Genomic DNA, 144,179 nt, shown 5'->3' on the forward strand with positions numbered 1-144,179 from the left:
AGCTACATTTTACAAATCTTTGCCAACTGGAAATGCAGCTCTAGAGGTAATTCAAATTCCACCCATTTCTCTTCATCAGTTCCACAACTTCCCCAACTTATCCCAAAAGGTTTATAATTATTCCGGCCTTTTGAAACCAAAGTCCTTTTCGGAGGAATTACTTTCTTTCCCTATGCCTTTGACACGTAAAAGTTTTCAAGGTCTCCTCCCTGAACTCTTATCTAAATCATCTTTGATTCTTAAGAGTGAAGAAAACACAAGAAGAAGCCTCTTTAAAATACAAACTGTTGTAAAGGCTCCTTTGCCACAACTTAACAGGAAAGCTTAAACACCATCCTACAAGCATAGATTTTCCTGTTATAAATATATCATATTTTGGTAAATCTAATACATATTCTTTTGGTGACAAAGAGGTTTATGGATTCTCAAACCATAAATAGGGCCTCAAATCCACTCCAGAAGAGAGAAATAAATATCTCAAACAATAAACTTTGCTGTGTCCCATTGACCAGATTAGAGGTTTCTATTTATTCCAGAGTAATATTACATAATTGCTGTAGAGTTAAAGGAGAGAGTGGGCTCATAACTGTAGAAAATTGATTTTCATCCCACTTCAAACAAAGAGAAAAGTGAGCACATTTCTCTTGAAGGAGAACTTGGCGTGTCAGTGAGCATTAGTACTCAGAATGAATTACTCTTTAAACAAGTTATTTTTAACATGAGGTACAAAGTCAAATATATATGTTTCTGGGAATAAAGTAATTGAAGACCTTGTAATGTGATTAAGTAAGCATAAAAGTGTTAAATAAATTTGAAATTTAAGTTGTTAAACCTAGGGGAAAGTTATACAAATGGAACATTTGAGATGATTGATCTGTTATATTTTAAATTCTTTAAAGGCAGGTTATACACATAATTTACCTTTTAACATTCATGGGGAGATGATATATACTTGTCCAATAAATGTAGGGTGACCAGCTTTCCCAATTTTCTTGGGCCTATCCTAGTTTTAGGCACTGAAAGCCCCATAGTCCCAGGCAAATTGGGATGGTATTTGAGTATATGAGAGAACTTGGAAAGGGACTTGAGTTCCAGGACTAATTCAAGTGTCAAGTTTTGCAGTCAATAAAGTTATCAAGATGCACATCTTTTAAAAAGACATCAAGTATGCAGTAGTAATTAAGCAAACATTATTTTCTACTTGTAAAAATAATGATATACTTCTATACTTTTAATTCTATGGCCAATTCTGTTTTATTTTTACCATTACAAAATTATAAAGTGTAAGAGTAGGAGATTCAAAGAAGGAAAATTTAGTTAATAGTCAAGTGATATAAGTCATGTGGGATGGAAGGAATATGGTTGAAATTTATGTATTATGTTATTGGCAAGGTGATTAGGTACATAATCTTTCAGGAATTACTTAGCCTGTCCATGCTTGATTTCTACAAACGTAAAATTGAAATATAATAGTTCCACTCATAAGATTCTTGTGAGACTTAAGTGACTTAATAGATATATAGTGCTTTCAATAGTATCTAGCACAAACATAAGAATTCAATACCTGAAGTTAGCTAGAATGCCCTATGCTACGGAGCCCCAGTTATTCAACAACATTTACTGTGTTTCTGTTGTATGGAAGATGGCTACACTAGGCAGGCACTAGGGATGCACAGAGAAATCAGAATTGGTTTTTATCTTGATGACTTTATGGCTTAGTGGAACAGAAAAACTCATAAACTCAAATATGTGGTACAGCATGATAAGTGTTAATAATAGAGATATGTGCAAAGCGCTAAGTAAACATAGTGGCAAAAATCTTAAGAAGCTGGAGAAATTTCATATATGAGCAAAATCTTGATAGATAAGTGTGAAAAATAATCTTAATTCTTGAAAATTAAGAAGGAAACTTAGAAAGGCAACTTTAAGCCAATCAAAGGGAGCATTTCTTTATGTAGCTGGTAGAAAATGTCAATACACATTAAGAAATGACGCATGGTAAAAATTCAGTAGAGTAAACATTGAAAAACTAATAAATAGATTTAAAGTCAACACTTAAGACAAATCAGAATATTGTGTTCTACATGTTAGTTATTTCTAGCTGCATAAAAAATTACCCCCAAATTCAGCAGCTTCAATCAACAAATATCTATTCTTTCACACTGCTGTGGGTTAGGAATTTGGACACAGCTTATCTGGGAGGCTCTAGCTCAAGGTATCTCATGAGGCTGCACTCAAGCTGTCAACTAGGGCTGTGGTTCTCATCTGAAGGCTTAACCGGGGAAGATCACATGGTTGTTGGCAGGATTCAATTTCTTGTGAGCTATTGAGCTGAGCTACTTCTCTCTGGCTGATAACTGGAGATGTTCCTCAGTTCCTCTCTGTGTGGGTACTGAATAGCTCAGGTCATGACACAGTAGCTGGCTTCCCTGGAGCAAGAGAGCAAAAAACCAAGATGGACTACTTAAGATATAACCACAATGTTTTTTGTATCTAATCTTGGAAGTAGTATTCCAAAGAGGAGATTCTGGAAGGATGGAAGCACAAGGAGTCTGTCTCCCCACATAGACAACAATTTCACTGGCAGACTCTGATGTAACTGTTTTGGAATTCTGAGGTTTATTGAAGGATTGCAACTTCCAGGGGATGATTTGATGGTAAGGTGGGTTAATTTTAGCTTTATGCACAGTAGTAGCTACCCGTATCCCATCCCTGTAGCAGGCAGCTGTGCATATGTTCCTGGAGCAGCTTACACAAAACTTGTGGGAGCTGGGGGTGGGTGGAGAACCCTGTCCTCCAAATATTCAGGATTTGTGCTCTGATTGCAGATTGCTACTTCTGACCACAGAGGTGCAGACACAGAAGTGGATGGCAATGTTGTTGCACCTTCTCCCATTGTTGCCCCTCTTACTCCAGCTACAGAGAAGTCAGAGTTTTAAAGCGTTGATGTCCTTCCCCCTTCTTCACTTTTCTCTTTTCCCCTTTTGGGAACCAGACATTAAAGAGTAGAACATTCAAAAACAACTTCCTGTATGAGGAAAAGTAGAAAGTGACCATGGATGCCCAGGGAAAGGCACAAAAAAGGCCTGAGAAGACCTTAAGTTTAGACCTCAGGCTGATCTGCTGGAGAAACAGCCCATAACAACCAAAAAACAAACACAATAAACAAAAACAATAATAAAAAACAGCAAACCCCAGGGAAAAGAGAGAATCTAAGCTCCAGAGTTATCCCGTTATTAGATTCAAATGTCCTCTTTTCAACCAAAAATCACAAGACACACACACACACACACACACACACACACAAAGGAGGAAAGTATAGCCCATTTAAAAGAAAAAAATAAATCAATAGAAACTGTTCCTTGAAAAGACCCGATGGCAGATCTACTAGACAAAGAATTTAAAACAACTGTCTTAAAGATGCTCAAAGAAGTGAAGGAAGACATGGAGAAAGTCAAGAAGATGATGTATGACCAAAATGGAAATATCAATGAAGATACATAAAATCCAAAAATAAACCAAAAGGAAATTCTAGGGCTAAAATGTACAATAACTGAAATGAAAAATTTACTAGAGGGATTCAAAGGCAAATTCCAGCAGCAGAAGAAGAATCAGTGAGCTTGAAGATAGGACAATGAAAATTATCAACTTTGAGGAACAAAAAGAAAAAATATTAAAGCAAAGTGAATAAAACCTAAGAGGTTTGTGGAACATCATCAAGCAGACCATCATACACATAGTGTGGGAGTCCCAGAAGGAAAGGAGAGAGAGAAATGGGCAAAGAGAATATTTGAAGAAATAATGGCTGAAAACTTCCCCCATTTGATGAAAGATATAAATATAAACATCCAAAAAGCTTAACAAAGGCCCACACCTAGACACATTATAATCAAGCTTCTGAAAGGCAGAGACAGAGAAAGAACCTTGAAAGCAGCAAGAGAGAAGCAACTCATCACGTACAAGGGATTCTCAACAAGATTAGCAGCAGATTTTTCATCAGAGACTTTGGACACCGGAAGACAGTGGGCTGGTATATTCAAAGTGCTAAATGAAAAAACTGTCAACCAAGAATCCTATATCTGGCAAAACTGTCCTTCAACTGTGAGGAAGAAATTAAGACTTTCCCAAATAAACAAAAGCTGAGGGACTTCGTTATCATTAGCCCCACCCTGTGAAAAATGCTCAAGGGAGTCCTGCAGTGAGATGCAAGGACACGAGACAGTCACTTTAAGCCATATGGAGAAATGAACGTCTCTGTGAAGGTAAATACACATGCAACTATAAAAACTGGTATTAACGAAACAGCAGTTTGTTATTCCATGTTCTGTTTTCCACACAATCTAAGGGACTAATATATTTTAAAGTACAATTATAAGCTAGTAATGTTGTAACTTTGGTTTGTACCTCTACATTTGTTTTTCTATATAATTTAAGAGACTAATGCACTTAAAAGAATTATTGTATTTTGTTTTGGCACACAATGTGTAAAGATGTAATTTTGTGACATCGTCGACTGAAAGAAGTGGGGATGGAGCTGTAAAGGAGAAGAGTTTTGTGTGTTATTGAAGTTAAATTGCTATAAGTTCAAATTGATGTTATAACTTTAGAATGTTAAATGTAATGCCCATGGTAGCCACAAAGAAAATAGCTATAGAATATACACAAGAGGAAAAGAAAGGAATTTAAACATTTCCCTACAGGAAAAAATGAAACACAGAAGACAGAAAGCAGGACATGAGGGACAAAAAAAGCTATAACCTGTGAAGTAAGTCCCTCCTTGTCAGTAATTGCTTTAAATGTAACTATATTAAACTCTCTAATCAAAGGACAGAGATTCGAAGAATGGATAAAATTGCATGATTCAGCTCTATGCTGTCTGCAAGAGATTTACTTAAGATCCAAAGACACAAATAGATTGAAAGTGAAAGGATGGAAAAAGATATTACCATACAAATAATAACAAAAGGAGAGCAGGACTATACTAATATCAGACAGAATAGACTTTAAATCTAAAAGATTTACAAGGAACAAAAAAAGACATTATATATTAATAAAAGGTTCAATAACAATTATAAACATTTATGCACCTAATGACAGATTATCAAAATATATGAAGCAAACACTGACAGAATTGAAGGGAAAAATAGACGGTTCTACAATAATAGTTGTGGACTTCAATACCCTACTCTCAGCCACTGTGGAAAACAGTATGGCAGTGTCTCAAAAAATTAAAAATAGAATTCCCGTACAACCAGCAATCCCACTGCTTGGTATATATGCAAAAGAATTGAAAGCCGAGTCTTGAAGAGGTATTTGTACATCCATGTTCATAGCAGTATTATTCATAACATGTAAAACACGGAAGCAACCTAAGTGGCCATCAACAGATGAATAGATGAGCAAAATGTGGTATATACATACAATGCAATATTGTTCAGCCTTAAAAAGGAAGGAAATCCTGACACATACTACAACATGGATGAACCTTGAGGACATTGTTAAGTGAAATAAGCCAGTCACAAAAAGAAAAGTATTGTATGAGTCTACTTATATGATATACAAGTAGTCAAAATCAAAGAGAATGAAAGTAGAATGGTGGCTGCCAGGGGGTGGGGTAAGGGGGATGGGGAGTTATTGTTTAATGGGTACAGAGTTTCAGTTTTACAAGATGAAAAGAGTTATGAAGATGGGTGGTGGTGATGATTGCACATTATGAATGTATTTAATACCACTGATCTGTACATTTAAAAGTAGCTAGGATTGTAAATTTTATATGTATTTTACCACAATACAAAAATTTTAAAAAGTTAACCAAATAATTATAATAATTATTAATTGTATATATAATTAATATATAAAAATTGATATATACATATTATTAATTATAATAATTAAAAGAAGTGGTACCCTATAACATTTCTTGTGTTCTCTTCATCTGCAGTAAGTCACTACATCCACCCTTCATCCAAGGAGAGGGGAGTACAAAGGGTCTGATACCAGGAGATGGGCATAATGGGGCAATTTTAGGTACAGCCTAATGCACCTCATCTTGGGTTGCATGAAGGATGACCACACTGTCTTTCTTGAATGTGCATTTTAGTTCCTCTCTCAACAATGTGATATTAAAATAAGTGGACCGTGTGTTGAAAGAATCGCAACAAACGTGAGATTGTGCAGAATAGGCTGTTGGACCAAAGAATTGAGTCCTTGATCTTCCCTATGTTCCTTCTCAGTTGATAAACTGTATCTGTCCAGCACCAAAATATACCTTTTTATATTGAAATCTTTAGCAATAGGTACATAAATAAATGTAAGTCAAATGAAAGTTTAAAAACTGAAAACCACTTTCAAATCTTATGTTTCATATTGAAAGTACCCAAATATCAATCATGTTGAAGCCTCAATTATGTGTGGGTCTATTTAAATAATAAATTCAGCCAGCTTTGTAAAACTGATTTTTATGTATAGAATGAGTTGAAACAATTTAAAATTATTTTAAGAAAAAACTTTTTTGTATAAATATACATACATTTGAAAGTCACATTTTCTATCATTCTCTACTTGAATTTAAATAATTTTGGGTCATCTTAATTCATTAAGAAGGATTCTTTTAATTTATGCTAGTCACTTGTATAGTGTAAGCAAATATGTTCCCTAAAGGTTAGTACATTTAACAATTGTGATATATTAAGACTGCGCTGGGAAATATTACTGCAAATATCCCTTTCACATTTTCTTGTATTATACAGTTTACCACATGTATTTTACCAATTAAATCTTAGTAGTTTTTAATTAATTAAGACAGTGCAGACAACAGTGCTTGTGGAAAAAATACATATATTAGTGAGCTCTGAAGAAGTACATGTCTTGGTTTCATTTCTAAAATATTGAAGGTTATATTTTCATTAAAAAAATATTGCTTCCAAGGGTCCATAAATGTGGTGATATAAACCAATTCAAAGAGTTAAGAAACACTAATATTAACTCAATCCAAAGAGTTAAGTAATACTAAACAGTTTTGTACTAATCATGTTTCTGTAAGGCAGCATACATGTGAAATTATTGCAACTATTGTTTTTGTAAGATAGTCTTTTTTTTGTGTGTGTGAGGAAGATCAGCCCTGAGCTAACATCCATGCTAATCCTTCTCTTTTTGCTGAGGAAGACCGGCTCTGTGCTAACATCTATTGCCAGTCCCCCTCTTTTTTTTTTCCCCCAAAGCCCCAGTAGATAGTTGTATGTCGTAGTTGCACATCCTGCTAGTTGCTATGTGGGACGCGGCCTCAGCATAGCCGGAGAAGCAATGCGTCAGTGTGTGCCCGGGATCCGAACTCGGGCCACCAGTAGTGGAGCGCGCACACTTAACCCCTAAGCCACGAGGCCAGCCCATAAGATAGTCTTATGACTGCACACATTCAAAAAAGAACAAAATTGTCCAAAATTAAGTTTGATTAATAATTCTTAGTGCTAATTATTACAGATAAGTGTGAAAATAATACTTTCCTTTTGTATTAAATAAATAGCAGGTTTTGATCTCCACATATTCAGAGATTTCAGCATAATTTTTTAAAAAATCAGAAATAACAATAACATCACCCTCCCAGCCATTTATCTGATCTAGAACTCCAGAAGTCCATCAGAGTGAACTGTACACTGAACCAGATTGTACTGGGTCTCACCTTGAAGCCTGCATTTACCAAATCCGGAACTATTGACATGTGAGGCGAAGTTAGATAAAATATTACATTTAATTTTGGAGGAGAAAATGATTTATAAGAGGACAGTTGAGTAGCACATGTAGGAAAACTAGGCATTATTTTAACCGCTTATGGACTCACGCACGAACAAACATTTACTGTGCAGCCATTCTGTGCTAGGAGCTCCAGACGTAAAGATGATAGGATATAGCCTCACAAAGCTAAATGGAAATATAATTGCTCAATATTTACCATTTATGAAACAAAAAAGATGTGGATTTTATTTACATAAAAGAATACTAATTAAATGCTATATCAAGATATTCTTTGCTGAAGTTAAAAAAAAATTTGATTAATGGTGTCCTAGATTTTCTGGGTAAATGCAGTTCATATATCCACGTGGCTAACCCTCACTCTTCTTAAGTCTTGCTCAAATGGCCCTTCTTAATGAGGTCCATCTTGATGACTCCATTTGAGAGTGTAACCAGCCCCACACATCCTTCCACACCCTTTATTCTCCTTAGTTTGCCATGGTTTTCCTTTTTTTCCATGACATTTGTCATCACATAAAATGCCACTCTATTTACTTATCATTTATTTATATTCTGTCTGCTCTGTGAGAGTGTTAGCTTAATGAGAGTAGAAGCTTTTTAAAATTTTATTCTATTGTTTCTGTTTTGTGCACCGATATATCCAGACCACTTAGAGTAGCAATAAATGAAACTTATTATGCAGATTTTTTGAGTTAACAATAAAAATGGCAGCAGCAATAGTAAAAGTTATAATAGTTTGGAGCCCATTACATGGAGTCCATGGCAGTGCGATCACTCAGATATGGTCTGTGGCCCTGGTTGGGCAGCAGATTTGACTTTGAAGCTTTATGAAGGGCACATATTCCCAGTGTGTACAAAGTTGCAGAGATAGACAACAGACAATACTTTTTTAAAATACCCGTGGGTAAGTGCTACTTGCCTGTAGGATGGGTGGAGAGGAATTATTGGAGAAAATATGTAGAAAGAAGCAAAGCCCACATCTTAGAGGTTCTTGTATGTCCAAGCTAAAAAAGAGAAAAAATTGTCTTGGGACATAGGTTTTGTGTAACATTTTTCTTAGTTTATTTTTTATGAGCATATTTATAGTCTTCACTTAGAAATTACTTTTCCATTTATCATTTAATAATTTGCTTTCTTAATGTAACTGTATAATGTGAAAAATGTATGACCAAACATGACAGATATTTGGTGCTTGCTGTTATAATTTAAGACATTTATAAGACTGATTTATAAATCAGGCTCTCACTTGTAATGTGTGTTCTGAAAGTGTTGGCTGCCATTATCCAACTGAACAACATCAGATGTTACACTGAACCCTCAAATAACCAGGTTAGCCACTGAAGGAGTTGGGAGAGTGGCAATGCAAATGCTGTACTACACATTTTTCATATCTTTGTCCAAGACAACTCAGTACCAACATGCGTGGAAAAGCAGATCACATCCATACTGGAAGGACAGCATTTACCTGTTATCTAGAATTGCTCTTTCCAGCAACGTGGCCAACAGTCATGCTTGGTGCCCTTTATGGGCTTCTCTTTTGCTTTGTTTTCTTTGTCTCATAAATATTAGTGCCCTTTTGTTCTATCTTGTCCCCCTAAATTTTGACCCGCTCACTTGCTTATACTAAGTTTATCTCTTTTCATCTCTTTGTATTTCATGACAACAACGTACAATCCTGGCCCCAAACTTGCTCCTGAATCCCAGATGAGTGTCTTCAGTTCTCTACGGGTGAATGTCTCACATGCAAGTTAAACTGAGCATGTTCCAGCATACAGCTGTGTGTTCCTAACAAACCTCACCTTGAATTTTCTGTCTTGGTGAATGGTATGCCCAGATTTATCTAGTTCACTAGATGCAGTGGGGGGTCCTTGGGCTTCACATCAAATCAGTCACCAGTTCCTGTGCTTAAACTTTCTAAGTTCACCTCAGAACCATGCATATCTGAAAAGTTCCAGTAGCCTCAACGCCATTCTCCTTGAAAGAAACTTACTTATTGCCAATATATCCATCAACTTGTGGGCAGAGCTTTTTTACTGTTAGAAACAGTATGTTTTTCTTTTGAAATTCAACTGACCATTGAGGCCAACTCACTGCCACTGGGTTTTCATAACTTTCATACTGATTTTACGTTATTACAAGATGAAGAACATTATTTTGAGTGGATTTCTAGGTGCAAATCTGGGGAGCACGGGACACCGTGGAGGGAGAAAGAACTAGAGTTGTCTGTGCGTCTTCTGAAGTGACAGCCAGGCTGCTCCAGTTCCTTCCCCAGCAGCAGCCCTGGGGACCTCAAGACTGCAGCAAGACTGCACCAGCCTGCTGCCCAAAAACGTTCACTCCTCCGCTTGTACTGAGTCTGGAACACAGACTTCTTGCTGTGGTGGGAGAGATCCCAGCCTGCCTTTCTCCTTCTTGGATGCTTTCTCACCCCATTTCACCATCGTCGTATCACAGCCAAAGCGATCTGCCTGGGAACACCCAAGCTCACACCTCTTCTCCTCTTCTCTTGGAGCTCACGCAGAGCCGCCACAGAACCTTTTTATTTCCACCATAGCACCTACAATATTAAGTTGTAATTTGTTTTTTCATTTGTATCTTCCAGAAATATAAATCTAAACAATAGTGGATGCTCCACTGTTATTTGCTTAATAAATATCTTGGAAACAGACATACTGATGGCCACTTGATCTGACCCTGGAAATTCACATAATAATGTGAAGAAGGCATTGTGATATATTTGTAAGGACTATGAAGGATGCAGGACTTATTCCTATTTCAATGCAGTTAGCAGTCATCAATAGAAAGAAGAAAGTAAATGGGCACACTGAAGATGGGGAAAGGCGCTTTATGCATTTTCAGTGACATTTTGGTAGTATTTTGAGGTATACATGAGTAGAATTATGTGTATTATGGATGGGATGCTGTAGCAGAAACCTTGAACTCATTGGGTTCAGGGGATCTGACATTCGGAAGTAGGGAAAATTTGGATGTTTAAATTTAGTAAAAGTTTTATGAATAGCTTTTCATTATCTAAATTTAACAACTCTTTGTTTGGAGTTATTTGATGTAAAATGAAAAATATATAGGATTGCAAATGTCTTCTTTGGGGATTAAAATTTTTTGCTTCCAATGGAAAAAAGTGTTCTTAATGTGACTTTGCTTCTGCATAAATATTTATTTTGTGTTTATAGAGTAGGTGCTAAGCATTCAATCGTGAAAGAGACTAGATCCCTGCCCCGGGATAAATTGCTAAATTGCTGTCTAATGGATAAGATGAAACTTGTAAACAAATCAGTTATAACGTGTTGTACAAAGTGCAACAGTGAAGGTGAGATGAGAGTGCAGCCGAGGAGCGAAAACTAATGAGATCAACAAAGCGTGCTCGAGTCCTCACAGTTCCAATCGTGCGCGGACTCGCCACCTGAACTCTCCCTACCACGACCATACACCTGCTCTGGCGTTTATCACTCTGCTAAAACACGCGTGTTTTCAGGTTTTCTTCCCCTAGAGTGATGTCCCCTCTGTTTTGCTCCTAGTGACTATAGAGTTCAGACAATAGCTAAGAAATGTCTTTGGAATCAGGGTCCCTGAACTTAAATCTGCCACTTATTAGCTCAGTTTCTTTATGTCGCTGCTTCCCCTTTCCTTGAAATGGAGATAATGGTGGTACTTAGTGCGCTGCCTTGGTATGAAGATTAAATGAGTTATTGTAGGGTAAGTTACCAGGAACTTATGAGGCGCTCAGTGACTGCCGATAATCTACCACTATTATTAGAATGAGTTCCTTAAAGGTAGAAACAATATCATATTCTGGGGGCTTCCTTGTGCATGCATCTGTGCCTACCCCCAGTAGAATGAAAAGAGAGTGTGTGTGTGTGTAAACATCTTACCCTAAATTACCCTGGCACTCCCTAGATTCAATGATGAAATTGGGCATCCACCAGCAGGCTATTCACAGTCCAGATTATTTCTATTTCTTAGCGTGCAGTAGACAATGAGACACTAAAAACCCATCCCACTACACACACATCCTTGACCGGAAGGCACAGTACTCTCACCGTGTGGCATTCTTCCTCAAGGTGGACGTGGCTGTGACATATACAATGTAGTGACACCTTCTGGTTTGTAGCTGGGCTGCTACTGGGTTCTAAGCACCACTTGTGTATTCAAGGTGAGAGCCTGAGGTTCTTCTCTCCAAACTGAGTCCTACCTGGATGGATCACAGGAGCTGGGTCACAGAAGCCTGGGTTGAGCCATTTCTTATAGTGACTGCTCTCATTATTCTCCTCATGTGAGTCTGGGACAATGTAGGGTCAGGGGCATTTGTCAGGACGCCATTTCCCTCAAGGTTGTGAAAGGAAGCACACCTTTGCTGTTTAGCAGCCCCAACCCCACTCCCTATAATTCTGGCAGTAACTTCAATTTTCCAGTGGTGAAAGTGTCCTGAGCGCTTCCATGAGACTTGTTCTATCCCCAGTTCTAACTGTGGAACCTGTGACCTGGACAGAGTTGTCTGTGTCGCCTCCTGATGACCAGGGACAGTGTGGTGGACAGAGGGCATGGCTAAGGTCAGCCAACCAGGCCAACAAAACTCAACTCCAGAGCTAGTCCTTCACTACAGGGGGAGGAAGACTTTCTCTCACCAGATGATGTGGACAAGAGACGTGTCGAAGGAATTGTGACAATTATTCTGCAAACACGTAGGCCTGAGAATAGAGCCAGCTTTAGGGATGCAGTTTAGAAGGATTAGAGGGCATACACATTCATATTCAAATAGTTTGAGACCCATATCAAGCCATAATTAAGGTTAGTATACATTGTACTCGTGACTTTTAAATTAACAAACACTTTTTTCCTTAAGTAAATTTCACCTGGGCATTTTGCCATTTGTAACAAAAAATATACTGATACTTTTTTTGTTGTTCTTTTTTTTTCTTTTTTTTTTTTTTATTGATGTTTTAATGGTTTCTAACATTGTGAAATTTTGGGTTGTACATTTTTGTTTGTCCATCACCCCATATATGACTCCCTTCACCCCTTGTGCCCACCCCCCACCCCCACTGCCCGGGTAACCACAGTCCAGTTTTCTCTGTCCGTGTGTTGGTTTATATTCTACATATGAGTGAGATCATACAGTGTTTGTCTTTCTCTTTCTGGCTTATTTCACTTAACATAATACGCTCCAGGCCCATCCATGTTGTTGCAAATGGGACGATTTTGTCTTTTTTTATGGCTGAGTAGTATTCCATTGTATATATATACCACATTTTCTTAATCCAATCGTCAGTCGAGGGACACTTAGGTTGCTTCCACTTCTTGGCTATGGTGAATAATGCTGCAATGAACATAGGGGTGCATAAGCCTCTTTGGATTGTTGATTTCAGGTGCGTTGGATAGATTCCCAGTAGTGGGATGGCTGGATCATAGGGCATCTCTATTTTTAATTCTTTGAGGAATCTCCATACCGTTTTCCATAGAGGCTGCACCAATTTGCATTCCCACCAGCTGTGTATGAGGGTTCCTGTTTCTCCACATCCTCTCCAACATTTGTTGTTTTTTGTCTTGGTGATTATAGCCATTCTAACGGGCGTGAGGTGGTATCTTAGTGTTGTTTTGATTTGCATTTCCCTGATGATTAGTGATGTTGAGCATCTTTTCATGTGCCTATTGGCCATCTGTATATCTTCTTTGGAGAAGTGTCTGTTCATTTCCTCTGCCCATTTTTTGATCGGGTTGTTTGTTTTTTTGTTGTTCAATTGTGTGAGTTCTTTATATATTATGGAGATCAACCCCTTGTCAGATGTATGTTTTGCAAATATTCTCTCCCAGCTGGTTGTTTGTTTGTTCATCTTGATTCTGGTTTCATTTGTCTTATAAAAGCTCTTTAATCTGATAAGTCCCACTTGTTTATTTTTTCTTTAGTTTCCCTAGTCTGGGTAGGCATGTCATCTGAAAAGATTCCTTTAAAACCAATGTCAAATAGTGTGTTGCCTACATTTTCTTCTGTGAGTTTTATAGTTTCAGGTCTCACCTTCAGGTCTTTGATCCATTTTGAGTTAATTTTTGTGAATGGCGGTAGCACATGGTCCACTTTCATTCTTTTTCATGTGGCTGTCCAGTTTTCCCAACACCATTTATTGAAGAGACTTTCCTTTCTCCATTGCATGTTCTTAGCACCTTTGTCGAAAATTAGCTGTCCGTATATGTGTGGTTTTATTTCTGGGCTTTCAATTCTGTTCCATTGATCTGTGTGTCTGTTTTTGTACTAGTACCATGCTGTTTTGATTACTATTGCTTTGTAGTATGTTTTGAAGTCAGGAATTGTGATGCCTCCTGCTTTGTTCTTTTTCTTTAGGATTTCTTTAGCTATTCGGGGTCTTTTGTTGCCCCATATAAATTTTAGTATTCTTTTTTCTATTTCTGTGAAGAATGTCATTGGGATTCTGATTGGGATTGCATTGAATCTGTAGATTGCTTTAGGTAATATAGACATTTTTAACTATGTTTATTCTTCCAATCCACGTGCATGGAATATCTTTCCATTTCTTTATGTCATCGTGGATTTCCCTCAATAATGTCTTGTAGTTCTCATTGTATAGGTCCTTCACCTCCTTGGTAAGATTTATTCCTAGGTATTTTATTCTTTTTGATGCAATTGTAAATGGTATTATCTTTTTGAGCTCTCTTTCTGTTAGTTCATTATTAGCATATAGAAATGCAACTGATTTCTGTAGATTGATTTTGTACCCTGCAACTTTGCTGTAGTTGTTGATTGTTTCTAACAGTTTTCCAACAGATTCTTTAGGGTTTTCTATATATACAATCATGTCATCTGCAAATAGTGAGAGTTTCACTTCTTCGTTACCTATTTGGGTTCCTTTTATTCCTTTTTCTTGCCTAATTGCTCTGGCCAAAACCTCCAGTACTACGTTGAACAGGAGTGGTGAGAGTGGGCAGCCCTGCCTTGTTCCTGTTCTCAGAGGAATGGCTTTCAGTCTTTCCCCGTTGAGTATGATGTTAGCTGTGGGTTTGTCATATATGGCCTTTATTATGTTGAGGTACTTTCCTTCTATTCCCATTTTATTGAGAGTTTTTATCATAAATGGATGTTGTATCTTGTCAAATGCCTTCTCTGCGTCTATTGAGACGATCATGTGGTTTTTATTCTTTGTTTTGTTGATGTGATGTATCACGTTGATTGATTTGCGGATGTTGAACCATCCCTGCGTCTCTGGTATAAATCCCACTTGATCATGGTGTATCATCTTTTTAATATATTGTTGTATTCGGTTTGCCAATATTTTGTTGAGGATTTTTGCATCAATGTTCATCAGCGATATTGGCCTGTAATTTTCTTTCTTTGTATTGTCTTTGTCTGGTTTTGGTATCAGGGTGATGTTGGCCTCATAGAATGATTCAGGAAGTGTTCCATCTTCCTCTATTTTTTGGAATAGTTTGAGGAGGATGGGTATTAAATCTTCTTTGAATGTTTGGTAAAATTCACTGGAGAAGCCATCTGGTCCTGGACTTTTATTTTTTGGGAGGTTTTTGATTACTATTTCAATCTCTTTACTTGTGATTGGTCTATTCAGATTCTCCATTTCCTCTTGGTTCAATTTTGGGAGGTTGTATAAGTCTAAGAATTTATCCATTTCTTCTAGATTGTCCAATTTGTTGGCATATAATTTCTCATAGTATTCTCTTATAATCCTCTGTATTTCCATGGTATCCGTTGTAATTTCTCCTCTTTCATTTCTAATTTTATTTACTTGAGCCTTTTCTCTTTTTTTCTTAGTAAGCCTGGCTAAGGGTTTGTCTATTTTGTTTATCTTCTCGAAGAACCAACTCTTTGTTTCATTAATCCTTTCTACTGTTTTTTTGGTCTCAATATCATTTATTTCTGCTCTGATTTTTATTATTTCTCTCCTTCTGCTGTCTTTGGGCTTTGTTTGTTCTTCTTTTTCTAGTTCTGTTAGGTGTAATTTAAGGTTGCCTATTAGGACTTTTTCTTGTTTGTTAAGGTGGGCTTGTATCGCTATGAGTTTCCCTCTCAGGACTGCTTTTGCTGCATCCCATATGGTTTGATATGGCATGTTATCATTTTCATTTGTTTCCAAATAGTTTTTGATTTCTCCTTTAATTTCATCAATGATCCATTGGTTGTTCAGTAGCATGTTGTTTAATCTCCACATTTTTGTCACTTTCCCAGTTTTTTTTTCCTGGTTCATTTCCAGTTTCATAGCCTTATGGTCTGAAAAGATGCTTGTTATGATTTCAATCTTCTTAAATTTATTGAGGCTTGCTTTGTTTCCCAACATATGGTCTATCCTAGAGAATGTTCCATGCATGCTTGAGAAGAATGTGTAGTCAGCTGTTTTTGGGTAGAGAGCTCTGTATATGTCTACTAGGTCCATCTCGTCCAGTTTTTCATTTAAGTCTAATATTTCTTTATTAACTTTTTGTCTGGATGATCTATCCATTGCTGTAAGTGGGGTGTTAAGATCCCCTACTATTATTGTGTTGTTGTTGATTTCTCCTTTTAGGTTTGTTAATAGTTGTTTTATGTACATTGGTGCTCCTATGTTGGGTGCATATATATTTATAAGTGATATGTCTTCTTGATGGAGTGTCCCTTTTATCATTATATATTTCCCTTCTTTGTCTTTCTTAACCTGTTTTAACTTGAAGTCTACTTTGTCTGATATGAGTATGGCAACACTTGCTTTCTTTTGTTTGCCATTAGCTTGGAGTATTGTCTTCCATCCTTTCACTCTGAGCCTGTGCTTGTCTTTAGTGCTAAGATGTGTTTCCTGAAGGCAGCATATTGTTGGGTCTTGCTTTTTAATCCATCCTGCCACTCTGTATCTTTTGATTGGAGAGTTCAATCCATTTACATTTAGGGTAATTATTGAAATATGAGGGCTGAATGTTGCTGTTTTGTCACTTATTTTCTGGTTCTTTTGCATTTCCTTTGTTTCTTGTCCCATTTGTTTTGGACTGCCAATTCAGTTTGGTTGTTCTGTCTTATGATTCTTCTAGTTTTCTCTTTGTTTATCATATGTGGTTTTAATTTGATTATTTGTTTAGTGGTTACCTTGAGGTTTGGGCAAAAAATCTTGTGTATGAGATAGTCCATTATCTGATAGCCTCCTATTTCCTTATACTAAGTCAATTCAGTCACTTTCTTCTTCCCCTTCTAAGTTGCTCTTGTTATACCTTATTCTATCTTGTGTTGTGGCTGTGTGTTTACAGTGATGAGGTTAAATTTATTTTTGGTGAATTTCTTCCTTTGATCTTTGAGTTTAGTATTTAAGTGGTTGCTAACCTATTCCGGTAAAGATCTACTATTTCTCTGATTTTGTCTACCTACTTTTCTCCTTACTCCAAGCTTTGTGTTCCCTTTCTCTTCTTTTTTTCAGGCCTGAGGGCCTTCTTGAGTATTTCTTGTAGTGGGGGTCTCGTGGCCATGAACTCCCTTAGCTTTTGTTTATCTGGGAGAGTTACTATTTCTCCATCATATTTGAAGGATATTTTTGCTGGATAGAGTATTCTTGGCTGAAAGTTTTTGTCTTTTAGTATTTTGAATATATCATTCCAGTCTCTTCTAGCCTGAAAAGTTTCTGTTGAGAAATCCGCTGAGAGCCTGATGGGAGTTCCTTTGTACGTTATTTTTTTGTTTTTGTCTAGCTGCCCTTAATATTGTTTCTTTGTTGTTGACCCTGGCTAGCCTTACCACTAGGTGTCGTGGTGAAGGACTTTGTCTGTTAATATATATAGGCGTCCTGTTGGCTTCGCTTACTGGTATTTCCTGCTCCTTCCCCAGATTTGGGAAATTTTCAGCTATTATTTCCTTGAATAGGCTCTCTGTTCCTCTTTCCCTCTCCTCTCCCTCAGGAATACCTATAATTTTTATGTTACATTTTCTAATAGAGTCAGATATTTCTCGGAGTCTTTCTTCATTTCTTTTTAGTCTTAGTTCTCTCTCTTCTTCCATCTGGAGTATATCTGTATTCCTATCCTCTAAAGTACTAATTCTTTCCTCCATATTGTCAGCTCTGTTCTTTAAAGATTCCAGATTCTCCTTTATCTCCTCCATTGTGTTCTTCATCTCCATCAGCACTGATTGGTTTTTCTTTATGATTTCAATCTCTTTTGTGAAGAAGCTCTTAATCTCATTTAATTGTTTGTCTGTGTTGTCTCGTATTTCATTGAGTGTTTTTATGATAGCTATTTTGAAATCTCTGTCATTTAGTTTATGGATTTCTGTGTCTTCGGGGTTGATTTCTGGGTGCTTGTCATTTTGTTTCTGGTCTGGTGATTTCATATATTTTTGCATTCTGGTTCCTGTGTTGGTTTTGATTTTCCTCATCCTGGAAGTCTCTGGTTGCAATTTCCACCTGCCGCCACTGTCTGGTGGTAAAGGGCTGTGTAGTCTAAGCCCCCTGTGCTTTGCCCCAGTTTTTCTGCTGCGATCTGCAGTTTTGTTTTGTTTTGTTTTGTTTTTCCCCACTGCGATCCACGGGTCCAGTCCAGTTTGTTCAGGTCTGCCTCGGATCGCTAGGTCTGGTCGAGCTGCAGACTCCGGGTTGCGGGGAGGGGGGAGCTCTCTCTTTTGCCCTCTGGGTCCCTGACGTGGGAGGCTTCTCGTTTGCCCCTCTTTATCCGCTCTCTGGGTTGCTCAGATGTTGATGGTAGCCCTGTGGCTCCTCTGAGCCCTCTGTGCGGGAGTTTCCCACTGGCTGAGAGAGCCCGAAGAGCTACAGTTTCCCGCCGAGGGCCGCCCCTCCCCCCTCTCTGGGAGCCGCGGGGACCGGGATCACTGATCTGATTGGGAGGGAGCGGAGTTCTCCTTACCTCTCCCCACTTCCTCCGGGGGCCCAGCACGTTCTGCTTTCAGCTGTGCGGCGGTGTGGATCCCTCCGCTCTAGGTTTTCACTGTCTGGGATTCCGTTGTTGGTCTGTGGCTGTTGCTTTTGTTGTATCTTGTGGGGGAAGAATTCACGGGAAAGCTCACTCCGCCATGATGCTGACGTCACCTGTTGTTCTTCTTCTTAATGTCTTAACTCCTTAATCTTGTTTTAATGAAACAAAGTTGAGTAATACTAGGAATTAACTAGTCTTGCTGCTAGGTTATTACCTGCTTTTGCCTGTGCCCTGTAAATATGCTAACATTGGCTCTCCATTCCAATCTGCTAGTGTGAAATAACAACAACAACAACAAAAAACATAACGGAAAAATGTCCCATACAACGGCTCCAATGTTCATGTTTTATGTCAATTCAGTCTGAGTCACGTAAAGAATGGCACGTTCTTCTTCCTCTGAAACATGAAGATAATTTTTCTTCCCTAAAGAAAAAGTTACATCTTTCATAGTCTCTTCTATTGTCTTCTACTTTTATTTCTCTTTAAGTTTTATAAACCTATGGGAAAAACTATTCACAATTTATCAGTTAATAACTAACTAGGCTTTTGAGACTTTATTGACAAATAAAAGCAGTGGCAGCATTTGAGATTAGTAACTGAAATAATCAATTTTTTTCTTTGCTTTTTGGTATCTGTTCTTTCCACTTAGTCTCTCTCTCTCTCTCTGTGGAAGTATACATATATATATGCATGGCTTACAAAAAAAGGAATGCTATTTTGGGACTAATGATCACGTCATTAAGTAGACTTGTCCGTATACAATACCCAATCACAGTGCACCCAAAAAAAAATAAAAAGGAAGGAAGATTTATTTTGAAGCTTTAAAAATTATAAACCACAGTGAATTGACTGCTATCTACATTGAATTTATGGAGAAGAATGAGAGAGAGAAGTTTTTATTCAGGTTCTTTAAGCATGCAGCAGATTAACTTTTGAGTGAAGTTAAGGTATATTCTTAGTCTCAGTGGAAGGAACAAAGTTCAATTGAATCAAGAAGAACTTAGGTCTTTTTTGTGTAAAGCATTTACGACAGAATGAAAGATTTTAAAGGAAGGTCGTTAGACATATTTAATAATTCGTAGCGCTGGAAAATTGTTGACAAAGTTTTTGAAAAAAAGTCTATATGGGCTCTAAGATTTCTGTCTTTTCTTTTATATTTGTTTTTTTTGCTTGCTGAGGAAGATTCACCCTGAGCTAACATCTGTTGTCAATCCTCCTCTGTTTGGTTTTTCTTTGAGGAAGACCAGCCCTGAGATAACATCTGTGCCAGTCTTCCTCTATTCTGCATGTGGGAAACCTCCACAACACGGCTAATGAGTGGAGTAGGTCCATGCCCGGGATCCAAGCCCACGAACCTGGGCCACAGTAGTGGGGTGCGCAGAACTTTAACACTTGGTCATGGGATGGCCCCTCTTTTATATTTCTTGATCTTTTTCTGTTTAGCCCTGAATATAATGTGATTTCTTCAGAGAAACCGTGCTATTTCTCCTTTCTAATTAGACCTTCATCATTCTCTATCGCTTCATTTTATTTCTTTCCTCCCTAGCAGTTTCCACAATTTATATTTCTCTGTCTATTTCTCTGCCTGCCTCTACTGTTATGTTTTCATGTTCATGAGCTCAGAGGTCATGTCTATTTTAATTCCATGCATAGTTTAGTGCCCAGAACATCATGGGTAGTAAATAAATCATTTTTTTTGTTGAATTAATACCTTTATCAACATATTTTCTGAAAGATATTAGATTAATTGAAACCACTAGAAATTTGCCCCTGTTTCTGATGGAAACTTGGAGGAGAAGACCCAAAGAGGAGGGCACTGCTTGGATGGTGTCCTGACACATAATTTGACCCAAGTGATTTCTTTCAAACAAGATCATTGGCAAAGGCCCAAAATTACAAACTATTTGCCAAGTGGCATCAATAACACTGTGTATATCATAAGTCCAGTTTATATTTAGATTGCAGAACTTTTAGACCAATGTCCCATTGTTGGAACGAGGGTTGAGAGAATGGTTACTGCGTGGATGAAATAGTGGAGTTGGGGGGGTGCTATCATTTCCTCTCAGTTACTCGGTGCGCTGTGCCCAATAGCTTCATGTGATGGTTAATTTTACATGTCAGCCTGACTGGGCCACAGAGCACCCACATATTTGCAAAGATTATTCTGGGTGTTCCGGTGAAAGTGCTTTCGGGTGAGAGTAACAGCCAAGTTGACAGATTGAGTAAAGCAGATTACCCTTCCTAACGTGGGTGGGCCTCATCCAATCCGTTGGGGGCCTGAACAGAACAGAAAGTCTTATCCCCCACAGGTGGGTGAGAACTCCTCTTGCCCGACGGCTTTGGAGCTGGAACGCCGCCTTTCCCGCCTCAGTCTCAGACTGAAGCATCGGCTCTTCTGGGCTCAAGGCTGTGAGGCTTTGGACAGAACCACGCTACCCACATTTCCTCAGACAAGCGATGCTGCCCAAACGGCAACGCTTTGAAAGACTATTTTCAACTTCAGTTCTTAACAAAAAATAAACTGAGGTTAAACACTGAACCTACACTGAACATAAACATACACATAAACACACAAACACTGAACATATGTGTCAAGTTTCATCTTCATGATCTAGGAATCTGTTTTTTTTGGTGAGAAAGCTTGTCCCTGAGCTAGCACCTGTGTCCTTCTCCCTCCATTGTATGTGGGATGCCGCCACAGTATGGCTGTGTAGGTCTCTGCCCAGGATCTGAACCTGTGACCCCAGGCCACCCAAGTGGAGCGCACTGGACTTAACCCCTACACCACCAGGCTGGCCCCAGAATCTGTTTTTTAACATACTTGATTTTCTCTTCAACATTTGTAATACATAAAGTATTGCATTTCTCATCAAAGTCATAATGTAAACACAAATTTCTACTATAGCAGCATATTTATATCTCTTAAAATTACTTTGTTTAGCAAAATTGCAACCAAAAACAATAATTTTATGATAAAAATAGGGTTAGGTACAGACTGCTTTAATCCTAAGCAACTTTATAACCAGAATTAATAATAATAATCCTAATAAAAAGGCCAGCTTGGTTAAGACCTTTCAAACTCCCAATAAGTAAACACTGAGAAGATTTTTGCCTTTTTAAAAAGACAATGGAAGGTTGTGTGAGAAAGGCTGGACCCAAGGGCAGATGAATGAGGGATGGAGAGAACCAAGCAGTTAGTACTTCCAACACAGATCCCGCAGCCAAGCGGAGGGGGAGGGAGGGTGCCCTGCTGCGTTCCTCCAGGCCTTCTTGGTGCTCAGCTGTAATCAGTTGCCGTACAAACTCTAACATGAAGGAAACCAGTGAAGGAACTTCCATGTGACACTGACACCATTTTCCTGTGTGTCAAGCACCTATGAGCTCCTTCATGTTCTAGAACATCCTTTACCATAATGGACTCTGCTCAAGCAAACCATTATGACATTGCCAAGACAGCCAACACAATTTAATTTTCTGAATTCTCTTTCTCTTCCCCTTGTCTCACGCAAGAATTCCAGGACTTACACATTTGCCAAAAACAGAAGGCATTCATAGTCAGTTCAAATGGTTCGGCTGTTGTGCATTTTCTCGGTTGGCGGCGTTCTTTTTGTGTGGCTCAGCTGGTAGCTCCACTCACCCCGTGCCGTGGCCACAGGAAACCACGGGCCAGACTGCTAGGACCATGGTGGTTGGTGTGCATCATTATCAGGCACCCAGATCAAATCCACCACTGAGATCCTCCCACCGCAGAGCCACTGAGGAACCTAGGCTCAGCCCTAGGAGCCGTCCAAATCCACTTCACGTGGATAGGAGTTTTCGTGGGCTCAGTCCTCCATACATTGAATTTCACTACTCCTCGTTCTTCCTTCTCCAGCTGAAAGGATCCCAAAACATCTGGGGTCAAAACATCCTTCTTCAAACCTTTTCTGTAGCTCAGTTACTCTATCATATCTCCTTCTTTGAACTCTTAGACTTTCTAAAAAAGTCCAGCTTAGTATTTGTATTCAGGACTATCCACTCTTTACCTGTCAATATCTCTTTTGCGCCCTAGAATGCAAAAAATAAAGTGGACATGAGGGAGAGGGTGGTTTTAGATAAACAGAAAACAGAATGATGCAGGCATGATAGTAAACTGCTGGGTGTAGGATGGTGGGAATTTGCCACAAGGACAAGATTGAGATGTTAAGGACCAGCAGTTCATGACACAAAGGAAGGACAAATTGATATGGATGATTGGATACACTGTAATGTAAAATTTAACTCTTAACTCGTAATTCATTTTAAGTTTTTGGCCTAATTCTTAGATTCAGAAAGCTATGGTTTTGAGCATAGTTATTTAAATTCCAAGGCTCAAGTGTTGTTGTTGTTTTTAATCAAGTCTAATTTTTTAGAACAGTTTTAGATTCAAAGCGAAATTGAAAGGAAGGTACAGAGATTTCCCAGATGCCCCCTGCCCCTCCGCATGCATAACTTCCCCCATTATTGGCATCCCCCACCAGAGGGGAACACGTATTACAACTGAAGAACCTCCTATGACACATCATCATCACCCAGAGTCCATAGTCTACATTAGAGTTCACCCATGGTTTGTACATTCTATGGGTTTGGACACATGTGTAATGACTAGTATCCATCATTATGGTATCATACAGAGTATTTTCACTGACCTAAAAATTTCTGTGCTCCACCTTGTCATCCTTCCCCCTCCAAACCCCAGCAAACATTGATTTTTACTGTCTCCATAGTCTTGCTTTTTCCAGAATGTCATAGACTTGGAATTATACAGTATGTAGCATTTTCAGATTGGCTTCTTTCACTTGGTAATATGTATTTAAAGTTCCTCCATGTCTTTTCCTGGCTCAATAACTCATTTCTTTTTAGTGTTGAACAATATTCCATTGTCGAGATGGACCACAGTTTATTTTTCCATTCACCTACTGAAGGACAGCTGGGCTGCTTCCAAGTTTGGGCAATTATGAGTAAAGCTGCTATAAACATCCATGTGCATATTTTTGTGTGGACATTAGTTTTCAACTCCTTTGGGTAAATACCAAGGAGTGTGCCTGCTGACTTGTATGGTAGGGGCGTGTTTGGTTTTGTAAGAACGCACCAAGTAACTGTACTGTTTTGATTCCCACAAGCAGTGAGAAAGAGTTCTGTCACTCCACATCCTCTCCAGCATTTGGTGTCTCTTGTTCTGAATTTTGGCCATTCTTATGTGTGTAGTGGTATCTCATTATTGTTTGAATTTGCATCTCCCTGATGACATATGATGTTGAGTGGGCTCAAGTTTACAAGAATAATTCCTAAAGTATTTCTTGAAATAATAAGGAAAAATTGAGTATCATTGATATGTTCCTTTAACCAAATTTTGATGGAATTCGATGTCTCACTTTTCACTGTCAAGGGAGGCTAGTTTTAGCAAAATATAAGAAATCATGGATTTGAATTTAAAATGTTATATCAGAGTTAATTGATCTAAGAATATTTAAATTGAGGAGAAAAAATTATCGAAAGATGTTAAAAAAATGCCACTTTTTAGTTTAAATAGCATAGACATTGCTGGAAAAGATTTCTATTCTTGCTAATAGTATTCTCTGATGTAGTTGAAATTTTTTGAATGATTTAGCATGAAAATGCAAGTTTAAATATGTTTTCACAATATGTCCCATATAGGGGTCATGAACAAACATCATGTTGAAAAATGAGCTTGTTTCTTGATATGCAACGGTTTTGCTCACGTTTTTAATCTGGTAAATGTAATAATTAGAAGAAATAATTCACATGAACCATTATAATGGGGTCAACACATAGTAGTTTCACTAAATATTATCTGTCGATACTTTGGTTAGATATGAACTCATTGTACTTTTAAAGAAAGAAACTAAACTTTGGTTGAAATCAGCTTTCCTACCAGTATCCTGAATTGATCAGATTTGAAAGTTGTTACCAAGGAAAATTAATAAATAGTTAAACAAAATGCAGAGGTTGAGAGAGAAGGCGGTCAAGTAATCTTCAGTGTCCAGTGTCTTCCATGGCAGATTCTATCAGATATTCAAGAAAGAAACTATGCGAACTCTTTCAGAGAAAAAGAAGGAACATTTTTCCCATCATTTTATGAGGCCAGCATTAATTCAGATACCAAAACCAGACAAATCGTTACCTGAAAGAAAAAAAGGAATGATATGTCACTACTCCTCGTGAACATAGACATGAAAATCCATAACAAAAGGTGAGCAACTTGAATCCAAGGATAAAATGATAACGATCAAATCCATAATGCATTTTGATGGTGATGTTTATCCCAGGAATGCAAGGTGGGGTCAGCTTTTGAAAACCAGTCAATAGAATCCACCATATCAAAAACCAAAAACAGAGAAAGATAAAAGTGTATGATTATTTTAACAGAAAAAAAGCATTTGACAAAGTTCAATATACATTTATGAAAAATCTCTCACGAAAGTAGGAACAGAACAGATCTTCCTTGTCTGATGAAGGACAACGAAATTCTGCAGCCGACACCACACTTGAGACGGAGATTTCTCCTCCAACTTCAGAGGAGATTTTACTTCCCAGGGGAAGTAGTTGAGTGTGGAGCTTAAGAACCGGCTGTGGAGTCAGATTACCTGGGTCTGAAATCAAGTTCTATACTTACTACTTTTTATTAATCTTTGGAAAATTATTTAAACTCTCTAAATTTCAGATTCTTTCTATGTGAAATGGAAAAATAATACGAAATACTGCACTTACTTGTTATATTTTTAAATAAAACATATAAAATAGCTTGATATCTGGCACTTCATTAGTGGTCAACATGCTACTTAGAAAGAAAGATACTTTTCACTGAATCTTATGCAGATTTGGGAAAAGCCTGAGAGAAAGGGAGGTAAAGAAATCAACGTATAATAATCAAACAAATATCGAATTTTTTGTTTTTGTCTCACAAGGAGTTATATTAGCAATTTTGATGTTGTGTTGCTAAACTGAGGAAGGCCATGTTGGGATTTCTGAATGTAGCAGGGCAGCCTCCATGCCAGTGAGTCGGACATATCTTGGCAATCAAGCGACTTACCAGCCCGGGTCAGCCACACGGCGAAGGTCAGACAGCTCGGGGATGGAAATAAGAGAGATCAGGAATAGACCATGGAGCGCTGACACCCCAACAGGAGGGGGCTCACCTCCTCAGTTGGGCTGCAGCCTGTGGAATAAAGTGTGTCCACCAGTAACACCCTCCTATGTGGCCTATCCAAGTGACAGCTCAAATGAAGCAGTCCACTATTCATTTCCTGCGTGTGCCTAAAGATAACTGTAGATGAGGATATTTTAAATTAAAAATAATTTACCTGAATGTTTTAATCTCATAGGACATGCTATGGGCTAAATAGTGTCCCCTGAAAATTGATATTTTGTAGTCCTAACCTCCAGTACCTAAGGATGTGACTCTATTTGGAGATAGGGTCTCTAAGGAGGTAATTAAGTTTAAAATGAGGTCATTAGGTGAGTCCTAATCCAATATGACTAGTGTCCTTATAAGAAGAGGAAATTTGGACACAAACTCAGAGCAAAGACCATGTGAGGACCAGGGAGGAGACGGTCATCTACAAGCATCAGAGAGAGGCCTCAGGAGAAGCCAGGCCTGCCAACACCTTGATCTGGAACTTATATCCTCCAGAACTCGTGAGAAAATACATTTCTGTTGTTTAAACCATCCAGTCTGTAGAACTTTTAATGCCCGCCCAAGCAAATGAATGCAGGAAACACTTTCTTGAACTGGTTTATTGGATAATATATTACCTGTCACGGCATTTCAAATTCCTTGATGAAATTCCAGTGAGAGAAGCTAATCATTATTTATGCCTCAAAGACTCATCTTGTGGTATTGGAAATGTGGTTTATTTACCTACTTTAGTGAGAGTGAACATTGGTATTCTTTGGTACTAAGTGTTTAATCAGATTTTACCAGTACTGGAAACTCACTTGCTTCAGGGTCTGAGGAATCAATATCGTGTCTGAGCGGGACTTTCTCTGCATTCTAGTCCAATTCATTATCTCACCATAAAAATGGTTGAGGAAGATTAGCGTCAAATGTGTTTATGTAAGGCAGGTACTGGGATAACAAAGTGAATGACAGTGAAAACACTTTAAAGATCACGGCAATTCTTAGTGTTTCTAGCTAGCTTCTTTTTTCTTTCCTTTTCACTAAAAGAAGCAAACTAGTAGAGACAATAAGAAGTAGGCTCGTATTTCTAATCATTGACCTCTGGGGTGAATAAACTGAAAGGCACACGTCCTCTAACATGAGATGGGATTCTTAGGAGAGCTGGGCAAGCAAAGAAAGGCATCAACTTCTGAGGAGAAGACAGGAAGAGGAGGCTGGGGAAGAGAAACATGGAAGTCAAAGTTCAGGGTCAGAGCATCTGTCCAGAGAGCGTGGATGTGTAGACGAGGTTTGAAACCAAACTTACCCTTCGGTTCCCTGGTTGAACAAGCAATGAAAGATGAGGACCAGAAGCAGGGCCCACATTCCAGGAGGAGCTCCAACATCACGTTGACGGCCATGCCAGGCCCTCAGTGGTCAACGCCCCGTGACAGTGAGCACACCCTGCTGTCTTGGGCCCAAAAATAAGAAAATGAGTAAAGTTTATGTTTATTAATTCCTTCTTTGCCCATTGAGTCTTCATATTAAAAAATGTTTAATATATGTGGTCAGTGAGTGAGGATGGGCTAGGAAACACTGGCGTGACTTTGCTCTCTCTATTTCCAGTTAATTCAGGGGCCATGTGGAGCAGTATCCATTATAAATGACACGATTTTATAAACAGGCATTTCAAATGCCATAGACATTTGAATTAACATTTCTTCCATTCCATAATTCCTTAATTATTATCAATTAAGAGCGTGGCATGAGCATATGGCAGCTTCGCATCTGCTCGTCTCTTCCTCTCAGTTTGTTATCGTCATTAATTTAGTTGATGGTGACAGTGTTTCATCAAATCAAGCTAATTAATAACAGTTCACCAGGTCGAGGCCTTTCTTTTTGCCTCTCATGCTCATTCATCAATAGTAGACTTCTATAATATGACCAAATTTGAATAGAATATAACATTTGGGGGCTTACAAACATTTTGACAAAACCTATTTGAAAATTCCTAAATTTATGTCATTCCTAAATCCTGAAAGTCATATTGCTTTATTTTGAATATGCTGAACATTCCAAGTATTTTTCCCTTGAGACTTCTCAGATTTTATTCTATGCAAATAAAAATTGTAAATTCCTCTCTGTGATATACATATTTTTCATCTTAAAAGTGACATAAGTGTTCCTTATAGTGTGATACGCAGTTGGGCGGTAACGGCAGCCTTGAGTACTAGCTCTCCCCAGGGGAAAGTACCGCTGATGCTCATCCGAGGACTTGCTGCTCTGCAGAAGGAAAGCTAGTGGACGACTCGTGTTGTCAGTTATACACAGTGTCAGGGTCGAAGTAGATGGGTGTATCTGCTGGAAAAATATACACAATTTTTTTTATATTTTACATATTTTATTAAAGGTTTAATAAAAGTAATCATGAAAAGTAAAGTACTGACATTATCTCTATCTATACACTAATTCTTATTTAAGAAAAACCTTGAAATCAGAAAACGAACCTCTAACTGGGCTAGTGGATTAGTGGACTCAGCAGCCCCAGCACGTCTCCCAGTTTACCGTTTCTCAACGTTCCTTGTTCCAAATGTTACTGCCAAACTCCCCCCACAAACAGACCTTCACCACTCCAGCTTCGCCGTGGACAACACGGGTCCCCTGAGTCTCGTTTACACAGCTAAATCTTTTAACTAGCTTTGTAGAGGGGAAAAAATAGCAAAATAAATGCAAAACACAAGAGAGAAGCAGCCTGGTTTGTTAAAGACAGAACCTGACCAGGATTCAGGGACCTCGCCTCAGAGGCTGGAACTGTGCATCCACTAGCCCAGCGGTCCTCAAACTGTTTGGTCTCCAGAATCCTTCACCTTCTCAAAAATTATTGAGAGCATCATAAACTTTACTTACGTGGACTAAACTATCAATGATTCTCTATTTTAAATTAAACAGATATTTGAAAATATGGGAGTGGCAATGTTCCAATGTGTGTTCCATCACCTGTTGTAATAAAAAACACATTTTTATGAAAAGAAATTATATTTTTTAAAACAAAAATAAATGCAGTGAGAAAAGTGGCGTTGTTTTACACTTTTGCAAATGCTTTAACATCTGGTTCAATGAAGTAGAACTAGATTTTTATAACACCACTTCTGCATTCCAATCTCTTGCAATATATTGTATTGGTTTGAAATATATGAAAGAAACCCGATCTCACACAGTTATGTAGATGAAAAGCATAGGAGATTTAGTATTTTGATATCTTTCTCAGATAATTACAAATATTCTTTTTTGATTCTATACAAAAATTTGACAACTGGTAATGTCTTAAAGATTAGTTACAATGTGCAATCTGAAACAACATAAATTAACTTTTTGTATGTACTCTGTTACATTAAAACCCATTGCTCTAGTTTATGCATTCAGTGGAACTTTCACTTTCAATCATGAATGATAATATAATGTAATGCATGGATTCCCTGGAAAGTATTTGGTTCACAGAGTTTATGTCAAGCTTATGGTGGCAGACGCAAATTTTCTATATTATAAATGCACCCTGTTTCCTTTCCTTGGAGAATGCTACTAGAAACCGAGATGTGACACTGTGTGTCCTTGTTGCTGCTGGGATGTTGTTTCTAGGCCTTCTCAGTTGACAGAGGAAGGGACCACATGTGGGTGTACAAATCTGTGTGTTTATGTAACTTTTTGTATCAAGGTGAACATGAGCTCATACTGAGGTCCCTAATTCTAATCCATCATCACGTAGATTTTTCTAGCCTCTTCATCTTGCTTAGCTGTGTGCTCCCTCTCCACCAGTGAGAAACCTGCTTCCAACAATTGGACATTCATTGACTTAATTCCTCAATTCTTCCAACCATTTGACATTCATTTACTCAATTGCTCAATTCCAGTCAGTATTCATACTGTGTTAATGTGGATTCCCATGGGAAACAGCTTTATCACCTAAAGCACAGCACTTCGTAGTTTCCTTTGCTTTCAGTCTTACCAATCTATTCATTTCCAAAGTTGCTTGTCAGTAACTTTTTACCCCACTCCCTTCAGTAAAGTTAATTCATTCATCAATACAATTAGATTCTCTCGTCAAGATAGTATGCATTCCATCCTGAAATTTCCTGAGCTCCTAAATGATTCTTTTAAAATTTGCATGCATTAAGATTCACTCTCTGTGCTGTAAATTTCTCTGAATTTTGACAAAAGGATAATATCACATATCCACAATTATAAAATACAGAATAGTTTCATCACCCTAAAAAAACCCTATGCTTCACCTATTCAATTCACTTCCCTTCCTCCCAAGCTCCTGGCAAACACTGATCTTTTCACCATCACTATACTTTTACCTTTTCTAGAGTGTCACATAATTGGAATCATACATATGCAGACTTTTCAGACTGAATTCTTTCATTTAGCAATATGAATTTAAGATCCATTCATATCTTTTCATGATTTGATAGCTAGTTTCTTTTTATCACTGACTAATATTCTCTTTTATGGATGTACCACAGTTTGTTTATCCATTCACTTCTTGAAGGACATCTCCATTGCTTCCAATGTTTGGCGATTTTGAATAAGGCTGCTATAAACACCTCCATCCCTTCAATAAGTGAATTCTTGGCCATTATGAATAAGGCTGCTGCAAACTTCATGTGCAGTTTTTTGTTTGGACATCCATTTTCAACTTATTTGAGTGCCGTGGTCTGAATATTTCTGTTCCTCCCAAATTCACATGCTGGAATCCCAAAGGCCAATGTGGTGGTGTTAAGAGATGGGCCTTTGGGAGAGGATTATGTCGTGAGGTTGGAGCCCTCGTGAATGGATTAGTGCCCTCATGAAAGAGATCTCACAGAGCTCATAACCCCTTTCACATAAGGACGCTGTGAGAAGTTGGCCGTCTCTAACCCAGAAAGGACCTTCACCTGAACCTGACTACACTGGCACCCTGCTCCTCCGGCCTCCAGACCTGTAAGAAATAAATGTTTGTTGTTGATAAGCTACCCAGTCTATGGTATTTTGTTATAGCAGCTCAAACGTATGAAGACACTTGAGTAAACACCTGAGGGTGTGATTGGTGGATTGTGTGGTAAACTTACATTTAGCCACGTGAGAAACTGCAGGTCTGTCTGCCAAATTGGCTTTATCATTTTGCATTCCCGCCAACAACGAATGAGAGTTCCATTACTCTGCCTCCTCACCAGCAATTGGCATTGTTAAGTTATTTGGATTTTAGCTATTCTAATAGGGGTATAGTGGTACCTCACTGTTTTAATTTGAAATTCCCTAATGACGAATGATCTTGAGCATTTTTTCCACACACTTATTTGTATATCTTCCTCGGTGAGGTGTTTGTTCATATCGTCTGTCAATTTTAATAGAGGGATTTGTTTTCTTACGGTTGAGAGTAACCATAGGGTCAAACCATATGGTGGACTTCTTGTGTATTTTGGGTGTGTGTCCTTCACCAGATATGTATTTTGCAAGTATTTTCTTGCTATGTCTTGTCTTTTCATTCTTTTAACAGTGTCTTTTGCAGAGCAGAAAGTTTTAATTTTCATAAAGTCCAACTTATTTTTTCTCTCATGAGTCATGCTTCTGTGTTGAATGAGCATGAAATTCAAAGAGAAGGGCATTGACCCAGTGGACTGTTATTAATTAGTTTGGTTTGTTAGACAGTCCCCCAAAGCTTCGGGGGCAGGACCGCACCCCAGTCTGTCTGGAAGGCAAGACCTCCACCCCAGCCACCTGGAGGGCAGAGCAACCAGCCAAAGAGGATTATTCTTGACCTGTAAGTTCTCATGGAAATTTCCTCACTGGGTTTTGGGCTTGCTCAGGGTCTGTCACTCCTTCCTTTTTCCTATTTCTCCCATTTGGAATGGGAAGGTCTATCCTATGTTATCCCTCAACTGTATTTTTGGAGGACATAACATGTTTGAGTTCACAGGTTCACAGCTGGAGAGGATTTTGTCTTAGAGTGAACTGTATCTAGAGTCTCCCCACACCTGATCTAGGTATTTAGACGAGACTTTGGACTTTAGACTTTAGGGTTGATTCTGGAGTGAGTTAAGACTTTCGGGCTGTTAGGATATAATGAATGTATTTTCCAAGTGAGAAGGACATGAATTTGGGGGAGGGGCATGGAGTGGAATGCTATATATATAGACTAAATGTTGTGTTCCCCCAAAATTTATATGTTGAATCCTAATCCACAATGTGATGGTATTTGGAGGTGGGCCTTTGGAAGGTGGTTAGGACATGAAGGCAGTGCCCTCGTTAATGGGATTTGTGCCCTGATAAAAGACGCCTCAGAGAGCTTCCTTGCCCCTTCCTCCACATGAGGTGGGGAGCAGACAGCCATCTGTGAACCAGGAATGGGATCCTCCCTCAGCAGACACAGAATCTACCCGTGCCTTGATCTTGGACTTCCCAGTCCCAGAACTTCCAGAAACAAGTGTCTGTTGTTTGTAGGCCACCCAGTCTATGGTGTTTTTCTTATAGCTGCCCAAATGGACCAAGACAATAGGGTACTAGAAATTTAGGTAAACAGGCCTTTAGTACGAGGATTTACCATAATCTGGGTAGGCCGCGGGCTGTATTTAATGTTTGCTGTACTTGTATGTCCAGAGGCTCGGGTTCCTCTGTGTCCCTACCTTTGCCCTCTTGGCAGCTGGGCCCCCTTGAGCACTGCTCCTGGGAGAGTGTGCCCTGCAGGCCTTTCGCTATAATGCACCGTGATTGCACTGGGGCCTGGTGGTGTGGGGAGGGTGGGCGAGGGCCTCCCTGGAATCCTCCGAAGGTTGCCCTCTGCACACATGAGTCTTCACAGATGTTTTTATCTTCCTCCAGAAGTAGGGCTTCCCCCTCAGCCCCTTACTTCCTTCTCTAGCTACAGATTTCCCAATCGATTTCCTGGAATCTTTGCTCCTGGTTGAGACAGGAAGGCTGGAGGAGGCTGAATTTGGGAGGAATTCTATTCCCAGCCTGGATGAGATTTCAAAGTTGCACTTTCTTGATGGCCTGTCCCCTGGAGAGTACTCTTTTGTTAAAAAATTTATAAACTTTTCTATGGTGAATGCCCTGGCTGTATTTCCCAATGATTACTATTCCCTTCTCCCTCTAGGGCCAAGAAGTGATCCTTCCAGAGCTCCCACTGTGAGACTTGGCAGGTTTCCTAGAAGGAAAGCCAAGGAAAGTGTGAGCCACTCCTAAGAGCGCAGCCCCCAGAAGTTACTCTCATGCTAGCCCATGCTCAGCCTCCCACAGCCCAAATCACAATTCAAAGGATCACCCCCCTTTAGGCTCCAAGGGCTCTGCTCCAGAAAACAGATCTCAGTTGCTGTATCTTCAAATCTGGAAGTTGGTGGTTTGCCCTGAACCTCAGTTCTCTGATGGGTCTGAGAAAAATTGTCGATTTTCAGTTTTACAACTTTTTCTTCTTCTAAGAATGAAAGCAATGACTTCCAAACTCTTTGCATGTCAAAGCTGAAACCAGAAGACTGAATCCCTTTTTAAATTCTTTAACTCCATTACACATTGGTTTCTAGAAAAAAGTAATTTTTCCAGGATATCAGATCTAAAGAATGTGTAGATTTCTAAACTTTATGAATGTTGGCTGTGCTGTAATAATCTTGGACGTATTATTAGCGCTGATCTTTTTAAAAAGTGAGGCCCATCAGCGACTGAACGTTGAGCTCGTTCATTCAGGAACTGTGAATGAATTACACTTGTTCCACAGAGAAGAGGGAGCATTGAAGGAACCCTGCCCCTGTACTGTCACAGAGAAGAGTCTGCTCCGTTCTCAATCTCAGCTGAGCCTGAGAAGAACAAGAAAATATGCTGTGTGGATGTGGGATTCTAATACCTTTGCACTTTAATTCATAAGGGCAAGAGAGTTTGACTTTAAGTTTTTTGCACTTTAACTTAAAATAGGCTTTAATTCTGGAACTTGAATTTCTTCTCCAAAATTTTGTATTGCAAGAGATTTTGCGTTCAAATACGGGCAATCTTGTTATTGGTATTTTGTTTGTAGAATATCTTTACCATGTCATTTGATTTAATTATAGAACTTCCGAGGCTGCCAGAAAATATCAAAGGAAATAATTTGTGGTTGTATATAGGATAGGGAGTGCAAGTTTCTCTTTTGAGCCTAGAGCAGGCTTGGAGTTTACTTGAATAACGACAGTCTGGCTGTCAGAGCCTCTGCAAGCTCAGTGTCTAGTGTCTATTCCTCTGCGTGTGGAAGAGTCTACAAACAGTGATTTGTACTTAGGGAGCAGTGTAAATGTGAGAACAGGACTGCCTAGTATGTTGTGGACTTTCTCCCTTGTCAGTTACAGCCACATTCTGGTTATGTACAGGCTTAATGGTTTAGCACATGGGTTAGGATAACAAGGGACTAGAGAAGGCTGAGGAGCTGACTGGTTTTTTTTTTGTGTGTTTTTTTTTTTTGAGAAAGATCAGCCCTGAGCTAACATCTTTTGCCAATTCTCCCCTGTTTTCCTGAGGAAGACTGGCCCTGGGCTAACATTTGTGCCCATCTTCCTCTACTTCATATGGATTGCTGCCACAGCATGGTTTGACAAGGGGTGTATAGGTCCATGCCCGGGATCCAAAACTGTGAACCCTGGGCCGACAAAGAGGAGCGTGTGAACTTAACTGCTACACCACCAGGCCGGCCCCGGAGGCGCTGACTTTTATCCCTCGGTTTCCATGTGGACAAACATCCTCTATCACAGACCTCCTCTGCTCCCTCATCCTATAAGCAGAATTTGCTGACTAAGACAACCTACCATACATAATTCAGGGCTGCCTTTGACAGAATAGATAAGTCTGTGTGATTCTGAAGTTCGATATTGGAATGTCCGATTTTCTACAGCTCTTAGCCACACTCTCCAATAACTTTTTTTTTGTAATAAAGGGGATATTTTGATTTTTATCTGCTGACTCTCTCTATTACTCAACTGGTTCAGACTCTGGGTATCTTCCCAAAAGAAAAAAGACGAGTGTTCACACAAAAACTTATATTCAAGTATTCATAAAAGCCAATATTATTCATATTAGCCAGCAGAGGGTAACCTATATGACCATTAATTTGTGAGTGGGTAAACAAAATGTGGTTTATCCCTGCAGTGGAATACTATTCACAATAAAAATGAACTAACATCTGAGGCACGTAACAACATGGATGAATCTCAAAAACATTCATGCTAAGTAAAGGGAATCAACCACAAGAGACCACCTCCTGTATGATTCTATGCATGTGAAATCCTAGAATAGACAAAATTACAGTGATCAAAAAGTAGCTTAGTCATTACCCGGGGGCAGGGCCAGTTGGAGGAAGACTGCAAAGGGGCACAGAGAACCTGTTGAGATGATGGACGTGTTCCCCAGCTGGGTTTTAGTCATAATTACCTGCTTACATACTCGGATCAAAAATCTTTTAAATATGAATTTAAAATAGATGGATTTTGTTGTATATAAATTATACATCAACAAGCTATACCTCAATAAAGCTCTAAAATAACATAAATTAATAATGCTTTATGAAACATTGTCATGTTGACCATGGGTAATACGGAAGACATGGCTTCCTTTCTCAAGAAGCTAATGAGAAAAAGCAAAAAAGACATAATAGAAATGTAGATATCAGAACAGCCATGCTACACAGATGAACTTTGAGATACTGTTGTAAAACTAATGAAAAGAAGCACAATTAGTTATTGTTATTTTATTTCCAACATTCTACTAAATTGGTCAACAATACTATCTTAGGAAAAAAAGAGAAAATGTTTGAAACATGGCTTGCATGTTATAATTATGTGATTTTAATACGTAGACTATGGAATGAGGACCACAGCCCAGGTTTGGGCATGTCTCTGGAATGTGGAGATAAGGTGTCAAAATATCACTTTTAATGTTGAAATATACTAAAATAAATGAATATAAAATGATATGATCATGTGAGTTTAAAATGTATTATAGGGCTGGCCCCGTGGCTTAGCGGTTGAGTGCGCTCACTCTGCTGCTGACGGCCCGGGTTTGGATCCGGGGTGCGCACCGATGCACTGCTTCTCCGGCCGTGCTGAGGCCGTGTCCCACGTACAGCAACTAGAAGGATGTGCATCTATGACATACAACTATCTGCTGGGGCTTTGGGGGAAAAAATAAATAAATAAAATTAAAAAATATGTATTATAGTGCTAAGTAGAGCAATGTGTTTCCAAACTTGCCATGTTTCCTAAAATATTATCAGAAAAGTATAAATAGTGTAATCTATGGAAGCCTGTGTTTAGATATTTGCCCCTGGACATAGTTAACAGATTAATATATTGACAGAAGCTCATGACAGTTTATGAGGCTTATTGAAGGAGATGAGTGAACAGCAGAGTTATCCTGGTAAACATGATCTTGTAACAGCAGAGAAGCATTTCAGTACCAATAATAACATGGACTGAAGCTAGAATAAATTATTTAGGTTCCATCATAGTCCAAGTGTCAAGTCCAAAGGGAAAATCCTACTCATTCTTTCTGACTTTGACTCAAAAACCATCTTAAGAAGATGGTGTCTTGAGTAACAGATATAACAATTCTAGTCATTAGTAAGTTTTATTCTGCATTTTCTCACTTTAAATATTGGCTTGTAGTTTCTGACCTTTTTTCTAACTAGTCTTGTGTTGTCCTAGCTTTTCACTTCAGTTTTGCTGTAGACTTTACACTTGGATTTCATTATTCCAGTTTTCTGGCTTCTCATCCATTCATCTAAATTACTTTATTTTACATATATTTGACCTAGACTTTATCCAAAGGAAATCTTCTTTAATTTTGAAAAATCTACATTTTCAACAAGAAAATATTGATATTACTTTGATTAACACAGCTTAGTAAAAAGTAATTGAAATTCGATCCCAGATTTCTGAAAAAACTGTTGCCTTTGTTTTAGGGGTTGGAGCGGGGACACTTGATCACTTGGAGGAAGGAAATTTAACAATAAAGAGACACACACTCCTTGACTTGCAAATGTTTATTTTCTTCCTGTTTAAAAGATGCCAAAATTAATAAATATTAATGTGGCTCCATCTTATTAAAACAGAATATAATTTTTAAATTAAATCTAACAATAAATTTGATTGATTATATAATATTATTTAGTTCCAAATTTCAGATCCAAATGTTTCCACCAACATTTAATTTATATAAATAAATAACAATAATGCCTCGTAGCATGGTTCATTGTGGTACATGTTGCATTTGAGAATATTTGGCAAAATGCAGAGTACTTCTCAAAAACTAATTTATTTTCTTCTCCTTATCATTAGTAATGTTGACAATAATCCACTCACAGACTGATTACGTGAGGGCACAGTGCTGCTCTTCACGCTGAGCTCTCTGCAGCCCAGCTGCCCTGATCTGACCAACCACGCTGAAATGTCACCCAGGGAGCTGGGGCTGGCTGCACTTTCCCGCTGATGGCAATTTGCTTATTGTCTTTCAAACCTAATCAGAAATTTGGATTGTATAAAGGTGAGAACTAGCTTGGAAGCCATTCAAAAACCCTAGAACACCCCACATGTAGTAAAGAGAAATAATTGAATTTGAAAATTGCCATGCAGAAACTGTTGCTGTTTCCATGCACTCTTGTCTCTTACAGAAAATTATATCTGTGGAATACATTATTTAGCTTTTAGAGAAATATTTTAAGTGTAGTAATAAGTATGAAAAAAATATTTTACATGGGTGCTATCCTGAATATATAGCAAAATGTTGGCTTCCAGTGAATTTTAATTCAAATGGTGCTAATTCTCTTTTTCAATATTGAGCATCTTGCCACTATATTTCCCATTGTGGTAGTAGTAGTATAGCTAATTAAATAACTTTTCATTAATTTTATCTGTATGAACAATAATCTTTCACTAGTTTTTCCATCTGCTTTATATTAATTACATCATTATATAAACATTCTGATTATTATATTTTTATAATTCCATAAACAAAAGACATTGATTATAGCTATTGGCATTAAACAGCCATAAAATCATTGTCCACAAATAGACATCACCCAAGTCTTTTAAAAAATAGTTTCAAGCAGGTATAATAAACTTTAAATTGACTTTAATTTCTTCTATAGTTTTATGTGAAATTGAGCTTTTCGAAAAGTTATATACCTAACATTCAGTCTTCAAAGATTCAAAAATTAAATCAAAGACAATTGGGAACGCACGTTTTGGCAAGGATGATACATGAACCAGTGGTTTCATCTGAAAGAGACTCGTGATCCTTTTCACGTTAAACTGTAAAGTAAAATGCAGACATTTGTATAGTGAACATGTAACATAATTAAGCATTTCTAATGATTCACTCCACCGAATAGCAAATACTGACTTGGTTTTTGAGTAAACCATAATTTATTCATTTTCTTTTTTTTTCAAGGTGAAAGTTCATAATAATCTAATGTAAAAAGATCAGATTGTTACACATTCTTCTTTCCCTGTGCATTAGTACTTTGATGTTTGAGTCAGTGAGCCTGACACAATGGTCCACTCTTGATGATATATTGAATTATCATGAAGTGGGTTGACTCATCTGTATGAATCATATGTTATGATAGTCATGCTGACCAGATAAAGATCTATAAATTCTTCAGTTCTTTTCTTCCCTACCCATCCTAACATTGCTCTTTATAATCAGAGAAAACCATTATAGTGTGATTATAATTTGATGGAGGTTTCTGTCCACCACAGCATTGTTTCTGGCAGTAGGAATTCAGGTTCGAATGCTGTGCCCATCATCCAGGTAGTGGATAAATATTATTCAGTGGAGAGTAGTTATGAGCTAAATGAACTAAATATATGCACAGTAAGAAGAACAGATCTTAAGAAAATTGACTTTGATTTAACTTATATGTGGAATCCAAAAAACAAAATAAATAGAACAAAACAAAACAAAATTCATAAATACAGAGAAGAGATTGGTAGTTGCCAAAGGGAGGGGGGGATGGGGGAGGATGAAGGAGGTCCAGAGGTATACACTCCCGGTTATAAAATAAATAAGTCCTGGGAATGTAATGTACAGCATGGTGAATATAGTTAACAATACCATATTGCATATTTGAAAGTTGCTAAAAGAGTAAATCTTGAAAGTTCTCATCACAAGAAAAAAGTTTTCTAACTTTGTACAGTGACAGATGATAACTAAACTTATTGTGGTGATCACTTCTCAGTGTATACAGTATGGAATCATTATGTTGTTGTACCCCTGAAACTAATATAATGTTAAATATCAATTAATTGAGTAAAAACAGAAACAGATTACTACAAATGTACATATAACTTGTATAGTTAGTACCACATACACTCATGATTGGCCCAAAATAACACTATATATTATTTGTCAAGGATAAATATGTACCTGAAGAAATTTATTAAACTCATTGCAGTGGGTGTTTATATAGGAAAAGGAATGGCTGTTTGAATGAAGAATAAAGAGGAAGCAATACTACAATAGAATTAATCAATAGTGTTGTCTAGGAAGTAACACAATAATTGTCTGCTATGAGTTAAGGAACAAGTGTAACACAACGCTGAAGTCTGAGTTAAAAAACAACATAGAAAAACTAAAATATTGTGAAGCTGACAATCTGAAGACTGACTTGAGACCCTACCTTCCTTATTATAACCTCTTAGGAAGACTCAACTACCCAAATAGCCTGGAGGATCTCAGGTGAATCTGAAGCCAGGACATACAGAGAGAAGAGAGCAGAGAGTAGTTGTGGGGTGTTACTGATTGTAAAAGGTGGAGAAAGAGAGAGAAACTAAAGGTTTGGGGACAGAGGAATGCTTATGGGTTATTGGTTTCTATGGCAAAACTGCACATGCCTTGCTTGTCCTGTGGGAGTCAGTCAGATCAACCAAGTTGAACACTTTGGCAAAATAGGAATGGATCCCTTGTTCATATGGTGCCCAGCAGTGGTCCCCATCTCTGGAGAAGAGACTGAGGCAGGGAACTGATGCCATTCAACACGTCTAGGGAAGGACTCCATCTCTCTGCTCACCCAGAGAGGAAAAGAGAAGTTCTCTCATCACCCAGTAGCAGAACATCATTTTCATCTCTTCTGCCCCAGACCAGCTAGAACAGACCTCTTACCTTGTAGTCTACCCCCTACAATTTAACCTACACAAGAGAATCACATCCATTGACATGAAAAATTAAAGAAAAAAATATAATCCATTTTAGAGGACAATAATTTCATAGATGTAAACCAACTCAAAAAACAAGAATAGGCAATACTGTTGAAGAATGTCAATTAGAAAATGCAGAAAAGAAATATAATTGTAAAAGTAATGAAAAACCTTAAGGAGAAAAAGTACAATACCAAAATACTGTTTGGAATTCAAAAGCATGATTTTCAAATTAAAACACACAACTAAAATTTTTAAAAGATATGCTGCTGCTAAAAACCAAGCTAATGTTCTAATGTATGTATGTACTTGGAAAAATACAACACATATACATAACAAATATGAAAAATCAGACAAAATATAATATCTATGCAAAATATGAGCAATAGTAAAAGAGAGAGATTGGGAAAGAGAGAGAGAAGACCTACCTGAGTCAAGAACAATGTAATTGAAAGATCTCACAAATCTGTTACAGGAAAGTTACTAGTGAAATTTCTGGACCTCAATAACAAACAGAATGACTAGGTTATGTACTATGACAAGAGGATCAAACTGGTACAGTAGTCTCCCTTATCCTCAGGGAATGTGTGCCAAGACCCCCACGGATAGTACTGAACCCCAAATACACTATGTTTTTTTCTGTACGTACATACCTATGATAAAGTTTAATTTATTAATTAGACACAATAAGAGATTAACAACAGTAACAGATAATAAAATAGAATAATTATAACAATGTACTTATAATAAAAGTTACTGTACATCTTAGCAACCTCAGCACACAATTTCTTTTCTTTTCTTATGAAGTTGAGATCTTTTGTCTTTTCACTTAAAGGAAGCACCTCACGGCTTCTCTTTGGCATTTCCGAGTTACCAGCATCACTATGCTTGCACTTTGGGGCCATTATCAAGTAGAATAAGGGTTATTTGAACACGAGCACTGTGATACACCGCAGTTGATCTGATAACTGAGATGCTACTAAGTGACTAAGGGCAGGTAGTGCCTACAGCGTGGATCTGCTGGACAAAGGGAAGATTCATGTCTCGGGAGGGACCAAGCACGATGGCACCAGATTTCGTCACTCTACTCAGAATGGCTTGCAATTTAAAACTTATGAACTGTTTATTTCTGGAATTTTCCATATAATCTTTTCAGACCTCAGTTGACTGGGGGTGACTGAAACTGCAGAAAGAGAAGCTGTGGGTAAGGGTCGACTACTGTATTGAACTTGACACCTGGAAATTTGAAGATGGAAAATAATGAAAAAAATTTACAGAGTTTTAAAATAAAAGGACTTCAAGTCAAGAATCTAATACAGGCACCCCTCGGAGATATTGTGGGTTTGGTTTCAGACCACTGCAAGAAAACAAATATCACAACAAACGGAGTCACACAAATTTTTTGGTTTCCCAGTGCATTAAAAGTTATGTTTACACTGTACTATAGTCTATTAAGTGTGCAATAGCAATATGCCGGGTGGAAGAAGGACCCCCCTCCTCTGAGTGACCGGACCCTCCACGGTGAGCGATGGAGAACAGTGAATGGTCTGTTTTTAGTCGGGAGACAGACAGCCACCCCTCTTCCCTTCTGAAAGGTGAAAAAGCTAACTTTTGCTCCTTTGAGACAGGATGGAGAGGATCCTGCCTTCTCACTATTATTTTGCGATGGAGATGAATCTTCCGAAGGGCCTGATCACTAACTTTCTTCCAACATGACTCCAAGGTCTCAGTTTTCCTACCTTCTGAAACGTCAGTACCCAGGGAGACAGACTTCAGCTCCCCCCTCCTGGGGCTTAACCGAGGGACCCCGTCGAGCTGTGACCACCGGGCCCTCAGCGCAGAGCGATCGCCTGGAGGAAGGGCCGGCGCGGGGCTCCTCGTGCGCGGAGGGCAGAAGGCTCCCAGGGACCGCGACAGCGCAGACCCTCTCTATGTCGTCTGCGGTTCCCGCGTCTCCCCAGGCTGCGGCTTCTTGAAGGAGCGATGGGAAACCCAGGGACGTTATCTGCAAACTGCTGAAAATTAAACATCAGGAGAAAATTCTGAAAGGTAAAGAGAAATCGCCACGGCAGCCAGAGGAAAAAAGACACATTACATAGGAACAAAGATAAGAATTATAGAAGCATAAGAAAATATGAAATTTTAAAGTACCGAAAGAAATGTCACGCTAGAATTCTGTACTTTAAAAAGTAAAAGCAAAACACACATCGGGACAAACCCGCACTGAGAGCATCCATGCCGGTGTGTCTGAATCACAAGGAACGCGAAGGGAGACCCTTCAGTGCGATCCGGTCAGAAACTCGGGAAAACGGTTTTGCAGTTTGTACGAAGTCAGACAGTCTCAGTGTTCGAAGCCTAACGCCGTCCAGAGGAGCCCCGGACCGCGGCTCGGACGGCGGCGCAGTGGTCGCGGCCTCGGCTCTGCGGGGCAGCTTGGTCCAGAGCGAGCGTGGCGGGAGGAGGCTGCCCCGCGGCCGGCCGGCCCCGCTCGTCCCAGAGCCCCAGGCCGGCCCGCTTTGTCCCCGCGGCGGTTTAGGGTCGGGCTGCGACGTACATGAGCTCGCGCACAGAATGAGGGTCCCTCCCCTCCAGGGTCCTGCTCACACTCCAGCTCGCCCGAGACCCTCGGGCGTAGATGGTCCGTGCGACCCCGCCCTTCCAGCCACTCTGCCCTTCCAGAGCTCCCTCTCTTCCAACGCCCCCCTTCTTCCAACGCCCCCCTTCTTCCAGCGCCCCTCCTCTTCCAGCGCCCCCTTCTCTTCCAGCCGCCGACCCCGCTGCTCCGGAGCCAAAAGGCGTCGGTCAGGAGACCTGAGCACCAAAGGAGCCCGGAACGCCCGCCTGGAGGGCTTCCCCTCAGCGCTGACCCGTCCACAGGTCACCCGCCCCAACCCTCACGCCCTTCAGAGGGCAGGATGGTTCATTTTCATGTGTGCATTTCAGTTGTGGGAGGGGGTAGAGGGTTTATACCACCGCGGTGAGACCGGAACCCATTTAGTCTTAAATTTGGGCTATTTTATGTTTCTGGGGAAGAGTTTTTATTTTCAGAAATACTAATTGGTTCTTTTTTAAACCTTCAACATCACTTTACGTAAATTTACCTTTCTGTCAGAAATTTTCAAAAATGTTTCTGTTATTTTATATGTAGTTACCACAGTTTTATATGTTCAATAATCTGTGTCCATTTATCCCCGTGTCTGGTTTCCACCCGTCTGTTTCTCCCGACTGTCGTTTCTGTTGCTTCTCAGGCTTTGCTCCTCCTTCTCCTGTGCACCTGGCGTCTTGTGTCATCATTTCAGAATCTGCTTGTGGGGCCGGCCCAGCAGCATGGTGGTGAAGTCTCGATCGGCTTGGGCGGGGTTCGGGGAGGTTTGCGGTTGGGATCCAGGTTGGATCTACACATCGCTCATCTAGCCATCCTGTGGCGGGTCCCACATACAAAACAGAGGAAGGTGGGCAACAGGTGTTAGCTCAGGGCCAATCTCCCTCACCAAAAACAAAAAAAAATCTCCTTGTGCAGGGTTTGCCTGAGCACACCCACCTGCCCCTAAGGGGCTAGCGATGCAGAACTGCTTCAGAACTGGACGGGGTGCACCTCTGAGCTCCAGGCTCCAGAACGCACAGCACGTCTGTGGACTTGCGTGATGCTGGTCTAACTCAGGTCCCCGCTTCCACTGAGGTGTGTCACCTTGGGTTACTCCCTCATTTTGTGAGGAGTTGAGACCCCGCAGGATCTGAGGGCTCCTGTTCCCTCATTTTCTGCTCACACTTAGGATTTTAGTCTTTCCAAGTCATTGTCATTTTAATTTGTGTTTCCCTGTGGACTAATGGTGTTGAAAACCTTTTCATCTACTTATTTGCCATTCATGTAAGACTTTAAGTGTATGTTCAGGTACTTTTCCTTTTTAAAAAAATTGAATCTTTTTAGGTTTAGACCATTTACATTAATGTAATTATTAACATGGTTAAGAAAGTAATTTTGCTATTTTTCTAGTTGTCCCAGTTTTCTTTGTTTCATTTTTCCTCTTTTTTCTCACTTTTTTCTGGTTAACAGAGTATATTTTATTTTTCCAGTTTTTGTCCATTGTTGGGTTATAACAATAATTGTTTTGTCATTTAATAGTTGCTTTGGGTTTTATAATGTGCATCTTTAGTTTTTCACAGTCTGCCTTCAAGTGATGTTATGCCGTGTCTTGCGTATTATAAGAATCTGGAAATATTGTGCTTCCATTTCTTCTCCTCAGCCTTTGTGCTATGGTTTTCATATATTTTACTTTTGCATAGTCTATATACCTCAGACCACATTGTTTTTATTTCTGCTTAAAATACAACATTTTAAAAAGAGATTTAAATAATTAGAAAAGAAAAGTACTTGTTTACTCATGTAGTTGCCATTTCTGGTGGTCTACATTCTTTGGTGAAGATTCATATTTCCATCTAGAATCATTTTCTTTATTACTAAAGAACTCCTTTGCTATTTCTGGTAGAAAATAAATCTTCCTTATTCCTTTATTTATTTTTTTTAATTTATTTGTTTTTGTGTGTGAGGAAGATCAGCCCTGAGCTAACATCCATGCTAATCCTCCTCTTTTTGCTGAGGAAGACCGGCTCTGAGCTAACATCTATTGCCAATCCTCCTCCTCTTTTTTTTCCCCCAAAGCCCCAGTAGATAGTTGTACGTCATAGTTGCACATCCTTCTAGTTGCTGTATGTGGGACGCCGCCGCAGCATGGCCGGAGAAGCGGTGCGTCGGTGGGCGCCCGGGATCAGAACCCCGGGCCGCCAGTATCTGAGCGTGCGCCCTTAACCGCTAAGCCACTGGGCCGGCCCTCTCCTTTATTTTTAAGAGATATTTCACTGATATAGAGTTGTAGTTTTGCTGTTGTTTGTCTTTTAGTAATTTAAAGATGTTCTGCCTCTGTCTTCTTGCTGCATCGTTTCCAACAAGAAATCTCCTTTTTTCTTATGTGATATGTCTTTCTTCTCTTGCTGGTTTAAAATTTTTCTCTTTTTCAGTGCTTTTGAGAAATTTGCTTATCTTGTGTTTGGTGTAATTATATTCACGTTTCTTGTGTTTAAGGTTTGTTAAGCATCTCAGATATGTGGGTTTAGTGTTTTCATCAACTTTGGAGAAATTTTAACCACATCTAATTATTTTCTCAACAATTTGCAATTGGTACTCATAGACTGGTTGGCCATGTTCACATATCTCCCAGAAGAGATGACAGAAGAATTAAATATGATAATTGTAATTGCAATTCCCCAGGCCTTTGAGGGTTTGGATACTGTCATAACAGCCAATCAAATTTTGATCTTTTTAATTACCTTTTGCCTGCTCTCCTCTATAAACCTATTTGCAAGTGCTTCTGAGATCTCAGCGGCTATTCTTGTGTGTTTATGAACAAGTCTGATCCTGCTGGGAGTGTCATTACACCATTTCTAGAGTAATTGTCCCCCATTTCCACTGGGACTCACGATTCCTGCCAGTGACCTGCTCCACCTGAGCCAGGCACCATAAGTGAAGATCCAGACTTCACAATGGCGCCAGAGCTCGGTAGGTGGAAAGAATGCAAATCTCCACACTGTGTGTTGTGCTTTGTCACTAAGGACCCTTCAAGGAATACTTGAACCCTTACTTGACACAACCCTGAGCTTCTGACTTCAGTCTCTCTCCACTGGGGTCCTCTGACAGGGCCAGCTAGAGACCATCGTCTTGTTTCCATGGATTCCATCTCTATTCTCTCCCCATCCAAACATCCAGGCCTTGGACTGCCTCTTTTTTTATCTCAAAGCAGAGGACAGATGAAAATACACACCTCACTGAAGCACTTATAATGTTGCCAAGTACATTTGAATTGGTTTGGGCAAAGAGAAAGATGCTCACAATGCCAGGTATGAAAGCAATTATCTCAGTGTATAAAAAATTAATGCTAATTCCCTCTGTTTAGTGTCGTAGAGCTGCTGTAACAAATGATGACAAATTTGGTGGCTTAAAACAACAGAAATTTATTTTCTCATGCTTCCAGAGACTAGAAGTGTGAAATCAAGGTGTCAGCAGGTCTATGCTCCCTGAAGGCTCTGGGGGAAAATCTGTCCATGCGCTTCCCCCTCTTGTGGCTTCAGGGGTTCCTTGGTTTGTGGCTACAATACTCCAATCTGTCTCCGTGTTCACGTGTTTTCTCTTCTCCTTATGAGTATTTCTTCCATCCCTCTCTCGTAAGGACACTTGTCACTGGACTTAGGGCCAACCCTGAAAATCCAGGATGATCTCAGTTTGAGATCTTTAATTCAGTTATAACTGCAAAGAGCCTTTTTCCACATAAGGTGGAATTCACAGGTTCTGAGTGTCAAGACTTGGGCGTGTCTCTTTGGGGACCAGTGTTCAACCTGCTACACCCTTCAATCTCCGTCTGTCTCTCTCCATATCTCTGTCTTTTCTGTATCTCTCTCCTTCTTTTTTATCTGATCCCTGTAATCTAAAATCGCAGCTCACAGACCACAGGGACAGATTACCCTCTCACAGACATTTTTAATGCCTCCTGGCCTTCCCCTTGGCTGCTATTCCCTGCAATTGGTCATTTCTAATTAGTACCTTCAATTCTTCCCTGTGAAATCACAGTTTTATAACACAATAAAAGTTGTTTATATTTTAAAATATAAATTCATTTTTAAATGTATATTTTAAACCTTTTTTCTAGAAATCGCCATCATCTGCCAAAACGTTGAGCGTTGACCTCTGGTTGCTGGGACCTTGGTGATTTCCTTCCCGCTTCCAGACAAGGCTCCCTCCACTTCTGAGACAAACACGACTGTGTTTATAGTCAATAGAATAAATATAAAGTACCGTAACAATTCTGTTAAAGGAATAAAATGTACTTTAAAAACTGAAATCTGAACTATATTAGTTAATTAACCTAAGATATCTTCACCAATTTTGTTTTTTTGTGATAGAAAATACAAGAGCAAATAGTTTAGGGTTTGTGGTTCCATCTAAATGATCAATAAGCAAAGTAAAAAGTATCTGGTTCCATTTCAGCTTTAGATGACCAAATATTAATGTTTTACTCATCCAAAAGACTATGTTTCCATTTTACATGATTAATTTAATATTACGATTACTACTTTTTAAAAAGAAAATGTCTAAAGTGAATAATCATAATGTGTGTTCCTGGTTTATCTATGCTGCTGGGTAAGGGTGGAGTTTCGGTAGAGAATTTGTCTCTTCTCACCTGGAGACATGCGTACACCAGCACGGCAGGGCTCCCTGCACCCGGCCCCATGTGAGTTTTTATGATAGTACATGATCTTAAGTATAAATAATCTTAATATAACTACAGGGGATTTAATAACCTTAAATTTTTTTTTTTTTTTTTTTTTGCTAAGGAAGATTAGCCCTGAGCTAATATCTTTGCCAGTCCTCCTCTATTTTGTATGTGGGACACCACCACAGCATGGCTGACGAGCGGTGTAGGTCTGCGCCAGGGATCCAAATGCATGAACCTGGGCCACTGAACAGGAGTGCACAGAACTTTAACCACTTGGCCACAGAACCAGACCCCAAAAATGTATTTTTTTAAACTTAGACATGCACAACCCATAGTTTACAAATACAGAAAAAGCTTAAGTTTGGCCCGAAAATAAGTTTTATTCAATGGAGCTGTTGAGTGTGACTGGGCTTTCATAGCATCTGACCAGACGTCTCTTCTTCTCTGTCTTCCCCACTTCACCTTGAGGTGCAGCAGCTGAGTATTCACCAAATCTCTCTCCTCCCAGCTGTTCTTGATAGGAGAAGGAGGGGACAGTCAATTCAGCCACCTCGTCGCCGCCTTTCCCAAGTGTTTACGTCCGTGACTCAAAGATGCTGGGCAGTATCTACTGCTCACTTATAGTGACGTCATGACAACTGGAAGCTGTGTGGTCACCATTTTCTGCCACATGCAGAAGTTAACAGAGAAAACAGCTTCCTCCACTCTCACTGAATATGAATATTTAATTCGGTTTCTGCCCCCCAGTCTTTCATGCAGCCTGGCTCCCCGTGCCTCTGCCCTCCTCAGCTTTATGGAGTATAATTGACAGTGAAAATCCATATATGGTTAGGGTACCCAGTGTCGTGGTTTGATATGTGCGTACGTTGTGAAGTCCTCACCACAGCCAAGGCCTGTGGTCTTTGTGCTGTGTCTAAAGTATGGATTACTTTACCATGTACATGCATTAGCTACTCAAAATAAATACATAACACTGTTAAATAAAAAAGATTTGTTTATCAAAGATATTTTTATTATCATGTGTTTCCCTCCCTAGGGTTTAGTTTTGATTATTAATTTGCTATATTTCAAAACCTTTTGAACAGAGCTTTCATTATGTTTTTCTTTTTATTTACCATATAACAACAGAAGACAAAAAAATCTACTAAGTTTTGGATTCATCCCTTTAGTTTTCTCATTCAGCAGATATTTATTGAGAACCAAGTACTATTCTAGGCCTGAGGGATTCCCCGGTGGACAAAAACAACAACCAAGACCTTGAACATGAGAGGTTTATGTTCTAGGGAGAAACAAGGACTTAATTAACAAATACATAAGATTAATATAATCTTGAGTGCTATGAAGAAAATAGAGCAAATCAGGGGTGGCCTTTCAAAGTAACAGTTGAGCAAAGACTAGAATTGAGTGAGACAGTGAGCCCCATGTGTATTATTGGGCTTCATAGGCCATGGTCAAACCGTAGGTTTTACTCCGAGTGAGAAGGTGGATGGGAGAGGGTAAGCAGTGCAGTCTGGCCTTGTCATAAAACATGGCACTCTACACATGGGGGGACCACAGACTGTGGGAGGAAACGCTGCAGGAGAGGGGATCTGGGAGCTGGTGAGAAAAGATGGCGACCTGGACCATGAGGCTGGTGATGGAATGGTGAGAACTGCTCACTTTCAGTGTTTATTCTGAAAGAAAATGTCATAATTTGTTTATTAGATATCCAGTGTGCAAGACATAGAGGAGTTGGGGTTGACTTGGAGGCAGAAGGTTTGTGATATGAGAAAAGGGATGGACATATAAATACGATACTTTTGAGGTGCTCGCTCCATATCTGTGATTTACAAGTCCCTTAAGCAGGTCTTATTTTACACCACACGACCAGATCCTTACAGTATTTATCGTGTGTCGATATAGCATTTTAAATAGATGCACCATAGGCCACCGTTCCATTCAGGAGCTGGACGCCCAGAGCTCCATGTGTGGCGTCTGATGATCCTTCTAGTCCCAGCTTTCTCATTTGTTCACTGCCTCATACTGTTTTTGTATGTTTTCCATGTCGACCATACCCATCTCTCTATCACTTAAATATTAAAGTTCAGAGCATATTGTAGGTCTCAGTTTATATTTGGTAAAAAATAGATCCGGATATTTTCCATATGAAGTTCCTGACTTTTGCTACTTCTATTTCTATTTCTCAGTACAATGTGAGAACTTGGAATACATCTTTGCCTTTTTATATTTACTGGATGCAGTCGTGTTTAGTAATTGATACACGTGCCCTTGAAAGTGAAGTATGTTCTATTGGACCTATTATTTGATTTTCTTTGTGTTCTTTATGTGTTTATATTTCTATTTATTCTATTATTTATTTATTTAATCTATTATTCATTCTCTACAGTTATTCTATTATTCATCCGTGTAATTTCTTTATAAATTCGTTGCCTAGTTATTACTATATTATTATGGTTAGTTTTGAAGTCTTCAACATTAATTATATTTCCATTTCCACAGCTCTGTCAACTTTTCTTTTCTACCATGCTTTTGAGAAATATATATTTTAAATGGTGAAATGTATCATTTCCTGATATTCCATTTAGCCATATAATGCCAAAATCATAATACTGATGTAATTATATTAATTTCAATGTTTTCTGTCTTATTATCATTCTTCTACTTTGGTTTCTGACATTTTGTATCATGGATGGTGCCTCTAATTTAAAGGATAGTTCAAACAAACGATGTCAAATATTTGCTCTTGCGTCTGAATTGCCACTATGATTCCTTCGTTTTCTGTTATTCCCCCCGTCTAGTTAATTCACACATTCATCAATGCACATGTTTATCTTTTTTTGTTTTTGGTGAGAACACTTACATTCTACTGTCTTAGCAAATTTCAATTATATAATATGGTGTTATCAACAGTCACCAAGTTACACATTAGATCCTCAGACCTTATTCATCTTATAACAGAAAGTCTGTATCCTTTTACCAACCTCTCCCTATTTACCCCAGCCCCTGGCAACCACTTTTCTACTGTCTGTTTCTATGAGTTTAACTCTTCAGGTTTTTGAAACACATAATTTTTTGTCTGTGAATAAAAAAGATTTCACTTTTTCTTTTCCATTCTGAATGTTTGTCTTGATTTCTTTTCTTGTCTTAATGCACTGGTTCAAACCTTTACTACAAGATTGAATAAGTGGTGAGAGCTGACACGCTTGTCTTGTCCCTGGTCTCAGGAGGGCATATTTGGTTTTTCACCATTAATTATTATTGTTAGTTTTTTAATGTTTTATTTTTGTAAATGCAGTGTATCCGATTGAGGAAGATATCTCCAATTCCTACTTTGCAGACTGTTTTGTCAATAATGGATATTGGATTTTGCCAAATGTTTTTTCTGCATCTATTGAGATGATTGTTATTTTTTTTCTTTCTGCATTTGTTAATATGATGAATTGTATTGATGCATTTTTTAAATAGATTTTTTATTTTAGAATAGTTTTAGCATTACAGAAAAATTGCAAAGATAGTACAGAGATCCCATATGCCCTACACCCAGTTTCCCCATTATTAACATCTTACACTAGTGGTGTACACTTAGTACAATTAATCAACCAGCATTTTTTTGCAGGGGGTTTTTGCAAGAGGACCACAGAGGTAAAGTGCTGCTTTCACACATCACCTTGAGGGTACATGCTGTCAACATGACTTATTGCTGATGCTGTTGACCTGGATCATCTGGCTGAGATAGTCTCGTCAGTTTTCTCCACTATGAACTATTCTGTACACCCCCTGCCCATCCTGTACTCTTTGGAAGGAAGTCTTCATGTACATTCAGCACATCTCCTTGAGAACAGAGTATCTACATAAACTGTTGGGAATTATTTTGCATGGGATTTGTTTATCCTTCATCATTTGTTTATTCAAATATTTATATTATATAGAATTATATTTATATATGAATATTTATTTTACCTTTGCATTATAATCCAATACTAATTTATTTTCTTGCTCAAACTGTTCTAGCTCTGGGCATTAGAACCTCTTTCAGTTGGTTCCTATGTCCCTTTGACACACCCCCTTCATGGTGAGTCATTATTTTTTTTGTACTTCCTTAATTTCTGGCACTATAAGATGCCCCAGGCTCATCTTGTATGTTTCCTGCCCTGGTCCTGGAATCAGCTTTATCCACGGAGCCCTGGTTCTTCTTATCAGAGGAGGTGTTAGAATCCACAGTCTGGGCTTCAGATGTGCCCAATGCTTCTGAGGAGTCGTTGATTCCAGATCAATGTTAAATTAATCTCAAATTTCTAGGACAAACCTTAGGAGGACATGGTGTCTTATTCCATCTATACATCATTAGGCTGTATTTTACAGTGTTTTGTTTATGTTCTTGGGGGATATTGATCTGCAGCTTACTTTTCTTATAATGGCTTTGATTTTGTTTGGGGTCATGCTCGTGGAAGGAGTTGCGACGTATTCACTTCTCTTACATTTTCTGGAAGACTTTGTATAGAATTGATGTTATTTCCTCAGTAAACATCTTGTAGAATTCACCAGTAGAACTCTGGGCCAGGGAACGGTTTGTCTTCAGTTTCAATTTCTGTGATAGACGCAGAGCTATTCAGGTTGCAAATTTCTTCCTGCTTGGACTTTGGTCGTTCTTGTTGTGCGTATAAGCAATTTGCCCATTTCATATAAGTTGTCAAATTTACAGGCAAAAGTTGTTAGTAATTCCTTGCTTTCCTTTCGATAACTGCAGAATCAAAGAATCTGTAGTGGTATCACCTCTCCCACCCTGATTTGGTAATTGTATTTTCTCTCTGTTTTCCTTATTCATTGGACTAGAGGTTTTTCAACTTTATTGATTTTTTTCAAAGAATCGGTTTTTGGTTTCAATTTTCTTTATCATTTGTTGGGTTTCTATTTCACTGATATGCACTTTGATTTTTATTGTTTAATTTCTTCTGCTTACCATAGGTTAATTTGCTCTTCTGTTTCTAATTTCTTCAGGTGAAAGCTGAGTAATTGATTTGAGACTCTGGATCTATTGTAAGCTTTTTGTGCTATAAATTCCCCCTAGTATCATTTCAGTGACATTGCACGTATTCTTATAGGTTACATTTTCGTATTCACTCATTTAAATGCTTTTAAAATTAGTGATACTTATTTTATTGTCCAAAATACAGTCAGTCTCTGTTTATGTGCATGTGGATAGAAATGCATTCTGCTCTTTGGGTGGATTTGCTGCAAATGCCAGTTAGGACAAGCTGGCTGATTGCATTTTCTTATCTCACTCTTAGGAAAAATTTATCTCAAAACCCTCTACAGCCTTCTATGATTTTCTCTCTTATTTTTCACCTCAACTTCTATTACTCGTCTTATTGCCCATTTAGCTCAAAATACAAGCCTCCTTTACCATTATCCGTTCACAGGACCCTCCTCACTGTTCCTGAAGACACTGAGGAAGCCCCACCCCGGGCCTGTGCACACCTGGGCTGTTTCCTTGTCCAAAGTATCTTTTCCTCAGGGGGCCAAATCCATCCTCTGCCTCAGGACTCTTCCCAAATATGATGGGAAAAGAAAAGTCTCCCCCAGCAAATCTGTATAAGATAGTGAGCCACGTCGGCGTCACCTTCCCAGCTTAGTCTGCTCTACACTTCATAGGCTATGTTTTTGTTTGTTTATCTTTTATTGTTTGCCTCCAGCCACTAGAACATAACTTCCGTTGGGACAGGAAGTTAGTTTTGTTCCATTTTTTATTCCTGGTGCCCAAAGTACACGGTATGGAATCCCACACATCTTAAAATACAGGTCATCAGTTATGAGTTTAAAATAATATTCCTTCCCTAAACAATTTGATTATTTTTTCTAAGTGTGGAGTCACACTGTTTCTCCACATTTTAAAACTGAATTTCCTTAACTCTGTGTGAACAGGCTCGAGGCTGGAGGAAAAGGTGGACGACTGCAATATTGGGAGAAAGCTTGCTAAGCGTTTCTAAAGCCAAGTTCCACTACCTCCTCTGCCCCCTCCCTCTTTTTTCCTTTCTTCTGACAATCTGCCCTGTTTCTGTCTGCACACACTGAACCTGGGGGGCTCTGTCTGAAAGTGCCTCTCCCTTCTGCTGTTTTTCTCGTCTGTACTCCCAGACGCCTCTTGCTCTGTTTTCTTCATTCACAGGTCTGATCTCATTTCTGTTTTACAGAAATAGATATGATTCCTCCATCAATGGCACACTCCAATTCGTCTCATGATCACATGCTGTTTGTTTTAACCGTTACATCCTTTAACTTGGGGATCAAAATAAAGGACAGAGTTTACTTCAGAAGCACATTACTAAAATAGGAATGATGCAGACAAGATTAGCGTGTCTTCTGTGCAAGAATGACATGTAATTTGTGACACATTTCTTCATTTTCAAATAACCATATGAAAAGATGTTCAACATCATATGTTGTTAGGGAACTGCAAATTACAACAACGAGACGCGACTACACACACATTAGAATTACTAAAATCCAAAATACGGTCGACATCCAATGCTGGAGAGGACGTGGAGCAACAGAGAAAATCCAACAGTCATCGCTGGTGGGAACACAACACGCTACAACCACCTTGGAAGACCATTTGTTGATCTCTTACAAAACTAAACATACTCTTACTATATGATCCAGCAGTCATGCTCCTTGATGTTTACTCAAATGAGAGGAAAACTTATGTCCACACAAAAACCTGCACATGCATGTTCACAACAACTTTATTCATAATCACCAAAACTTGGAAGCAACCAAGATGTCCTTCAGTAGGTGAATGAATAAATAAACTGTGGTCCATCCAGACAATGGAATATTATTTGGTGCTAAAAAGAAATGAGGTATCAAGCCGTGAAAAGACATGGAGGAACCTTAAATGCATATTCCTAAGTGAAAGAAGCCAATCTGAGAAGGTGACATACTGTATGATTCCAACTGTATAACATTCTGGAAGAGACAAAACTATGGAAACAGTAAAATGATCAGTGGTTGTCAATATTTAGGGGAAGGGAGGGAAGAATTGATGTGGCACAGAGGGACAGGGAAACTATTTTTAGGACAGGGAAACTATTCTCTATGATCCCGTATGGTAGATGCATGTTATTATACAGTTATCAAAACCCATAAAACATATAACACCAGGAGTGAACCCTAATGTAAACTATGAGATTTGAGTGAATACAGATGTGTGTTAAAGGACTGATGGATTGTAGCCAATGTAGTGCTCTGGTGTGACGTTGGTGGTGGGGTGGGATGTGTGCATGGAAAGGGTGGGGAGAATACAGGAATGCTGTACTTTCCACTCCAATTTGTTGCTAAGATAAAATTGCTCTAAAAAATAAAGTCTTTTTTTTAAAGAAATTACAAAAGTTTTTTTCTTAATTGGACATCTTGAACCAGTCACAATTCAATAATGGTATCTTTAAATAATTGCTTTGTATAAAGGAACACCAAATTTTTCTAACTTAAAAAAAAGTCTGTGAACAAAATAGATGAGCTGTGTTGTCAAAGGAATAACGTGTGTTTTACATAATCAGACAGAACACATGGACTAAATAGATGTGCAGTTGTCAAGTCAACCTGTACATACTATGAAGTATTTTTTTAAATATTGTCACATATAAGCTTTGGTAAAAACTTTTAGGATGCCACAACCTATGCACTTAGAATGAGAAAAAGTCATTATAAGTGAGTGATACTAAAAGTTTACAAATGATATCTAAGTACAAAAGTCATTGGGAAATGAGCAATAATCTACAGTCAAAAAGTGGTGATTCATGGACAGAATTCAGCCTGTTTAGTTATTTATTTTTATTTATTTGTGTTTTACTCCAAGTGTAATTTTCTCAGTGAATTTGAAATTCTTTCCCTGAGATATGCTCTCTTCCCACTCCCTGTCTTCCTCCTTCCCGCCCACCTCACACGTTAGCAAATCACCTGGCTTTTGAAAACACTTGATTTGCAACCATCCTCTCACTGGATCTATTTTGTAATAGTCATGTTCAGAAGTATTGAAAAGTCAGTATGTTCTAAATCTGTGGAAACCCAAGTCAATTAAAAATAAAAGCAATTAAAATTTTTGTGTGTGACAACAAAAAAATGTTGGAGTGGGAACTCCAAAATCCTGTCCTTCCATAAAAGGAGCCTGGAAACTGGCAAAAACTAAGAATCTACTTTATCAGTCATAAAAAATGACATACTGATACGAGCTACAACATGGATGGTCCTTCAAAAACACAATCACAGTTCTTTGAGAATATGGTCTGTTTGCTCCCTGTGGCATTAGAAACCTGCACTGGGACGGGGGCTGTCATCTTCAAGATCCTGCAGAGCCAGTGTGCAGGAGGCCGGGTCAGGTCACTACATCGCAGAGCTCTCTTACTGGGATTCAGGTCTTTTTTCTTGATTAGCATTTACCTGGTTAGTGTAAACTTGTATTATTTTGCACAAAAGACTACATATGGTATAATTCCATTTATATCAAGTGTCCAAAATTGGCAATTCCACAGAGACAGAAAGCAGAGTGGTTGCCAGGTGATGGTGGAAGGAGGGTGGGGAATGACTGCTCCCTGGGCGCAGGGTTTCTTTTTGGAGTGATGAAAATGTTCTGCAATTATATACTGGTGAATGTTGCATAATATTGCCAATATACTAAAAGCCACTGAATTGTACACTCTAAAGTGGTTAAAATGGTATCTTTTAATGTTATGTGGGTTTCATCTCAATAAAAGAATGCGCTTTTTCTAATCTTGCAAAATAAACTTGTTACACTCTTATGTCCAGCAATTGCGTACCGTTTATTCCCCCAGACTTATTGTAAACTACATTTTAAGGTAGACTGTCCCTTATTCATTTATTTTATTAGCTAAACAAATGTTTCCAGAATACCTGTTATTTGGCAGGTACTAGTCTATGCACTGGGCCTGCAGCAGTATGAAGCAGACTGAGTCCTGTGTTCCTGGAGTTTGCATCCTGATGGGAGAAGAGAGTCATTAAAAATGTAATGAAAGATTAAATGAAGTGTCTAAGTTATGCTTTATTTTCCCTTTTGAAACAAATGAATTTTTCTTATTCTCTCTCTCCTTTGCACACACACAAATGCATACACACATGAACACACACACACAAGCATGATGTACTCACAGACCTTCAGAGAGGCATCACATATTCTGGTTGATGGGCCTCAGAAAAATAATGAGGTCGGGGAATATAACCTCTGCTACTTTATGCTGTGGATAATCCCCTTCTAAGTGACTTATTTTTCCTTGAGTTTCTTTGGAATGTGTTATATCTTGAAAAAACATATTTTGTAATGGATGAGAGGAAGGACAGGGCACATGAATTGGGAAGGGACTGGGTGAACTGTTTTCTGTGACTTATTCCAACTTTGAAAGTATAAATCACAATTTGTGAAGTCATAGACTAGAATATTATTTCTATAAATTTTAACATTACAACATCGTCAAATTACTCCTTGTTCTTGAAGGGATAAGCTTTAAGCTCTTTGTCATTTGTGGAAATATGAATCTGAACTCTTATAATAATAAAATCAATAAATATTTAATTCCTTAGCAGTGCAAACTGTTACAATGCTACGTTCAATAATTTATGTTGTTCTTTCCTTTCGGGGATTTTGAAATGAATTAACTTTTTGGAGGCCAGTGATAAATTATATAATGAGACATGTCAGAAATCTTGAAAAACAATCACAAGAACGTCACAGTTAGAGCAGACCTACAGAGAAGTTTGTCCGATCTGTGCTGATACTCATGATTGTCTCAGCCTGACCAGAAGGCTGTGCGCAGCCATTAGGAAAGGTGATAATTGGGGAGGAGATTCCTGCTTCCTTCTCTCCCTTCCTCTCCACCCAGGCATGGCGCCCAGCTGAGGACCGTCTGCTGTCCACTCTGGGGCAGTCTGCCGGGTGGAGCAGAATCACCATGTGTCCCTCTGCTCTTCTACCTGGGGACCAGTCTCAGTGCCAGCCTCACTTTTCTCAAGGTTCAGGCCCAGGATTTTCAATGAACTACCTCATTCTTCACAAAGATAAGTCGACTTATAAACAAACAAGAACAAATACATAAATAACGAGAGAGTCCTCTTGGCTTGCTTTATTTCCACCTTTCCAAGTCTCCCGTCATCTCCCTTCCTGTGCTCATCCTATTTATAAAGTAATTTGTAGAATAGAATAGTATTATCCATAAAATCCTATCATTCCTGGTTAAACAAATGTTACAATATGTTGGCTGCTTTCTTTTTACCCCCAGAAAAAAATGAGAAAATGGCATTATATGAATATATCTAGGAATAATGTCAGAATAGTTTCTAACATACCAGAATTAGTAATTTCATAAATAACTTAGGTGGAAGCATTACTAGAAAATAAGATGGTGCCAGACTGACGCTGGTCTTCATCCAGCTCTTGGCTGATGGTCTCTTTTTCCGCCGCCACGGTCTCCCTAATCAATAGCAGTGACTGCTCGCTGCGGTTCAGAGTTGAGGAAATCAGTTGTTCTTTCTAACAAGAAGGGCACTGAATAATTAAAAAATACAGTCAACTAGTTTAACATCTTCTCTTCTACTTAGATGGAAAGTAGCTGGAGAACCACTTGGCTGTTCCTCACAACACCAAATAAGTCAACGTGTTCTACGGGGAACAGAGTGAATATCCTGATTCAAACCAAACACCCAGCATGTTCTCACCCAGGACAAGGAGCTGGGACTGATTCCTGGGTTAGTTTCCTAGGGCTGTCTTAACAAATTACCACAACCCTGGTGGTGCAAAAAAACAGAAATGTATTCTCCCACGGTTCTGGAGGCTAGAAGTTTGTAGTCCAGGTACCGTCAGGGCCGTGCCCCTCTGAAGGCTCCAGGTGATCCTCCCTTACCTCTTCCAGCTTCCGGGGTTTTCTGGAAGTCGTTGGAGTTTCTGGGCTTATAATCTCTGCCTCTTCTCCGCAGGGCCTCCTTCCTATGCAACTCTGTCTGTCCTCTTCTCTTATGAGGATACCAGTCACTGGATTTAGGGCCCACACTAATCCAGTATACCTTAACTTAAATAATTACATCTTCAAAAACCTGTTTTCAAATGAGGTCACATTCTGAGGTTCTAGGTGGACATGAATTCTGGAGGGGACACTATTCAACCCATTATAATTTTCAAGGTAAGCTCAAAAAAGGTAAGTCTGGTTGCCAAGGAACTAAGGATAATAAGCAAATTTCTTGTCCTCCATGTGGGAAACAGTGCCCAGCAGTTTGAAATAAATTGGGGGTCATTTCAGCTTCAAAGGGAAAATAAGCTTCACCATAAAAGCCATGGAAAATGCTCATTTGTGCCTGAAAACATAACAGGCTGACTTTATCCTGTTAGCATTTTACAGAGGTTTGTCATTAAAGTGTATGGAATGGAATTACTAATGCAATAAATAGTGTTTTAGTATCCACACACACCTTCTCCCCTCTGAAAAGTGTAGTACTGGATACCCATTATCTGCACACAGATTTCCTTTTAATCCTTCTGTCTGTTGGACTAAGTATTTTAGACGCTAAGCTGTTGCTAATAATGTTATGGTCATTCCGATCCCTACAGAGGATTCAAAGGAAAGCACAGTGACTAGAAGCCTTCACTCTTCCCAGAATGTGAAAATATTCAGCGTAGTGTCATCAAAAGTGAGAAAGCTAGTCCTGGCTCCAAAAATCCTGGCCATATTGTCAAAGTGACATGGGCTATGTGCTCCAGATAATACAAAGAAAATGTGATTTCTGAAATTATGTGAATCCATCTGCCTTTCTGAAGTGCGTCAGTGAGAGAAGGTCTTGTGACACCTGCTGGCAGAGACGAGGTTTGCTCCCTGTTTCTGGAGAAGAACAACAACAAACCACTAACTTGTTTATTTTTCTAAAATCAGTTGAAATCAGGTTCTTAGTTCCTAACATTTGGTCTATGTGGAAAATCCAACTTCCCTCTCCTTACTTCCCTTTCTGTCCCAGATGTGTGCAGTGGACCCGGGTCCTCACGGGGTCCGGAAGGTGCGGGGTCCTCTCGCTTGTTGGCAGCAGCAGTGCTCGCTGATGTGCTGGCGCTCCTGGAAGCTTTGGTGGGTCTCCTCTGTTCCCGACATCAGCTCAGGAACCATCTCAGAAGCTCAGTCCCCGTGCCGTATGCTGAGATTTCCTGGGCATCAGGACACCGTTGCTGTCTGTGGTCCTGTCTCCTTCATTGAGGGAGGAGTGGCCGAGTCTGGAAGCTTCTGTTATCTTGACAGCACATACTCTTCCTAATTTACAACAACCCCCTTTGCTGTTCCCCAGGAACCATCCTTTCCACAGCTTTCCCTTCAAGTCTTGCCTTCTTCATCTTTTCCTTCTCTGAGATGCCACCTGTTATTTACTACATAATATGAATCTCTCTTGTCCCAGGGAGAGAGTTCTGGTCAGAAATATCCAGAACAATTAGTTATTTTTTTATTTTTAATTAACCTTTTTATTTTCAGATAATTGTAGATCTGCATGCAGTTGTAAAAAATAAAATGGAGAGATCTCACGTACCCTTTACCCAGTTTCTCCCAGTGGTACCAACTTGCAGAGCTACAGTTACAGTATCACAACCACGATGTTAACACTGATGAAGCCGAGATTCAGAACATTCCCATCACAAGCTCCTTTATGTTGCCCTTTTATATGACACCCACTTCCCTCTCATCTAGCCCCCCCACCCCCCGTCAACCCCGGACAAGCAGTAATCAGTGCCCATTTCTAGAACCTGTTATTTCAAGAATGTTATATAAATGGAATAATGCCGTATGTAATCTTTTGCGACTGGCTCTTCTCACCAAGCGTAACTTCTTGGAGATTCAGCTAGGTTGTTGCATGTATCAATATTATGTTACTTTTTGTTGCTACGTAGTATTCCAGACCCACTTACCTACTGAAGGACACCTGGGTTGTTTCCACTGTTTGGCTATTAATTATAAAGCTTCTGTAGACATCTGTGTATAGGTTTTTATAGGTATATGTGTTCAATCCTCTGTCATAAATGCCTAGGACTTTAATTACTGGGTCATATGGTAGTTGCAGTTTAGTTTTTAGGAAAGTGCTAACTGACTTCCAGGGTGGCTGCACCATTTCACATTTCCGCCAGCAACATCTCTGTGATCCACTTTCTCCACATCCTTGCCAATATCTGGTGTTGTAACTATTTTTTATTTTAGCTGTTTTAACAGTATATAGCAATTTCACGTTGTGGTTTTGATTTGGATTTCTATAATGACTAATGATGTTGAACATCTTTTCTTGTGCGTATTTTTCATTTGTACATCTTCTTTGAAGAAATGTCTATGAATGTATTTTGCCCATTTTTGAATTGGATTGTTTATTTACTGTTGATGGATTATTCTCAAGCCTTAGAATCTAATGGGGTCTGTTCTGCTTGGTTTCAGACTTGCTTGGACTTGTGGCTCCTTTCTTCCCTCTAGTTTCCCCCTTTTGGAGTGAGGATGTCCATCCTATGCCCATCCCACTATCGTATGTTGGAAGTAGGTAACTTCTCTGGTTTCCCAGGTTCACAGCTGGAGAAGAATTTTACCTCAAGATGAATCACATCTCGAGTTAACCCACAGCAGATTCAGATGTTCTTTAGATGAGATTTTGGACTTAGAGTTGATGCTGGAATGGGCTAAGACATTAGGATGTTGGGCTAGGATGAACGTATTTTGCATGTGAGAAGAATATGAATTTGGGGGAGCAGAGGATTGATTGTTATGGGTTGAATTTTGTCCCCCCTAAAAGTCATATATTGAAGTTCTAATCGCCAGTACCTCAGAACGGAACTTTATTGGGAGAGAGGATATTTACAGAGGCATCAAATTAAAGTGATGTCGTTAGAGTGAGTCCTAATCTAATATGACTGGTGTCCTTACAAGAGGGGTCAGTTGAACACAGAGATACTGCAGGGGGAAGAGGACATGACGTCACGGGAAGAAGACAGCCACCCACAGCCAAGGAGTGACCTGGAGCAGCTCCTTCCCACATGGCCCCAGAGGAAGCTGATGCCAGCACCGCGATCTCAGACCTCCAGCCTACAAGCTGCGGGAGAACACGTTTCTGCTGCAGGCAGCCCAGTTTGCGTGCTTGCAACAGCAGCCCTGGCAAACTCATACGCGAAGTCGTCTGTTACTGGAGGGTCTTTGGGGAAACATTTTTAACTAAAAATTCAATTTTGTAAAACTAGACACAGAAGTATTCAAATTTTCTACTTCTTGAGTGGTAGTTTGTATCTTTTGAGGATTTTTTTTCATTTTCATCTGAGTTGTCAGATTTATTGGCATCGTGCCTTTTTATAATATTACTTTGTTTTCATTTTAATATTTCTAGAATCGGTAGGATGCTTGACATTGGTAATTTGTTTCTTCCATCCTCTTTTCCAGATGAGTCTTGCCAGGGGTTTACCAATGTTGTTGTTTTTCTCAAAGAACCTGCTTCTGGTTTCATTTCCTGTAAGTTTTCTTTTCATTGATTTTCCAGCTGAGCCTTATTATTTCCTTTCTTGTGCTTATGTGGATGGTTTGTTCATTTTTCTCCCCTAGTTTCTTAAGGTAGATGATGAGTTAATTTATTTTATGCATTTCCTTATTTCTAATACCAGTGTTTGGTGCTATAAATGTTCCTCTAAATAATCCTCTAAGTAATCACAATTTTTGGTATGTGGTGTTTTCATTTTCATTCATCTCCAAGTGTGTTCTAGTTTTCTTTTTGTTTCTTTCTCACACTATGGGTTATTTAGATGTTTTTTTTTTTTTTAATTTCAAAAGAGAATTTTCCAGACATCTTTTATTACTGATTTGTAATTTAATTCCATTGTAGTCAGGTAACCTACTTTGTATGACATAAATCTTTTTCTTTTGATGAGACTTGTTTTGGGGGCCAAAATACTGTCTATCTTGTTGCATGTTCCGCGTGCACTTGAAAAGAGTATACAGTGGGCCCTCTGTATCTCTGCATTGTGGACTCACCAACTGCGGATGGAAAGGCCTACAATGGTTGCGTCTGTACAGAACACGTACAGGCTTTTTCTTGTCATTATTCTCTAAACAATACAGTATAACAACTATTTGCATAGCATTTACATTGTATTAGGTATTATAAGTAACCTGGAGATGATTTAAAGTAAACGGGGGATGTGCCTAGGTTATATACCATTTTATATAAGGGACTTGAGCATCCCCAGATTCTGCTACCTGAGGGGTCCTGGAACCAACCCCTGGGGACACCGAGGGACCACTGTAAGCTGCTGGTGTTGACTAGGTGTTTATAGACTTTACTTTTGTAAACGTGGTTAATAGTGTTGTGGAAGTCCTCTATATTTACTGACTTTTCTACCTAATTGTTATATCAGTTATTGAGAAAGTCTTGTGGACATCTTGGATTTTTCTGTCTCTCCTTGCAGTTGTATCCGTCTTTGCCTTGTGCATTAAGACACACAGGTTGAGCCCTGTTGTGTCTTGGTGAACGGATCCCTTGTCATTATGAAATGATCCAGGTACCGTTCTTTGCTCTCCACATTTCTTTTGATTGTTATTAATGTGCTGTGTCTTCCTTCATCCTGTTCCTTTTAATCCACTGGGCTCTTTTTAGTCAGTCAGTTTCTTGTACACACATGTATTTGTCCTGAACAGACATTTTTCTTTTGTTTGTAGTTTTTAATTCAATCTGCCATCACTGCCTTTTAATCTATCTACACCATCGTATTATTTCTTCTCATACCATCTGTCTCTGTTCCTCTTTTACACTCTTTTGTCTTCTTTTTGATTGAGAATTTTATGATTTGCTTTTATCTCCTTTGCTTGTATAATAGCTATAACTCTGTTTTATTTTTCAGCAGTTGGTTCAGGGTTTATAATAGACACGTTTAACTTACAACCGTTACTTCCAAGTAGCACCTTGCCCTCCATACGCAGCACAAGACTCCAGGCACACGCTAGCACAGCACCCACGCCCCTCCTCATGCCATGGTCCTGTCACTCATTTTACGTCTACACATGCCGTAAACCACTCTCCACAATATTGTTTTGGCTATAAACAGTGGATTATTTTCCAAAAGGGTTGAACGTAAGAGAAAAAAGCAACTCCTACATGTTTAACCACACGTTTACATTTTTAGTGGATCCACTGGCTCATTGGGTTCCCATTCCCGTGCTGTATTGTTGTTCTTCTGCTTGTAGTGCAGTCTAGCACTTTGCTGGGCTTGAGAAGTCTTTACTTCATCTTCTTATTTGAAAGATATTATTATTTGGCATAGAAAGCCAGGTTAGCAGTATTTTGGTTTGTTTGTTTTGTTTTTAAATTACGCACTTTACAGGTTTTCCCTCCGGGTAAGAACATCATCTGATGTCACACTTTTCACCAGGCGGCAGGCTGCCGTCTTCACTGTGTAAGATCTGACGCTGCGCTGTGTCATTTTCCACCGGGTGCTCTGAGCCTGGTCTCTCCATCCTCTGGTTTAAGCACTTTGATTAGGATCTGCCTCGCTGTGTCTACTTGATGTCTCCTTTGTCTGGAGTTTATTAAGCTGCTTGGATCTGTGGGTTTACAGTATTTACCAAATTTGGGTAATTTCAGCCATTATTTATTTGAATCTATTTTCTGTTCTATCTCCCCCTCACCAACACCAGCTGCACATTTCTCAGTCACATGACTTCGCCCACAGCTCACCAGGCTGCATCAGTTTTCCTGACTCTCATTTTGGGCTGTTCTGTTGCTCTCCCTTCCAGGTCATCGACCTTTCTCTCTGCAGTAGCATGTCTGCCTTTAGTCATTTTTAGCCACATTGTCATGTATGTTTCATATTCCTCTTATCTCTACTTAACACGCTTGATCTCTCCTCTGGCTCGTAAACATGTGGAGTACACTTATTGTAACTTTTTCAATATCATTGTTTATGACTCTGTCATCTGTGTCATTTCTGGGTCTTTTCCTACTGGTTGATTTTCCTCATTACAGATTTATTTTCTTACTTCTTTAATGTTTGGTTATATTTGATTGGATAATAGACTTTGTGAATTTTATCTTGTGGGGTGCTAATTTTGTATTCTCATAAACATTCTTGAGTTTTGTTCTGGGATGCAATTAAGTTATTTAAAACCATTTAAATTCTCGATTTTGAGAAATTTGCGAAGGTAAATCCCTTGCTTTCTTCCATACTTGCAATAAGGTCCTCTCGTGAGGGGACAGAAGAGCTGCTATCTCAGAGTGGGTGGCACGGGGACCCTGCCATGCGGAGGCCTCGCTGTGCACGCACCAGGAGGCGCATATTCTGGTGCCGGAAGATGGAGGGTCCACGGGGCCGCCCTGCAGGTCGTCCTCTGAGGAGCCCAGGGCTCCGGAGTGACCTCTCCATGGTGGCGTCCGGGCTCCCTCCTCTGGCCTCCGCACAGTACTTCACCACAGAGCAGACCCCAATTCCTCCCGTTTCTGTCCTGGGATGAACTGAGGAGACCAAGAGAACACGTGCTCTCAGAAAAACAAAACAAACCTGTCTGAGTGTTAAACAATATATTTGAATCTAAATCCTAAGTTTTCTGGAGGTGATGGAGCCTTGTGGTGATGGTTACACAAGTGAATACAAATATCCAAAGTCAGCACATTTATACACTAACTATGTGCAGGTTTTTGCACACCAACTATACCTCGATAAGGCTGGAAAAAATCGTAAGTTTTCTGTTGAGAAAAGTAATAAAACCTAAAGATTGTGGGATTGTGTAATTTTCATTGCTGATACCAAAAGTATACAAATGCACCTTAAATGAAATGTCAACAAAGTTAACGACCACAGTCTGCTTCTTCCTCCTTAGCCTGAGCTGAATGATTATCATTCACATTAAATGAATCTTTGTTATCACTAAGCCTCAACTCCCTAGTATCAATATTTAAAACAAAGTGCCACTTTCCAATTCACCAGACATTTATTGACAACTGCTTATTTCATCTCCTTCTTCAGGGGATGCAAAAGGTAGGTCTCAAACAAATAAGAAGACAAGCAAAAAAAGAAAAAAACAAGACTTTTTTTAATAACCTAAAACTATATTTGAAGTTGATGGTTTATCTCCACGTAGAAAATGCCTATTAATATCTCCAGATTTTGCTTCATTAGCAGGACATTAAAATTAACGTCTGGTTTTGAAGAAGCACTCAGGAGTCGGCAGCGAGGCACATCTGAAGACAGGGTATCTCGCCCACCACCAAACCCGAAGGCAGCCCTTCACCTCCCAGACTTTGTTTCCAGTCCAGGACCCTAAGACTCTTCTGTGACCGCCTTCTGTACCAGGTCTTGCTGGATGTCTCATAGGTTAGCCTAGAGCCCGAACAGTGAGAGTTGCTTATACTCCACCTCCCACCCCGACCTATAGTAACGTGGGCAATGAGCGCCACGTGGGCTCTGATTTCATGCTCTCCCTGGACCCTCTGAAGCCGGCAAACAGGGCCAGGCTGGGCTGTGTCCTCAAGCTGATGCTTCTTACAGGAAAGATCAGAGAGCTGGTTTCAAAGCCGGGTTACCACGATGGCCACTGCTGGGTCCACGTTGGCGCTGCTCACAGAGCGGGGATCCTCTGTCATCAGAGCAAATGCCTGTGTGCGTGGGCTCTCCACGTCAGGCCTGAAAGTAGCCTGTCTGTGCGCAGCACAACCTTGGCTGTTGTGGGGAGAGAGGGAGGATCTCCCTCTGCCCTTTTCCTTAAGGTTCTTATGGCTGGCCAAATAATCAACAAGACAGGTTAGCAGGAGAAAATATTACCAAGTTTAATAACATGAATACATGGGAGAAACTCAGAAATGAGCAACTCGTCCCTCTGTCTAAGCTGCTTGCTTAAGTATTGTAGCTAAAGGCAAGGAAGGTATTGGGGGTGGGTAGTGGTCCGGGACCTCAGAGGGCAAGAAGACAATTCTTTTCAGGGTCATCTATAGATAATGTGGTCAGGGAGAGAGAGAGTTTTTTGATAAAAGGGGTTTGGTGCCCCTCCCATTGTAACATCTATTTTACATTATCATTACAGCCATCATGATAGAAGATCTGTTCCAGGAAGGAGCCACCATGTCAAATTCTTTAGGCAGTTAGTGGGGGAGGTCAAATGTCCCTCAGAGAAAACAATCAAGGTAAAGAGACATATTTCAGGGTGGCCAAATCTTGATCTCCCACAGTCCCACCTTTGAAACTAAAAGTTTCACAGTCCTTTTGAAACTTAAAGAAGTTTCATAGTCCAGAAGCTGAGTTGGTAGATTGTTTCATCTCACTGAACACGTTTCTTAGTCCTGATAATAGATCAATTCAATTAAGTTCATTTTAGAAGGTGGTGATGCAGGTGGGCTCTCAAGGTGACGCCTATATTGTGGAAGCAAGCAATCAAGTATTTAATGGAAGCATTTTTATGTAAACAAAAGAAAAACAAGGTTAAGGGTTGGAGCAAGTTGTAAAGCAGTTTCTGAGTTTAGAGAACAGCCAGTTAAGATTTTTAGATGTCAGCGTCAAAGCATCTTTTGCAGTTTAAAATGTCTCTGATGATGTCGTCAGGTCATCTCTCAAGTTTATATCAAGTCCATGGGCTTCAGGATAAAGGGCAGGTTCAGTTCTCAGTGATTCCAAATGAAAATGGTGGAAAAAATCAAAAACGTTAGTTTGGACATCTGTAGCCAGATATTTCAGGAGACTAGAAGAAATCAGGATCCAGTCCAGTCAATAGATATAAAACAAAAACCTCAAAAGACAATTAACAAAACTAGGATCTAATATCCACAAATGTATACTATAGTTTTTACTGAAATATAATTTTTCTCTCCAAAATCACCCTCATTTTTATCAAAGATAGCCAAATTAAAACTAACTAGTTTGCAAAATAAGTCTAGTTCCAATAGAGTTGGCCCAATTATTTACAGAAGTACAGCAAGAAGTAGCAATTGATCATATAAGCTCTTTTAAATCTGCTTTGCTGAAACTTTTTATAAGGAATTTCAGATTGAACTTTAAAGGCCTCTTGAGGCCAGGAAAGCCAAGCCAAGGATTTTGTCATCAGACTTTGCCTGTAATACCTACAGATTTGGGTGAATTCCTCTCTTCCGAGGTTCCCCCCAAATATTTCGAGGTTCCTTGTGCCTGCCAGATAAGTGACATTCTTTACTTATCCTGGTAAGTGCTGCTTGGAACATAAGGTACCAGGCCAAAATTTCCACATGGCTTTATTCCATAAAGTCCAATCTTCATTCCTCGAAAGCTGTATGGTTATATCGCAAATATGATGTTCCAGTCACAGCCTTGGTAATATAACCAGTGTTTCCAATTGTGTCCTGTTATAAGGAGAACAGATTCTTATTGAACTTATGCAAATAACTATATTGCCATGAAAACAACAATACTCACTTACTAAGAGTTTCCAAATCCTGGAGGGATCAGGTAGAGAGAAAAAGATAAATATTTCAATTTTGCTTGCAAAATTATCTTTTACCAAATTGCTATGAGTCATAGCTAGCTCAGGAGAAAAGAGAAAAAGTTTTTCTTAAATCTGAAAAAAACAAAACATTAAAAATTCAGCAATACTTCAAATGAAAAATCATAAAAATTATAATCATCCTTATCAGTTCATTTAGTCCTGTGTAATCCATTCTTGATCCCACTCTTTTTGTTAGCAGGTTCATGAAGTCATCAGTTTCTCCATCAGATTTCTGTAATTTCTTACGAAGTTCAGTTTTATGATCAGAAAGTTTGTCAGAAACCTGTACTCCAGTGTAAATGTCAGACTCTTTTCCATGAATTTTTCTGAAGTTGAAACATATTTTGCAAAAGCATTAAAGCAAAGAAATAAGTCTGTAAACAATAAGACCTCAAAATGACAATTGACAAAGAAATTTGGTTAATTTTGTGACATACAACACTTTAAAATAATAACCAGAATTATGACTGATAACCAGGTCAGATCAGAATTTCAGTGATGTTATACAATTTTAAAACACCTATGTCAATAACATTTTCCCACATAATAGCACCTAAGCAGGCTTATCATCACTGTTCTGACAATGCTTTCCATGTAATTTAACATACTGAATCAGCCTAATAAGTTTAGTATCTTCCTCCTTATAGGAAGAGAGCAAATTTCTTTGAGAAGTTCCAGGGCCCTTGGAAAATTCCCAAAGAAAAAAAGTAAAAAAAAGACTTTATTTAAGATACGAATTTTGGGGAGCTTGTCAAAAATATAAAAAGTCAAAGCAAACAGAGCATTAACAGTCCAAAAAGCCTTAATAGAGAGTCCTCAGTCTTTTGAACGTAGGAAATTATTTTAACAAAACAAAGACATCTCAAAGGTAAAGAAACTGGTTATAATCTTTCAGATGAAAAGTTCAAGAAAAATTATTCTTTTAAGAGAAAGAAGACCAAATTTTAATTTTGTACCAGCTTACTTCTGATATTAAAACTCATTTACTTAATTAAATTCATTTTAAACTTAGTCAACTTGACCATGCATAAAACTCCTTTTCCAGAATTCCTCTTCCACAAACCTTCTATAACTTTCTTTTTACATTCAGAATTTGTCCTATGCCATTCTTTTCCCTCCTAGTACTTGAGGACAAATTTATCTTTCTTAATCAACCAAACAAAATATTTCCATTCTTTGTACCTTCTTTATATATCTTACTTTCCTTGTACACAGACATATTTTTCTTAATATTTAGTAGCTTCAATCACATATACTAATTAGAAATTTTAACCCTTAGAAACCTTAATTTGTAAGTAAAAACTAAGTAAACAATTATAAACTTTCTTTTACATTAGTATCTTGTGGCTTGGAAAATTTATAAACACTTCATAACTTCTAAAAATATGTTACTTTATAGTACAATCTTTTAATAAAACACGTTTACCAATAGACCCAAAACACCTTTTAGTTTTCCTGTAATGAAAAGCCAAAAGTAGACAAACGTACATTTAGCAATCAATGTCTAATATCTTATCTTATTTGGAAATGATGATACTCAGTGAATTTTTATCATAAAATTTAGCAAAACTCTAAAGTTTTAAGTCACCAAAAAGAGTTTGGAAGCTGTCACCACCATAACACATAAGTATTGTTTAAAGTTCACCCGACGTTCATCTTTTTCACAACTATTTAGTTACTTATTCTCAATAATTATTTAGATTGCCTACAAGACTTCATAAGACGTCAGATAAAATTAGCCATGATTTAAATTACTATTTTTGTTAACCAGTTCTGTAATAGAAATAACATCAGTTTTTTCTACAAAATTTCATGTAAATTTCATCACCTCTTATACCTCTAAACATAGTTATCATTAAGATTTTTATCAATAGGTCTTGGTCTTCTAATTTTGGACAAGGGAAGCATTCCCAGTCAGACATTTTAAAACATACTCAGGCAAAGTTGATGTAACCTTAATTAGCTCAAACATTCCAACCTTTGTAATCTTATCAACACTTACACTTTTACATGTTCTCAATTCAATTGTAACCTGAGTCAAGGTCTTAAGGCTATTCAAATTTTTCCCTTCCTTTTTCTGGCCTTTTCTTAGGTACTAATTAAATAATTATGTGAGAGCTCTCAAAACATTTTTTTTTCCCAATTTAGAAGTTTTCCCAATTTAAAGGATCAGTCATCTGGCCATTGATGAGTAGGATCTTCATTTGTATATTTATTCCAACAGTGACTCAATCCAATAAGCCTTTTTAAGGAAAGACCCGTAGGTAACTTTCCACGCTTAGAATAAATCTTTACCAAGGACGCAAGAGGCGTCCTTGGTGAAAGAGCAGTTGATGTAGCCCCCATGATCCACAGAATTCACTCCTGAAGATATTCAGAGAAAGTAAAGACCTTCATTGCACAGGCGGTAAGGATGGTGTAGTGAAAACAGTGTCTCCGGTCTCCCACAATAGTGTGGGATGCCTCCAGTCACAGACCCGCTAATCTGTGACACCAGGCAGGCGATACTGGAATGGGATTTTTCCAGCACTAACAAGCAATGAAGGTTAAGATGACAAAAGCCCTTATGGACTGGGCCGTTTATGACAAACTCCCCTGAGAGCTTGGCTCAGCGAGACAAAGACAGTTCGGAACCCCAGTCTACTCGACTGGCCACCAAGGTGCACTCCGGTAAATGCATCTTCCGTATGGTGGAGACCAAGGAGAATATTCTCACTGGTCACAAAGCCAAGTTCTCAGGACACAGAACAAGGCAGAGACTATCTGGGAGGAAAAGGGATCAAGATCAAAACCAAGAGTACTGTATCAAATTTACCAGAGTCACTAAAAGCACAAGAAACTAGTTTCCCAAATATCTTCTCCTGCCAATCTAAATTTAGAAAGAGAAAAAAATTCTCACAGCTTCCTTCCACCGGACTCCGAAGATAGAGATTCCGGGAGACTGATGTGGTAAGTAGTCTTACCTTTTGCCAGCTTTCATCAGGCGTTCCCGTATGTCACCATCTGCAGTAGTCCAGGGAGAAGGCAGTTTTTCTAGCCAGAGAAGGCAACTTGCCAGCCAGTGGGGATCCTGCTCACAGCGCCAAAATTGTGGGGAGAGAGGGAGAATCCCCCTCTGCCCTTTCCCTTAAGGTTCTTATGGCTGGCCAAATAATCAACGAGACAGGTTAGCAGGAGAAAATATTACCAAGTTTAATAACATGAATACATGGGAGAAACACAGAAATGAGCAACTCGTCCCTCCGTCTAAGCTGCTTGCTTAAGTATTGTAGCTAAAGGCGAGGAGGGTGTTGGGGGCGGGTAGTGGTCTGGGACCTCAGAGGGCAAGAAGACAATTCTTTTTAGGGTCATCTATAGATAATGTGGTCAGAGAGAGAGAGAGTTTTTTGATAAAAGGGGCTTGGTGCCCCTCCCATTGTAACATCTATTTTACATTATCATTACAGCCATCATGATAGAAGATCTGTTCCAGGAAGGAGCCACCACGTCAAATTCTTCAGGCAATTAGTGCGGGAGGTCAAATGTCCCTCAGAGAAAACAATCAAGGTAAAGAGATGTATTTCAGGGTGGCCAAATCTTGATCTCCCACACTGTCCAAATCAGTGCTCGTGTACATGAGACACGAGATATGTGCACCTGGTATTCTGTCTCCTCTCTGGTGAAGATGGTCACAAGAGAAGATAATCTCCACATTGTTTCCATGTATCATTAACCCTCCCTGAGGACTCAGGGCTCCATCACGCCTGTGCTGTCAGGTCCCAGAAGCCTGTTGCACATCTGATGGATCAGTTAATCAATCTAAGCATAAGCATAAGTGAGCATAAGAACATAAAGACAGGCTTTAGGTTTAAATATTAATAAACCTAATATCTGCCCAGCACTTCAGAGGTCACCACAGTCTTTAACTTAGATGACGTAAGGCAGTGTTTGCAGAAAGTTCTGCCACTTAATCACCCCACGGTGACCTCAGATAAGCCACAGCCTGGATCCTCACGTTTCTTACCCGTCTAAACGGTTAAAAATACACCTTAGCCCCAATTTCAGCTGTAAATTGGAAATAATTGCAGTACCTATATCGTAGGATTAAATTCAGGATTACCTTACATTTACAGGGCCAGTGATATAGAAGACCTTTATAAATATTAGCTAATGAGAAATGGTCAAATGGGATACAAATGCAAATATTAAATAATTATTATTATTCATCATTTCCAGGAATGAATTCTAGCTTGAAAACGCACTCTAAGAAGGATCAAGTATTACATTATTTTCATTTTAGCCCTCATTGTTAAAATCCTATATAGGCATGCCAATTTCCTAGCAATAAATAAACTACAAATTTGGAAAATATAGGTTTCAGGTGGAGGAAAGAGACAATAATAGGACCGAGGCGAGACTGGCGGGACCCTCAGGGAGGCCCTGGGTGGGCGGCCCTGCGGGTCTCACTGGAGAAGAGGGACCGCCGCGTCCCCGGACACGAGGGAGCCTCCCAGAGCGGGCTCGACTCGGGGCGTTGCTGTGGACCGAGCTGAACGCGGGTCGCAGGGCAGGAGTCCGACTGGGAGAGCGGGGACGCAGCGAGGGGAAGGGGCGCCTGAGCGGAGCCGCCAGGGGTGGGGGCTCCAGGACCGGACGTCGTGGGCACCGAGCACAGGTTCCCGAGACAAAGACAAAGCTAAGCGAGGTCCCAGGGGAGGCTCAAGTTCTCTCCCGACAAGACGACCGTGCGCGCAGCTGGTCAGCACCTGCTCTCTCCGCGAGGAATTGCTGCTTTCCTCGCTTTCTGGTCAAACACCGCCCTCTGCTGGCAGTGCTACCCGTCGGCGTTGCCCAAAACGATGAACGTCGGCGATAACGGACCCCACCGCCCACCGCGTCCCCAGTCCCCTCAAACCCCCCACACGATTTATTCTGATTTTTCCTTTGGCCCTAAATCCACGTAGGTTTTGCAGATATCTGTGAATTTTCATGTGTGTATGTTTGTGTATTTGTCTATCAGGCATGAGATACCTTATTCCACTTCTCTAATATCTGGGAAAAATATTGAGAATGAAACTGACAAATGTCAGAAACTATAATTAAGGATTTCTACTAAATTTCAAGTATTTTAATACCAAATATATTTTTCATTTTAAAATATGTAATTTGGCTCATCCAAGGAGATTTATATAGTTTAATTATTCTACCTCAAGATACTTAATCAAAGACAAATAAATATATTACTTTTCTCGTTTAACCATCATTTAAAAAGATCTCTTTAGGTGTAGCAGTTAAGTGTGCGCGCTCCGCTGCTGGTGGCTTGGGTTGGGATCCAGGGTGCAGGGATGCACTGTTTGTCAGGCCATGCTGTGGCCGTGTCCCATATACAGTGGAGGAAGATGGGCACAGATGTTAGCCCAGGGCCAGTCTTCCTCAGCAAAAAGAGGAGGATTGGCATGGATGTTAGCTCAGGGCTGATCTTCCTCACAAAAAAAAAAAAAATCTCCTTAGTCAGAGTGAGGAAGAAAAAGAGTCAAAAAATATTCCTTTTTCCTTCAAGAGGATGTGAGAACTTTATGCAGCTCCCAGAACAGAGCTTGAGTTGGTGCAGGGCCAGGTTTCCTGGTGGTGGGAACCTGCTCCTGGGGAAACCCCATCAGCACCGGGCCTGGGGCAGCAAACTGTCCTCTCTGTCGTTAGACGGCCTCCCAGCACAAATGAGTATCCTGTTCACAGGGTAGTAACCTAGTCTCGTTTCAAATTAGTGTTCCCCTTGTCATTAGAGAATTGACACAGGCGAGATACCCCAAATGTCTGAGAGTTAAATCATAGCATGCATGGATCACACCTGAGAGAGAAGAGAGGAGGGAGGAGAAGCAGTGCCACAGCACTTTACAGAGTAATAACTTCCGTTCCAACACTCAAAGAAATTCGGTATTACCACGTTAAAAAAATTTTGTACTAGTAAGTAAAGAGGTCCATTAAGGTGAAATAGATTGAAACCAAACACGAAGATGCCAGAGTGGGTGGTGGGGAGCTGGTGGTGATGGTGGAGGCGGCATCTTCTCAGATTCTTCTCCAGGAGCTGGAATACACTGCACCACAGATGCGGACATCCAGGCTCATCATACACTTAATAATGCATTTCTCCAACAATGCACAGGAATCAGCTGTCAGACCCCAAGGTCCTTAAGAATTAGTATCACATTTCTTACTAGGCCAATTCTCTTAGGCCAATTTCTGACTTATCAAATAATCTAATTATTTGGCTTTTCATAGTTTTTCTTAAATAAGAAACTGAAAATGGCTCTACTGAAATGAATATCTGACCCTTTTGATAGTCATATTTCTTCCTACAAATTAATAAATTCAGATTCTGATTAATATATGTCTCTCCTAAATTCAATTAGACTCTTTGAGCATCCCTACCTCTGAGACTGAGGGCATGAACACAGACACCCAAACGCACCCCACAGAATCTGTTGGTGGCAGTTAACAATCTCTTTATGGTGATGGCTACTACTCACTGGGCACCATGCCCACCGTCCTTCCCTTCCAAAACATCTGTTACAATTACTAAAAGCTTAGTGTCCACATCTTGTATTTATTTCTACTTTATACAATTTACAGTAAAATTAGATAAATGCATTCAGTTCTGCTCAAGGGAAATTCTGCTCCAAAGTTTAAGGAATTAGATAGAACAAAGTGATGTTCTGAATGCTACATGAAATGAGACCCAAAGAGAATCAGCGAGCGCCCAAGAAGGGTGGTTCCTCCTCTGCTCTTGCTTCTTGTTGAGTTGACTGGGAGTGTGCTCCTTTCTCTAAGGGCTACCTCACTGTAAAGAGTTCCTGTGTCTTTTTACAGGAAAAGGACCGATGAGGGGCAGGGCAGGCGCTGTTGTCAAACGATGTACTGAGGTCACTGAGAGCTTTCCAATGTGACTCTCAATGTTCCAAAATACTTCACAGAACTTGTCAGAGCAGCATCCGTGCGTCATTCAGTCTGGAAATTTATCGACTCTGTGATCAAGGAAAATCTGAGCTCATAAAACTGTCAGAATGTGACATAAATGAAGTGTTCAACCTGAGACATTGATAGCTATGAACACGAAGAAAATATCAATTCTTCCCATAAAAAACTATCTAGTTTCCCATATTGGATTGAGCCTAATGTATCATTTTGTTATATAAAATTCAGCACGTTTTAGAAAGATGGTCAAAAAGATGATATGGCATTCACAGAAAATGCACACTTTATTAGCAAACATTTTAAAGTCAACGTTTTAATATTTTCAAACTGAAAGGGTTATTTATCAAGTTGATTTTAAAATATATATGTAATTAGATATTTTCAAGTTTTCATTCTGAATTTCGATGTTTTGTTACATACAAAATGTTATGTCATGTAAATAATGATATTTATTTGACATGTCTTCATGTGGATCCCAATTAAGAAAACCTGTGGTTACTTTAGTTTAATTAATATCTACATGATATATATTCATTAATTTTGAGATATTCTGGAATTTCTGATGGAATTATCATAGAGAAATAAAAATTTATTAAAAATCATTTATTGGAAAAGGTGATAAGAAACTCTGGAAACTGAAAGGGAAAAGGTAGGCCGGACCTTGGAAGTGGAGCTGTCTCATTAAGCACCAGGAATAATTCAGAGAATCCAGAGAAAAAAAGGAAAAAAGTGCTGTTCTGAGATGCTTTTATTATCATAAATGGAAAATATGAGAGAAAATTGATGATAAAAACAGAGAGAAAATAATTAGGATTTAAAAAAAATAATAATTGGCGTGGCTTCTTCCCTGAGTGAGGATTTCAAGATGAAAGGACAGACTGAGTTGAAGATTGGACTGGCTCATTGAGGAGATTTAAAAACCCGAAATTCTAGAATTGCACATCAAATGGGGAAGGACACGCAGAAAATAATGAAGATTAAGAAAAGACGCACAGCGAACGGTGCTAGAGGGAACAGGTGGGAATCCCTCAGTGCCTGTGGACCGGCTCGGGGTTAAGGGGCCGAGCTCACTGTGATGCCACGGGAGAATGTGACCAAGTGTTACAGAAACAAAACAGGCCAATTATAACCTAAAGTAGTCCACCAAAGTGTTAACACTGGTGGATGCAACTGTTATCACTGAGACAGATGAAGCATCAGACAAGGCGGCACCGTGGCACCGGATGGCGGGACTTTAGTATAAACAATCTCAGACATCTGCACAGCCCAAGCTATCAACAACCATGTTTCTGAGAAGACAATTTATGTGGGTTTTATGGCCGCCCTCCAGTCATGGAAATTGTATTTATTTCAGAGAATAAGCAGATTTACAACTCGCTATTCAAAGAGCCTATTGGCACAAATTAATTACTATTTCTTTAACGTCTTTACCACATTGGGACGTAAGACATAAAATAGATAAAGGTGAAACAGAAGTGTCATTTGTTGAAAAATGACAACGCTGAAAATTCTAGTGATTGAGAACAAGAAAACATGTAAACACTCAAAAATACGTCTGCAAAATATGCAAAAAAAGCCACAGTAGAGTAAATGCAGGCTGGGGGACAGGCCTCCTGCTCCGCCACGGTCACCAAGAACAGGGTCCTGTTGTTTGACACGGAGAAGTTTAATCACTGAGTGTCCCCTGAGGAAGGGTCTTTTCCCTCTCAATGAGCCTAACACCTAAGTGTTTACTTTTTTGGACACTTGTGTGTTAACACATGTCTCTGTGTGTGTGCATGCTTACACGTAGCCCACGATCGCCTTTTATAGTCAGTTTACAGAGCAAGGGATCTGCAGAGCTTTCCCGAGACCAGATCTTCACAAATGTTCTCCTCATCTGATGGACCGGCTCAAATTCATTGAGAGGTTCCTGTTTTAGGAAAGAAAGTTTATTGGAATATATAACTGAGTAAGGTTTAAAATGTATATACATTTATAGGTTTTTCATGTAAATATTTTCTTGATAAGATTGTAGGTGATGAAAGCCTGGATGGAGGCTTAATTCATTTATGAAGTCTCAGCTCTCAGATTCCTAGAAATAAGAGCCTGTCAGAGAGGGTCATTCTACCAAATGATCATCTAAGAGAAATAAAAAATTTAGTCATAGTCTTCAACATCACAGTCGTTACAGACCAAAACAATGTAGATGGCTCTTCAAAACGGCATATTGAACTCTGCTTTGCAAACTGTATCAAGATCACTTGTTCCTACAACTATTCATTGTGTAGTCCCTCAATTGACTAATAGTTGTTAAGTCTTAGGTATGAGATAGGCACTCTTCCCGGTGGTGCTGCTACAAAGATGAAGACCACAGTTCTCATTGCAGGGAGTTTATTGTCTAGTAGAGAGATATATATCTCAAATTTAGTCACCATTTCTGTACCACATGAGGACATAAGACACAAAATAGATAAAGGTGAAACAGAAGAGGCATTTGTTGAAGAGTGACTACCCTGAGAACAAGCAACAGTGTGAGCACATATGCATATACATGTCTATGTTTCTGACTCCCTCTGGTGAGCCCTGCACTGCAGGGATGTGAAGGAGGCAATACTGCACAAGGGCAAAGGTGCTCAATGCTGCTTGACGGGAGTGAGAACACAAGGGTGAATCAAGAAAACGATGCTTCCACGAAATGCATGAAGACGGCGTCAGGAGCTTATCAGAAAGTCGCAGGATGGAGGGGGACTAAGGGGCGGGGAAGCAGCACATCCACCACGGAGCCTGGCTCTGGCGTGACGGGTAGGAGACCCAGTGTCTTCCGGATCCCTGCTGTGTGATGCGCCAGTTTCGGAGGAGTGTGCGATCGCAGATGCACACAGGGGTTAAATGACCAAGGACCCCATAGATCATTTTAAAGACTCTGGACTGGATCCACCAGATTTTGGGGTGTGAACACAGTGTTTCAGGTGTGTGGGTGTTGGGAGGAGATTTGCTCTGTCTCCAAAGCCTTCCATATCTGACTGACAAACTCCATCTCACTCTTAAGAGATGTGGCTCAGATGCTATCTCCTCCAGAGACTGAGGCTGGCACCCCCACGACCCACGGACAAAGGGCCACTGCTTTCACATCACCCCCACTGCTGTCCTGTAGCTCCACTGCCATCTCCTTGCACCGCGGGGTCATGTCATAATCTACGAGAACCCCGGTGCCGGTAAGTCTTTGCTAAGCTGATTTCTTGTAGACGGGATAGTTATGAGACAGGCTGGGCAGCAAAGAGGGAGAGAATGTGACAAAGCAGACTAAGAAGAAATCAGAAATGTGAGCAACTATTACCGAAAACACGATGAACTGAGAGTAATAGCAGCTGCCTCGTATCCTTCACGAAGTTAGAGTTAGAGAACGGACGCATCTGCGAGCGCGGGCAGCCCTGCGTGAAGAAGCCAGGCCTGTCCCGAGCGCAGACCGGCCGGCGTGGACCGCTCGCTCTCCGGGCCTGCGGCTCCGTCCGCCTCCCGCCCGGCCCTGCGTCCCCCTGCGGCCGGGGCCTGTCCCCGGGGCGCCTGTGCCGGCCCTGCGTCCCCCTGCGGCCGGGGCCTGTCCCCGGGGCGCCTGTGCCGGCCCGGTCCTGCAGCACGGACTTCCCGGCCGCGGGCCCAGTGGAGGAAGCGACCTTCCCAGGTGAGGACGCACGTCCAGGCTCACACGAGGCGCGGTCCCTACCCCCGCGCCAGCGCCGCCCGGTGCCCGCGGGGGCAGAGCCGCGCTGCCCCCAGACTGAGTCTAAGGGACGAGCGACATAAAGCATCTTCAACTAAAATGGGCAAAGCACACATTAGGTCTGTTATGTTTTATTAGATTAAAACCCTAGTTTATAGCAGAAATATTGATATTTTAATCCAGATTTTCAATGATTTTTCTCAAAATGGCTTCATATTTTTGTTAGTAAGGTTAAAGTAAGCAAAGGTCATTTCACTCTAAAAGTTTCAATAAAGTTAAAAATTTTAATATTAAAAATATGATAATCTTAAAAGCATAGTTAGTAATTATCTTGCAAAACAATATTGAAATGATGAGATCGTATCTCAACAGGATAATTAACCTTATCTCTGCAAGTTCCTTACATTGGAATGTAAATAAAAATACGGACAAAGTGGCTTAGCAATCTGTATATGAATATAATTGTACATAATCTCTAACTAGCTGCCCTGTTTCTAATACTTTACACTGAGGAAAAAGTTCCAATGTTTAAAAATGTCTTGTTTATTATGTTTACTTTTACCATAGTGAAATGTAGAAACGATTGAGATGTTTCTCATTTGCAATGATCATTGTGGTTAATTCACATAATGAAATGCTAACAGTCGTTCAAACCATGAGCCAGGTCTGTATCTCACACTATTAGAGGTGTTGGTGCCCCCAGACGCCCTCTCCCTGTGCTGCACCCGTCCTCACAACGGTCACCTGAAGATATGAGGAAGGTGGTAACTGCAAAACAATCCAGAATCCCTGCTCATCTCCCGACCCTTTCCACCTTTCCAATGACACTGAGTCGGATGTAGTGAATAGGAGAGGCTGTCCCTGGATTTCAGGTACACCTGCATCGCCAGATGTCCAGGGAGGATAAGAATGGCTTCTGTGTCTGAACGTCTCTTGTTGTTTATTTTCCTGGTAGTCATTCTAGCTAAGACCACACAGAGATTCAGACATTCACAGTGTGATGAGGATGAGGAGGCCCACATCATCCAGTCATCCATTTACATGAGCGGATTCACTAGAGAATTGGAACTTGCTGAGGATGTGTCTGCATTCAGTACCTGGAATCTATAAAAACAAGAACAGAACAAACCCACAGGAGCAGCATTTATCCTCTCCCCAATCCTGGTGTCTAGCGTCAAGCTCTGCAGGAGAAAGAGCTATGCCATGATGGGAGACAGGGGCAGCCCCAGGATCTAGCCCCATTCCAACCATGCAGTCTGTGTGCTGCAAACGTTCACTGAATTAGGTGGTGAGCTTTGGGGATTGAAGGTCAAGATTGTCGTGACTCAGACACTTCGTGTTGGGATCTCTGTAAGGGTGGAGGATGCTTGTATGACCTTCGCCACTTCTGGGTCATCTGTGCCGCCAGGTTGGCCCAGAGGGAAAGGATGTGTTCTGAGACCTTCATTCAGGACAGCAGGAATTTTCCGTTAGATGTTTCCCAAACTGCGGATGTTCCAAAGTTGATCAGAGGAGGTTTCAGTGCTATTTTGGGTATCAGACTGCAGACTCTGAATTTTCAATAAAACTATTGTTTTGAGTGAGAGGGAACTGGTCAATAGTCAAAAGCTTGGTGTCCCACACTCATTATTCCTTAATGCTTGAAATTTTTAGGTTTTCTTTTTACACAGACACAACCGAATTTGAGGATCTTTGAGAATTTCCTTGAAATCAGCAGGTGAAGAGAGACCCTGAGAGACTCCGGTTGGTGAGAAAAGTCTTCATAACTCTGCGCACGAGATGAGAGGACGCTTTGTGGGTACGAAGTCCAGAGACTGTTTGCAGAGGGGGCTGATGACATGTATCTGGAAAAGATCAATGCTTTTGTCTGGTTGAACATCAAAGAGCTGTTCACATGGGCACTGTTAATTTCCTTTCTCAAGTTGTGAAATGGGGTTCTGTTTTATCATGGAAGGATTGATTTCTTCGTGACGATATAGATAAGTTAAATAAAGTTAAACCAGTTTTTTAAGTGCAGGGTCTCCTGTGGGTCCTTACTATTTTTGCTCCCTAAGTAAGGTCTAGAATATATAGGGTTTATCAATTTAGTTAAAAAATTGGACGCTTTTAAGAGGGATAACTACAAATATATTCTATGACTACTGTTTGGTAGAACAAGGTTAAGGAAAGGAAGATTTAGCAGACTTTAATCACAACATTATTTTCCTTGAACCTATGAACATACGCTGATGGAAGTAATTTTCTAGGCTTTTGTAAATGTTTGATATGTGGAATCTGTGTTGAGGACAGATCAGTGAGTTTGGTTGGGAAAGGTGTTTTCCAAGTCTGGATTGAACACACACGCTGTGGTAACAAATTCAATGGTGTTTTGAAAGTCTGTCCAACAAAGTAACTGTACGAATAAAAGAGAAAAAACATGAACTCATGATCCATCTCACACTGTACACAAAATCAGATCAGGATGTGTCCCAACTCACACACAAGAGTTAGAACTGTAATGCTTCTAAAAGAAAAGAAAATAGCGTAATTTCTTGGTGTCCATTGTGCGTAGGAAAGGATTTTGCAATTAATACATAAAAGGCATAAGCCATAAAAAAAGATAAACTGGAATTTAGAACTAAATTCAGAACTAAAACTAAAAACTAAAAATTTCTATTCATCAAGGACACTGTTAAGAAACTTAAAAGGGAGAAAATATTTTCAATAACTTCGTCTGGAACAGGCCTTGTATCCAGAATGTATATAGAACTTCCACAAATCCAAATACAAAGATAATTCTGTTAAAAAGAGGAAAAGGCTTGAGCAGATACTTTAATGAAAATGATGAGAAGCTAAAAAAGAATGTGAAAAGATGCTGAACATTATCCATCACCAGAGAAATGCAAATTAAAACCACAGTGGCATGTATTTTCACACCTACGAGAATGACTAAAGTGGAAAGCACTGACAAACCACACTTTGATGAGGATTTGGAGCACCTAGAATGCCGTGCATTGATGATGGGGCATCACGTGGCACAACCTGTTGGGAAAACCATTCTGCAGTTTCTTACAAAGGTAGACGTATGTTTACGACATGACAGTTCTGCTCCCAGGTATTTATTCAAGAAGAAAATGAAAGCATCTGTCCACAAGACAATGTGTGCAAGAGCGTTTGCAGCAGCTTACTCACAATCCCCGAGCCAGGAGGAACCCGGATGGCCAGAAGCAGGAATGGAGAATGCGCACACATCTTCAGGAACAGAACAGTACCGAGAAGAAAATGAATGAACACTGAGGTGTACAGCATCGTGGATGAGTCTCAAATCATTATAACAACAAAAAGACATCCAGACATAAAAAAGCATACACTTTATGTTTCCATTTAAATGGCCTTCTGGAATAAGAAAACCTAACCTATAGTGAAAGAAAATTTTAAAAGTGCTGCTCGTTGGGGCTGGCCATGCTGTAGTGGTTAAGTCTGGCCTGCTCTGCTTCGGTGGCCCAAGGCTTTGTGGGTTCGGTTTCTAGGCGTGGACCTACCCTACTCTTCAGCAGCCATGCTGTGGCGGCATCCCACAAAAAGATAGAGGAAAATTGGCACAGATGTTAGCTCTGGGCTAATCTTCCTCAGCAAAAAATAAATAAATAAATAAGAAATCAAAGAAGGAAAGTGCTGCTTGAGAGGGTGTAGATTGTTTGGAAGGAGGTGGGGAGGGACTTTCTGTGGTAATGGAAATGTTCCATATCTTGATTAGGATCACGATTACACAGGCTTATATATTTATCAAAACCCATAGAATTATGCACCTAAGAACTTTGCATTTCTCTCTGTGTAAATTTTCCATCAATTAAAACACATGTACATAATGTAATACCACTTCAATAACCTGAGTAGCTAAAATGAAAAGTCAGACTGTATTTGATGTCCGTGATAACGTGGAGTAATCAGAGCCCACTGAAGAGTGGGTGTCACTTGGTGCAGACACTCGGGTAACGTCTTCACACTACTTATTGAACCTGAATATCTGCATTCTGCATGATCAAAATTATATTCTAGGTATAACACAATGTAAAAACACCTGTGTTAACACAAAGATACGTGTGAGAATGTTCCTAGTGTCACTATTCATGGTAGCTAAAAACTGGGAAAATCTAAACATTTATTAAAAATTGAATGGATAAGTAAATTGCAGTTATATATGTGTATAATACAATTTTATACTGTCAGAATGAACAAACCACAGTATATACAAATAAATGGATGCACCTTACAGTATAATATTGCATGAAAGAAGCTGAATCAAAGAGAATGCATGCTATTTAATCCATTTTTATTAAATTCATAATCAGGCAAATCTGATTTATGGAGGTAGAAGTTAAATTAGTGGTTATTTTGAGCGATGGAATGAATAGACTGAGGTATGAGAAGGTCTATGTTTGATATTATTATCCTATTTCTTGATCTGTGTGCTAGTTAACTGGATGCATTAATTTTGTGAAAATTCATTATTTATTTTTTTGAGGAAGATTGGCCCTGAGCTAACATCTGTTGCTAATCTTCCTCTTTTCTCCTTTTTTCCCCAAAGTCCCCAGGAGATAGCTGTATGTCATAGTTGTAGGTCTTTGTAGCTCTTCTATGTGGGATACCGCCTCAGCCTGGCTGATGAGTTGTGAGCAGGTGCACGCCCAGGATCCGAACCGGGGAACCCTGGGCCGCCGAAGCAGAGAGCGTGAACTTAACCACTACACCACTGGGCTGGCCCCACTGAGTTGTATTTTTATTTGTTATGCACTCTCATGTATGTATATTATAGTTCAAGTTTACTTTAAAAATCCTCATAAACTATAATATTTCAGAGTTATGTGTCCTTTTCTCCCTTCTCTGCTCTTTGTAGAACCTTGTCCAGAGTGTGCAAGGTTATTAACACAAGATACAAAGGAGACTAAATACTGCTTATGTGGATTAAAATGGCACACTCATTTGAAACTTGGATAGCCATTCTTCTACAAGCTTATTGAAACAGTGGATAAAATATAAAAATATAAAAAAATATATAAAACACTACAGCAGGCTCAAGTGTAAGATGAGACATATCTGAGAACAAGAAGCTAAACAAAAACAGAATTGCATGCAGATCCTAAAGCTTCAGGCCTGCTGATATTGATTGTGAGTTAAAAGGAACCTGTTTTTCTGTATGAATTTGGAAAATGGGGCCATGTTTAATGTTTTAATTCAAGCTAGGGTGCCTCTCTCGCCATATACACAAGGATCTGAAGGGACAGATTTGGCCACCAGTGAGGCTCTGCCCTATGACAAGCTGTGGTCCTAGAGAGCATTGGTCAGACACCAGGGACTGAGGATGCAAGCCATCAGCCACTGGGCCTCTGAGTGGATCTGCCATGTCCCCACGGGATGGAGACAATGAGTGTAATTGTTATCGCTGATTCAACTCAGGAAACTGAGGCCTGGAAAGAGGTCACACAAAACGCCAAGACAGTTCAAGTTGATCGTGAAGGAAGCAGTGACAAAGAAAATATTTTGCTGAGAATGAGGCTGCAGTACAAATTTCCATGAAGAAAATCTGCTTCTTAGGACAACCAATAAAATCAACAATCTGAATATTTATTTATTCCATGTTTAATTTAGTTTATGCAAAGTATCCTGAAGACATTAAGTATTTTGAGGATGTTCAGAAAGACAAATAAAGGTAAAATTTCCTTCAAAAAAGATTATGAAATAAATTCAGGCATAAATGAGGAAAGGTTGGTTGTCTATGAAAATAATCAATTAGGAATCCTGGATATAAAAACACAGTTATTTAAATGGGAAGCACAGTAAGTAAATACACTCTATGATAAACGCAGTTGGTGGGCAGATTAATAAACTAAAAATATACACTGGAGAAATTCACACAGAATACAGCATCAACAAAGAAGAAAAGAGTAATTGAGAGACATGGATAGATTGAGAGATTCCAAATTCCATTCAAAACATTGCCAAAAGAAGAGAATGTACAAACAATACTTGAGATAATTTTCCAAATTTAAAGATAGTCGTTACTTTTTAGATTGAAAATGTGTCCTGAATACCAAGTGGTTTTAATTAATAAAATACAGATGAATGGTCACTTCATTTATACACTGTAGTGAAATGTTACATCATCAAAGATAAAGAAACTATACTACAATCTGTAAAAAACAAAGATTGTTTTCTAATCAAAAAATATACATGACTGACGGAAAGTGGTTTCTCTTTATAATAACAGAGGCCAGCAAACAATGATACAACATTTTAAAATTCAAAAGCAGGTGGGAGTGCAGCTGTCAAAGAATGACTTTGTACCGGGCTTTGGTATTTTTAGGGGTGAAAGCAAAATATACACATTTTCAAATATATGAAGATTAATACATTTGTAACACAGAGACCTTCACTAAAAACTATTAAAGGAGAAAAAAAGTGAATATAGAGATATGCAATTGGATACAAGAACATAATGTGTACAGAAATTGATAAAATATTTTGGTAAATGGGATTAAATAGTGAATAAAACAATATTAACATTTTTATGGATTCTTATTAAAAAGTTAAAGTAAAATAGGGGAAGAGGTCACACCTTAAAAGTGTTGCTTTTATTTATCATTGTACTCAAAATTATAAACAAAGCAATAGAGGTGATTCATATATAGAAATTGGAAAAAATGAAATGATGTTTTTATTAACAGAAAATATTGTTGTCTATATCAAAAATGAAGAGAAAATAGAAACCTCAGATCAACAATATTGTCTATTGACATACAAAATCAAGAACCTTCTAGATCACCAGTAAAAACAATCTAGTGAGTGTAATTAAAAAACATCATTTTTGTCACAGCAGAATCAACACTATAACGTACATAGATATAAACGTGAAACAAAGAAACTAATTTATAAACAAAAGTAACACAGAAAAAACATTAGATCTCTTGGTATGTTAACGACCCCAATGCTTGGAGCCTCCCCGATTCACATTCTTTGCCAAGAGACCTTGTGGTCCCTTCCAGTAAAGAGAGAGTGTCTGCCAAGACCAGTGCCAAAGAGCGTACTGCCCGTGTTTTCTTCTAGGTGTTTCATGGTTTTGAGTCTTACATTTGAGTCTTTAATCCACTTTGAGTTAATTTTTGTGTGTGGTGTGAGGTAATGGTCTACTTTCATTCTTTAGCACGTGGCTGTCCAGTTTTCCCAACACCATTTATTGAAGAGACTTTCCTTTCTCCATTGTATGTTCTTGGCTCCTTTCTCGAAGATTAGCTGTCCATAGATGTGTGGGTTTATTTCTGGGCTCTTCATTCTGTTCCATTGACCTGTGTGTCTGTTTTTGTGACAGTGCCATACTGTTGTGATTACTATCACTCTGTAGTATATTTTGAAATCAGGGAGTGTGATGCCTCCAGATTTGTTCTTTTTTGTCAGGATTGTTTTGGCTATTTTGGGTCTTTTGTTGTTCCATAAATTTTAGGATTCTTTGTTCTATTTTCCTGAAAAATGTTGTTGAGATTTTGATAGGGATTGCATTGAATCTGTAGATTGCTTTAGATAATATGGACGTTTTAACCATATTAATTCTTCTAATCTGAACAGACATTTTTTGAGAGAAGACATACAGATGGCCAAGAAGGACATGAAATGATGTTCAACATCACTAATAGTTAGGGAAATGAAATCAAAACTACAATGATATATCACCTCATGCCTGTCAGAATGGCTATTATTAAACAGACAAGAAATAACAAGTGTTGGAGAGGATATGGAAAAAAGGGAACCCTGTACACTGCTGGTGGGAATGCAAACTAGTGCAGCCACTGTGGAAAACAGTATGGAGATTCCTCAAAAAATTAAAAATAGAACTATCATATGATCCAGCTATTCCACTTCTGGGTGTTTATCCAAAGAACACAGAAACACTAATTCAAAAAGATATTTGCACTCCTGCATTCATTGAAGCATTATTTAAAACAGCCAAGATATGGAAAAAACTTAAGTGCCTGTCAACAGATGAATGGGTAAAGAAGATGTGGTATATATACACAATGGAATACTACTCAGCCATAAAAAGATGAAGTGTTGCCATTTGCGGCAACGTGAGTGGACCTTGAGGGTATTACGCTAAGTGAAATAAGTCAAACAGAGAAAGACAAATATTGTATGATTTCACTCGTATGTGGAAGATAAACAGTCACATAGATAAGGACAACAGATTGGTGGTTACCAGAGGGGAAGCGGGTAGGGGCAGGGCAAAAGAGATAAAGCGGCACATGTGTACAGTGACGGATGGAAATTAGACTTTTGGTAGGGACCATGATGTAGTCTACATAGAAATCGAAATGTAATGATGTACCTGAAATTTATACAATGTTATAAATCAGTGCGACCTCAATAAAAAAATAATAAAAACAATAGTAAAATAAAAACAGACAATTTAGAATGTTTTCAAGCCGTGCTGTTAATTTTTTTATTGAACTTATTTTTATATTCATGCAATATCTAAACTGACAATAATGTGTTAAAAAGAGAGAGGTGGTGCCATGTGCCACGTTTTGGTCAATAAGATGAGACAGAAACGACGGCAGCCTGGTTCCCAGCCCATGCTTCAAGAGGATTTGCGTGTTTCTGGTTCTCTCTTGCACGTCTGTCTCCGTCATTAGAAGAGTGTGACTAGGAGGCCTGCTGGCCCCAGGGGAGGGCGAGGTGCACGTCAAGCACATGACCCACCTGCAGCCCCAGCGTGCGGTGTGCGTTGTGTAACAGGAATGCACGTCGGTTAGCTCATCGTTCACCTGCTGATAGAAGTTCGGGCGTGTTCACCCTCCCCCCACCCTGGGCCCCAGTTTTTTGGTTTTTTTAGGAAGAAAGCTTCTGTGAACTTTGTGTGCAAGTTTTTGTGTAAAAATATTTTCCAAAGAGTCTCATTGGGGTTTTAACGATCATCCACCCAATAGTTTGGATGTTCAGCACATTTTTGTGTATATTTTTTGTAAAGAGTGTGTATAAATATTTTGCTCATTTTTAATGAGTTGTTTAGCTTCTTATTAGATAGTTGTAAGCTTTCTTTAAGCTTGTGTAAGATATATGGATTCTGAATATTTTCTTACAGCCTTTCTTTTGCATTTAAAATTCCTTAATGGTTTCTTTCAAAGAGTAAAAAAAAAAAGAAATGTTAATTTCCATGAAAGACAATATATGAATTATTTTCTTTTATGATTTTTGTTTTTTGTGTACTTCTAAGAAAATTTTGCTTCTCCAAAGGTCATGATTTTATTGTCTATTTTCTTTTGGAAATTTTGTAATTTTACCTGCTATATTTGGGTCCAAACGGGTTCTGTCGGGTTCTCTCCCAGTGCCTGCCCTGGGAGCTGCGCCCAGCCGGGCTGCTTCAGGCTCCTGTGACTGGTTCACTTTCCCCAGGGTTGCAGCCTATGCTGGCTACTGTTGAATGTCCATAAACACCTTCGCCAAGTATTCTGATTTTTTTGAGAGAGGTGAAGTCTGGACTCTCTTACTCCATCATGATGGAAATAGAAGTTTATGCATTTTTTTAAATGTAGCTTTCTCTCTTCTCTCTGCTTAGTAATTTTCCAGTTCTTTCAATAGCCCCTTCTCCATTGTGAAGATCACCATGAGGATGACTCATTCTTTTTAAATAGTAATAGAGATAGTCCACTACGTTGTGTTCCCATTAATTTATTTATGGCATTAAATGACACACCAAATGAAAATAATAAAATCAATGCTCCTTTGGGACACACTTCTGAATTATTAAGGATATATGTTGACTCCCTTGGAGCAAAACAGGCCTGCAAATCCCACAGTGACTTGGTCTGGTTAACCATCCATCTTATTCCTGTCAATCTGCTGTGTGTGACCAGTCTTCCCCAGGATGGGTTTCTCACTGACCCTGTTCCCATAATAAAAACGTTAACTCAAATTATTTCTGTCTTTGGATTGAAACTGGATGAAATCATAGGGCTTTACATTTTTATTCAACTGTAAAGCATTATTTATTACCAGGTTACACATCATTCTAGTTGTCTTCACATAAGCGTTTATATTAAACCTCACAAAAAATCCTATAACGTGCATAATGATGACTTCACTGTACAGATGAGGACAAGACTCTTAGGTAAGTGACCTGCTCAGTTCACACAGTTATTCAATAATTGAGGTAGGATTCATACAAAGGATTCTAATTCCGAGTTTTGACCCATAATCATAATTTTAAAAAGGCTTTTATGTCAAACCTATCTAATTAAAAATGGCTCCTCTGCCACTCAGCAGACATATGACCTCTAACAAAATAGATAATAAATTTAAGTCACATTTTCCACTTCCGCAAAAAAGGCAATAGTATTACTACCTTGCAGGGCTGTTTTAAGGATTAAATAAACTACAGTGAAAGTGTCTACCATTTCCTGGCACAGCGCAGGGCCTCGATAAACAGCTCTGTGCTGGACACCTACTGTTCATCTCGAAGTCTACCCTCCCTCTGCTCTGCACTCTGGGAGCTGGAGTCTGGCTACTGCTGCAAACCTTAGGAGATGGGAGGGAGCAGGTGCAGGAATCAGGGCGTTTACCCTGTCCCCCGATGCTCTTTCTGGAGCCACCGTGACCCTCACAGCAGCTGCTCAGAAGGACTTTCTCCTCCATCCCAGGCACTGCCTGCGGATTTCATGGTGCCCAGCGTCCCAGCCCTGTCCCTGCTGGTTTCCTTCTGCATTGTCCACTCACTTGTAACCAGACCCTTTGTAAACAGATCTCTGAGTTGTTCTCATTTGAGGTTCCATCTGTTGCCTGTTGAGTTCATAACTGACACTTTTATTTTCTCTTTATTATATTTCTTTCGTTTTTCGAAGTTTTGAATAACTTTATGTCATGACAATCAATTTAATATTCAGATTCCTTACTTGTAAAATTAAGGCTGATTAAAATCCTAGTTCCAAGAATTATTGTGAGGACCTAAAGAGATAATGCAGGTGAAATATATGTTTTCCTAGCAGAAACATTAGAATAATTTTATCTTTTTAGTGGACCTAACACATTGCCTTCAGTAATGATTTATAATTTTACATATTTCTTTCTATATAGAAATATGTGCATGTGTATATGCACATGCTTACACACATGTGTACATAATATACATATTTATACATGCATATATTTATACATATTTGCATGCATCTTTCTGTATGTATCTATCTATCGAACTGTTGAGAGAGACTCAGAGAAAGAAAAAGAGAATTCTTTGGATGATGTCCTAAAAACTCCCTTTAGTCAAATTGTTAATTGTGTCAGTGAATGCTGAAAATTAGTTATGACTTTTCTGTTATCCTTAATAAGGTAAGAAAAACAAATAAATATAAGGAAAGCATATCATTCCTATATCCTTACTTCAATATGAAACCATGGAAAAGGCTGGTAATTTGTTTTTAAAAAATAAATTTAAGCTAAGGTCTTGAGGTACCACTAAAGTAATACAAATGCAACTGTACATTTTCGGTTTTTATCTGATATTATAAAATACTGTCAGTTCATCATTGATCATGACAATATTCTGGGTAGCTCTGCTATCACAGTACATTAGAGGTGAGTCGCTGGTTGGCCTGTGTTTGGAGCAAGCCCCGGTGGGTCGCGTTTCCGGGGGCTTGCACCGTTCGTGGAATGCAGCCGGACGGAGGTCCGTGCCCCGCGGTTCAGGTCCCCTGCGCTCTCGTCACGTCCCTGGCAGGGGGCCGCTGAAGGACACGTGGTGCCAGCGCTCTGTGCGCGGCACGTGGAGCGCCCGCCGCCGCCGCGTCTCCACCGCGTCTCCACCGCGTCCTCCCTCCTGCTCGTCTCTCCGGGGCGCGCAGCGAGGGCTCTTTTCGCGTCACATCCCTGGGTCGGGGACACGTTCAAGTCTCGGCCTCGGAGCAGGAACGTAATGTTTTCCTTCAACGAGTTCCAAAGGAAAAAAAAGAAGGAAGGAAGGACGCAGAGGAAGGCAAAGCAGCTAAATGTAGCCGCTCGAGGTAGTTTCAGTTCCTCGGAGGATGTGATGGGGGCGTTGGAGACACGCCTTCTCCCCTCCCACACACGCACGCACACGCACTCACACACACGCACTCGCACACACACACGCACACACATATACACACATACACATGCACGCACACGCAGGCGCACACACACATACACGCACACGCACTCACACGCACACGCACGCACACACACGTACACGCACGCACACACACACGCACACCTCTCAGATGCCTGAGAACGCTGGCTCATTTTGCAGGGGTTGTTCCCCTCTTGGTCCCTGGCAACCCCGAGTGCACGTCCCTCAGCTGGCGCTTGAAGAACAAAGAAAAAGCACCAACAGAAGCGTAGACTGAGAGAACAGTATTTGTAGAAACAACGAGCGCCTTACTCCCGTCGTGTCGTCTTGGGGGGGCCGCGGGCCCCTCCGCCCCCGGCGGTTGATCAGCGTTCGGGCTTCTCCGCCGGTTCTGGCCGGGTCAGAACCCGCTGTCAACACTGCCAGGTCCGAGTTAGAGCTACACGGTAGCAGCCCATCTGTTGAACACAAGAGTTCCACGTGGGAGGCTCACTTTATTTTCATGTTTAATTAGCAGGTCAAGCCAGAAAGTAAATGGAATTTCCATGTTTTACTCTTAGAACCTATAATTTGTATTCTTAAATCAGTGGTCTCTTGTGTCTACGCAAGTAAAACTCCTACAATTCAGAGCAGAAAATACCGTCACACTTGGGTTGGTGGGGTCTCTTGCCCAACAGAGTTATCGCCAATGTCAGTGAGAAGTAACCAATAACTATTCTATAGACAAGAGAGAGAGATGAGTTTTACTTGAGCCAAACTGAGGTTTATAACCTGGGAATGCCTTTTCCACAAAGAAAGAAAGCGTTCGGAGAAGCGTGGTTTTCAGTACAGTCTTACACGTTTTTAGAACAAAGAATATACGTCAAACACGCCCAGGATACATATTCATCAACGTTTCCAAGAGATATTATTTGCAAATTAGCAAGTCAATAGCACCCTGACGTCCAGAAAGGGATTAATATGGGCGTTACCAATAGGGTGCAGGAGGGGAAGCATGCATTCTTATGCACACTTAACAGAGTGCATTCTTCACTTCAGTGGTTAAAGCAGATGTACAATGTATATTTGATAGTCCATAAATCAGGCTTTTTAGTTCAAACCAAATCAGTTTTGAACCTGAATAGTTACCCCATATACCTCAATATGTGAGACTCTCTCATCACCAATAACAATCAAAGGCATCAGATGGCTGCTCATTTCCACTTTTCTCTTTGCTCATCAACAAAATATTAGTACTAACAGAACCTGTATAGGCAGGAATGGAGAGAGAAATTTATCTGCAACAAAATTTTAGGCAATATTAGATAAAAATTCAATTTTTAATTGAAAAGTAAGAAACTACAATTTCCATGTTTTTTCCTCACCAATATTCTTAGATACCTGGGTACAGTCAATATTGATGAAGTCCTTAAATACTAATTGATCCTCTCAGATTATAGAATTGAGATAATTGTCCCCATAACTGAGATCTAAAGGAAGGGCTTTGCGGAAACTAAACAAGAGGAGAGGACCGAGACCACTCTGTTTTAGTCCCACCGTGAACCAGATTGTAAGTGGGGATTGTTTCCTTCACTTTATTTGGCAGAGAAGTGTTGCTGTAAGTCATTTCCTATGACATGAGAATTCAGCCTGCTCTGTGCTCTTTACTATTGTAGCTAATCATTTACGACAGACAAACAGGCCTGAATTGCTCAAGCTTTAGGACAAGTTAGCTGTGATCGTCAGAAGTCAGGGCGGCAGTAGGTGGCACTAGAAGTCCACGGGTCTCAGAGGCTCGTCTGGGTTCTCTCCCTCCTTCAGTCCCCACCGCACACTTGAGGAGACTGTCAGGGTTGGGGTGGGGAGAGCACCGCAGTGCAGGGGCAGGGAGGCCGACTCCCTTGCTGTGTGTCCGGGAAGGAATCTTGGAAGACATTGGGAAGGGCAAGTGGCCCCCTCATTACAAGGCTTTGCTGGAGGCACTTTAACTGTCCCATTTAGTTTGAATCAAAAATAGATAAAGGAAGTTGCACCCTGGCTTTTATCAGGGTTTCTGCTGCTTCATTTGCTGCTGCTGATAATTTTGGTCTTGCTGTTGAGAGATGAATGTATTTGTCATTAAGATAATCATTACCATTACACAGACAAATTACCCACAATCGCTTAAGAAATACACATTTTTCTATTTTTTTTCCCAACAAAGCTGACAGAAAGACGTTAAAGTATTTTTTCCTTTCTTTCAACCTGAAATGGAATCTATTCTACAGCAGAGGATTTATTCAACTTATTTTTGTTTGTCAGCTTTCATGGCTTAGCGGCGCCGGCACAGACCTCCCCTCCCCGCCACAGCCGCACATTCCAGCCCTGCTATTCCCACGGCCCCGAGCCCTCCTCACATGACCGTGAAGACGGCCCTTAAATCAACAGAGATGTTTCTGACATTTTTTCAAGGCTGTAAAAACTGTTTCCAGGTCCAGGAGCCGGGAATGAAATGTGGACATTTAGAGAAAATCAGTGGTTATTGTTTCGCCTTCCAGCTGGCTACTAAGAAGGGTCTTAAAATCTCAGCGTTCTGTAAAAATGCATCCAAAGAAGTATTGTGTTTCTAAAACAGTATTCTCAATGGTAAGAAATTTAAAAAAAATCATCAGTTTCTGAAGATAAATTTATATTGAATTTGGAATCAGAGAATATTTTTTAAAATGTTCAATGGCTCAGAGAAATAGTATAAAATATTTCAGTTTTATTGCATCACTACTAGAATTTATTTTTCTATTTTATTTTTTTCTCTTCCTTTTTCAGTGCCCAAGAGCAGAAGTGACCTATCTAAATGTAAAATTTAGTTGCACATGTGATGTTAAAGAATTTTTATTACCAGGGCTCATCATGGCTCTTTATCACAGAATTCAGAGATGTGAACTGGACGCATCTTTCTCTGTTTCTCCTTCCCTCCCCACTCTCTTTTCCTCCCTCTCTCCTCCCTCCCTCCATCTCTCCCTCCCAATCTCTCTCTCTCTTTCTCTTTCTTTCTCATATACATTCCATAAGCATTTTGGAATTCTTATTCTGTTCTTGAAGATTTTCCCACACATTGTTTATTCTAAATTTTCTAACTAATTCTAGCTATCCACTGACTTTTAACAAAGAAGAGTGGTCTTAGGATATATATATGGAGAGAGAGAGAGAGACATATATATAAAGAGACAGACAGAAAGAGACCGTATATATATATATATATATATAGAGAGAGAGAGAGAGAGAGAGAGAGAGAGAGAGAGAGAGAGAGAGAGAAAATATTCCGTGTTTGAGAGAAGGCAAGGAAATTAGGATATTTTCTGCCTATTTTCCAAGCGGGTCAGCTCAAGCACAAGTGTGTAAGGATGGTTTTCTCTAAAACATCATAACTGAGATGGATTCTCCTTAGCACATAGAATGAAATTAATTATGCATCAATCTGTTAAGAAATTGAGTGAAACTAAGGAATTGATTTGAACCATCCTTCCTGTGCTAATTTTCGTGGTCTGCCTCTGGAATTTCATTATGCACAGCAACATTACCTGCACCAAGCATTTCCCCACAGAATGCAGGGACCAGATTTCCTGTTGAGAATTTTTCTAGTCTAATGACTATGGAACGTAAAGAATTATACTGCACTTTTTCATGTGATAGAATTATGTGGGAAGAAGGCTAGGTAAAGTTTGAACTAGTAGCTATAGAAAAAGTCAGCTGTCCAAAAGGGGTGAGGAGAAATTAGGCTGCTCCTCAAGGAAGGGAGAAAGGAGAATGTGATAATCCCTCTCCTTGTTTATAATAAGACTCTGACCCCTTCTCTCCCAGGTTACTCCAAGAAAATCACGTTTTTTTATAGCAGTAGACAGAGGCTACTTATCATCACTTAGTAAATCCTGAAGGCAACTTTTCCTTGCATTCAAAGCTATCACAGATTTCCACCAAAAATATCTTACATACTAGAAGAGATGTTTTTGCATGTTGACCCACCTATTAAAGGAATTAGGAAGATTTTGACAAGATTTATAGGCTCAAATGTGAAAAATTTTACAGACACTACAATAAAAACATGTCCCAGGACAGATTCATTGGTGCCCATCGGTGGTTGTCAGGTTTTTTACTCCTTGCTCATCTGACGTTTTCTGAGGGGTCCAGTGTGCATGTCTTGTTCTTCCTCGTCAACGTATTGGAGTCAAGTGTGGTTATTGACCTTCCTGTCACTAAGAAAAGTCACCACATTATCAACACGAAGTCTACAGTTCAGTTCTGGTTCTGCCCTTCTCTGCCTATGAAACACACTCGTTATCACACTTCACTCTGAAAATTAAAAAAAAAACATCACCTAGTTCTGGGTGTGAATACTTGGATTGGAAAGGAATGGTCATGAACATTGGAAGTGGGAAAGAAGAAGAAATAAGAAGAGGAAATGGAATTCTTAATTACAGCTGCGATTATGGAGCAGGGTTTTGGATTATGGTCAGTGGAGAAAGTGTGTGAAAAGGAACTAACAAGAGGCAAGAGTGGTCTGAGATGCAGATGGATGTGAAGGCGGGAGATGGACCGTGCAGGTCCTCAGAGAGTGTGTGAGGAGCTTCCTATTTATGTGAAAACTGATGAGACTCTACCCATCAGCAGATTTTAAGCTTGGGATTGGAATGATTAGACTGAGTTTTAAATTATTTCTAATTGGATATGGAAGGATAATTGGAGGGGCACAGAGCAATTTTGTGGAGGGCACTTAGGAGGACCCCACAGAAATTCAGGTAAAAAGTATTTGTAACTGGACTCGGTTGATGGTACAAAGATTAAACAGAGAAGTTATTTAAAAGATAAATCAATGTGACCGGTGGAGATGAAGGAGACTATGACATAGTGCATGTTACGATTATGGTGCGTGCTGGGTGTGGCGCTCTCTTCAAGGTATCTAGGTAAGGAGGTTGAGTGAGTTACTGGATATCTGGTGCCATACTTTAGCATGGAAGACTGGAGGGAAGATATAAATTTAGAGGTCACTGTTATACTGGCGGTAATTTAAGCCATCAGCATTTATGAGGACATTGAGTGGATAATTATGACAAAGGCCCTGTGATAAGAAAGGGAAACAGGATTTTTATATACAGTTCACCACAGGAGTTGAATGTGGCGAGAGCAGTGGGTCGGCAGTTCAGCTGAGAGGCAGACTGAGGCAGACGACCAGAATGTTCTCACCAGCCGTCCTCACAGCAGATTCACGCTAAGTCCTATGTAAGGGAGTTGAAACAGAGGTGTCTCTCAAGGACTGTGACTGGAAGCCCAGGCCGTTTTTGGGATTTATTTCACACGATGTGCGTTACACTGAGGAGGAAGGATCCTCTCCGTGTGGGGCCTGCAGGCTTGTCAACTCAGGCTCAGAAGCATTGAAAGCTGCTCTGGGTCTGATGTTGGAATTCTGCTTCGGATAAGTCAACAACCATGGCACATGGGACTTTCTGAGGACTTTCCAGATTATTTTGTGTAAATATCAAGGCAAGAGTAACTGAGGTTCTTTGGGCTGGGTGAATGGGCATATCAGCCAAGACTCTCTCAGTTGTAAGTTGCTAAATTCAAATCAAACCAACTTAAGACATGGAACCTACTGTGTATGTGACTGTCTGTGGCTCCCTGACACACAGCGTGGCTGGATTCTGTCCTGAATGCTATCAGGGCCCAGCCTCTCCTTTCATGTTGTAGATTTATGTGTCTCTGTTTGTTTTATCCTTCAAACAGAATAAAAGGAGTGTTTTCTCATAATAACTCCATGAGAGAAGTCCCAAGAATGCCTCAGATTGGCCTGGTTTAGACAACATGTCTCTCCTGAACCAAATACTATACTGTTTGGGCAGGTCTGGGCCGTGAGCACGTCCTTTAACCTGGGGAGACAGGTCAGCTCAACAGGAAAGAGGGATTGTTATTAGAAGAAATGGAAAATGTTCTCTGGACGGAGAGAAGAGAGTTCAGGTCCTCAACCCAGGGTCCTCACTAAACTCATCACCCCCATGCTCTGACAGCACCTCCCGCTGTCCTTCTCCTTCACTCCTCTCCAGTTTCTTGATGTTCCTTCAGTTTCTGAGGATATTCCAGGTCGAGACCTTTAAGATGCTGTTACTTTTGCAAGAAAGCGCTTGTCCAGGTCTTCTCACAGCTGAATTTCTCTCAGATGTTGTCTTTCTGTCTATGACCATTATAATAAAAAATGGCACCTAATCACTAGTTTTTTATACTTTTTATACAGAACAGATAATAAAACAGTGTCTGCACTTTATCTAAAACCAACGAAGCACTGGTAAAGATACATACCACTACAGTAGTGATTCCAAGGTAAACCTCAGCGGTGAGGACTGGGCATTGATTCTTCACGTGACGTGCCAGGCCTGGCCGAGGAGGACACCCACCTCCACCAGAGCCTCGAGGGGAGAGTGGCCCCTAAGGCTGAGGACGAGAGCCCTGGTGGAACAGGACAGTCGCAGCCTCACCCCGCGCCCCACAGAGCGTGTGCCTGGAAAGGGGGTGTGCCGTGCCTCTCGGTACTCCTGCTGTGCTCCTCCTAGGCTGGTGGCGGCGGTGCACGATCAGCACCTTGATCCCGTTTTCCTCCACCCTCTTTAAGGAGCAAGATGTTATTTATTAGTTTATTTGAACATTTTCTGTCTCCTTCCTCTGAAATACTTAATTCGTGAGAACAAGGGCTGTCGAACTCACTCAATTCTGTACGCAGCACCCATATTAGTGTCTGTCACAAGCTGATAAATGTTTACTGAATTACCGAATATGAATGATTCACAAAAACATGAATTGTTTTCAACACCCCTATTTTTACTCCTAAAACATCGAGACAGTTGGCTCAGTTCTCCGTTGCAGGTTACTTGGCCTCCACAGTATTGTGATCCAGTTAGGATGTCTAATCCTGGAAGCCAGCCTGCATGGAGACCTGAGGTGACGGAGAATCCTTAAGTTTGATCATTTAACGCCAACATTGTGTGGATTACAGTTGCAGCCCTCATTCTGCCTTTCTACCATCTTATCAATAGGCAGTCACAAGTCCCACTCATAGTGTTTGGTATTATTATTGTTGTTGTTAATACTTCTGTTTTCCTCTTCCCAACTGTCCTTATCATACGAAGATAAGTATTTTATAATTTAGTATCCTGCCCTTCTCCCTCTGCAGACTTCCCATAACCAGTTTCTTAATAGTTAAACCAAGTCTAATTAAAAAGGAAGTGTGGCTGGGTGTATGGGGGTGCTGACAGGCTGCTTTATATAAATTCATGTTTTCTCAAACTATCACCACACATCGCTCACCTGTTCTGCAAATATAAAAAATTATCATTGTTTAAGGATATTCAACCATTGTGTATATTGAATATAAACGAACATCTAGGCCAGCTCTTTCTGGTCGCTTCCCTCTTTTGAAGAAGACATGGGATCCATCCCCATGACTTGCTGTGCCTCTGAATTAGGGTGTTTCCGTTAACGGTAATTAAACCAGGGCATCTCTGCTGCACAAATCGGCTGCTTCTGTGGTTCTTACTTCCCCCGCTGGAGTGACAGCCAGTCCACAAACCACCAGTTGTGTCGCTGCTCAGTTACTTTGATTTTACCATCAAGACAACAGAAATAGCTGACCACATCTATCTCAATGAGTACATCAGGTGGAAAGTACAGCAGTTTGATTAACATCTGGAAATCAGCAACTATGGGAAAAATGAGTAACTCATTCCAAAAAATAGTTAATCAGACAAAGGACTGGCTGTATTTAATGGAAATTCTAGTTTCTGGGAAGCCCAGATGGTAACTCCCTAGACCTAGCCCAGTCAACTGCACTCTAGCTGGTAGTGTGGCCCACGCAGTAAACAATAAATTGTGTTCTGTCATGTGGAGAAGGTACCCCAAATTAATGTTTTTAGTCAGGTGTATTGAGGTACAATTTATATAAAGTAAAATTCATCCTATTTTGTATGTAGTTCTGTATTTTTCACAGATGATGCTATTATTTAACAATGACCAGAATCTGGATATAGGACATTTTTTATTACCTCAAAGAATTCCATCATATTTTTTTTGCTGATAATACCCTCCCCCTGTGGTCAGCCTTTGCAACCAATGGTCTGTTTTCTGTCCTTATAATTAAGTCTTTTCAGGACTTCCTAATAAATGATTTCTTCCACCTAGGATATTGTTCTGAGACCCATCCGTGTCATTGCACGGAGCAGCAGTTCGTTGCTTTTTATTACTAATAATGTTCCATTGCACGTATGTATGTACCATACAGTATGTTCACACATTTTGGTTTTTTTGGACATTTTTCCATGTAGTATCCAGTTTTCCCTGCTCATTTAGTGAAAAGACTTTGCTTTCCCCATTTTTATTACCTTGGCTCCATTGCTGGAAATCAGTTGACTGTATGATCAAGATCCGTTTTGGCGTCTCTACTCTGTTATGTTCATCTAAATATCTCTTTTACCAATTCCACAAGTTCCCAATTATTGAAGGGTTATAATTAGTCTTGAAATCAGGCTGTGTACGTCCTCTTTTGTTGTTCTTTTTCAAGATTTTTGTAGGTATTCTAGGCATTTCCGTTTCTGTTTTAGAACCAGCTCATCAATTTCAACACAAACGCCTGTGGGAGTTGTCGCCGGGATTTCTTTGTATCTGTAGATCAACTTTTGGAAAGCAAACTTTAAAATATTGTCTTCCAATTGGTGACCATGGTATGTCTCCCTGTTTATTTAGGACTCAACTTCAATTTCACTTAAAAATGTCTCTACTTTTCTATGTAGAAGTTTGCCCTTTTTTTGTTAGTGTATCTCTAAATAGTCTAAGTTTTTGTCAATCTTGTTAAACGATATCATTATTATAATGTAATTTTCAATTGGTTATTGGCAATACAAAAAGTGCTTACATGTTTTGAAGGCCATGTCTTCTTGATTCAATGACCTTTTTATCTTTACCAAGGTTCCCTCATCTCTGTAGGAGCCTGTGAGACTCTGTCTTGTGGTATTTAGTTCATCTGATATCAATATGGTCACTTGGGCTTTTTTAGGGCTGGTGTTTGCATGTTTCTCTCTTGCACACCTTCACGTTATAAGAAATGCAAGTCCTGTAATAGCATATAGTCGTGATTTCCCTTTTATAAAGTGGGGGTCCCCTGCCTCTGATTCGGAATGATCAGTTCATTCTACTTCCATATGCTGGATTCAATGCGTATCATTTCACGAGGGTTCTTTTTTTCTATTTTGTTTTTATTTTTTCTTCCATTTTTATCCTTCTTGTCTTCTTTTGATGAATAGTATTGCATTGTTTTTATATTTACTTTAAATTGTCAATTGTATATTTTAAATCACAAAATAAAAAGAGAAACCCTTTTTGTATTTATCCACAGATTTCCATTTTTGGTGCTCCTTATTCCTTCGGTAAATTCTTTTGTTCCTTTAGGTTTTCATATGGTATCATTTTTCTCCAGCATGAAGAACATCTTTTAACATTTCCTGAAGTGCAAGTCTTCTGGCATGCTTCTTCCGTCTTTGTTTATCTGAAAACGTGTATATTTTGCCTTCCTATGTGAAGGATATTTTCACTGAATATAGAATTCTTTATCGACATTTTTCTTTTAACAGTTTATACATATCTTCTTATTTTGGTATCACATGAACAGTCTCCGATGAGCAGTCAGTGGTTATTCTTACCATTGTTCTCCTATATGTGTGCACTGTTTTTCCTAACGGTCTCTTCATATCCTTTCCTTTAGCCTTGATTTTTGGTAATTTAACTATGATTTGTTTCAGTTAGTTTGTCTGTGTTTAACTTTTTGTGTAGGTGACATCTAGTTAACTAGATGTCTAATTTGATATTTTTCAAAATATTTGGAAAATTCTCAGCTGTTTTCAGATATGATTTATTTTACTCCCTGCCTCTGAGATCTGACACAGACACACACACAGACACACACACCACACACACACACTATGAAATAGGCCACCACATTTAGATAAGTTACCAGCTCTGTAGCCTGGATCCAGCTACTTGACGGTATTTACCTCAGTTTCCTCATCTATAAAATGGGTTAAATAACAGAACCTACTTAAACTTACTTAAACTTGAAATTCCATTTAACATCCTCATAAAGTACTTACTGTGGCCCCAGAGTGTTCACAGTTTCTTACGAGTATTAACTCACTTGATCTCTGTGACAACCCTGTAGGGTGGACACCACTATTATCAATCCCTTTGATAAACGAGATCCCTTATCCAAGGCCACGCTGGTAGCAGGTGGCAGACGTATGATTTGAACTCAGCTTCAGAATCTAGGCTCCTGATCACCACACGATGCTGCCCGTTGAGTGAGTTAAATACATTCAACACTTAGAACAATGTCTGTCATATTGACAAGTATGAAGTACATTTCAAATTTTATTGTTAAAATATGTATATTTTTAACTTACTGTTGGATCCACTGTATGCATGTGAAGGCTGTCTGAAATCCAGGGGAAATGGGCGTGTATAGGATTTGAATGATTTTAGTGAAAGAATCTATGTAACTGACACACTGTTTCCTCAGAGCCTATGGGTCATCGGCTGGAAGGAGGCCAGTGTGACCGGGCTTCCTGGATTTGTGCAGGGCCAGCGGGGTGAGGAACTGTCTGACTGAGAGCTGGGGACAGTGCACCACGATATTCAGCTGGAAGTCAGTCAAAAGGATTGCCATCTAAAGCAGGATTCGAGTGATCTGCAGAAACTCAGGAACCCATCATGAGGATATTTTAAAATAAAAACCGATTCTCCCTGAGCCGAGTGCGACAGCAAGACAATGAATAAAGCAGGGAAAGTTGTATTTACAAGGTATTTTGACATTCCTGTTTTTCAATAATATCTTTTTCCTTTTTAAAAATATTTTGTCAAAGAGAAATACATGTAGGTTAAATGGAAACAAAAAAACAATTTTAATACAAAGTATTTGGAAAAGAGAAAAGAAAACTCTAAGATGACTTGTTCAAGTGACACTTGCTTATTAAAAATGGTCACCGTGTCCCCAACTCTGACGATTTCTCTTGCCTTGTCCTCGTTGTTCTCATCTGGAGGCGGGGGGTTTGCATCTGGGGGTTTGTACCAAATGTGAACCATTTGCAGCTACCTTGTTTGCACGGTGATCTGTCCTCCTGGTGGGTGTCGCCTCCCACTTAGGTTGCATGCATTCTTTTTGCTCCTGGCTTGTCCTCACAAATGCTAACAGACTTCAGTGATATTATACTTTTCAGAAGGAAGGATTTGCTTTTTGTCTGGGAGCAAAACAAAGCCCCAAATCTACCAGCATCAGTGTCGGCCTGGCGAGCGGTCCTAGTGTTTATTCTGGAGTAAGAAATTTTAATTGCTAATCTTTCACTGCACTTGGAGTCTTGTATGTTGTGTGTTTTCATTTATAGAAATTTGCAGTTCCTTCATTTGTAAAATGAGAGAACGTTGATTAAAATATCATCTTTAGGTTCTCTTTTAACGAGTGATTCTGCTTCAGTCTACCATTCTTTGCCATCCAGATTATCATCACATTAAGGTTAGATACTGTGTCTTCTGCAACTTTTTTAGAATCTCTTCTATCATGAACCATGACAGACAATTGAATAATCAATAATTCGTTATTTCAGCATGTGACTTTACTTGAAAACCTTATGGAATAATAGGATGAGACCTTTACATTCATTTCAAGCTTATTGTTCTCACAACATATATACCACTAACCTCATAGATGTTAGAGGTTAAGGACTTATCAGAGAGATCGAAACCTTAACACATGGTGGTTTGTGCGGGGAAAAAGTTCAGAAGTATTTTGCAAACAAATTTTTTATTCTGGTCATGTTTCTTTTTCCTGTGTTATCATTTAAATGAATAAGAATCTTCAAACAATAGTCTGAAAAGTAATATACGAGAAGAAATGAAAGCACGATTTTCACACATTCAAGTCAGATTTTATTTTAATTTTTGGCTTTCTGCTGAAATTTCCAAACTTATAAGTTTAAAAAGTTAGACCATGTTTTTTGGTTTTTAAAAAAATCCATGTCATAATAAAACTCTTCAAAAGACTTTTCATTCAAATAGTTAAATTAGAAAAATTTGCATTTCTAAATTTCAATTCAGCATCACTCTGTGTTAATACTCTTTGGCCCAACTCTAACTCTTATTTTATTCATTAATTAATTCATTCATTTTTCAAAATACTCTTACAAACGTATTGTAGAACAATTATTAACAGACAGCTGTGGGTGAGAATCTCGCCCTTTTGGGTCTTTGCCAGTGTGTTAACATGTTGATGGCTGCAGTGCACGGTCTCCAGGTTGTTCACATCACTGGGGGGTGGAGAAAATACCGTTTCTCTCTGCTCATCCCCTTCTCAGGCCTCCCTCCGGTAGCAGACCTGCCCTCCTGACTGCCGGGGTAAACCTATGGCTAACACTAGGCCACTGGTATCTCATCCATCAACGATTGGTTCAAGAACGGGTAGGTGACCAAGTCAGTCTAACAGGAGTCCTTTCCTATGTGATTATAATGAGGACTGGTGGGGAGGAGCCCTTTTCTCTCTTGTGATGGAGACATATGGAGTGAGACCAATTGTTTCCTATGGTCAAGTTCCTGCTTTATGAAGAAGTTGGTTCTCAATAAAAGCTCACATTCAAATACAAAGGATGGATGGACAGAGGCTGCATGGCATTTGATTCCCTGGTTCTCATTTCAGAAAAGTCATTTATCCTTCTGTTCTTCATGATTGCATCAGTCAATAAATCGTCACGTGCTTTCCTTAAATTAAATCAATGTAGAATTCTGTCACTTGCAATCCAAATGTTGTGATAATTAAAACAAATACACACATGACTGTATTACAAGAAAAATAGAAAGAAAAAATACATCTGGTATTCTCAAGCATGGCGGTCTGCAGGTGTAGGAAGGCAAAAAGGGAAGGTTTCTTTTTTTTTTCATTGAAAGTATTTTCTTTTTAATTCTCCCTATATCAACAACATGTACCTTAACACCTCTGAGGATCCTAATACTTTAAACATGACATAAACATAAAGTTTAGCAACAATAATTAATATTGCATCATAGTTTTCTATTTTTGTACGTTTTTCAAAAATTTAGGAAATATCCTTTGACCTTTTTGTTCCTTTCTACTACATGCTTTCTGACTTTTATCTACCTCTTCACTCATTAATAGCTCCAACAAAGAGTGGGTACGACACTGAGGAGAGGTGCAGCTCTACTTCTGTTCCTTTGTCACTTACTATAAGCTCCAATAAAAGATTTGGAGCTTGAGGCCATTTGATCCCAAAGATTTGGAGCTTGAGGCCATTTGATCCCCTAAACGTTTATGAATAACTGTGTATTTCTATTTTTCATGTACTTGAGTACAATTGGAAATTGAGAGTAGGCAGAAATTTAGGATTGTGGGTTGTAATGGCAGATGTTCCTGCTCTCAGGTATTTAGTGCCTTCATGGTAGCATCTATTAGTTTGTCAGGGCTGCTGTAACAAAATGCCACAGACTGGGTGGCCCAAACAATAGAAATCTACTTTCTCACAGTTCTGGAGGCTGGAAGTCTGGGATCAAGGTGTCAGCAGGTTTGTTTCCCTGAGGCCTCTCTCCTTGGCTTGTAGATGTCAGCTGTCTCCTCCCTGTGTCCTCACATGGTCGTCCCTCTGTGTGTGTCTGGATCCTAATCTCTTCCCATGAGGTCACCAATCATATTGAATTAGGGCCCACTCTAGTGGCATCATTTTAACTTAATTACCTCTTTAAAGACCCTATCTCCAAATAAGGTAACATTCTGAAGTACCTGTGTCTTCACATGGTCTTCCCTCTGAATTTCAGGTGAAATAATTCAGTCCTTAATATAGCATAACACAGATTCAGATCAAATGTCACCTCCCCAGAAGGACACCTTCACTTGATTCTCTATCAGAGCACCCTGTTTTAATTTCCTCGCAGCCCTGAAATTATCTTGTGTACTTATGTGATTGCTTGTTTATTCTGTCTCTGTTACAAGAGGACAGAGACCCTGTGGGACAGGTCTGCTGCTGTATACCCAGCACCAAGATCAATGATGACATATAGCAGGCATTCCATAAATAATTGCCAGAATAAATTGCATTACTTGTAAGGCAAGGATTCAAAATACTTTTACCTCAGAAATGATATTTGACAAATAAAATGATTTCTGAGTCAGTCTTCAATAAATTTTGTTATATATAATGCAGAAGAAATCTCTTTTTTAAATGCTTACATAAGAGTTCATAAAAGTCTTTCAAATGTTCTAGCAAATTCTGAAATATAGATTGAAAGGAAACCATATTTTAAGAGTAGTAGAACATGTAATAATTCCGATCATTTTAGTCTATGTGGATTAGTAACTGACTCAATAGGAAGTTTGCATCTGACGCCACAAGAGCCCACAGGGCTTAATGGAAATTTATAGCAATATTCATTTTTCTTAGTAATCACACAAGGAGAATTTAATCATTACTCTTAATCTCTATTTAAAAAATTGTCTTAGTAAGCATAGCATGAATTTTACTGACATGATTTTTGAACCATATGGAAGAAGACACACTTTCTGAAAACGGACATCTACGAAAGAGTCGTTAAAAAGCAGGCAGAAGGCGTGACTTTCCAGCACTGTTGTGACTGATTGGTCTCACTGTTTCCAATATTATGGAAATTCAGGAGATTGGCCCACAGTAACCTAAACACCAGTGGTGGCATTAGAAGTGGTGTCCAGAGTGAAGCTATAACTACTCATTTATGTTGTAGTGATGTGCTCATGAACATTGAATGCTGTTACCTGGACAGCATCTGAACCAACAGACAAGGAAATACCATCGAGAATGTCACCAAATATTTTAGCCAAAATATGGTTTCCAGAAAACATGGTTTCGAAAATATGGTTTCAAATTCTATGTTTTTTAGGGGTTGGGGATAGGATGAGTAGCTTCATTTCACTTTTTTCTCCTTCTTTCTCTCTGCCTTATATTTTTTCCTCTCTGGCTCAATCTGTCCCTACACTCAAGACACCTGTCTTTGCCAGGAACCTTTTGGTTGCAAGTGACAGGAACCAGATTTAAAATGGCTGAGACAAAGGGAATATAATTAGGTTACTCAACTGGAACAAGAATTACTGAAACCAGCGGCTCAAATGATGTCATTAGGACCTGCTCCCTGTCTCTCAACTCTGCTTCGTCCTTTGTGGTAAACATTCCAAGGTTCTAAGTGGCAACTCCCAGAAGTTCCAGATGTGTGTCACCATATTGCCTGTACTTTTAGTGAGAAGAAAGAGTGTCCTCTCCCAATATGTCCACACAGAATGTATGGAATTGGATCTCATTGGCTCTGGCTTGTTACAAGCCGCTTCTTGCACCAATCATGCTGTAAAGCGTGACCCAGCCCTACGAGAAGCACATGGACAGATAGTGGGGTAAAGTAGATTCCAGATGCAAAACAACAGTGCTGTCACCAGAAATGGTGGAAATGGATGTCAAGCAGTAAAAACCCACAAATGTCCACTTTAAAGCCTCTTTTCTATTTAGGGTATGGTGGACCTGATATGAAACTTTTAAACGAGCTGCACTCTAACACTAATGTTTTTGGAACCGTGTGCCCCATTAATTTCCATATTTGGTCCCTTCGTATTGCCCATTGCCTTAAATTAGAGTTGTTTGGGAACTTAACTTTCTATATTATGAGCATCTTGATGGCAGTAACTATACCATCTTCACCACCACAATCCCTCCAATGTCTAGCATCACTAGAATTCAACACATATTTAAAACTGCTAAACTAACGACTTTTTAAATAAATATTTAGGTTATTTTGAAAATAGGGAAGAAATGACAGACAATTTCGGCCTTGTTGCATACTGTTTGGATCAGCTTCTCCCTTTGGAAAGATTCCTTTAAAATAAATGATAAGAGTACCTGTGGCTATGCTCTCTCTCCCTGGGGTATTCTAAAACAACGTCACAGGTGATATAATGTGTATTTTGAGGAAACTAACAGATGATAGATACAAATATCTGAAAACACTGTGTCCATGAATATAGAAAATGCCCTTTTTGTAAAGATTGCGATGCCTTTTTATTTCCATTGTGAATGAATTAATAATGACCATCATTTGCTCCTCTATTTTTTCTTCTTGCCTCATAGACCTCGTGAACCACCTTGCCTTAACATAACAAGAAAATCTGACTGCTACCAGCTGTTTGGGTGAGTTTCTCCTACAATTTATCCTGTTATTAAGATTGCACCATTTCAGTTTTTTTAATAGGTGGTTGTTCCACTTACATTTATCACACGCACAGGTTCCTCGTCACCTTCCTTCCCATGCAGCACCCCGTCATCTTCCTTCCCATGCAGCACCCCGTCACCTTCCTTCCCATGCAGCACCCCGTCATCTTCCTTCCCATGCAGCACCCCGTCATCTTCCTTCCCATGCAGCACCCCGTCATCTTCCATCCTACGAAGCACAAGACCGCTTGCTGATAGCTTAGTCTTGCCGTTTGACACCGTGTTTGACAAAGGAAGAGGACTGAAGCAAACTCTAATAATATCCACTGTGCCCATAACTTCATTTATTTATTAAAAATGTTTGTTAAGTTTTCTTTGGAATCTTTCCATTCTCCATTGAATGTAGTCTCAACAGGCCTTTTCTTCAAGGACTCGTGTCTTTCCCTTGGTGAAAGGGTGGGCGCCTGACCCACCCTGCGCCAATCGTGCACAACTTCCACAATTTTAAACTGTGTGAGGTGAATCAAGCTGAAATTAGTGAAGCTGCTTTATCTTGATGATGTCACCTTGAGAAAGGAAAACTGTTGGTTAGTTCCTGGTCTTTACACGTCAGGAAATGCTTTGACCCTTACTTTCATGGACTTGATGCTTCAGCTGCTTTGGTCCACCCACCTCAGTCCTCTGTAGAATTATCCAGATAGTTTCTGAAGACTGCAATCTTTCCACTCATTCTACTTGTTATGGCTTTTCTTCCTTACCTCATACTTTACGGCTTTGTGCAAAGAGGACCTCTATGAAACCTTCTTAATGCTGGTTTTCCCCAGAATACATTATTCCCCAAACCTCTTGCTCATGTGTCATTTCTTAATATTACTCTCTTGCAGCTTGCACACTATCTAATTGTGGCTGGTTGAGTACATGACTCTTGCTGGATGATGAGTTCTTATTGGGGTGGTTAATGCCTCCTTGTAATTTTGTAACCTCTGTATATCTTTTAGAGCTATGCATATAGTGAAAACACATAAAGATAGATAGATAGATAGATAGATAGATAGATAGATAGATAGATAGATAGATAGATAGACAGATAGATAGATAGATAGATAGATAGATAGATAGATAGATGATAGATAGATAGATAGATAGATAGATATTTTTTTTCCTTGGTGGAATGAGTAGGTGAATAGTGCGTCTCCAGTGACAGGTCACTATTTTCCCGGACTGTTCCTTAAACTGAAATCAGAAACTAATCTGGAGTAAAGATATCTTATCCTTCTCACCATTATAACCAACATTTCATTGTGCATCACAAAGCTATGCGGGTTATCTGAATAAACACAATTATGAAGTCTGAAAAATAAGTAAGCAGTGGCTCAGGAAAGAGTGGAAGATGTTTAGAATATTTGGTTCCCAGTGTGGGTAGCTAGTATTTTTCAGAGTTCTACGGGTGTCAAAGAATAAAAGGTATGAGGCTTCAGCTGCCCTATCTTCTGATAGTTTATTTATAATTTATATCCTGCCTACTTCCAGAATATGAATTTTGAGGTTCCTTAAAATGAAAACATGTCTAATAAAACTGAATAAGGCTAAAAAAGAATATCACAAATCATTAAACTTGGGAAAATAGTTTTTCCAATAATTTAAATTTGAACTTCTTGTCCCAACAAAAATGGAATTTAGTGGTTTGTGAAGTTTCTTGTTTAGGTCAAGTTTCATCTTGACCTAAAGCAAGTTCATAGGTTATTAATTAATTTGTGAATGCTTGGCCCTAAATTCTTTATATTTATTTATATATGTATATTTGTTGAATGAACAAATTAAAAGCAAATTATGATAAGGGTAACTATATAAGGGTTGATGGTAGTATATTCAAATAGAAATGATTCTTTATATTTGAAATCTGTCTGCTGGTTTTTGGCGTAGAGTCTTTTGCTGGGCCACTGCACTCAGCGACAAGTGATCTCACTATAACTCACATACACAGCAAGATATGAATTATTCAATCACAAATATCCTTTTATCCAGATTGGTAAAATACTCTAGCTGTGGACATTTAGAAACTTAGTCTCAGCCTCAGTGGTCATCATTTTTCTCTCTGTAACACTAATGCCTCTAGGGGAGGTCTACATTTGAAAATATATTTTCAAGTCCAAATTCAGAAGTGCTGAATATTCTGAGTAAAATACTGCTGTTTTTTATTCTAATAAGTCTGTTGACTTCTGCCATTCTGGACATTGCTTGTTGCGTCCGTCCCCCTGTTTGTACAAGCTGCCGTCTGCACGTTCTGCTCCTACTGCACTGCAGGATTTGTCGGGTCCACCTGCAGAGCTAACCCTGTCCTAGCCTCTGTGCCCCCCTCCCCAGCTGTGCGCAGCGTTTGTCCCTCAGAACCCTGCACTAGCTGGCGCCCACTCAGACACCTTGTTTCTTAACGGACTCCACCGCGGAACACGTCACAAAGTCGGAAATGTCACTCATCTTCCCTAGTGTTGTCCCACCATCCGCTGAGATTGACCGCCAGCCTCCAGGCCAATATCAGCCCCCCCAACCATGACAAGCCTTCAGTTTCTCTGTCCCTTAGGTCTCAGGAACCCCTCTCTGTGTATTGGAAAGTCTGTTTATTCTGCCTTACAAGAGTACTTTTGGGAAGACTACCTACTTGGCAACCATAAATATCTTTCTCCATGGTCTTTTCTTCTCTCTTTCTCCCTACAACTGTACTAAAAGGAGAGAAAAAGTAAAATCGAGGCTCATATTTAAACTTCTGATAAGTTACTAGAAAGTTCCTTTTTAATATATTTTTAGTTAGCAATTACTACAGCAATAATAGTAATAGTGCTAAGCAGTAGGCACAGGGATACGAGGATATACATAAAATATTCCTACCTTTTACGAGTTTAATTTAAGTGAGAACATTCAGATTAAATATTTATAAAATAATGGTTAATATTTTATAGGTGCAGGAAAGGCGACAGAGAAGAGGATGTTCCACTACTGATAGAATTTGGGGATCACTCCACAGAGAAGGCGATGTGGATTAGGTCTTGAAGGACAAAAATATTTTTTATCAAACAGATAAAAGAATGGAAATAAGAAATTCAAAGTAGAGATTGACATGTTCAAAGGCACAGAAGAAAAAGGGAACATAGATTGGATAAAAACTAGGGAATTGTCCTAGATGGGGATGTAGTAAGGTATGGGGAAGGTGATTTCCAAGATGAAACTGGAAAGGCAGGTTAACTTGAAATGATCTTGTAGGACCCACTAATGGCCTTGGACTTATTTTTATAGATGAGTGGTAGGCAACTTTTGTGCAAGTGGGCAAAGTCAGAAAACATCAAATTATTTACAGGACACATTTTTTTTTCCAGTTCAAACTGAAAATAACTTTGAGTCTTATGGTGAGTGATGTGTATATACGTGTGTGTGTATATATATATATATATTCTTATATATATCCTCACAAGTTATGCTACTTACTTTGCTAAATATGAGAATATCAATAAGATAATAGGTATTCTATTTTAGTCACTAAAACGTTACTATGAGGACACATTTGTGAATTAAGCAACACAAAATAGCTTCCCAATGTTTGATACTTTACATTCATATGTTTTAAAGAACACAAAATATATTCACGTGCATTACCTCACCTTATTCTCAAAACCACTCCAAGAAGTAGTACTGCCGTCATCTCTAAGAGAAAAATTGAGGCTCACCGAGGTGAAATGTTTGACCCAAAGTCGCAGACTGATTTAACAGCACAATGTCTGTATTCCAAAGCACTGGAAATATGTAAGATGAGGACCACTGCTCCCACCAGTCTGGCTCCTTTTCCAAGAGTTTGGGCTGGCCAGTGGCCTCAAAGCTGATGAAGTCACACTAATCATGGCCCCTCTTCAGCAGGCACTGGGAGCAGCATCGTCCCCAGTGCTGGAGTGTGAGCATGCCCATCCTCTGTACTACACAGCACTAAGCTGGACGGAGCCTGTATCGTCCTCTCGAGACTCTGCCCGAGGTTTTGAAGGGCAGCTGTGCCCTTCCCACGAGGAGGTTCCTCCACCGTCACCGTCTCCACCCCTGCAGCCAAGTCAACAGGCCAAATGCTCTTGCCTTGGCGTAAGTTTTTTCTTTAAAGGCTTCTTTTTGAGTCCAAGGTGTTTGCTGTGAGGAATTCTTCTCCCCATCTCCACACCCTGGACCAGCAGAGAACAGGTGGGACGAGTGCAGACTGCAACAGAAGGTTGCCTCATTCTTAGAGGCAACATAGGGACATTGAAAGTCCTACATTTCCGTTTTAGAAAGATAACTCTGAGGGCTGTTATCTTTTCTGCTTCAATACCTCACTCACTAAAAATAAAAACTCCATAGGTTTAATTTCTTGATTTCAGGCACAGTCCTGAGCAAATGTGAAGTTGGCATCTCTTGGAAAATGTTTCTCCTTTCAAAACGTAAATGTGGCAATGGAGGAGGGAAAGTCCCCCTGGGGAATCATATCTCTTCCCTCTCCTCTCAGTTGTGGTGGCTTCAAAAGCCTGAAGAGAGTCAAGCCCATTGCAATCAAACAATAAAGATTTGCAGTGAGTTTAATGCCATTTAAATTAATGGATAAAAGAGATTTATTAACTTGTATGGTGAAACGTGAATTGTTTGTGAATGAAACCTACAGAGGAAAATGAGGATAGGGACTAGAATGTAAAGAATCCCGTGAAGAAGGATGTTGACAGCGACAAAATGAAACTGTTTCAGGATTGAGATTAACTGGGTGATTGGAGTATTAATTAGGCAATTTGGGTATTAACTAGATAATTTGTTTCTGCTGCAGCATCCTATGCAGTAGACATGAATCTGTAAGCGTGCTTTGGTGTGTGTGGGAGTGAGTATAGCACTGGGAATGGTGCCAAACTGAAGTCCCCAGAAACTGGAGTCCTCAGTTTACCTGGAGGGCAGGTGCAGTGGTGTTAGTGGGAGCTGCAGCAGCATCATCGAATTATATCCAGGACAACCTAGTGCAGAGTCACTCAGGCTGGAACGTCCTGTCCTGTCCTTCACACTGAAAGGAGAGCTGGTCTCTGTTGATTCAAGGAAAGTCCGTTTTAAAAGTCTCTAGTTACAGGCATTCATCATGTCCATGGATTACTACAATTTGCGAAGATCACTGAAATTAGAGTCAGTCAAATTTGCTGGGGCCACGGCTCCTCGGAAGTGCGTTTTAGCACCATTTATTCCATTTGGTTAACGTTGGCTGACAAAGATGTTAGTATTTTCCAGAACAAAGATTCAAGAATCGTTGTCTTTCCCTCTAGAAACCAAATCAAAATAGTGCAGCAACTCCTATCCCCTATAAAACATCTTAGCTCAGTTTACTCATTCTTTAGGAAAAAATAATTTTTTATTAAGAATTTACTCAGCACCCGCCCACCTAGAATATTTGTTTTGTGCGATTGAGAAGCTGTGTGTACTGCCGTGTTCTAATGTTGAAAATGCTGCCTGGTGCCCAGCAGATCACCAGTAAATATTAGCTAAATACAGAAATGAAACAAGCGGTGGAGTCGAACTGACCTACTGGTGTGGCCTTCCCTCCTCAGAGGGTTTCAAGTTGTGACCTTCAATCACTGTGACTGAAAATATTTAAATGAAAGATTACCAGTTACCCCCTGCTCTCAGCCCTGACATCTCGGAGGTGCCCTGAGGGTGAGGTGGCTTCAGCTGGTCAGAGGAGGAAGGTGCCTGTGTGCCACTTGCCAGCAGATGTCCCGATCACCCCGTCGATCCCCTGGCGTCGGAGTTTCTGTGTCAAGAGAAGCAGCTGACGAGGGGTAACTTCCCCTGACTCTTTAAAAACAGGGAAAATGCTTTAGTACATTTCCCATTATTGTTCTCTGGATTAAACAATTGATCAGAGGTGCAGATTTTAGTACAGCCTGGTTTCATCAGTAGGGGATGTGCACACTGTTCGTACGTGTGCCAGCTCCCCTGGGAAGACTTGCAGAGGTGATGTGCCAACAGCATCGCTGTGGGGGTGAACCGATTCTTCAGCATCCGGGAGGAAAGGAGTCTTTATTTTCTCTAGACGGTCTTTATCTGTCATTTAAAATATTATTCCGTTTAGACATTTTACCAACTTTTTTGAAATTCAGTGTAAAAGAACCACTGATGTCCAGACTCAGTTTACCTGGAACAAATTTCCTCAGATCTCCGAGGTCATTTACAGGTTATACAATTTGTCTATAAGGGAAAAATGCTCTTTCATCTATAAAGTATGTTGAATTTGTTCCTTATGAGTAAATATGAAAAGACTATGTATGAAGAAAAAGAGACAGAGGAAGAGGTGAAGGGGGAACTATAATTAAATGTGATGTCATCCTGTTTGATATTTTACTTTATTAACTCTGCCAATATGAAGACGTAGCACCCTATTAACTTTCTCTTAAATGTCGTCTCTCTCTTCAGGACTCAAGGATTCAGTTCCTCTCTCCCACTCGTCTCTCGTTTATTATTGTTTGCAGACTGACTCCCAACAACAGTGCCTGGCATACCGAAATGGTTCATTTAATATTTATGGACTGAATAAATTTGATTCTGAGTACATTTTCTGGAGTAAATCAATAGGAAACAACAATGAAATTTGGCATAATGAATGGGAATCACAATCCTGGGCCATTCAGAAATTTAAAATAATCTGGCCAATATTTTCCAGACCCTTGCCCCTCATACCTCTTGTACCTCACAACATGAAGATCAGTCCCTTTGATGTATTACTTGTGGGGTACGTCACCCAAGAAAGAGAGATTGTTCTTGCAGAAAACCAATGATCTGTCCTCAATCCTAGGATGTCATCACAAAAAATACAATGAGAGAGAAATGAGTTCCACAAAGAGCGTCCACACCGCTGTTCTGGCGCACTTGACGTCAGGGGCCTGTTCGCGGTGTGTGCTTCACTGTTACGCTTTATAAATATCGCAAGTCCTTTTGAACAGACTAAATATTACATAATAAAAACATTTTAAAAGAAAATGAAAAGGCGATAAAGAGATAATTTAATCATTTTATCCTTGTGACCTAATTTCCTTTCACTGTGGTTTCACCAAGATTTTTGAAGAAAGAAAACAGGCCCTTCTGCCCCCATCATGACATCTGCCTGATTAGCCTCCTAGCCGTGTTTGATATTGTGTGGATATTGCCTTGATAATTAGAGAAGAGAGTCATCTTTGTTTCCCAGTGGAACTGTTATTGCTTTCATTTTGACAGTTTACGGTATTGTTTTATTTTTTGCTAAGCAAATCATTGGAAAATTATTCCTTGTTAAACACAAATATGGTATTTAAGATTTAGGGTTGTGTCATTTTTAATCTGTATTTTTGAAATAAAAACTCTCTCACGGAAAGAGTGTGCCATCACTAAATATATACAGCACTGATTTCATGGATATCAATGCACATTTTTAATTAAAAATCAGAATGCTTAAAGATAGTTTTAAAAACTAGACCTCTCACTAGAAAGTTCAAAAATATCAGAAGATTCTGGAAAGATATTTGGTGTAGTTGAGCTGACTTTTCTTTAATAACATAAAACTTGTGATTGAATTTTGAAGTTGTTCCTCCCTGAATCAGTCCTTGGAGAATGTAATCAAGAAGGTAACCACACAGGTTTGTTTTTTTTATAAAGGCTCTTAGGAAGTTTCTCAAATGTGCCCTGGAGGCTTTGGATATTAATGCCAGTAACAAAATGTTAGCACTTTCATATTCTTAGAGTTTGGATTCTTGTTGCCTTTAAGATTCCACTTGTATTTTGGAGATCTGGCATACCTCTGCTCTGTTCACTTGCTATCAACAGATTTAACTACTTCACAGTGGATAACATTATTTTATCTAAATTTTCTAGTTTTTCCAATTTCTTAATTTTTAAAAATAAAAACTATATTGTAAGCAACATTTGGAATTTGAGATCTGCTGAGTAATGATAAAATCATGGTTTAGATAATTTCTTTTTTATATAAGAGATATTTAGGTTATAAATCCCACATTGAATTCTTTCATTATTCACTGATTGATTGATTATATATATATCTATATAACTACATATACATACAGATCTATCTGTATATCTATCTATGTACATAGAAAGAGAGATGGAGCTCACTAGAGGCTGTAGAGGCTGAGTATTGCTCTAGACACAATGGTGAACAAAACAGATTAAAATTTCAGATTAAAATTAAATCTCAGGGACTTAATTCTAGTGGAGGAGCAGATGATAACAACATAAATATATGTCACAAATGGCCAGTGAGACCATAAAGAAATCACCTGGTTCCATTGTTTCGTAGCCGGATGGCACTGGTCAGGGAACTTACTCTCTCCGATGCTCATTCTCTGCATTAAAATGGGCCTGATGCTGACTACAAGTGGATGTCACGAAAAGCAGATGAAGTAATGAAGATAAAGCATTCATCTAAGTGCTGGTGTATAGTCACGTGTAGATTAAAGTTGCAATAATAATGGTAATTACCAATATCCAGAAAATTCTATTTAACTGGGAAGGTAGCATATAACTTTCCAGAACACTGATTGGTAGCTAGATAGAGTTCAAGGAGAAGAAGAGGTAAAGACTGAGTTAACTGAGATAGATTCAGGATGTTGTGGTATTTAAACTGGATTTTACAAAGTTATTTCAAGGAAGACATTTAAAAAAAAATCACAGATAAAGGGGAATCAAATGCATGAAAAATGCTGTGAGCAAAAGGTTTCTCACAAGATCCTCTAAGGGCTAGACACCACAGGGAAGGACAGGCAGACAACATCCAGCACCAGGCACTGGGAAACTCTTGATATTTTGTTGATTAAAAAACTCACATTGACTAAGCAAGTGTGTCCTGCAAGGAGACATTAAAACAAAATTGATAACAGAGAGTTGCTAATTGGGGAGAAGGGAATACAAGGGTGGATAGAGCCTGAGATGAAGTGGTAAACACATAACTGTCTGTACACGTGGAGAAGAAAGAGTATCAGGGTTACCGGGGAGGCTAAGCCTATAAGCCCATCAGATTGTACCTGCCGCGGGTGCTCTAACAGTGAGCCTCTGTGCTCCACCGCTGAGTTGTGGGTATTACTGTTCTCCATCCCCAAGTGTGGATCAACAGGGCAGCATTAGCTCTAGCTGTGGAAGGTGACCATTGTACTCCAAAAATCACCAAAACATGGCCTCAGATTTTTAAAAAGGTAAACCTAGTGAAGGGTGATGTCAGCAACATGGTGGAGTGAGCTGTTCCCTTTGTCTCTCCCCCTCTGGATAACAACTAAATAGACATTCATTGACTGATAGAGGATACCCACACAGCACAACAGGACACCTGAGAGACCACACAGCTATACATCTGAAGGTGCATGGACTGGGTCGCTTGGAACAGTGGACATAGGTGAGCACTCCCCGACCCCTTCCTGGCAGCAGTGAGCCAGGTCATGGGTCCTCACACAGGGGCCAGTGCTATTCTAAGAGGAGGCAGGGACAGCCCAGACTGCTCACAAAGACTGTCCCAGCCTGCAGGAGTGCCCACAGTGCCGCCACAGCCCCGCCAGTGGGAACGTGCCCTGGTGTGACTGTAAGAGGAGGCAGCGACAGCCCTGTGCATGTGCGTGAACACTATCCCAGCCTGTAGGAGAACCCAGCATGCTGCCATGGCCCTAACAAGTGGCCCCGGCTCTGACCCTGCAAAGAAGCCCTGCCCACCAAGCATAGTGGGCAGCATGACTATAAGTGGAGGTGATGGCAATCCAGCACACACAAGAAGGTTATCCCGGCCTACAGGGGAGCCCACCATAGCCACACAACTTCTAGCAGATGGGGCGGGATCAGAAACAGTTCCTGCTTCACCCCAGCAGTAGAGGGTGGAATCTGTCTGATACTACCTGAAACTACCACAAATGCACTGGCAAAGATCAGTTCATCAAACACCGTGAAGAACTACAGTAACTCCTCAGAGGAAAAGGAAAGTGACAAGTCTCCAGAAACCAATCCTGAAGTCACAGAAATCTACAATCTAAATGACAGAGAATTCAAAATAGCTATCATAAAGAAACTCAATGAGTTACAAGAAAACTCAGAAAGACAGTTCAGTGAGCTCAGGAATAAAATTACTGAGCAGAAAGAATACTTCACCAAAGGGACTGAAACTATAAAAAAAAAAAAAGCAGAAATTCTGGATATGGAGAACATAATTAATGAGATAAAAAATAATCTATAATCCTTAAAAAATAGAGTTAATGTTATGGAGGATAGAATTAGTGATTTAGAGGACAGAAATATAGAAGTGCTTTGGGTGGAGGAGGAGAAAGAACTAAGATTTTTAAAAATGAAGGAATTCTTTGAGAAATGTCCAACACAATTAGGAAAATCAACATAAGGTTTATAGGTATTCCACAGGGAGAAGGGAGGGAGAAAGGAGGAGAGATCTTGCTCAAAGAAGTAGTAGCTGAGAACTTCCCAAACCTGGAGAAGGAACTGGACTTACAAGTACTTGAAGCCAACATAATTCATAATAACATCAATGCAAAAAATCCTTCTCCAAGGAATATAATAGTAAAATTGGCAAAAGTCAATGACAAAGAAAAAATATTAAGAGCAGCAAGGCAGAAGGAAATAACCTACAAAGGAACCCCTATCAGGTTTTCAGTGGATTTCTCAGCAGAAACCTTACAGGCTAGAAGAGAATGGAATGATATATTCAAAATAGTGAAAGACAAAAACTTTCAGCCAAGAATACACCATCCAGTGAAAATATCCTTCAGATAAGATGGAGAAATAAAAGCTTTCCCAGACAAACAAAACTCTAGTGGAGTTCATCACCACTAGACCTCCCCTACAAGAAATGATGAAGGAAGCTCTCATACTTGAAACAAAAAGGTAAATGTTTACTTAGCTTTGAGCAAGCACATATATAGACAGACAAAATCAGAAAACTGCAGCTCTCTATTAGATCAGGTTAGCAAACACTTAATTATAACATAAAATATAAAGGGAAGGAAAGCATCAAAAATAACTATGAACACTTCAATTTAGTCACAAACTCACAACACAAAACAGACTAATTTGTGACAACAATAACTCAGAAGGGAAACAGGAAAGAGATGAAACCTGCTTAGGCTAATGGAGATGAGAGGCTATCAGAAAATAGACTATCTCATCTATGAGATCTTTTATACAAACCTCACAGTAAACACTAAACAAAAAATCAGAGCAGTGCCACTGCTGAGATTGAGAAACCATCACAGAAAACCACCAAACTGAAATGGCAGTCAGAAATATAAGGGAACAGAAACAATGAAAATATAGAACAGCCAGAAAACAAGAGATAAAATGGTAGTATTAAGCCCTCATGTATCAATAATCACTCTAAATGTAAATGGATTGAATTCTCCAATCAAAAGATGCAGAGTAGCTGGTTGGAACAAAAAATAAGATCCAACAATATGCTGCCTCTAGGAAACACATCTCAGCTCTAAAGACAAACATAGGCTCAGAGTGAAGAAATGGAAAGTGATACTCCAGGCAAGTAACAAACAGAAGAAAGCAGATATTGCCATACTTATATCAGACAAAGCAGACTTCAAGATAAAAAAGTTAATGAAAGACAAAGAGGGGCATTATATAATGATAAAAGTGACATTCCAGCAAGAGGACATAACACTTACAAATATATATGCACCTAACACAAGAGCACCAAAGTATATAAAGCAACTATTAACAGAACTAAAAGGAGAAATTAACAGCAACACAATAATAGTAGGGGACCTCAACACCCCACTTACATCAATGGGTAGATCATGCAGACAGAAAGTTAACAAGGAAATAGTGGATTTAAATGAAACACTAGATCAGATGGACTTAATAGATATATATAGAACATTCCATCCAAAAACAGCAGAATATACGTTCTTCTCAAGTGCACATGGAACATTCTCAAAGATAGACCATATGTTGGGAAACAAGGCAAGTCTCAATAAATTTAAGATGATTGAAATCATATCAAGCATCTTTTCCAACCACAATGCTATGAAACTAGAAATCAACTACAAGAAAAAAGCTGAGAAAGTCACAAATATGTGGAGACTAAGCAACACACCACTGAACAACCATTGGGTCAATGAAGAAATCAAAGGAAGAATTAACAAATACCAGGAGACAAATGAAAATACAACTTCCTAATTCACACGGGATGCAGTAAAAGTGATTCTAAGTGGGAAATTCATAGGAATACAGGCCTACCTCAACAAACAAGAAAAATCGCAAATAAGTAATCTTAAACTACAGCTAACAGAACTAGAAAAAAAACAAAGCCCAAAGTCAGCAGAAGGAGGGAAATAACAAAAACTAGAGCAGAAATAAATGAAATAGAGACTAAAAACACAATGGAAAGAAACAATGAAATTAAGAGCTCGTTCTTTGAGAAGATAAATAAAATTGACAAACCCTCAGCCAGATTCACTAAAAGAAAAAGAGAGAAGGCTCAAGTAAATAAAATTAGAAATGAAAGAGGAGAAATTACTACAGATACCTCAGAAATATAAAGGATTATAAGAGAATACTATGAAAAACTATATGCCAACAAATTGGATAACCTAGAAGAAATGGATAAATTCTTACACTTATTCAACCTCCAAAAACTGAATCAAGAAGAAATATAGAATCTGAATAGACCAATCACAAGTAAAGAGATTGAAACAGTAATCAAAAGCCTCCCCAAAAACAAAAGTTCAGGACCAGATGGCTTCTCTGGAAAATTATACCAAACATTCAAAGAAGATTTAATATCTATTCTTCTCAAACTACTCCAAATAATTGTAGTAGATGAAATGCTTCTTAACTGATTTTATGAGGCCAACATCACCCTGATACCAAAATTGGGCAAGGACAACACAAAGAGGGAAAATTACAGTCTAATATTGCTGATGAACATAGATGCAAAAATCCTCAACAAAATATTGGCAAACTGAATACAGCAATACATTAAAAGGATCATACAACATGATCAAGTGAGATTTATACTAGGGATGCAGGGATGGTTCAACATCCGCAAATCAATCAATGTGATACACCACGTTAACAAAATGAGGAATAAAAATCACATGATCATCTCAATAGATGCAGAGAAAGCATTTGACAAGATCCAACACCCATTTATGATAAAAACTCTCAGTAAAATGGGTATAGAATGAAAGTACCTCAACATAATAAAGGCCATACATGACAAACTCACAGCCAACATCATAATTAACAGTGAAAAACTGAAAGCCATCCCTCTGAGAACAGGAATAAGACAAGGGTGCCCACTCTCACCACTCCTATTCAACATAGTACTGGCGATTTTGACCAGAGCAATTAGACAAATAAAAGAAATAGAAGGTATCCAAATCGGAAAGGAAGAAGTGAAACTCTCACTGTTTGTGGACAACATGATTTTATATATAGAAAACCCTGAAGAATCCACCAGAAAACTATCATAAACAATCAACACCTACAGCAAAGTTGTAGGTACAAAATCAATTTACAAAAATCAGTTGCACTTCTGTACACTATTAATGAACTAGCAGAAACGGAAATCAAGAATACAATCACATTTACAATCGCAACAAAAAGAATAAAATGTATAGGAATAAATTAACCAAAGAGGTGAAAGATCTATATAAAAACTATAAAACTATAAAACATTATTGAAAGAAATTGAAGAAGACATAAATAAAAAGAAAGATATTCCTTGCTCATGGACTGGAAGAATAAACATAATTAAAATGTCCATATTTCCTAAAGCAATCTGCAGACTCAATGCAATCTGGATCAGAATCCCAATGATATTCCTCACAGAAATAGAACAAAGAAGCCTAAAATATATATTGAACAACAAAAGACCCCAAATAGCCAAATCAATCCTGAGAAAGAAGAACAAAGCTGGCATCACAACCCTGACTTCAAAATATACTACGAAGCTATAATAATCAAAACAGCATGGTACTGGCACAAAAACAGACCCACAGATCAATGGAACAGAATTGAAAGCCCAGAAATATAACCACACATCTATGGACAGCTAAACTTCCACAAAGGATCCAAGAACATACAATGGAGAAGGGAAAGTATCTTCAATAAACGATGTTGGTAAAACTGGACAGCCACATGGATGATAATGAAAGTAGAACATCAGCTTACACCACACACAAAAATTAACTCAAAATGGATTAAAGACTTGAATGTAAGACCTGAAACTATAAAACTCCTAGAAGAAAATATAGGCAGTACACACTTTGACATCCATTGTAGCAGCATCTTTTCGAATACCATGTCTACTCAGGCAAGAGAAACAAACAAACAACATAAACATATGGGACTACATCAGACTAAAAAGCTTCTGCAAGGCAAAGGAAACCATGAACAACATGAAAAGACAACCCACCAACTGGAGAAAATATTTGCAAATCATGTATCTGACAAGAGGTTAATTTCCAACATATACAAAGAACTCATACAACTTGACAACAGAAAAACATACAACCCGATCGAAAAATGGGCAGGAGATATACAGATGGCCAACAGACACATGAAAAGACGTCCAACATCACTAATAATTAGGGAAATGTAAATCAAATCTACAACGAGATATCACCTTACAACTGATAGAATGGCTATAATTAACAAGACAAAAAATAATAAATATTGGAAAAGATGTGGAGAAAAGAGTGCTCTCATACACTGCTGGTGGGAATGCAAACTGGAGTAGCCATTATTGAAAAGAGTATGGAGATTTCTCAAAAAATTAAAAATAGAAATACTATACCATACAGCTATCCCACTACTGGATATTTATCCAAAGAACTTGAAATCAACAATTCAAAGAGATTTATGCACCCGTATGTTCACGGCAGTGTTACTCACAACAGCCAAGACGTCGCAGCAACCCAAGTACCCATTGACTATTGAATGGATAACAAAGTTGCGGTATATATATACAATAGAATACTACTCAGCCATTAAAAAAGACAAAATCGTCCCATTCACAACAACATGGATGGACCTGGAGAGTATGATGTTAAGTGAAATAAGCCAGACAAAGACAAACATTGCATGATTTCACTCATATGTGGAAGATAAACACATGAATAAAGAGAACAGACTAGTGGTTACCAGAGGGGAAGGGGGTTGGGGGATGGGTGAAAGGCGTAAAGGGGCAAATATGGTGACAGATAAAAATTAGACTATTGGTGGTGAGCATGATAGTCTCTACAGAAACTGATAAATAATAATGTACACCTGAAATTATGCAGTGTTGTAAACCACTATGACCTCAATAAAATAATTGAAAAAAAAAAGGTAAGCATAGTGTAATAAACTCAAAGTTAAGAATTTTAACAATTTTATTGCATAGAGAATGGAAGGTAGATAGAGAGTAGAAGGGCAGAATGAGGCAAAGATGGGGATTCAGAAATCAGGTGAGAGTTTATTTTTCATAATTGAGTTCTTGGTTTACTTTGGAGTTTCTCAGGATTATGTAGGGAGGAATTTGACCTCTTTTTCTAAAGTTATTCCTGGGAGTCTAAGCCATTATATTTGGAGCCAGTGATTATCATTGTGAGAAGGAAGAGAGAAGAGGCAGAGAGTGCAACTGAAACAACAAAATCTCTCAGGAGGAAGATCAAACAAGCAGAGGTGGCTACACCCTCAGGATGATCTGACACATGAAGGTCTCTAATTCCAACAACATAGTCACTAAAGGAATTTCCTAAGTGATAACTGATCTCATGATTTTAAATCTCTACTTTATTCTCTATGAATATTAAGAGGATAATCACCAACCATAGACCGTCTTTGTCAGAGCTCCCCTGCATCCACACCTGCCTGCTGTCCATCTTCACGGGGCCTCCACTGGGAGGCACAAGAGATCCATGGAAGAAAATATGAGTTTGGCCTTATGACCAATATCTATTTTCTGTTATATTCTAAAATATCCAGTTTCTTTAAGTCTAGGGAAGAGAATATAAAAAGTAGTTTTCTTAGACAATATTTTTCTCATGATATCACTGTTTGGATGGCATTAATTATCTGCATTCTATCATAAGTGTACATGAGCAAATACTCTAAATGACATACTTCTTATCAGAGCCATTGTCTGTTCCTTCTCTATGATTTTATTTTTTTAATTAATTTCTTTTTTGGTGAGGAAGATCAGCCCTGAGCTAACGTCTGTTGCCAATCCTCCTCTTTTTGCTAAAGAAGATTGGCCCTGGGCTAACATCTGTGCCCATCTTCCTCTACTTTATATATGGGATGCCTGCCACAGCATGGCTTTATAAGCGGTGCGTAGGTCTACACCTGGGATCTGAACCTGCAAACCCTGGGTCGCTGAAGTGGAGCACGTGCACTTAACTGCTATGCCACTGCTTATACATGGTGTGAATTAAATGTACCTGTGCATCACATGATTGCACTATGAACACAAGTGCACATACCCACACTTACACGTACAACACACACTCACACACATGCAATATATGGTGTAGACATCCTGGCACTCTAATTAAACTAGTATCTATTCCATTTGATATCTGTGTTTATTACACTTGCAAATACTCTATATAACTTCTAATTTATACATATAAAGTTATATAGAATTCGTTTTATTAAATTGTAAATCTATTAAATTATTTACAATTTTTATATAAATTACACATGTTACATAGAGCAACATACGGGGCAGTAGTTTATCAGAAGTAAAATTCCATTCTTTGTCCCAAAGATTTAGTTAGCTTTTTGCAAGATACCAAACACACACACACTCAACAAAATTCTTAAAAGTGTTTTCTTGCTTATTAAACCTCAGCCACTTGCCCGAGTCTCTCACATTCTCTAGGCCTCGGCAAAGGCAGCAAGTGCTTTCCAGAACATCGATTTAAATGAGGCCCCTGCCCAGTGGGCTTACAACCTAATTAGACAGAGACAGTTGACCAACATATGTCCACACACTACGGTTGGCCCCTTATTTATTCTCTAATTAACATAAAGCAGCAGGGCAACATCGCCGCCTGTGCTCAGCGAGCAGGGGAGCGTCTGTGTGCTGTACAGCTCTGCGTGAAACAAGGCTGCTTCTTTCTGCAGGGTTCTCGGCAGGCATTCTCTTGCTTCTTGCTTGTCTCTGTAATTAATATTCCCGGGCACATCTTGCTGTGACTGTACATGTCCAAGCAGACCGGCCCTCGAGGTACAGCAGAACTATTTAGTTCAGCCTTCGTGAAGACCAGTACAGAAGATCAGATCAGTACAGTACACATGCAACTCTAGTGAGAAGACAGCCCAGAGCAACCGAAGGAGTCATCCATGCTTTGGCCTAGTCTTTCCAGCCGCACAAGGGAGATAGCATTAGATAGCATTAACACACCTGATAGCATTAGACATCAAGGTCTGGTGGCTTTTCTGTTGTCCCACTGCCTCTCTTACACCTACTGCAAGCTCTTTGACTTTGAAATTTCTCCCTCCCTAAGTGTGTTCCATGTGATTCTACGAAAGCATTTGAAATGACATAAAACACGTACAGTGCCACACTATTAAAAAAAAATAACTATGGGAGAAGATTATGATGAGAGGAAGATAAGCCACAGGGCCCATCAGACAGAGTTTGGGAGGAGTTGGTCCTTGAGTGCTGGCCAGGAGTCAGGTGCTGGCTGGACGGCATCCTCCATGAAGCTGGTGGTGACCTGACTCTTCGTTAGTTGTTTATCCAGAGAGAACGATGCAAGCAAGAAAAGCATATTTTTTTTCTAACTGTAGGGATATATTCAACAGTGGGAAAAGGTAAAGCTAATTTGTTTTCAGGTTGCAGACACAAGGTATTGCCAGCTACTTCCCCTCCAATGTTGTCTTTAAAATTCTGTTTAATACTCTTGACCTAATAGTAATCCTGACTTTTATCTGCTAAGAATAAAAACCTTCATAGCTTGACAGCCATAAGTTTTCACCCTGCGGTTTTCAATCTACTCCTGGAAAAGCTGATATTCTTCCCTTTTTCTTTTTTTGGGGGGAGAGCATTTTTTTCCCATATTCTATATTATTTCTGAAAAAAATAGGGTAGCATTGGAGAATGTGATTTCCTATAATATCATCATTTTTATGTTTGATTCTAATATTTTTAAACTTACACACAATTGTCTTTGGATAGTTACTCAATATCATTATGTTGTTTTAAAGTTTCTCAAATGAACTTGAAAGCAATACAATAGATATTTGAATTAGTGGGAATTTAATACTTATGTAGACACATATTTTCCTATAAATTGTGAATCTGTGAACTTACTGCTATGTTGCAGAAGTAAAGAAATATAGGTAATCTCATTCAAAGTACAGTTTAAAGAAACTTTCAGACCTAATGGCCTTAAAAAAGGGTTTATCTTCACAAGTCAAGAGAAGGACAGAAGGCCTGGGTCAAAATATAAAAAATCTATATAACTCTCTATATAACTGTTACTTATAACTGCTTCTAAATAGAGTCTTGGAAGCACCAGTATTATTATTCCCTCACGATAAGTTGAGTTGGTACAATCAGGCTAGTCACATTTTAGTATTTAGGTTTTCTTTTGACAAATGTCCTTGATCTCAAACATCTTGTACTTTAGAAATAAACGTTTTTATTCCCTTTTTCTCTCTCTTTTCCCATCTTCCATTTCATCATGGAAATTTCATGCAGCAAAACAGGAATTCCACCCAGGTCGGTCTGACCTCAGGACCTCCTCGGAGTGTGCTGGAGAGTCAGTGCTGCCACCGTTGAGACAGAACTCGTCGTGGATTCTTGTGTTACCAGTCTCAGCACTTCGGCACTTACTTGCTGACTGACTGGGTTATTTTAACTTTGATATGGTGTAAATCTCCTTTATTTCGGTTTTCAATTTTGTTTTTCTAAAATCAACACTAAATTGAAACAGTTCATGTATAGTGCTCCCTCCCACATAATGAAGTACTTAACTTAAAATTTCAAAGTAAAGTTGTAAATCAAACTAGGAAGCACAATTTAAGAAGGAATTGTAGCATCGTGAGTCTCAAAAATCCAGGTTCTAAAATATTTTTGTTCATCAAATACATTTCCTTAAAAAATGCAGTTATTCTCATTTATTTACAACAATTAGTAAAGCAGCACAATAAAAATGTAATAGTTGTGTCAACATCTGTAAGGTTTAGTTGTTTTGACGGTCCTTAATGGGTAGAACTAGCATTTCTGGGCTCCTGCCAGTGGACCATCTGTCCAGGTGGTCCATGGAGAATCAGAACAACTGAACTTTTGGCACATCCAATTACATTGAGCAGCTACCAACCCTGTTTTAGGTTACAACAGAAGAGAATATTACCAAAAGGTGGTGCTAATTGATTTAATGCTGAGAATTTTAGGAGTCTGGAGATATCCATGGAAGCATCTCAGCGAGGGAGAGTAAGTTGAATCCGTAAGAATGTAAATGAATTAAATGAGGGTCCTCTTTCCCACAGGCTCATTCTGAGGGGTACAGTGATAACATAACCCTTGCCCTCTGTTGCATACAAAATAATATACGAAATAAGATTTTCATTATAAATATCTCTGAAAGAATTCAGCTAGTAATTTTTAAAAATGACATTTTTGTTGTTGGAGTACTGAGAGGGAAAATGACTTTCATGTGGAGACCAGAGAGATCACGGAAGGCGTGTCATCTGTGCTAAGTCTCAAATATGGACATGCTTTTGAAAAATGCAATTAGAGTCGAAGGTTGTATAGGCAGAGGGTTAAGTTGATTAAAAACAGTGAAGTAAATTAGGGAATTGGAGAAGACTGAGATTTTTTGGAGAGTCTGATTGAGGCCAAATCAAACTGAGTCTTAGCATCATCTTTAGAAATCTAGATTTATGTCATAGAGAGGCAGGAAGGAATTTTGAGCAACGGGGTCATAATTGTTGTAGGATTTAATACACAGGAGAGAGTGTAGTCAGAAAGATCTGGGAGGAATCTCGTACAGTAATACAACTTCGAAGAAATAGTGCCTTCACTAGGGCAAATGGAGAGGGAAAGAAAAGGAGGATTGAGTAAGAGGTGAGTCTAAGAAAGAAGTGAAATAATTCATTTGGGTTTAAGGTAAAGGGAAAAATAGATGATTCAAGGCTTGGAGGGGACTGATTGTGGAAGTGTTATACAATTAAATGAGAGAGAGAATTCAGCAAATGGCACAGGTTTGGAGATACATAGGTTTGGAGATACATACGGGACCATGAAGGCCAAGGAGGTGCCTGGAAGAATGAGTAGAATTTTGAAAAGTGCCACTACTGAAGAGACAGAGGAAAGACAGAGAAGGTAGAACTTAATAGGTAAGAGAAAGATGGAAGGGAAATATAGAAGAGTCAACTGAGCACAGGGAAGTGAGCATAGTGTATTCAGAAACAAGTTGTCATCAAGGTTAATTCCTTAAGAGATATTAAAGAGAAGGAAATCTTAAATAATGTCACTGAATTGAGGCTACAGAAGGTCGTAGGGGAAATTCAGGAGAACAACTGTAGTTAAGTAGGAGAGTGTGAAAGTCACATTGTATTCACTTTACTTCTAAAAGTGGTGGGAAGTTTGCTAGTGAAAGAGAGATTGAGATAAGAGGAAGAGAGAGATAGAAGATTGATAGATGATAGGATAGATAGATAGATGATAGGATGGATGGATGGATGGATAGATAGATAGACAGCTAGAAGATAGAGATAGATAGTGATAAATATGCAGACTGACAGATAGATAGAGATGTAATTATGAAGAAAGGAAATGATTGAGAGGAGCTTTTTTTGTGGAAATGGATAGTCAATGAAGGCAAGATGAACACTAGATTCTATCAAATGATGTAAAATAAAGGGACTGTTTACAGAGGATTGGGTAGAGCTAAAGAAACCAACAAAAGATGTTCACCCTCTTCCCAGCCCTTGGTCTGAAGAGGAAAGGGAAGGAAACAGAAGACCCTAGTGAGTGAAGGAGTTGTGCAGGGATCAGCTACTGCCAGAAACATGACCCACAGTGAGAGGGAAGCAGAAGGGAAGCTGCACTTCTCTCCCTGCAGCCTCCTCTCTCCTCGTCTTGCCTTCCGTTGGCAGAAGAAAACATAACCAGGTCAGCACCAAGCCCTGATGGTGCAGTCCCGGGAGTCTGTCTCTTGGAGCGTAAATCAAGGTAGACAGGTACAGAATGGAAAGAGGGAAATGGGGAGAATAACCAGGGCAAGCCTAGTCTGAGCACCAGGACAGGTCCCAAGAGAAAGAAAGGAAATGTATAAGAAAACAGTGAGATAATAAGCGGAGCGAAGCTCGGGAGGAGATGAAGGCATACACGGAATGCTTAAACTAAAAACTGCAAAAGAGGACAAGGTGAGACGCAAAGCAATTCTGAGGTGAAGTAAACAGGCTTGTGTTTGAGGCCCTTGTCTGGAATGGCCACAGAGTTTGCCTTTGACAACTAAACACGTAGAGAACAGTGGCAGTTACACAATCACAACTGGTATCAGAATTTAACCTCGATTATTTTTGTAATCCTTAACTAATGAATACCTGAAAATTATCACCAAATGAAGAGTTTACTTAGTAAATACGTTTACTATCAAATTTATAAGTATCTGTAAAAATAAAAGTTCACTTAATGACATAATGTAACATACCTATACATGTATTATATACACAACAGTGAAAATCATGTTACAGTGATTACAGTGATCACATGTTTTGCTACTATGTTCTATGGGATTGTTTAGAAAGAAGTTTCCACAGTTGTCTTTTTTAAATTCTGAACCATCTGTCTGCTTCTCTGCCCAGGGCTGGGCTCTGTACTCCTTTACTCGAGGACGTGCAGCCTCTGTCGCCCTGTGTGCGGAATCCGCCAGATTCTCTCTGGGAAAGGAGTGGGATGGTTTCTGCAGCTGTGACAAAACCCTTGTCCTCATGGTCCAGATGCTTCCGGAGCCCCAGTTGTCACATCCCTGTCTCACAGTGAGACGAGCAGGGGAGCCAATGGTGAGCTCCTGGCTCTGAGGGAGGTCTCCTGAGAGCCCACAGGCCACTTCCGCCTGGATCTCGTCTGAAAGGCAGTCGCGTGGGCCTGGTTGTGAGGGAGGATGGGAACGTGGCCCAGCTCAGGAGCCTTGTCCCAGCAGGAACTCGGCCTTCTGATGGTTTGAAAGATAAGGAGAGCACAGGTTTGAGGCATCGACAGTTTCTGCCTTCCTTTGTTGAAATGAAAATGCTCTTAGAAGGAGAGCGGTTCTGTTGCTCAGGTAGAATGAGACTCACAAGTTGTCATTAGAGAAACTAGGGACTCTGGTCCTGACTCGGGCATGCTTCAGAGGAAGAAGCACTGAACATCTGAGGGATAGCAGGAAGAAGGGGAAATGTGTGTTTGGAATAAAAAAGCAGCCTTGGAGGGTATCAAAGACAATGTAGGAGAACATTTTCCTGGAGTCACCTCTACCCTGGAACTTCAAAGTCATCCTGAAAGTCATACAGGATGGAGTATATTTTAAATTCAATATCTTGAGGTCAGACTCCTTCACTTTTTCTTAAAGAAATTCTTTTTGGGGAGCATAAAAAATAGTGCATTGATTTGTAGCCAACTCCAATCCACAGTGAACGGTGTCCTAACACATTTTCACTTAATTGTTGGCAGTAATGACAATGATCCCATTCATTACTCAACATGCATCAATGGAGTTCGACTGTGCACTGGGCAGAGGACTTATAAAGAGTCCACTGGCCAGAGAGTTGGCTCCTGGAGACACATGAAGCTTTTCTATAGAAGACACGCAATGGGACACTTAGTCTAACTTGCATCTCCTAACATGATGCCCTCCTTCAAAATCTGGTCTAGGTTTACCCTCTGAGACTGTGCTACACCTTGAGGAGAATAAAATGTTTAATTCTCAGGCTTTTTCAGTTCTTGCTATGAAAATTTCAGTACCAACCAGGAAGGAGGTGACAATGACCACAGTATGTTTGAAGCACATGATTTGGTTCAAGCTTCCTTGTTTTACTAACAATAGACCAAAAAGTTTGCAACTTAGAAAATGTATTCACAAATATTGTTGCATAGGAAATTCTCATATCATAAACTAAGCAATATTGTAAAAGAGGCAAGAAAAACAGAATTCTCGAGTCCACATTATCATAATTCTGCATGTTTTTTAAATTCAATTTGTGTAAAAGATAGTAATTTGTAATGACTTGAGTAAGATGTGGAGGCAAAAAAACATATATTTCTTGGACAAATATAATAATTCTTAGTGATTCTATTAAGCTATACAACAAATGATATAGTCCATATGTTAATTTCACATCATCTTTTTAAAAATGTATTACCATACCTAGCTGAATCAAAAGCGTGTCACCTGATTAACTTTTATTCTCAATTATCTTAAAAATTCTTTCATATTTGTCTGTCTTGGGGTTTCAAAAGTTATCCTTCAATAATGTTTTTCTTGCATTTGGTATACACTATAGGCATAATATTAGCATAATCTTTGTCTTTTCAGAATACAAATGATTTCTGAGAAACAGTGGATTGGTGAACAGTTTTACCCAGATAAATTAGGAAAATGGTTTACTGTAAATATATGGAATACAAGTGGTACAGGTGTAAGCTAATACCACATGGATACAGAAGAGATATGGCTGAAAATGGCAGGTGATGAAAAAAAGGCAGTCATACATGCTTCATAAGAAACCAAATAAAATTTGATAAATTAAGACTGTACAAATATAGGATGCCAGGGAATTATTAGTAAAAATCAATAACAGGCAAAAATCCAGAAAATAATCTCTGCACTCTCGTGATACGTAGACCCAAATAGCTGGAATGCTACAGAGTTGAAGTGTTCGCCGCTGGTCCACGAGCTTCAGTGTAAGTATAAGTGGCAGTATTGTTTGGGAAAAAAAAAGGTATTGATTATAGTGTATGACTTTTATTAAATACTTACACATTGTTTCATTTGATCCTTGCAACAATCATAGTGAAAACAATATTATTATCCTCATTCTGCAGGCGGAGAACCTGAACCTTAATGAATGTAAATAGAATGAATACCATAACACCAGGAAATCAATCTCAGACTAGCTGAAAACTTAAGTCCAAATTTTTAACCACTCTAAGCACTACTTTCTTCTCTGCAAGAAGACTGTTTCTTTTCCTCACTGAGGAAGATGTGCTGAAAATCCTGGATATAAATAAGAGAATCAAACAAAATGCATTCAGGTGTTGAAGTTCAACAACAATGGCTTCCTTTCTGATTATCTTGTGTAAGGATTGAAATACAGCTCCATAATCCGCCCTGTTTGAAGACTGGCCCTACCAGTCAGATAACTTACATGCAACTGTTGTATCTCAGCTTATTTATCTTTAAAAAGACAGTAACTATAAAACTTACCTAATAGTGCTGTTGTATTACAAGCATTTATATATGAAAGATTCTTGAAATTCCTGGAACAAGTTATTTTTTAAAATAAACTTTAGTTAAAACTTTTTAATATTATGGACATTTATAAAATGAGACATTTTCTTCAATTCATGACACACTTGTTTGCAAATAACAAAAAACAACATTGTTAAACTAGAATATTCAAACACCCATCGATACTGTCAACATCTGTGAACTTTCTCAGTATAGGGAAAGCTGCGGCTTCTGCATCGTTGTGTCCCCAGGACGGGCACACAGAGACTCTACGTGAATGTTTGTTAAGGAAGTTAATCACTTAGATCTTTGCATCTGAATATTGGAAGGTTGTCCATATTGCAGTAATGTAGCTAGCAGTTCAATAATGATTATAACTTACAAATGACTTCTATACACTATCACATGTGCCATCACTACAATTCTATAAGATATCAAAGGTTTTTAAATTATTAATTCGAATAATATCTCTTGAACCTGTCCTACATACAGGACACTTTGCTAGGTGCTGCTTGAGAGTGAACGTGAACATGTGGAAGACACAGTTCCTTTACTCAGGAGTTTTAATCTGTGACCTTAGTCTGAAACAGCTTTTAACAATGTATCACGGACTTCCGATTTCCTGTTCCGTACATAGGGAAACTGGAAGTCGCCGCTCTGTCCTCACAGCAAGTACGAAGCCGAACAGCCAGAAAAATCAAACTCTTCTTAGATCCATAGAGAGGGGAGGTCACGGGGGGACCAGGGCCCCTGAGACTGGGGGGAAGACAGGTGAATACAGGGAGCCACAGCTTATAGGAGCAGAGATGCATGAGTCGAAACCACTGTGGGTTTCTAACAGAGCCTGGTACATCCTGTCCACTACCAAGAAAAATTACAACACGTACTAAAATGCAAAAAAACACAGTTTGAAGAGACACAGCAGGCATCAGAAGCAGACATGGCAGGGATGTTGGAATTATCAGACCAGCAATTTAAAAAAATCTATGATTAACACGCTAAGGGCTCTAATGGATAAAGTAAATAGCATGCAAAAACAGATGAGCAACGTAAGCAGAGATATGGAAATCCTGAGAAAGAACCAAAAATAAGGGCTAAAATAAAAAATGTGTCATGCCATGGGGAGACAGAATAACTGAGTTTCTCGCCTGCAAATAAAGCCATTAACAACAGCTTCTACCTTTGACTGAAATATATTAAAATTTGCATAGTTCATAGGTGTGTAAGAAATCTACGTAAACATAGCAGTCTCATCACAAAGACTTTCTCTGTTCCCTTTCACATCACTACCAACAATAAAACAGACTGTTCAAGTCTACGAAGACCGGCAGAAATGACGATGGCAGGTTTGAAGGAAGAAGAGCAGTGATCACTGACACATCCAAGAGCAAAAGTTAGAATCTGTGTGCTTACAGGAAGCTTGTCAGTGGAAGTGCCCGACCCGCTTCACAGACGCCTGGGATACCTAAGGCTAAGGGACTCAGGGGGTGGGGATCAGAGAAAGTCATTCAGTATCTACGTCATTAACATCCTGGTTTTCACCACGCAGTGTCTGCTCTTCTTTTCCCGAGCACAAGGTGCAACCGCACTTCCTGAACCTCTTGTGGGTGGTTGGGACAGGGGACGCATCCTAGATAATTAGTCGTGGGATGAAGTAATCCCTGCACCTCCAGTCTGAGGGAGCAGCCAGCTTGAGGCTCTCCAGAGATCTCTCTTCTCTCCAGAATGGTGACCAACAAAATTTAAGATGATTGACGTGCTATCTTCTTGAGTCCCTGGATGATGAGCAGAAAAGAAACTCAATCTGTGATAGGCACGTAGCATGGTTGCGAAACAAACATTTGTTGTTTTAAAGTGGAAGATTTGGGGTCATATGTTACTGTGGCAAAACCTACTCTGCTCTACTCTAACTTGACTGATACAACCTATAACTGATAAACCTCCCTCACTTTGCATAACTGGGAAAGTCTCCACACCCCAAGTTAATTCTCCAGAGGAACTGAACATGAAATGCTCCAAGTCTGGGGTCACCAGGCACGGCAGAGAGTTAGAAGTAAGGTAAAGGACTGAAATGAAAGGTTTACGTGGCAGCACACTGCCCCCAAGAACCGCTGCTCCCCAGCAGAGAAGCCGACACGCGGTGTGTGTTTCCCAGCAAAGGACCTGGAGACATCTCTGGTAACTGCCACTCAGAGAAGGACCTGCAGATACTGGTGTTTGAAGTCGCCGTGATGAAAACCTGCTCATGCTTTATCACGTTACAGCAGAGCATCTCTTCTCCTCCCACACACCAAACTGTGGTCAACCCAATGGTGAGTAATGAAACCCTTTACTTAAATTAGCCTTAAAACAACACAAAGAATATAAAATGTCATAACGCATGGCGAGCATGGTAGACGTTGTTTTGTGAACATTTAGTTTTCGGTTATAGTTTTATGTGTCTGTGTGCGCTAAGATAGGATGCAACATGTACTTATTACTAGGGTTGCTAGATTTAGCAAATAAAACTTCAGGAAATGCTGAGGAAAATTTGAATTTGAATGTACATTTTAGAAATTAAAAAGATGATATCTCAAATTTTTAAAAAAAAATAGAAAAGTTGGAAGATTTAATTGAACAAACGACTCTGAAAGTAAACAAAGTAACAGTTCCCACAAATGTCAGTCAAGTCACCATGCTGTTCCCCTTCAGCCACAGGGCTGCATGTCCATATGTCTCAATGAAATTGAAAGGAAAAATAAGAGAAGGAAAAAGCCAAAAGATATAGGGATGTTAGAATATCAACCCAGAGTGGGGAGTCTTACATATTTTTGAAGAAACTGAAAGACAAGAAATTATCAAAGGAGTATACACGAACATTTTCAGAGCTGAAACTTGAGTCTTTACGTAGCAAGTGTCTTGTACCACAAACGGTAAACCGCATCTCTGAGGAATTTGTTAACACTAGAGATAAAATAAAAGACCCCCAAATAAGAACAAGACCTGTCTCAGACAAAGGCTCGAGAATGAAAAGTGAGCAAAAATCCTGAATCTCACTAGAAGATAGTGGAGCAACGCTTACATATTCTGCAGTAAAAATGTCAAAATCCAGAATTCTACACCCAGACAAACTTGTTATCAAAGCAAGTTAAAAACATGTCAAGACTTCAAAATGTACTCCATTAGGGCAAGGGAATAGACTCAAAATTAGGCACCCTGGAAGCAGCTGCCCACCCATGAAGGTGTAGAAGGGGTCCCTGGGCTCGCAGCATTGGGACAGCGTGGAATTCAGGTTGGAATGGGAGTAAGAAGTGCTCCAGGAAAAGAGATTTAGTGAGAGGAGTGGAACTGACTCTTGCAAAAGAGAAACATTCTCATTAAAAATCTGACATGGATAAGGAAGTTGTTTCTGATAGACAGGTGACAAAGCCTGGAGAACTGACAAAGAAACTAATATGTCAAAAAATCTGCTGGAGGAGATGGGCAGAAAATAGCAACCAGAACATACACAAATATGTACATGAAACATAAGCAACTAGTAGCTCCTGGATGTTACGTTCACTGTGAATATCCACCAACAAAACGTAAGAAAACACCGCTTGATTTAATGGTGAACAACATTTGCATAATCATAACAATATAAAAGCTGTCTGAACTAATTAAATATTACGATTAGGTGACAGTACAGAGGGAAAGTGAGGGGAAACTCAATGTTGCAAAAGAGCTAAATCCTCCACTACCTTGACAGGAAGTCGTTCGACGGCATCCATCATGGCGACTCAATAACTAGCAGTACAAACATACTAGTCTAAAAAGAGATTAAATACCAGAGTGGAAAACTAAGAGTTGAAAGTGTTGGCCTCTGAAAGCAGAAATGGGGTAGAGATGGGTGCTACTAAGACTGTCAATATCCTCTACTGTTGTATTTAAATACACTCCATGGGACAACTGGCAAGTCGGCCAAGATGTTTGTCTTACATCATGGCTTTTCTCCAAATGCATTCGAGAACATGAATCTCAATAATTCTGCAATCCTATGTGTTATGGTCTCAACAATAGCTAGCTGGCTGGATAATACTTGGGGCTTAATCTCTTCTGTAAAATTTCAGCAGGATGACTGCAGCACTCAGTACCATACAGACACTGCAGTGCCGTGGCACCGCACACACATATGGTCTATTGTGCCATTTGCTATCAGGCATCTTCTGCATCTATAGGATGCTTGACTTTGGATAGTTAGAATGTCATTTCATCCTCCATAATGGGTAAGATATGGGTAAGAATATTTGAAATCACTTTTTCTAGTCTGAATTTTGTATTATATTGATTTTAAGTCTCCTAATGAATTTTTCTGTTTTATTCCTGTCTCAAGTAAACAGTGTTAATCACCTTTAATGACCTGTGTGTATAATGTACAATGTCGTGTCCTATAATTGTTAATCTTTGGACTGATCAAATCATGAAAGTCAACCATTTCTATTACACTTTAACTTGGACAAGAGATATTTCATTTGCAGTTTTAGGTGCATACGGACCTTGTTGCTATAGGTTCCTGTTAAGGTCTCCAATATTAAATACGTCCATTTAATCAGATCATTATGTTATCACTGCTCACACACACATATTAACGATATTGACCTCAATAACCGCCTTAGCTTCTTTTTAATTGTTATAAATCTTGTGCTGCTCACCTGCTGACAGTGTAGAATTTCTAATCTTTCCTTTGCAAAATCTATAGCATTTTGACTTTTAATGGCAAGGAAACTGTACGTGACAGAAATTACCCTTCCCTGTGTGCCATGTAAAATCTTATTCATACCAAACTTTATTTGCCTTTCACAGGTCATGTTTCATGCTTATGTTAGAAGATGGTGAAACTCAGTGGTGTTTTACAGGACCACCCATGTCCTGTAAAGATACTCGTAGGTAAGTCTGGAATTTGTTTACATCACTCCATCCCTCCACCACCACCCCCCTCGCTGGACCACTGCCATCACTTTCTAACTGTTTCTACAGACAGCTTCTGCAGATGCTCTCTCCTGTGCTCAGAACTCATTCTTCCCTTCTCCACCTGCCAAGTCTCCACTCTTCTCGTCTCAGCTCAAGGGACATTTCCCCATCTCCTTGACTTGGTGAAATGCCTTGACTATGGGATCTCTTCTGTTTACCTCTTTTGCAGTATACTTGTCTCAAAAATATTTTGTCAATTTCATCAACAGTCTTTAAGCTCCATGTGTGCAGGAATTAGTGTTTACTCACCACACAGCGTCAATACACATTCATGCCTCAGTGAAGGCTAGTCTGGTTTAATAATTAAATTATAATGTGTCTTGTTAATATGTCTTGATTTTTAATCTTCTAATGCCAAAGTTAAAGTGCAGCTTTGGTTTAACATACTATTGTAAACAAATAAACTTAATTGTTTTTCTAATATCCAGATAAAATAAGCATCTATTATAAACTCAGATCTTATGGATTTCCTTCATTTTTGTCATCCCCTTTAAAACTCCACATGGCACAATTTTCATTAAAACCATTCTTTCTATTTAAGAGGCAAGCATCCTGAAAACATCATTTGACTACATCAGTTTTATATTCTACAAGGAGCGAGCTGTAACCTGGCAGTTGTTCAGAGCCTAGCCTCCCCCAGATCTGAGCACACTGTCATCAAGGAGCAGGTAAGTTTCATATGATGGGCAGGAAACAAGTAGCTGATTGACTTATTGCCACTCAGCACTTCGCCACCCAGCACTCCAGTATCTTCTGTGGGGATGAAGACATGAATCAAATAGCTGTCTTCTCCTCATGAAACTTACGATTTTGTAGAAGAAATAAAAGTGATTCATAAAAATTATAATAAACAGTAACAAGTGATACAGATGTCCTGATATCTGAGGATGAAATTTTGTGTTTCTGGAAATTTTCTTTTAGTAAAACTTGCATTCTTGGTTTCGGGAAGTCAAGGACTCTTCCAGATGAACGATAAGATGCCTCCCCGTCCACCTTCTGGAGTACTGTCGATCTTCTCTGTGTCTGTAAATGCCCTGTATCTTCAAATTGATATTGATTGCTCTTATGGGATGGTGTTGTTACCAGATACATACCCAGGTTCTTTACCCACCACACAAGAGGGGCCAAATAAAACTGGAACGTCAGGCTTATGGCAAGGAAAGAGTTTTTATTTCGGGTGACGTCAGCTGGGAGACGAGAGCTCTCAAATTTGTCCCATCTTCCTGAAAGATGGGAGACAAGGGGTTTTAAAGGTTGTAAGAGAGAGCAAGTGCTGGGGTCCTTGGTAAGGGAGGGGGAGCCTGTGGATGTGCTGGCTGGCACCTTCCCATCAACCTGCATTTGGCCTTGAAGACTGAATTTCTTTCCCTTAACTGTCTGGACTTTTCTGGTTAGTTTTCATCTTCAGCCTGCGTTTGGCCTTGTGAGGCTGAATCCTGATGCCTGGACCTTGACTTCCTGGGAAATTGAGCTCACTATACACTAAGGAGGGACAGAAAGACCTGGTTAGCTTTAAGCAACAGTTGATTATGCTGAATATGCACAGCTGCAGTTAGCAAAGCTTATCTCAAAGTTTTTGCTCTCTTCTTCTAGCCCAGGGAAGATTTTTTACCCTCTTGGCGCTCGGTTTCAGTGTCTGCCCACTGCTCCCCGTTGACGAGTGTGGGGTAGGTTCTTTCAGCTGTGTTTGCCCCTCTGAATTTTATGGAACACGTTCTCTCCTCTTCATAGTCCTTTTTTGTGTGTTTTTAGGGTAAATGCTGGAGGGGCTGCAATTCTGAAGTGTTATTTTTTCAAGTGAAATCATAAGAGCAATTTATAAAAGAGATAGCTGGAAATTAAAACAAAAAACTGCTTAAAGTGAAATTCGTAGGGGATGCTCTTGTAGCCACCATGAGACCCTGCGGAACAGATGGAACAACTCTCTAGCCTGTGCTTGGGTCCCTGCTGGTAAATTATACTCTAATTAATTAAAGGAAAGACTCCTGTGTGGCTTCAGTAGTCGTGAGCAGGAGGGCAGTCAGAAAAAGACGCTTGAATTCAAAAGACTTCCAAATTAGAACTAATAAGCTCAGGAAAGCGGTTACTATTTACTCATTGTGGTCCTTTTCCAAAAGCAGCTATTACAGCAACAAATTAAGTCCCTCATATCCAAAAATACACAGTATGTCCTCTTTTCAGTGACTAAGTTCCAAAAATATTTTCTTAGTGTTTTAGGATCAGTCATAAATATTTAGGAAAAATATGAGGACTTTTAGGACCGTAGCAGCACGCATCAAGTCAAATCTCAATGTCTGTTTCTTTAGTGATTGTTTCTCAAAAAAATAAAATGCTAACACTCTTCTGCTTTGAGAAAACTGTTCAGCAAATACTACTTCCAGGTTTAAGGCTTTACCCAGGTAATTTCTCGGTTAACTCCTACAAAACAGCAGGTAAATACAGTGTAACACACCCAGATGGATGGATGGTAGTGAGAGGTATTGTTTAGTCAGCTGCTCAGGAACGATTCCTGGCCTCGCCATCCACACTCTGAGTGTGTTTGCACGTGTGCGCACACTTGTTCTTCTGGCTCTCTGATCTCTTCTTCAACACAGTCGTCATGGAGTGTCACTAACCTTTTGGCTAGCTGTATAAAGAAAGACAGAAAGGCATCTTTTGTAGAAACCAATCAATAGGTAAAGAGAACACGTTGTAGTGTGCATTAGATGGGCTGTATAGTGTTTCTGCATCTGTCTGCAGTTTTGTCAATGACTACAGCAATCTGTGAACCCAAGAGACACTTCCTAAAATGAATCTTGTATCCACCAACTGTCCCTCACATGTGGCTTTGGAAACATTAAGTAAAATATTTATTTGTTTTGTTGTTTCCTTATTGATTGAGAATGCTTCACAGAGCAGTAAGAAATCCAATCCCTACAGCACAACGTAGGTGTAGAGCCGAAGTCACTCTAGAAAGCCAGACAAAAACACATACGCCAGATCTGGATCTACATGCATGCAATAGATTTTAGTTATCTTTATAACTTATAGGTTTATATTTGGGGGTTATAAAAGATAAGATTGTTGAGATTGAAATACAATTATCACTTATTTGAGATCACTCATTGATAATAAGATGAGTTATTGATACTATTAGTGATTTGGGTGGATGGAGCCACAAGAATTCTCTTCCGTCCATACAGGAACCTGGAAAGAAGATAAGCTTTCGCATTTATGTGGACTTGAAACCTTCAGTAAACAATCTCTTAGTGTAAGGAATATTAGTCAAGAGTTACTTTCTCTGCTTATGAATACATTGCACATAGAGTATTATTCAGAATCCCAGAATAATAGCTCACAACTCAATAGGTTATTTTCATCTTTGGACACAATCTTGGCCGACTACAGCATAATGCACTGTATGACACACGCGGTTATGGGAAGAAGGACTTACCAGGCCAGTTATTTGACCTTTATCATTTTGATTAATTCTTTTTTAATATATGTCTTTTTATCAGTATTATTAAGGAATAATTGATATACAGAAACCTGCACATATTTTAAGTATACAATATGATGATTTGGGCCATATGTAGACATCATCACCACAGTCGAGGTAACAGACATGTACATTTCCTCCAATGATTTACTTGTGTCCCTGTGTTTTTTGGATTTTTGTTTTATTTTTGTGGCAAGAGCACTCACATTGAGATCTACTCTCTCAGATTTTAAAGTGCATAGTACAGGATTGCACTCAGGTCTCTGGAACTTATTCATCTTGTATAACTGAACCTTTATACCCACCGAACAATAACTCCACATTTCTCCTTCATTCCCTAGTCCCTGGCAACCACCATTGTACTTTCTGCTTCTATAAGTTTGACTATTTTAGATGCTTCATGTAAGTGGAATCATGCAGTATTTGTCCTGTGACTGGCTCATTTCACTTAGCATAGTGTCCTTCACGTCCATCCATGTTGTCGAAAATGGCAGGATTTCCCCCTTTTTTAAGGCTGAATAATATTCTGTTGTATGCATATACCACATTTTCTTTATCCGTTCATCTGTGATTAATTCTTAACTTTCTAATAGGTTGGTATTATATTATGCTTTGTCCTTCAAAAGTGAAAACGAGAAATAGCATAGGTTGGAGAAAGTCACAAATGAAGAACAATAGAAAATAGTATACAGTTAAATGCTAATTTTCTTATTAAAGGTGATATGGATACTGCTGTCCAGATAATTGATTGCCACATTCTTTGTCTCATAGAATGCTGTCTACTATTTTTTGTTGTCTGTTTTGTTCTCATTAATGGAATTCCAAGCTAGAAGTATATCATGGCATAGCAGGAGTTCAGATTGACAATTATTAGAATAAACACATTGATGAGGCAAAAATAATACATGGGTGGAGAGAAAAAATAAGGGAGCTTTATTTTATCCTACTCTTCCAGGCAAAATCCAAAATGATATGCATTTTTGAGGACACATGTAACAATAATTTCAACATTAAAATATTTATACATTCTAACTACATGTTTTCCTGTTCTTTAGAGCTCTGAGAATTTTAATAGCTTAATGAGATATCTAGGTAGCTGCCCAGTCTCAGGCTCTGAAAAAGCTTACTTAGCCTGATTTCTAAACGACAGCGTCTCACCCACTAAAACTTCCAGTCATGCTTTCCTGAGGCCGTGCTGCCCTGTGCAGAACCTCTGACGGCTTGTAACACACAGATTCCAGAGGAAGAGTAGTCAGGATCTTCGAATAGTTTTCCCACATACAGACACTGGTCACCTATTTGGCTGGTGATTCATTCCTCTTTTTGAAAAAAGGACCAATTTTCAGAAGTCCAATAATTCTCTGAGCTGAAATATTTACACAAAGGCTTTTTAAGTTATAACATTTGCAGCTTCAAACTCAACTTATGAACTGAGAAACTTCATTTCATCTGGAAAAGTACTAATTTCCAAATCATGTTTCCCAAATCAGGGATCCTTCCCTATCTGGGAGACACTATTCTATGGACTCTAGTTACAGGAGCAGGGGTTGGGGTAGTGAAGAAAGAAGGGAGAGAGAAAGAAACAACCCAGAACATAACATCTTACCTCTTATATCTGATATTAACCAGGTCAGAGAGTCTTAAGTACCTTTCATTATCAGCTCAGCATGGGCTGCTCACCACGGTTTGAAGTGTTACATGGTTTCTGAGCATCAACTGAGGTCTTCTTTACTGGGGAGTCTGGCTTCAATGAATTTTTCATTTAGTTTTTCTTTAGAAGATCATTCAGACCTTTGCCATTAGAACACAAGGGAGGCTCTATCAGAAACTGGTTGTCGATAGCTTTATTTCCCAATTCCATTTTCAAAATGTCTCCTCATAGTATATTCAAGTATTTCAGGCTCAATCAAGTTGCTTCTTCTTTGTAGTAGAGAGAAAAATTATTAATTTATTTTCATGGAAACCATGCACATTTACATGGGACCTGGGGGCTGTGGGGCAGAGGGAACTTCTCACATCCTAATGTGGGTGGAAAGTGTGCTGACTTGTCAGTCTTGCCCTTTCAAGCTAATCGTTTTTCTGCCCCACTTGATTTTACAGAGGCTACCCTGAATTGTATCATCCAGTTGGCTTCAGCCAGTGGGAAGCAGAGGCAAGGACCGGAGAGTGGAAGGAGGAGGTTTGGGGATCTCTCACTTGCTCCTTTCGACTTTGGAGCCTCGTCCTGGTCGTACCTGCCTTCTCTTCAGGACTGCAGATCCTGCCCGCCCGCCCGCCTATCTCCCAGATCAGAGCCCTCGCTCGTTCCAGGAACACACCTCCCTGGCCCTCAGGACCAGAGGGAGCGTTTCTCCGCTGCTGCTAATCTCTGCTCGCTCCATTAGCTCCCGCTGGTTTTCTGAATCCTGCCGGGACCTCTGCAAACGTCCTTGTTGAATGTCTCCTCATTTGAAGCACTTGATCTGAATTTGTTTTCTGCTGGGGCCTTGACTGATGATAATAACAATAACAATAACATTAACACTGTATCTAGGAGTTATAGAACACGCACCACATGTTGGGCACTGTGCCAAATGTTTTATGTGTGATATTTAGTTGAATCTTTTCAAAATTTTTATGGGATGTGTGTTGTAGCTCTACTTAGAGAGATCAAATTGAGGTTTAGAAGGGGCATCACTGCCAAGGCCTCCCTGGGCAGTTAGGGAGCGTCGAGACTCTGAACCTTGTCTGCCCAACTCTGGCTTTCTGGCTGCGGGCTGTGTGAGGCTGAGACTGTGCTGCGCTGAGGAGCAGCAGATCCAAGTCTTTGAACAGTGGTCTGTAACCCGATAAATAAGAAATATAGAAGTAGTATTTAGTTCAATTCCACAAACATTTATTAAGCCATTACTGTATTCTCAGCATTATTCTAGGACTTGAGAATGTGGAGAAAAAAATGTTGTTTCCAGATAAATTTATAATTTGATGGGAGCATTAGACACTATAAACACATCAATTAAATAATATTTACATGTGGAAATATAAATATTTCCCAGCTACAGAGGAAGAGTATTGGGAGAATGGTGTGGCTCTTTGGTGCCTCCTTAGTGTTCCTTGTGCATCTAGCGGAAATATGTGCACGGACCACGGATTCCAGGCTCCAAGTCCGACTGTACCCACCAGCATCTGTGCTTCACACCCTCCTGTGCAAGGCGGCAGCCAGGTGACTACCTCTGTCAATAAAACAGGCATTTCTTCTATTTCATCAGCTCCTTTGTTTATAGACCGGAGTTCTTTGGGGATTAGAGTGTTAGAACTTGTGGAATTTAACTAACTGGCTAACCTCCTGATTATACTAGAGATAATAAGCAATGGAGTAACAGATAATAATATATTTTTTTTTCTTCGGAATCCGTTTTTCTCTTTACCAATGTTAAAATGCTCAGAGTTTAGTAGATTACAAGTACCACATTTTGTCTAATATAAAACTCGTAGATTATAAAATGCACCAATATTTCTTATATATGTTTAAAAAAGAAAAGACATTGTCATTAATCTGTAACAGTGCTTTCTTGTTACTTAGAAATTGTATTTTATATTTATTGAAAGAATAGTCTTAGGATTCAATACACATTTTATAGAAGTAACAGTCTAGGTAACACATAAAAGGAGAATGCAAACAGAATAATTTGGTTAAGATATTTCTAATTTCTTCCCATTAAGAGATCAACTTTTTTGAATCACTTTTTGACTGAGTTATCACTGTCTGTATTTTGCCACACAAATTTTGGAGTTGAAACTTACTTTTCTCATCGCTAAAGCAGTGATGATAATAACTCCTCTTCTGTAGGGTTGGTCAAGTGTTGAGTGAAATGAGACAAGCAAAGTGGTTAGCAGACTGCCTGGTTCATCTCAAACACCCAATAAATTTTGCTACTAATTTTGTCATTGTGATTTTTACTATATTCCTTTCAAGGCAGCATCAGATTAGTGGCCTAAAAGTGGTGAAAACAAAAATCTGCGAATTGGCAGAAAGTGATTTTGTGTCTCTCTCCCCACCTACTTGCTGTAGATTGTAAACTTTTTGTGATGAGTGCTACAACTAAGGCAGACCAGTGGTTTGACTGGTTAAGTCAGTAATTTCGTTCAGTCTGAAATTGCTCCTTTGTAAACAACAGGGATAATAATCATTTATGCTGTATCTGCAGTGCAGAACTAAGAGAAAGATAACAAAGAAAAGTGAACACATTTTATGATCTTTGAAGAAATATACAATGGTCATTGATTATGAATATCAATTTCATAAATTCTGGTTGATTATCTTAAGTCTATTTTGAAAGAGAAACATAGAACTTTTCATTCCTTTTCCAGAAAGACCGGGCATTTTTCCCCTGCAGCCTCAAAATAAGACTCAGGAGTGAAAATAACAGGATTTCTACAGCAACTAGAAGGATGTGCAGCTATGACATACAACTCTCTACTGGGGCTTTC

General features: G+C 39.3%; 1 non-coding gene across 1 annotated transcript; it reads left to right on the forward strand.

Moving 5' to 3' along the window:
- Positions 1–53,561: 53,561 nt before the first annotated feature.
- On the forward strand, positions 53,562–53,665 carry LOC131411631 (U6 spliceosomal RNA). The gene has a single exon (XR_009221615.1). It is a non-coding gene; the product is annotated as a U6 spliceosomal RNA (small nuclear RNA).
- The last annotated feature ends 90,514 nt before the right edge of the window (positions 53,666–144,179 follow it).

The sequence above is a fragment of the Diceros bicornis genome, chromosome 11 (assembly GCF_020826845.1).
Source record: "Diceros bicornis minor isolate mBicDic1 chromosome 11, mDicBic1.mat.cur, whole genome shotgun sequence".
In the NCBI taxonomy this organism is placed as follows: domain Eukaryota; kingdom Metazoa; phylum Chordata; class Mammalia; order Perissodactyla; family Rhinocerotidae; genus Diceros; species Diceros bicornis.